The sequence below is a fragment of the Micropterus salmoides genome, unplaced genomic scaffold (genome assembly GCF_014851395.1).
Source record: "Micropterus salmoides isolate LMB-PRFRI ecotype aquatic unplaced genomic scaffold, ASM1485139v1 Ms_hic_scaffold_6, whole genome shotgun sequence".
Taxonomy (NCBI): Eukaryota; Metazoa; Chordata; class Actinopteri; order Centrarchiformes; family Centrarchidae; genus Micropterus; species Micropterus salmoides.
In genome coordinates this window covers 24388204-24509153 of record NW_024044348.1, presented here as the reverse complement: position 1 = coordinate 24509153, position 120950 = coordinate 24388204, and the positions used below count along the sequence as shown (strand labels likewise).

Here is a 120950-nt window from a genome sequence, read left to right as displayed (position 1 = left end):
TTTAGCTGCAGGAGGCAGAGAAAGAGAGAAACAGGGAGGGACAGAACGGACCCTGCCCACTATCTCTGAGCTCATTGGTTAGAGAGTGTGAGTGGCCATGGGGGGGGGGTAAATACCACATCCTCTTTTCTGCCATTGGTTTGCCTGCTGACGCCTTGGAGGCAAACTTGGAGATGGAGGAGATAGAAAGGGGGGGGGAGGGGGACTGCCTAATTAGGGAGGAGGAAGAAGTGAAGAGGGAGGGGGAGGGGGAGGTATAGAAAGAAACAGAGGGAAGTAAGGTGAGGAGAGAATTTGGGTTTTACGGTTTCAAGGAAGTTATAAAGTTACATACTGTTGACACAGTTGTTATATTAGTCAAAGCACTCATAGTCAGAGCTTTTCATTTAATGATCATTTGACTTAGAAGGAGGGAAAACTGCAGGTCTATCCTTTTTTGAGCCTAGTTTACTTTAAGGAATGGGGGAAAGGTTTTATACTAGGGCTGACCCAGAATAGGATCCTTGTTCGATCCTTGTTCGACATTCGAAGCTTCGCAGTGAAACAAGGATCATGCCATTTTGGCGATACGGGGGTGCTCAACGTCCGATTTTACATAGAACTACCAGTTTTCTCCCAATAAGTTAATATACAGCCTATTACAATATACATTTCAACATTTAATGCTGTAAATAAACATGTAAAAAGAATAAAACTTCCAATAAATGTTTTTAAAGTGAGTGAATAAATCCAAAATTGTAACCCTAACCCTGGGTCGTCAGTGAGACCCAGCTTCACTGGTGAGTTGTCCGCACCTTGCGGGACTTTCGGATTTATCATTGTTTGATGAACCAAACAAAGTATATTTTATCATTTTTAAATAGCCGGCTGCTTGACATAGACCCACGAGGAACTACGACGTGCGTGTAGTTGTCGGCAGCACGGCATGCACACAAAACTCTGCACAAGATTGGTGAATGGCAGGCGAGAGAGAGATAGAGAGAGAAAAGGGTCTCAGCCTCAGTTTAGCTGGAAATATACAGTGTAAGCTGAATGAATAGAGACTTCAGCTCTGCAGCTTCTCCTCTCTAAGAGGTCAGGAGACCTTCAGTGGAGGAAGTTATATGATGCCGTTCCAGCGACACAATAGGTCGCTTCTGTCTTTACTCTCTGTATAAAGACTTCATTAAATATGACATTTGCTGTATGAAATAGTATCTCTGCTTATTTTAACTAACTGTTTTGTTTCATGAAAGTGTGTTCCCTTTCATGATGTTTGCCAGTGTGTGTTTGTCTTGCCCCTACTCTTGCCTGTCCCTCGGCATTTGTGTCTCTGTGTTTCTCTCACTCTTTCTATGTCACTTTTTTTTTTGCCTTTCAGCCTCAGATAAGACATGAAGCTCTCTGGTGTTCTGTAGGGCCTTTTGTTGGTTGGCAAATTTTGTGCCTAATGTCATTAATGGATTACAATCTGTGTATTTGGGCATGCAGGTTTAGATTTCTATGTTATGTCTCTGTAGGTGAAGGCCTATGTTTTAATAGTTGGGTTTCCTGTCAAAAGTCAACAAACATGGATGAATATGTACATTTAAAAGCAACCTTCTTGTCATATAATGTTTTGTAAAATCTTGTGTTGCACCGTCTAAAGGCTATTGTATTTTATTACCACAGGTGTGCTAATTGAAAATTCATGAGACCGCCTTCCTGCATGTGAGACTATTTGCACAGTGTGGGTCTGTGTGTATTGACTAAAAGCTTAGACAATAAACTAGGTGTTTGGAATAGACATCCGTTTACAGACCTTTGACTTACTTTTATTTGTCTTTCCACCTCTTAAAAGTGCAGAGTGAACCCAAAAGCTGCCCACTCCACTTGCCTTACTGTAATTTAATAGATAAAGGCACTCACTCACACTCACTCCCTCCCTCCCTCCCTCCACCATCAGTCTTTCCACACTAGTCATTACACACATATGCGCAGTAGATCGGTTGGTGCCATGGTAGCGCTAGTCGGCGCGCGGACAGGTCCTAAGTCGACCCATCAGACAGCCACTTCCTCTGGCTCCACTGTCCTTTCAGACAGACATGACATCAACTACAACAGCTGTGTGTTGTCTGGACTCACTAGAGAACAACCACAGACACAGTGGAACCATAATCCTTTATACACTCAGTATGTGGGCTGTATGTAGAGTTAATTCAATACAATACCGTATCAGAAGGTAGAAAGGATGCAAAGTGAGTAGCTAGGACCAGTCCAAACTCTGCTGAAGTGTCCTCCATAAAATTTTGCACAGATGATGCTTTGTAACTCTGACTTCTGAATTAATTATGGAAATGTTTAAGCAAAAACGAGGTTTAACTAAACCAAAAAGTGACACTAATTTGGCCTTTTTTTCTGATTTATTCCCTTGTTTTATACAGTCTATGGTTCTTCATTCCTGAGAGTGCCATTTGAACCTTGTGTGCTGCTTACACAAAACACAAACTGCCATGGCTGCACAGAAAGTAGGGCTATTGAGAACTGAAAATAAATAGATGTAACATCATGTCATCTACACTTAAATCATAAAAACATCACCTTTCTAAGAGTTATCATGTTGAAAGTCCTCTTTTTGTTTTAACAATGTAAAGGAAACATTTTGGTAATTAAAGTCCATGAAGCCCGCTCTTAAACCTGTGATTGGTTCATTTTGCTACAGTGCAGGTCAGTTCTCTTAGTCACTCTATTAATATATATATTAAACCATTTGCGTATGGTTTTACTGTTGAATACTATCAAGATAGGAACTTTTTCGAGCAACATGCCACATAAAACTTACCACCAGCATCTATTTGGTTTTCTCTGACAGGCTCAAAATGCTGAAAAGGCTTTATAGAAACTACTAGAATGTCAGTGCAACAACAGAAAGAGCAAAATCAAAATGTCTGCTGTGAGAAAGTCTGTTCTGCCGCTCTTTCTCTTTTTAGTCTGTCTAAATTATTGGGCTATAACAATTAGCCACCTGTTAGCATGTCTCTTATTGTAAAGATCACAGGAAACTGACCACATTGCTAGCTTAATTGACACCACAGATTAATATATACAACCTATCAGTAGTCATCCTGCTCCTGCTACAGGCTGATATGACAGTAAGTCATCCAGTAGTACAGCGCAGTACAGAAAACTAGCTGCCAACAAGTATGATGCATCTCTGCAGCTTTATGCTACAAAACTCTGTTTCAAGCTCTCTGGTTTAAATTCACCTACATGCTTGTGCTCCTCCTTCACTTCATTGTCCATTTTCAGAATATGTTTGCAGCCCTTTTCTACAGATTCATGCCATTTATCATTACTCACCCCTCCAGCAAACAATTTCACGCTTAATCCCACATCTTCACCACTACAAATAATCCAGATCCTGACAGTATTGTCCAGATTATTATACTATCTGGATAATTATATTACCTTTATTGATAAAGTTTTCCCATGATCAGATGGAGCCGGCATCCAGTTTATGTCTCCACAATGTTTCGGAGCATTCTGGTGTCTCATTTTTCCACTGTCCACTCCATACAGAGGTTCAAATCCTGACTCCAAGCTTCGATTCATTCTATCTTTGGAGACAATAAATGGGTGTCAAATAAAAACAAAAGCCTGTGTTCCCCACAAAAATACTCTATGTTAAAAAAAAACAGCACAATCCTACCAGAAAAGGGTCAGAGGGCGTCCTTTTATCGGTCCTGAAGAACCAGCGTCTCAACTCTGCCCATCTACTGGTGGCCATTATTTCTGTGTTTGTCTGTGCATGTGTGTGTCAAAGCTCTTATTGTCTGTTTAAGACACACACACACACACACACACACACACACACACACACACACACACACACACACACACACACACACACACACACACACACACACACACACACACACACACACACACACACACACACACACACAGAAAGTGAATGCATAATAAGACTCACACACCTTGCTCCCTGAGGAATGCCCATTCAGGGAGACGTTGAACAATGCGAGGGGCATTTGAGCTTATTCAAACTAAATTAAAAAAGGGATGTACAGTAAAGATGTATAAAATGTAAAACATAGAGGCGGAAGTTGATAAGACAAACAGAGATACAAAGAGACATTAAAGGAAACAGAGGACGAGGACAAAAGTGACAGACTGTCACTCAGTTCACTGATCCTTGCTGGAGGAGCTGCAGATTCAGCAGCCCAGCTGTGTGTGTGTGTAGCTACAAGCTGCAGAGTCAGTGCATGTGTGGTTTAACTGAATCTACTAGGTCACTACTAGGACAGTGTGGGATTACCGTGTGTGTGTGTGTGTGTGTGTGTGTATGAGACATAGCCCTCAGCTGGCAGCATTCTAACATGTTAATCCCTGAAAGATTAGCTACTATTTCACTCCTGTTAGCACGCGTTCTTTCTCAATAAATATCCTTCCTCTTTTCTTTAATCCTTTCTACATTGTTTCCTCTCATCCCTCTTTCTTTCTTGGTGCATAGTTTTTGCTTTGTATTATTTTCTGTATTCCTTGCGCTGTGCTGCTTTCTCCCTGCCTTCATCTTCAACACATCATCTAATCTATCATGAATGGATTAGCATAAATACACTGATCGTTGCACTGCTCAATCCCTGTCCAGCATTGCCAAATCAGTAGTTTGAGATTATAATGCAACTTGTACACACAAACACTAATTGCAATTTTTGCCTGAAAGGATTCATAAAAAAAAGTCTAGCATCATATTCACAAAGATATACTGTATGCTTGACCTCATAATACAAGTCCTTAGACTGAAATTTTAGCAATGATACTAAAATCCTCCATCTTCATTCATTCTGCCCGTGCTGTTATATCAGCATGTACCGAACAGAGAAACAGATAAACACACAAGCCAATGGGCAAGGATCCAGCAAAACAGATAAAGCACACAGACAGAATCATCCAAAATTGCACAGATGTACAGAGAGAGAGCAGACAGACGGACGGTCACAAGGACAGAGTCAGTCCAGAATGACAGAACAGAGCACTGGTTGTTATTATTGTTGGGAAATGTGGTCAGCGGCATTCCAATCCTCCTCCTGCCCTTCATCAATACTGAGATACTGCTGACTAACACACTCACACACACACACACACACACACACACACACACAATCATCATCTTTTCTACAAACATTGGTATTAACAAAATGTATGTTTTTTTGTGAATTTGTTGTGTAGGAATCCTTTGGTCGAAGATGAGAAACCATATTACTGATACAAATTACTGCATTGTAAAAGTTTAATAGAAAGTTTCAAACACAGTAGATTAGCAGACACACTAATGAACACAGCAAGAATGATAATGATCTACAAATGTGCAATTTTTTGTTTTTTATAATTGGACTACTTTTGTATAATGTTCATCCTTTACATCTATTTGGCTATTGGTAAAAATTATTATTAATACAAAACAGCTATGGGAACACATTGTAAGGAGGCAGTGTGTATGAATGTTTGGGCAGAAGAGACTGTTCAGTTCTTATCCTCAGAGAATCGCACCATGCATGAATGGCATCATGACATTTTGACAAATGAAGCTTTTTATCAGTCCTAGAATTTGCAGTTGCCATGGTGAATGTTATGACTGCATATACAGTATCATTTTTGTTTGGTCTCACATACAGTGCTAACCTTGAGTAGTTTACAGGGTGTGATCTTTGATGAATGTTCTTTCTTTTGCCCTGGTATCAAAGGCAGAGAGTCTAATCAGTGCATGGCAAACACTGGCATGTGACCGTGCAGCTGTGGGTGTGACACTGTTCCCACAGCAGACCCAGGAACTGATTGAAAAGGCTTAAAGTGTGTAGTCCATCTCTTATACAGAGACAACAAAAGAAGGGCTTTTCAAGGGAGAAATAAGAAATTTTTCTCAAAGCATTGAATTGGGTTGATAAGCTTTAACCTTAAGTTTTTGTAAAAAATTTATCACCTGGAATCCAGTTATATATAAGTATATAATATTATTGGGTACCAGAATTTAATCCCTGGCAGCACAAATGGCTGTGTTCGTGGGTGGGAAGCCTGTGTGGGATCCTGCAGTGAAAACCTCTGTGTGTGCTATGCCCTTCAGGTGATGCTCCTTGCTGTCAGGTGAAAAGAAGCTGTAGGTGAATCCATTTGTATGTGAGGCGACTGCAGCTCTCTCAGACCAACAGTGACAAAACAGCAGGGCAGAGGGAATAGGGCGTTCCCAATTATGAGAAAAGTGAAAGAAAAAACTTTGGTAAATCCTTTTTTTCCAGTCATGTCAGTGTTCATCTCTATTGCTTCTGTCTGGCCACAGCTGTGATGAGGGCAGCACCCTTCCCGCTGCCTTCCTCTGATGGCAGGAAAGTCACGTTACACTGAGGTGCCAAAACTCTGGCAGTCTCTTTGAGGACTTCAGAGAAACTAGAAACAGCAGCAGTAGAGGAAAAAACTGTTTAGTTTTTATAAAGCAATTTTGAAGAATCAAAATAAAGGGTAAAAGAGTCAAATTAGCCCTTGAATCTAATCACCAACAACAAAACATTTATTTGAGGTGAATAATTTTTAAGTAGTTCTGCAGCACACCATGAATAAACAAATAAAAATAACTCACTGCGGATGTTGTTTGTAGAGCGCCCCGTCCACCCCTACAGTGATGTTCAGATGGTCCAGTCCTCGGTTCTCTCTGATTTTGTCAACCACAGCTGCCATTCCTGCCCCACACAGCTGACCCGCACGACGTGACACAGCTCCACATACCTGTATAACAATCAAAACCATTATCATTATTGCAACACATTGCAGACTGTTGGTGCCACAGTTTGCTGAGGCAAACAATATATATCTCTGCCCAGCCAGTAGGAGAAAATCATCTTGGATCCCAAAGTGAGGTTGCAACAGAACATGATTTTCTGGGCATTGTATTGTGTCAAAGTTTAAACTCTTAACCTCTCTCTCTGCCATTTGAGACAAGAAATATGCCATAGGGTTGCAGATTTTAGCTGTTGTCCACAAGGTTTAACATTAATGATGGCTGCATTGCATTAGGTGTGCCAGTTCCAGGGCCCTGCAGGCTTACTAGCATGGCTTAACGATACAGCTTAAATGGAGTAGAGTGATAATTAATGTTATCAATTAGACCTTTCCTGCACTGACTAAAGCATATGCTGTGAAAATGACTACTGCTCCCATATATACTGTATGATATTTGATATAGACTTAAGTCTTGAATATAAAACTAAACTTGTTAAATGTAGTCTGACAGTCTGTGAGAGTACTAAAATAGATTGATCAGTAATCATTCATTCATGTCTAAAGACAATCTCTTAAAAGTATCTATGCTGGTTCTGCACGTCAGCAAGACTATAACAAAACACAAAATTGTACTGAAGTAGATTATGTTCTTAAAATTGCATTTTACTTCTAAAAACACACTGGTCTAAAAGTTGGTTAAAAGTCTGAAACAGTATGATAAATGACATAGCATTTCTCATCATTTCCTATCTTCTACCTCTTTGACTATGATGCTGTCATCACAGGTGCTGTCAAGCCCCAGCTGTTGGAGAATAGATCTGACCTGCAGTAGGGCCAGGCGGTCACTAGGGGGAGACAACACAGTTACACGCATTACAGTAAAATACAGCCACACATTTACATACACACTTACACATGACTGGAGGAATTATTCACAGAATAAAAAGGCATCATTTAATAGCGGATACATTTTAAAACTTAAAAATGTATCTGAAAAAGACATTTAAACATTTAAACATTTACACACACACACACACACAGCTTCTCCCACCTCTCTATTTGGGACAGATATTTGGTTTGGAATATTCCAGGTGTTTTTAAAGCTTCAGTGACATGTCCTCTGAACAGCAGACCTCCTCTGGTTAGATCTAGCAACACCTGACGGACAACTTCTCCTAAATACATCCCACTGGTCAGCTTTTCAAACCTGCACACTCACAAAGACACATATCAGTATCATTTGTTCCACTAAGACTGTGGCCTCCGGATCAAGTTACAGGTTACTGAAAAGCTCAGTAGATCAGAATACACAATGGAGCATAAGACACATACCTGAGCACACAACTACATGATTAACACACATTTCAGAGAAGCATTTAAAATTACAAGAATATCCACATATATATGCAAAGGTGAGTTACGGGGAGGAAATTCTGAGACACACACAGAAGGATAAATCACACTTAGCTGATCAAACATAAATTCAAACACGGTGAGTGTTTCTAACCTTTGTTTTCCAGGGTTTATTGAGTTTTGGTTCACCTCAATGTCATAAGGTGTGATGATGTCATCCAGAGAGCCATCATCACCCAACCCTCCCCACTCTGTGTTTATACACATCTTTTGTATCTCAGCATCCCCCTTCTTTTTCTCTACTGCTGTCCTATCACCCTGCTGGGAGCAGAAAATGAAGGGGGTTGAGTTATCGTCCAAAAATTTATTCAACTTTAAATCCCCACAGCTGACTGACAAAGTAAACACTGGTCTTCTTCTACCTTATCGTCTTCTCCTTCAAGCATGCCCTCTTCTCTTTCCGTTTTTCCTTTCTTTCGTTCAGTCTTCTCAATGTTCTTCACCTCCTCCATGTAACAAACATTTGTACCAGTTCCTGTGTAACAGAATCACATGGTGGATTTCATTACAATTACAATTACCATAAAGGTAATTTGAAATATGCAATGCTTGTCAAATTCAGTAACTTGTGTTTGGAGACAAAATCCAGTGCGCCTAGCAACATATTTGTGTCGAACAGTCGCACTGAAGACACACACAATCATGCATTGTTATTACAGTATTTATGAGGACCCTGATTCGTGTTTTTTCTAGCCTCAAATTGTGAAATTAACCACCATAACTACGACCCTGATCACAAGCCTAAACATAATACCAGCCTTAATTCAAATACAAAGACCTATGCCTCAAAAAGCAAACTAAGTTAGTGTCGTCTAGCTAAAATGCCACAAAGAAAATGTAAACACCCATACCAGCAATTAGTCCAATTTCACACTGAGGATCTTCATAAGCACAGCTCATCATGGTCCCAACTGTGTCATTTACTACTGCTACGATGTCCAAGTCAAATTCCTATAGGGATAAACATACGTGTGTACACAAATAAACAGAAGTTAATTATTGGCGATACTGTTTCATACAATTATGCTTTTATGTAAAAGTTGAGTTCTTAAGGACAGATTTTTAGTACATGACTCAACATCCAAGAAAATGTACTGTAGCCTAAGGGTTTCTACAGCATATAAGAATTTAGTGGCAAAGTCTGGATGTCCGATCATTTGTTATCAAAGTCTACATTCATTTTGTGCTGAAAGATATTTGTGCATCTTACAGGCTCATTGTTCCAACTTGTACATACACAAATAGGTACAAAAATAAGGAAGACTGCAGAATTATTCCTTCACCTCATATGACAAAACCCAGGTACTCATTATAAAACTCTGTTCTGTTGTATTTTGACTCACATTGCGTCTCTTGATGGCCTCCCTCAGCATGCTAACAACATCTTGTCCTTCACAGTCCGTGGCCTTGAAGCCTTTGGTCCAGCTCACCAGTGTGCCCTACAGAACATAACAAGGTTGAACCCCTATAACCGAACTCAAGCCCAAGACGTTCACACTATGATGTCCACGCTTACCGTGTCGATAGCTGTCTGCTCGCAGGGGAAAGAGAAGGTGAAGCCTGCAGGAAGATGAGCGTTCTTCATCCCCATGTAGTCCAGGAAGTCACTAACACACTGCGCTATATGATCAAACAACTAGAGAAAAAAGAGTTTTTTAATGAAAACTTCTGACTTTTCTAGACAGCATTGCATGTAATGTGCTTCTATCCTAAGTAATTAAAATGCTTATTAACTCGTCATCAATATTTCACAAATCAAGTCCCAGTTTCATGCGGCCTGTCTGCCTACCACTGCTGGTCTTTCTGTCTGTATTATTTAGTACTAACACTGTCCTACCTCTTCTCCAGTGCCCTGCATTATCTCCAGTGGTATGGTGTAGATCTTATGGTAAACTCGAGAGTTCTGTTGCAGACCTTTTTTAAAGTTCACCAGTAACACTCTGAAGTTTGTTCCTCCCAGATCCAATGCAAGGTACTTTCCATGCTCTGGAAAAACACCAAAAAACAAGTGGTGACCTGTTCTTACAGAATTCAGCTCTATTTATTCATCCTCTCCTGAGCAATAATAAAAAAAACAACAGCTTGAATTTGGTCATTATGTGTTTCATTTTAGTTTCTGACCTGTGCCATCAGGTGTGTGGTACACAAAAGAAGGCAGCATCTTGATGGCAGAGGGGGCTTTACTCTTCAGCCCAGCTTCCAGCCCCGTCCTCATCCTGGCCTTGACAAGCTGGAGCTGCTCTTGGCTCAGTCTGAACGGAGACAGCGTCTCATCCACCTGGAATACAAGGAGAAGAGATGGTGTACTGTATATCAGATATGGTAGCATTAATGAGTACAATGTGTACACATACTACATACAGTACAGAAACGCACACAGCATCCTAACCTGTTGCCTTTGTGATGCCAGTCGTTGGGCCACTGCTGTTACCAAGGCAGCTCCTTTGCTGCTGCCGCTGTCGGAGAGGACAAATCTGACATGGCACTCGGGAAGCAACCGACGCACTACTTTATGAAGACGTTTTGGATACCTGTAACGGAGAGAGTCTAATATTGAAGCTCTATTGGTAATCTGTACCAGCTGCAACAACATCATTTCTTTTGTCATTTTTGCACATTGATTTAACAAACAAGAATCTATAAATATATTTTAATTAGATACCTACAAATGTATTTTAAATGGTCATAACAATGGGACTAGATAGATAGATAGATAGATAGATATTGATGTGCCTCACTGGCATATGAATTTGATTGTTGGTGAATATTTCCATAATAACTTACTGTGGGTGAGTCTTGTACACAGTTCCATCCACACCTACAGTGATTCTTAATGTCCTTAAATTCCGGTTTTGCTTAATTCGACTCAGGATGGCAGCCAGTCCAGCAGCCACCAGATTTGAGGACCTGAAGGACACTATGGTGCTGACATGTTGAACAGCAACACAGTCATCAGATGATGGGGTCAAATCAAGGTCCATGAGAATGTTTCTGGTGTTCTTCAGACCATTTTTGTACCTGAAATAGACATGTATGGTATCACTTGTTTTTACAAAAAGAGTGTGACACAGACCTAGACAATTTAAGGTAACTTACTCCTCCATGGCTGCAACATGTGCAGTAGTTATTTTCCCTTTAGTCTTCAGGGCCTCAGACACATGTCCATCAAACAGCAGTCCAAGTTTAGCCATCTTTAATACAACCAGCCTCACTATCTCACCCAGATACATCCCACTGACCATCTTCTCAAAGCTACAATTAGGAATAAATAGTGGAAACACAGAAACAAAGGGGTTTAAAGTTGATCTTTTGTCATACATGCAGTGCCTTATCATCCCAGATCGAAGACAAAGCTGCTTTCCTCACATTTGTTTTCCAGGGTTGTTGGAAGATGCGTCGACATCCCTGTCAAAGTCAGTGATGTAATCATTCAGAGCCCCGTCATCTCCAAATGCTCCCCACTCAGTGTTCACACACATCCTGCCTTCATCTCCCTCCACCAGGTCAATGTGACGCAGCCCCTCCATGTAGCATGCATTGGTGCCTGTACCTAAACACACACACATACAGGATTTCCTTGCCTTTATATTTATACAGCTACAACAAACTTGTACTGGTTACATTGGTACTTTTCTACATTTAAGTAATCACAAGATGTGAAACCTAAACTAACACCTAAACTAACACTAAATCCTAAAGTAACTATAATTAAGCCTTTATTCAAATTTTAATACTTAATATCACAAATCCTATCCTTCAACTATTAACCTAGTTTGAGAATATGTCTCCACTCAAAAAAGTCTTGTCAAAATGGTTCAAACACAAAAATACAAAATAAAGCACACACGTGCATTAAGACAGGAAACCATTAGAGGGAGCAACAATATAACATAAGGTGTACAGCAACCTTTTTTCAAACAGTACTTGATATTTGATCTGCACTGTATACAGTGTATCTTTAGGAAAGACTTGGTTCATTTTTGAGTTGCAAGTCTTTTGTTTTGTTGGATTGCACTGTATTGTCAGGTGTTCCTTTTTTGTTCCGTGTACAGTACATGTACACATAAGTGTGGAAGACAAAACTGACGACGAAACAGTCAACAAAATGTTTCTATGTACATGTACATGTACACACACACACACACACACACACACACACACACGTCAAGACACTTATTAGCTACAATCACACACACGTCAAGACACTTATTAGCTACAATGCAGCATCTCAGGGAGTTTTCAGCTTTAGTTTGCTGTGTATTATGAATCTGATGATATCTACTTTATAGATGAATGCACTCACCAATGATGAGTCCTATTTCACAGTACTGGTCATCAAACCCGCAGGTCATCATGGTTGCTACAGTGTCGTTAACCATGGCCAACACCTCTACATCCATACCCTACAGAGTGATACACCAAGGCTATAAGGTTTAAGTAACATCAACTACAGTGCAGTTTTTGTATACTGAATGAAGTGTTTCAGAGGAAGTGCAGTAAGCTCTAAGGGATGACAAGTGGGTAAGATTTTTTTCAATCCCACAACCCCACCTTAAGAACATACGCACACACACACAAAACCACTGAGCAAATAGCTAACATGTAGATGCATACAAAATGTCATGAAAACTTGGTTGTCTAATTTATTGGCTAGCGTCGTCGTCAAAATTAAGTTTCTTTAGACAGGATCAGTTACATGTCTGGAATAAGTTCCTCATCAAAAGTCATGTACCTTTAAAGGCCTGTCTGATAAATGAAAAATAGTCTGCGGGTCATACATTTAAAGTAATAGTAGCCTATGTGTAAAGCAACGAATACGGGTGTCCTACCCCAGTTCTGTCAATAGCGTCTCTGAGGGCCTGGACCACATTTTTACCCTGAAGGCCTCGCACCCGGTAGTTCTTACTCCAGTTCAACAATAATCCCTGAGAAGAAAGAAAGAAAAATAATAACAAAGAGTAACATATACTGCAGGTGCAGGCCATGAAAACCAGACGGATTAATATAGAGTGTCATTACCTGATCCAAGGTGGACTGTTCACAGGGGAAAGAGAAAGTGAAGGCCAGAGGATGTTTCTTCTCCAAACTGATGTTCTTCTCATGCAGAAAGTTCTTCAGAGACTCTGACACATGGTCAAATAGCTACAGACAGAGAGGGAGAGCGGCAAGAAAGACAGTCAAGGAGAAGGTGGAGAAGGCTGAAAATCTGTTACCATTATTAACTCCCTCTCTGTTGTTACACCCTCCTCAAACCCCCTACTTCTGCTACCTTCCTTGTCCAAACTCCTCAAATCCATGCAGCTCCTTCATGCCTTTTCTATTCCTCTGCTTTTCATTGTCCATGTCCTCTGTCTCCTCCTCTCCTACATACCTCTGTTCCTCTCCCAATGAGTAGATCTTTAGGTATTGGGTAGGTCTTCTCCTCCATCTCCACTCCTCCCTTCCTAATGCCCATGCCCTCTCTCACTTTCACTTGGAGCACCTTAAACCTGGAGCCTCCAAGATCCAACGCCAGAAACTGTCCTTTCTCTGCAGGAGTGAAGGAGAGGGAAAAAAGTACATTATCTGTATCGCTGTACAGTCCCCTCCAAAATTATTGGAACGGTCAGGCAAATTCCTTTGTTTTTGTTTTTCACTGAAGACATTTGGGTTTAAGATGAGCATGAGACAAGAGTTCAGAATTTCAGCTTTTATTTCCTGGTATTCACATCTAGATGTGTTAAACAACTCAGGACATACCACCCTTTGTTTGAACCCACCCATTTTTCAAGTGATCAAAACTATTGGAACATGTGACTGACAGATGTTTCTTGTTGCCCAGATGTTGCCTTTTAGGCTGATTGTCCAAACATTAAATAGCTCTGCATGACCAGACTAAGTTTTCATCCTTGGTTCAAACCTATAAAGACTGCATTTCCTGTTAAAGAGGATAAACCAACACAAAGGCCAGAGAGCTGTCTATGGGAGAAAAGCAAGCCATTGTCAAGCTGAGAAAAGAAGGAAAATCGACCAAAGCCATTGGACAAACATTGGACATAGCAAGCACAACAATTTGGAATGTCCTGAAAAAGAAAGAAACTACTGGTGTGCTGAGCAACAGACGTCCAACAGGTAACAGGTAATTCCAAAGGAATTTGCCTTACTGTTCCAATACTATTGTTGGGGACTGTATGTATGTATATACAGTATGCAGGTAATATATGTTTCAAAAGCCTAAAAAGTTAACTAATGTGAGTAACCTGATCCATCAGGAGTAGAACGGACATGTGTCGGCAGCATCTTCACCGCTGCTGCGGCGTTACTTTCCGATGAAAGGCCCTTCCTCATTTCAGCAAGGAAACGAGCGGAGATGTCTCTTAGCTGGTCGTCATGGAGGCGCATGGCGTGAAGAAATCTGTCCACCTAAACAAAACAAAAAAATGAAACATGAGACACATAAAACAGAGAGCAAACACTGAGGCAAAGGTAAATGAGCCATAGTGATTTATTTTCCACTGACTGGAAGTCTCAGGGAGATACTGAGAACAGAGAGGAGAGGATGTCAGTGGAAATTTCCTTCTGTCTTCTACATCTAAAGCAGTTTTAACTTCCCAAGACAAAGTAATAAAATTATAGAACATTGTTGGGTCAGGGTCACATGGTATAATATCCACATTATGTAATACAATAATATATAATCGAATCTATTTGATTATAGATTATGTAATGCTATTTTTTTCCCAGAAAGTTAATGTGTGGCAGTATTAAATTTTGCCACAAAATTGGTAGCAGCATGACTGAAACATGTATCAAAAAGCCTTTGCTGCCCTGTATATAAATAAATGAATAGAATTTCTCACTGTGGTAACATGTTTAGGGGACAAGGTCTGTCTGGCCGTGCACCTGGCTGGGTGCCGCTCTGTATTTGTGTTGTATTTGTGAGTGTGCGCAGTGTTCATTACGGGTGTGTCAATACTTTGTCCCTGGGAGTGTGTGTATGTTGATCTCGTCTGCACTGTAAGTAGTGACACTGTCAGGGAAAGATGTTAATAATTGCTCTGGAAAAGACAGATGGTGACATTGTAGCTAATGATTAAAGCACTTTGATCATCTTATTATAGCACTGCCTACTGCAGGATCTTTTGGAGTGGGTAAAGATAGCTGTGGGCACATCTGTAAAAAAGGTCAAGTGGTGGACACAAATATCGATAGTTTGTCTTTTTTAAAAATCCTTTTCTGATAAATCCTGCCAAAATTTCCCACAGAGAATGATGCAGTACTACATTAGAGCAAGTATTATTATTATTATAACCTTTACGTAACCAGGAGAGTCCCAGTGAGATTAAAAATCTTTTTTTCAAGGGGCTGAGACAGGCAGCAGCATAAATACAAACACATAGGTACAGACAGACAACACATACGAAGACAGGCATTAGGAACTCACATTTCCAAAATTAGAGTAAGTTCGAGTCAGCTTCAGGTAAATTAAAAACATTAACATCTTAAGGAATCTGCATCTAATGAATGGATTTAAAAGCATTTAACGAGATTCATTCATTGAGTTTCAAGTCATTTTGCTACGTATTCCATGATGAGGGTGCTGAATACACAAATGCCCATTTTCCAATTTGGGTATTTGGGACAGAAAACATAAAGAAATCCTGACAAACCAAATAGTATTACTAAAAAGAGAAGTACAGGTTTTACTTTTTAAAATAAGTCTAATAAAAAGTTTTGTTGAACTTAGTAACTTAGAACTTGAACTGAAATAAATGCTGTAGCAACCAGTGAAATCCAACTGGTGTCATTGCCAATCTCATAATGCCTCTTCTGAATCAGATTGCCTTTTGAAATTTGTCTCTTTAATGCTGAGAATTACTGCTACTGGAACAAAAGTTAAGTTAAAGTTGTGTGTATCATGTAACACTGTGGAGTAGCGCTTACCTTCTTTGTGGGGTCCTCCTGGAGTTTGGAGAAAAAGAAGGAAACAAGATGAACAGCCAACATCTTGATGTACAACACACCACCACGAAAACGTTTGTTAACGAGTTCCTCTGTCACGGTACAAGAAATGTTGATGAAAAAGACATTCAGCGTGTCCACATTTTAAGATAGAAGATTCTTTCCTCCGGTCCAACTCTGATAGTCTTGTCCACTTCCCTCCACTGAGCAGAGATCAACCTCAGCCCTAACTTACTGATTAACAACAAGCCAACCCCCTTTCCCCCGTCATTCCCTCCAATCTTTCTGTCTTATCACCCAACCCTGTCTTCTCTTTAGTTTCATTTAGTGTCTCTGGTGAGTTACACTAGACCATTATTGAAGTTCTGCAGAAACCTCAGATCACTGGAAAATTAGTAATTCTTTGACTTTCATCTGTTAATGATTCCAAATTAAAACAAAATAAGTAAAAACTGTATATTGTAGGAATGTTGAGATAGATAGACAAATTAAACAAGAAGGTTAGGGTGTTCTAACACTAAGAATAAGGTAACAACTTACAAGCAGCAGCCCAACAATGGGCCACTCATTACAAACTCATGCTGTGCTCTTAACCATTGTACAAACCCACAGAACCTTTTTTAAATTCTAGTGGAGAGTTTCCAAAAATATTAAATATATGCATCTGAAATGTTCAGTTTAAAATAGTGTTCAAGACATCCAGAATATTTCTATTAGATGGAATGAAAAGTCAGAATAAGCTGATAAACAATATTTATGATACTGTGGAATAAGATGGATTTAATGACATAAAGGAAAACAAAAGCAATGAAGTTGATATGTACTGTACAGGCAGGTACGTCTGCCACACTCTTAATTATTTTTTAATTCCAGCGTTTGCCTGATGTCTCTTGTTACTGCCTGTTGTGAGCTGCACAAAAAAATATAAACATGAAATCAAGACAGTTAAGACGTAGATTTTTAATTAACTAAATATACACAAGAAAAAATATGGTATCTCATCGGTATATAGATACTAACAGGCCTGCGCTCAATTCAGTCTACTCAAACTGTTTACAGAAACTGCAGTTAATTTTCCCTATATCATATTCATGCGGAGTTTTTACATTTGAGTATACTGAGCAGATTGAAAGTAAACTGATTCCAGACCTGCGTAACACTAACATACAAAGTGTAAATTTTAAAATGTTTTCTGATCACAAAGCTTCTGAAACAGCCTTCATGACTCTGTGACTCTGCGCTGAAACATTGTGGTAAACCAGGTGGCTTATCCATTTGCAAGATAGAACTGTGGGCTAGAAGCTCAGGCAGGACATGAACGCACCCACAATAACCCTCAGCAATGGGTCTATTTCTTGTAAGCCAAATCCAGGTGAGGTCAGTATAATTTGTTAAGCTAATTTGAGCGTTTTAAATTAGTTTCCAAGGTCAATCTGTGAGGTACTTTATGCTCCCACTGAAGTGGGAGAATACAGTACAAACCTTTAGAGCAATAAAAAATAAAAATAAAATTCACACGGAAACACTGAATGACCCAGTACGCTTGTGTAAAACTCAGTCCAATCAAACATGACTCTTTCGTTCAAACTACATTTTGGTGTTTTTATTTTTTTTATAGTTTGACCTAAAAGCTTTTGTGATCCCTCCAGAGCTGGAAATGTACGCAGATCCTTTTTGACTGCTTCAAAATGTGATGGATTTCAATCAAACCACCAGATATTATCCAAGGTTTGTATCGGTAATTGAGCTCCACCAGAACAGCAGCAACCAACACATTCCTCTTCATTTCTTCTTCTTTTTCCTTTTCCCTTTGTTGTTATTATTGGGATGTTCTGTATCGAGTGCACTCTGATAGGTGAATTCCTGCTTTTGATCTTTAGACCACTCACTCTGCAGCTGCCGGAGCAAATCAGGAGTCAACAGCCCGTCTCTCACCAGGCGACTAGCCAGAGAGCTGTCCATCAACTCTCCTGAGCCTCTTTGTCCCCTTTGACCTTTGCTAGTCAAATTATTACTGCTGGCAGTGCCACTATTACCACGCCTGATACCCTGTGTCTGTAGTGGATCAGTGATGGTTGTGTCAGTGGCTCTTATGAGACGTGTGATATTACGGACGCCCTGTTGAATGATGTCATCAAGTTCCCGCTGGATTTCTCGAACCAAAGCTGTGTCTGGAAACATGTCCATGAAACGGTAGCTACAGATGGACAGAGAGATCAACAGCAACATTAGTAGGCAAGCAATGACAAGCAGAGTCGGCTGCAGGACTATAATAATAATAATAATAGTTTTCTTTGTATAAAACTTTGCAATACAACTAACAAAGTGCTTTACAACAATCAATGTAAAAAACACACAAGTCAAAATAACATAAGAGACAACTAAAAATAGGCATCACACAGTGTGTCTATACGAGCCTGACCTCTGGCAGATTGTTTTAGAGAGTAGGGGCCCTGGCAGCAAAGGCCCTGTCTCCTTTGGTTTTCTGTCTAGACCTTCGAATGGCTTGTAACGCCCTACCAGAGGATCTTCATCCAGGCTCAAAAAGGGGTTAGCCTGTGCCTGGCATTAAAAGTAATTAGAACAATTTTAAAATCAATGCTAAAAAGAAACAGGCAGCCAGCACGGGGATGCTACAACTGGGGAAATATGGTCAAAATATTTGGAATGCATAAATAGCTGCAGCATTTTAGACTAACTGCGATGGACTGAGTTCTAACTGAGACAGGTTTATAGGGACGTACAGTAGTTGAGGCGGGAGGAGATTAAAGTATAGATGATTTTCTCTAGATCTGTGGCTGACATAAAATTATTCTCAAAAACATGACTGAACAACTTTTTTTCCTTTTATTACTTTCTGTTTTCAGGGGGACCAAGTACAATGATGTGAGATTGTTTAAAGTATAATTGGAGAACAGCTGTGTGACATCCAGTATTTTATTCCAGCAAGTCAGTTGTTGAAGGTTGCTATGTTAGACTGGTCGCTAGGTCTAATTGGAATACAGAGCTGTGTGTCATCGGCGTAACAGTGAAACTGGACATTATATTAGCGGAATATTGCAGAGAATATAACCCTGGGGGACACCATAGAGCCTGTTCATGGGAATGAGACTGAGCCAGCCAAAAGAAAAAAGTAATGTTACACTGTTAAGAAGAGCTAGGAGAAAGAAGTATGAGGTGAAGATGCTCAGCCTTATTTCAACAGTGATAGTGTTGCAAATAGATGACTACAAAAAATAATCTCATTAGCATGACAGGTAGAAGTAGTGGAAATTTAACATTACCTTAACCAGAGGTAAAGATCTAACACATCATGAACAGCTTCCAAGTGAACCAGGTCTTTTATGTTTTTGGGTGGAGCCAGAGGCCAGTTGACATGACGACAGACCCAGTCAAATGTCAGGGGCTCATCTCGACTGAACTGACGGGCAAACTGAAAGAGAAACAAGATTCAACTCAATGCAACAAAGCTGAAAGTACAGGGGTCTCATTTATAAAACGTATAAAAACAGTATTAAAAGATATAATTAAAAACTACTGACACAGTTATCTTGTATTTCACAGTTTACTTACAGGTGCTCACACTCTCCCATCAATTTTGTTTTATAGATCACAAATTGGGAAGTGGCGTCTGCCTCTTTCAGGCGCCCGTTTTGAGGGTACGCAACGGTTCTAATTAGACCCCTAGACAGTATGCAATGCTTAACAAAATGGAAGGAAATATGCTGAAACATTGTCTTGGTCAGTATCATATTATGATCATTAATATTAAATTAATTTATTATTACTGTATTAAACTAATGAAATATTTTGCTATGCATTTACATCACAAGCTTCTCGACCGGTCTACAAGCAAGAGTTTTCCTCGCACACATTGTCCTCTTCCTTCCACTGAGTCCACTGAGCAGAGACCAACCTCAGCCCTAATTTACTGATTAACACACCAGTGTTAGAAGTTACAACTTGATTCTGAATCTCAAAGGTTACTTGTTGAGGACAATAACTTAAGTCTGGAGATAATCTTGTTTTATCAGTACAATATAACCATAAAGTGAGAGCAAAAGTACAGTGCCTATAAAAACACCTCCTTGGACTGTTTTTATATTAAATCTGTTTACAGTACTGAATCATTTTATTTAAAAAATTAAAATTGGTTGTGTCAATTGTTTGGATGAATTTAGGAGATTAAATGTCAGATCAAATATTTAGTTTATTCTTTCACCCAACCCAATCACTGCTGTTACTATTAATGAATCATTTTTAGTTTCTCCCTACTTCCCCCTGACACTCCTGCTCATCAACCCTTCACTCGTTTCTTCCTTATCTCCCTCCATTTACTTCCTTTCATCTCGTGCTGTCTTCCCATGTTTACTCCTACTCACCTTTAGGAAAGAGGTGCATACAAAAGGTTGTTTCTTGTTGATGGGAGCAGTACAGAAGACGTAGCGTGACCTCAGGTTGAGTGGGATGTGCTGAATCATGTCAGCCAGAAACTTGAAGTCGTCAATGTTGCAGACAAAATACACACCGTCTACCCGAGAGAGGCTAACAAATATGTCCTGGGAGAAAGAAAGAGACGAGTCCCAAAGTCTGTCAGGATGAGAAGATGAAGCTACAGTGTGCAAGTGATAAACTAGATGATTTTAAGAGTGCTGGGCTTTCAGCTGGGCTTGAGTATCTTTCTTTTGCAGATGTAATAGTCAGAATTTAGTTTTCTTGGCACTAATTAGCATTCTTACTGACCACATTCGGGTATACATATCTGAACAGCTTTGTTTTAAAACAACACCTAAAAGAATTCAGGCTGTTCTGGGGACCCACTGCTGGAGAGAAATATTTACGCTCCAACTGAACTGTTGGAGGTCGAGTTGCATTGTAGGTAATGTAGGTGCCAGGTTTTGAGAAGGAAGAAGAATGCGTGGAATAAAAAGGTGATCTCTCTGGTTGTGCTGCATCGCAGACTGTCAATCATGAGTCCATTGTAAGGTTATAGGAGTGCAATTCTAAATTGGTGGAGTATTTTTTCAAGGCCCAGAAATGCAGCTAAAAGCTCTGAAAGAAATCTAGTTAAGTGGACCATGAGTTTTTTTTCAAGCTACGGTTTCCAAGGTCAATAATTAACCTTCAAGCTCAAGATACACTAATAATGTGAACACTGTGTGTACAGCACCCTTCGCTCTTTCAGTCTCATGGCCATTACTTTGTCCCACCTTTCCAACTCAATGTGATTCTTTATCACACACTGTTGCTTTCATACTAAATAAAGAGGCAGGAGGATGAATGAACGGATGGCTATACTCACAACAAGGTTTGACAGTGTAGCATCAGGTAGATGATAGGCAAACATCTCTATCTGCTCTGCTGTAGGATGGAGACCTGCAGTCTGATACAGAGGAGGAGAGATAAACATCAGGAACACCATATCGTACTGATGGGATGGACAGGGAAGTGACTTAGAGTGTGTGTTTGTGTTTATGCCTGTGTGTAAATGATCACCTCTATGGGTTCTACGGAGTGGCTGAGTATTTCCTTCAGAACAGGCAGATCATCTCTGTGCATGGTGGTCACTTCTCCCTCTTTAAACTTGGAAGAGAACCTGGGAGAGGAGACAGGAGTCACAAACTAAAATGGCTTGTTAATATTGCATCTTCTCTCCCACCTTTCAACCTTCTGAATGGGGTTAATATAAGTAAAAATGAGACTGACCTTCCCGCCCGGCCGGCTATCTGCAGAGCTTGTGATGTGCTGATGGTCTCCATCTGTTTCTCCCCTTTCTCATTAACATTAGGCTTCACCAGACTGTTAAAGATGATACGTTTTATACTCCTGGAGAGAGGAGGGGGTTTCACTGAAGTCATGAAATGGCCTTTTAACATTCTTTTCAAACTATTTTTGAAAGAAAAAGAGGAAAATAACTTGATAATAATACAGTGCGTATGCTGGTACTTACAGGTTAAGGCCCATTCCAATAGCATCTGTAGCAACCAGTATCTTGCAGGGGTCATCGGGGTCATTGAACTTCTTGGCCTGTGACAGCTTGGTGCCTGTAAATCACACAACAACTGAGCTTGATCTCTTTCACGCTGTCTGAAGCTTTATTTACAAAAGTTTCAATCATATGAAAAGTTCTATTAGTTGGTAAAATATCTGTTTTTATACTTTTTTGATTCTCATTGTAATTAACATGCAGATGGCTCAAGGATGGAAACACAAATTCATAGAAGGGCATAAAGCATTTTTTTTTTATCTTTATCTTTGCAGCTAACCTTGAAGCCGTCATTAGGCCTGAAGACCAAGTTAACATATTTGGTCTTTTCCTTACATATAAACATACATTTATCTATACATCCTCCTAAAACCCACTCACAAACTCACCTGGAGGTAAGCTCCCATAAATTACAGCACATTGTAGTCCTCTGGCCTCAATCTGCCTGCTGATGGAGTAGATGTCGTTTTTACTGAAGCAGACAACACAGTCTCCCGGGCTCAAGTTGTCTAATGACTCCACAGCATGGTCCAAGATTTTGAATGGAGTTAAACGCTTGTAGGTGTGGACCTTAAGAGAGAGAAACAAATGGAGGAACAGAGAGAGGAGGGAGAGTGTTTAAGACAGGGATTGAAAAAAAAAAAAGTGACATTTCTTGCTGTACTATGTATTAATGACTCACCTCCACCTCCTCTCCAGTGGTGTACATCAGCTCTCTGATAAAGTCTATGGCTGCAGGTTCCCCGCAGACATGGATCTCCTCTGCACAGAGACCTACACAAATCCAACAAAAAAGTCAACTGCCAAAGTGGGAAACATAATCAAAATAAACGATATAAATCACAAGAACAAAGAAAAAAACTAACATCCAAAATGTCTGTACATTAGGGATTTTGGAGGCGACCATGTAGGTATTTTGACAAAAAATGTTACGTTTGTGTTGTAACATAACAAAACACAAGGTTTAAAAGATGTTCCTTATCATAGCATATCATGAATTTTAATGAAAGTCTGAGTTTAATTAACTGAATGGTAAAAGAAAGTTTAAGAAGATGCTCAACATTAATGTAGCCTTGGGCCAAATGAATCATTGGGTGAGATAGAGACATAATGTCCAAGTAAGTGCAAGAACTCGTGTGAGTGTTTCTGAGTGTGTGTTACAAACCCAGCAGTGCTCTGGTCCAGGCCCAGCCTCTGGAAGGATCTCTGATCATTTGAATTTCATCGATTACAGCCACCTCATCTAAAGACAGACATATAAGACATCGCAGTGTTAATCAAATTAACAAAACATAATTTACATCAGTGCCTAATTTTCTTATCTTTGATCTAACAGAAGACACATTTTGATTCAAGTGAGAAATCAAGTGAGGAAGAGATTTTCTAACTCAAAAGTTTGGCTGATGAATTTATTTTTAATATCAGCACATCATAGCAAGACAAGCTGAGACAGAACTGTGCTAGTGACAAAACATTGCTGGTACTTGAAATGTCACAGGAAAAACGCACAAATTAACCACTGGTAAATAAATATTATGATAAATTTATAGATAGTAGTAAAGTAGATATGTCCATACAAACACAACATTCATTTCATCTTATTTCTTGTGACCAAAAGATTGATTTAGTTGATACGATTAAATAAGATTAATTAACAGTTTGTATGCGTTATGTTTACTTACAAGGCGTTGTGACACTGCACATCTCAATGGTGCAGGCCACATGACCAGCTGCTCGACCCTCCGAGTCCATGAAGGTCCTCTCCTCTCCAGTAACCAAGTCACATGTCACACCCTGCGAATACAGTACGGTATGGTGAGGAAGAGATAAAAGATGACATCTTAAAAATACTCACGGAGACTGGAAACCGAAAGGACAGGATAGGCACTGCGAGATAAAGACATTAACATACATTGAACAAAATTATAAGTGCAACACTTTTGTGTTGTTGAGTTTATAATTTTGTTCAGTGTACAAGACAGAAAACAATAATTAAGAGTACAACTCCACTGATTTATTATTGATTACGCTCCTTTAACAATATCTGACTTGTTTTTTCTTTTTTTTAGGACAGAACACAAAAGATACATACGGCAGTGTTGCTCTTCTCAAAGATCTCGTGGGCCAGCAGTTTCAGGGGGCCACAGTAGACTCCAGATTTAGCAGCCAGGTAGCGCTGGATGGCGTGGTAGGTTTTACCACTGTTAGTGGGACCAGCATGGAAAATCACCTTCCTCTGGATTGCTCGAGCCTCAGGGTACCTTATGAATACAAACACAAATATTTCAACCACATAATTATAGATGATGACTGAAATCTACAACCATTAAATTAAAAGGCGTGAACCACGGTTGGCACCAGACTGCTAACTCCAATATCAGTTGTATAAACAGCACATACCAGTTAGCAGGGACTCTGAGGTCTGAGATCTTTCTCAGGTCATCCATACAGTCCAGCATTGGAAAGATTTGCTTGGCATGACGCATAAAGTATGGGTAGACGTCATCTATATGACCTAGAGTACAACAGAAATTAAAGTCAAATAAAGTTATACTTTAATTTTGTCTACTGACACAACACAATCTTTAGGTTTAATTAAAAACCAACAAACCTGCTCCATAGCTGATGTCACTAAGGATGATGTGCAGATCGGCAGGGAGTGATGCCATTTCCAGGACATACTTCCTGAAACTAATGAAGGCCTGGTGGAACAGGCGAGCTGTGTACACACACACACAAAGACACATAAGGCTTGCCATATACAAAGCATGCTGGTTAGATTTCTGTCTGTCTTGCTCCTGAATGACTGCAGCATCATTCTGACATCAACTCCGATAACTTCACAAGATCAAGACAGCTGCAGTTTCCATGGCCAACTGACACAGCTGCTCTCCACCGGGAGCAGGACGTCGTTGGCTCAAATGAGTGACCAACACTATGTTTCATAGAAACTCTTCACTTTTTGTTCAATTGTGAAGGTTCTGATTCCATTAGACTTTGTTTGTACTATGAAGGTTTATTCTGTCTGATATCGATAATTATCAGGCTAAATGTCAAATCATTATTTCTCTCAAGTTTAAAGGCTGATTTTAATAAGTTGAAAAAAAAAAAACTATTTTTTAAGGCTAGAACATGAAAAACACTTGATGCCAAACAGTGGATCACTAAACAAATCTGAGGTAGAACATTCAAAACAATTATACTATAAAATCGTTTAATCAACCAATATGCATCAGTAAAATTAGGTAAAATCTTTTTTCAACAACATAAATCTTGATAGAAAATTAAGCACTAATTCATTCGTGACTCAAATGAATCAAATCAAACATTTATTGCACATTTGTTATATTGTTGTAGAGGAAGATAGCGTGATAATTATCATTATTGTTTTATTCCCCAGCCCTACAGTGTATTGATAACTGTGAATGAATTTCCCACCATCCAGGCCATGATCTGCTGCCAACTTCTGCATCTCCTTCCTCTTATAAAATCGGTTCAGGACTTTCAGCAGTTCACCTAAGTCGCAGACACAAACAGCAGAGAGGCATTAGAAACACAAAGAAAAAGTACTTTTACTTACTATAATTTACAGAGAGCAAACATTACACACATATCAGATAGCCTTGGCACACGAAATAAAATCTGACAGCAACAGAATGAGTTAATGATCACCTCGTTTTCTGAAGTGCGACATAATTCCTCAGACTTACAGGTATTTCACATTTAAATTCAGAGACGAGCTCAGGTGAATTTACTCACTTTTATCGAGCGGCTGGGTCAGCTCTGCTCCCACACCCCCGTCCACCGAGGAGTCGGTCTTCAGAGAGACGGGGACAAACAGAGACGTGTCCGGAGGTTTTGGAGAAGAGCTGTTGGATGAAACATTTCTGCTGCAAGCCACGGAAGCAGCCTGATGTTGTTTATGTAACAAACCAGACCCAGAAGACACATGACAGCTGCCAGCGGTGGTGCGGGCAGCCCGCGTGCCAATGTGGCGTTGAAACCGAGAAAACAGGTACACACACCGGTTTACCGACATCGCTGCGAGGGGTTTATCCCCAGGATGTTAACACCTTCTGCGGGCTACGTTCAAAAACGGTGCAACTGTCGCTCCATGTTGTTCAACACCTCTGAACATGTGAATTACAGTCAGAGGACAGTCAACACAACTCTCTTCCTGCTAATCCAACGTGGGTCAGGACCACTCACTGTGTAGCTGCCCACAAATGTGCCTGTGTTTATATTGAGCGTGAAATTACTTGTATTCAAAACCTAATGGCAGCTATACGCGCTTAAATTAGTGAACATACAAGATAATGTGGCATGGCATTTTGTCTTGTTTTAAACATTGTATAGTAAACGTAGATGGGTAGCAAAGAGGGAAAAATATAAACATGCAAACACACGGACTCATCCATATCTGAAATTGATGATTGTGTCGCCACCAAAATAAAGTCCCGCATTAAGCTTCTGTACATTTCCTTCCTAGAGTACAGACTTAAAAACGACATTTGAAGGTTTCCAATGCCATTCGTTCTCATCAGAAAATACTTTCTATAGACTAGGTCAGTAATTAAAAAGCCTTGAATAAAATGAACGTCTACTATTCAATGTCCATGTCTCTACTATAATTCAAGACAGATGTTGATGTACATTTGAAAAGATTTTGCCATTTACTTTCTTTATTGCCAGGTCAGAATAATAGAAATATTGATGTCATAACTCCAAATTCACCACAGAACTACCTCACACAGGAATGTTTGACTAGCCACCAAACACGTCAATGAAATCATCATATTGCATTCATTTAAATGTGCAGTAATAGCTACTATAAAGTTTTCCACTCTTACATAAATATAATTCTTGTGGAGAAATGCTGAATCTTTTAGGAGCATTGACAAGTGCGTCAGGACGGACACCAAAATGCTAGTGACCGTGGAGCTGATGAATTAAGGTGCTTTCAGCTATGCAGACAGATGCAGAAATAGGAACGGGCTAGAGAAAGAGTTAAAGGCTGAGTTGTGGCAATGGTTATATCAACTGTAGAACTTACCTGAATAGAAATACCTAAAATATTTAAATTGAGGGTGTCAAGTAAGCTTCTCTGAAACCTCTAATACACTTTCTGTAGTCATCCTGAAGAAACTGGGTGTTGTTCAAAAGATATTCAGTATAAATTTGCTTTATTCACGATTCATTTTAGCTATATATTTGGGTTTTGTGTATATACACATATTATCATACACTCACACACGTCGATGGCATGATAAGACACTGTAAAGATTAACATGCAGTAGATAAGACAGGGGCAGAGTTTTGGCATTTAAGTGTATCTTCATCACCTTTGAAGGTATTTAAAGTACACCAAACAGACCCTACCTGTACAGTGTTCAGAAAAACAGAAATATGTCTGACAGGGAAAAATGACTTGCAAATAAATTACACTGTTCCCACACAAAGGAAACCCAGATTGCAATGTCAGCACTTGTGTGAAGGAACAAATACATCTCAACTGTGGAAATGAGGGTTCAGAAGTTCATGAAATGAAACATGTAACATGACAGCATGAAAGTGACAAAAAGCAACTATTATTATAACTTATTAAGTCCAATTAAAGTAAGTAGTGACATATAAATGATAGAATCATTTCCATGACAGACGCAGGAGATCTCTGAGGTGAAGTTGTCCATGAGTGATGTTTAGTTTCAGCTTTCGTGCCCCTTTTTAACAAAGTTAAGCATCGGAGGGGAAAGTGCAAAACTGGCCACAGGTCAGGGCTTAAGGGCAAATTCAACTTACACACAAGACCGGTACCATCACGTGTGTGTGTGTGTGTGTGTGTGTGTCTTTAAAGCAAGACCTAAACTGCCGGTCTGAGCATCACAGTGGAACATTGTTGGATTTTACAGTGTACTGATACTGCATCCCTTCCAGTGCTTACAATTTCAGAAATGAGCCATTTATTAACATTAGTATTCTACTTGTATGGAACAAACAGGCTCAAAAACGCTGAACCCTATGAAAAAGAAAAGGTGGAACCGGCAAGAACAGTGGATTTACAGTGTGCTGATCATGGCTGGCATTGCTTAATTGTTCTATTAAATCATGTCAAATAGAAATGGAAACTGCTACTTGTGAGGTGATGACAACATTCATTTCCATGTATAAGTAGCCAGAAAAATTCAACTCAACTTTCAACCATTTTTAAGCTTTGAATTTTAGAAATACTGAAGTGAGTCAGCTGACACTGGCCCCGACACTGGAACTTAAATGTTCAGTTCACCAAAAATTACAAACAAACATATTTTCTATTTAGCCATATATGTCCTTGTTTTGAGATCTCTCTCCCGGAAATTTCTTCCTCCACCCCAATAAAATGGAAGTCAATGGAATTTCACCTGGGGTGCTCAAAGTACTGAAATTTAACCTTCCATTAATTTTGATTATCCGCTTATCTTGCATGATTTTTTTTTTTTACTTTTTCTTTCTTTTGTAGTTAGGTTGATCTGGCCCTTAAAATAACTTTGGAAGACAAACACCAAAAAGGTTTCTATTCTTAAAGACTAGTCATAAATAAATGGCACTTTAAAGATCAAACAAAATGCCTCGTGCCAGAAAAACATGAATGAATGAAGAAGAGTGAATCTTTAGATACATTTGGAGGCAATTCTGCAGAAACCTGACAGACCTCATCAGTGAAAACAACATAAAATATTCATCTAAACAAAGAGACTGAAATGTTGTTGAGCTGAGGAATCTCTAACAGGCAGAGACTTTGAACATATGATGCTTTTAGAGCTGCAACCATTAGCCTAAAAATGAATTAGTCAACTATTTTGATTATCGATTAATTGTTTGAGACTTTTTTTTAAGGAAGAACTCAAAATATTCTCTGGTTCTACCTTCTCCAAAGTTAGCATTTGATGCGTTTCTCTATATTATGTAACTGTATATTGAATACTTCGGGGTGTCAGACTGCTGGTCAGACAAAACAAGATTTATGTAGATGTCACCTCGGGTCTTGTGACTGACACAATTAACTTTTTTTCTGACATTTTACAGAATAAACGATGAATCAATTGAGAAACTGCAAATGAATCGATAATGAAAATAATCGTTAGTTGCAGCTCTAGATTATTTTATTTTATTAAATCATTTCATTAAATAAATAACATTGAAATGATTATGTCCATTTTGAATAATAAAAATCTTGTATGTATGAAATGAGATGTGGAGTGGAACAGGAAACAAACAGCCACATTAGAATTTGAAATGTAGGATTAAATGTATGTTCAGTTGAACATTTGTTGCACTAAACTCTTAATTTCCCAATTAAGCTGACATCTGCAGGAAAATAGCCGTCTGTGGACTGTTGCATCATACTTAACAATGACCGGGTGGTAGATGGACGAATGAGAGCACAGTGGCTCAGGCATTGTGAATAAACAGCGCAATAAAGAGCGCGTGTGTTGACTCATAGCTTAGCCTCTCATGTCCCTTGTTCAAGTCGATCCCCACACGTCTTGAAAACTTCACTGGCTAGACTCTAGAGAGCGTCATTTTGTAGATGTGGGAGGGAGGATGCCAGAGAAAGTCCAGGATAACGGCTGCCTAAATATGCAAACAAAAGAAGCTTCTGTTGCAAAAGAAAGGGATAAATGGTGTGGCGGTCGTCTGTAGCCAACTCCTCTTTTCCGTATTTGCTCCTGTTTTATTCTGCAAGCTGAGACTGTATGGCTTCACGTGTGTGTGTGTTTTCTGTCTGAGGCGCCAAGATCAAACAGGCTGCCTCACTGTTTCTTACTCGTGTCGTGTTTGATTTACACTCTTGCCTTGACATTTAGCATTCGGCCTACTTGGATTGTATGCTTGTGCGTCTGTATGCGAGTGTGTTTCAGTCCTGGGGGGAGAGAGAGTGATGGTGGTCAGACAGCTCACATCTGAAGCTGCGAAGTGACGAGGGGGCATGTATACAGACATTTCTCAGTCCAGGGAGATAGTGGGGCAGCCCGCACACCTCTGGCTGTTCAGCAGTGAAGAGTTGGGGTGTGTCTGTGTGTGTTTTAAGTTCATAGCATCGCCCTCACATCTCTGGCTGCTCCGCGTTAACTGGCTGGGTTCGGGGCTCAGGCGACTCGTAGCGCTGATGGAAGTTTCTTTTCCTCAGCTTCTCTGGAGCTTTTCTCCACAAAACGATCTCCTGAAGACAGAGAGACAGGAAAGAATAAATGTAGGCTCACGCACAAACTCACTCATTGTTGACTAACCCCACCGCTGCAGAATGTGAGATTTGTTTCTTCTTTCGATGATCGAATCCTTGGCCAAGAAAGAAGAAGAAAAGACCCTCATTACATTAGTCTTGTGACAGATCATGCACAGAAAGTAGGTTAGCTAGTTTACATGCTGCTTTTATCTTGAAGGCCTTTTTTTTGGTGTGGTAATCCGGGCCCTTATTTTGAAGTGATTTTTCAGCTCCAGCCAGATCAGCTCACAGAGCCCTCAGACACATAGACCATTACAGCCAGAGCCCAGCAACTACGGCAGAGTAAAGACCCACAGCTGTATGATAGTTTTAACGTTCGTACCGCTGTTATTCTTTCATTACATTCTGAGTAATTTTGTAAGATTTTAACTTAAATCAAGAGACATCTTGACGATGTACAGAGAAATGGTGATGTGCAAATAAATCTGGTCTTGTGAAACTTCGGAAAAAATTATCAGAAAAAGGAATGAAAGGGGACTGTCTTTGCTTTATTATTATTATTATTATTATTATTATTATTATTATTATAATAATAATATTATATTAGACATTACATTGCTAGTGTACAGTAGAGTTGTGGTCACAGTATTTGCTTTTTATTTGCTTTTATTTTATACAATTTTTTTTTATGTGCAAATATGTCTTGGTAAGTTAAAACCTACAATAAACCTGATTCTGAGCTCGTTTTGGGGGATGAAGCCTGGCTGTTATAATAATTAGAGCAATGCAGGCGGCCTCTGTGCTGGGGGTATCGTCAGCAGCGTTTTGTGTGCTTGTGACACTGCAAGTTTATTCTTCCAAGAACGACTAGCAAGAATGTTCTCCCCAAGAACACAAGTTCTTTGCATTCTTGGTTTTGAGAAACACCCCTGGTCTCTTTGTTATGTGCCCACCACAGACGGTCTGGGCGCTGCACTTCCGCGAGTTCCAGCTTTTGCGTTCCGTCAACATTACAGTTTTTAATTAACATTTAAATAACCGATTTTTTGAGATTTGTTAATGGAGTCAGAATCTTCCACGTCTACATCACGATGTATCTAAGAATTTATTTTTTCTCCCACCCCTAGTTGTTTGTGTTAAACAGCCATACAAGATCTGTGGAAAAACGTATACATGCACAATGTGGATCATACTGTCTCAGTGTCCCGAAGAAACAGTTTGAGATACCAGTCCACTGATGTATTCTGCTGCTATGCGTTCAAGCGTGTTACCTGTTGTTTAAAGTATCTTCTGTCCTCCTCATCCACCAGCACCAGATTAAGGAAGTAGCGTACAGAGAACTTCTTGTTGACATCTCTCATGGTTGCTGTCAGGTCATATCCTGTAAGGAAACAGAAGACGTTATATGCTGTCACTCAAACTTTAAGTGAAGATATGGCCATTTAAATGTTCAAATTAGAGGGACGTTAGCAGGGAAACTGACACCCTCATGATGCGAGGTTACATTATGTCCACTGGTGGTGATCAGCACACAACATATAACCAAAAGCTCATTGTTTCCTATATTCTGAAGTTGCAGCAAGAGAAGAGGAGAGGAGAGAACCCACCTGCCAGGAACAGTCTTATGGGGATTGATTCTCCTTTAACTGGAGCACCATCCATGATCTCATACTTTGCAACCGTCTCAGTCTCTGTGGTAGTACTGGGACCTGAAAAGGAGGTTAGCGATTAAATATGTAATTAAATATAAAGTGAGTAAGATAGAATAAGTTAAAGTGGAGCAGAGCTGACAGACGCGTCTGTACTCTGACTGGGGCCTAATCAGTTTACAAAAAGAGTAAACCAACTGCAGCATTTTACAGCTCGAGAAACCTCAAAGGTAGTGAACTTCAAAGTTAGCACAGAGTCACGCTGCTTAACATCCATGTGTTTGTTTAACACGGGATTCTTACCTATGCCTGTTATCTCCTTCTTGATGAGCTGTAGCTCCATGTGTTGAATCTTGATCCTGACCAGCAGGAAGTAGATCTTCCCAACAATCACGTCCTTAAGGTGGTATCTAACAAAAGAGACACATCAAGAGAAGCTGCTCAAACCGACTTAGGCTACATCCACATGACTATGTTTTTGTTTTAAAACGCAGACCTTCTGCTAGGTTTGCACCTCCCGTCCAGACTAAAACGGCAAATCTCAAGACCTAAAACGGAGAAGTTTGAAAATGCTGCCGACCCCGTTTTCATTTTAAAACTCCTCATTTTATAAATGTTTTGTACTGTGCATGTCACCGCATTTGCTTTGTGATGACTTCCAGTCTGTTTTCCGCCACCACAGTCTCTTTGTACTCCGGTGTTATTTACAGAAACAGTTCCACCTCGTTGTCTGTCACTGCAAAAAAATCTCTGGTGTTGTTATTCGTCTGTAGCAGCTAAAACGTTTCCGTGAACAGATCGAAGAACAATGAACATTGTGTGCACTGTCTCACACACACAAATTCTCAGTTCAACCATGTCCACAAACAAAAATATAATAATTTACAATAGCGTTTTTCTTTTACTATACATGTTGCTTAGTGGGACTTCTGGCATTCCTTGCCTTGAACAGTCCTCTTCAAATCTGGCTTGTATTCCGTTGTTGCCACTCGAAGCAATTCTTTCACATGGGTGTCAGTCAGAACAGATTGATGCTTTGATTTCACGTGTTTCAGGGTAGAAATCACAGACTCGCAGACGTATGTTGACCCAAACATTGACAGTATCTTAAGTGCAGCCCGTTTGACATTGGGGTATTTTTCCAGTGGCACACTTTTCCAGAACTCAATGGTCCCGTCCCTTAAAGCAGGTTTCAGTTGGTCCTCCTCACAAAGATCTCCAACTCATCCGCAGCCTCATCTGTGACTACTTCAAACAGTCCGTCTCCGCATTAAATGGGTTGACGAGGAACGTAATCTGTGGCCTTTTCAGTTGTAGATCACGGAACCGGGTCAGAAAGCTTTCGTGCGGGTTTTCAACCAGTGTTGCATATCTGGCTCTTTGCTTATTCAGGGCGGCGCTGGTGACTTGCCCGCTGGCTTTTAGCAGAGTGGGAAAATGCGTTAAATCTCCCTTTTGAATATGCGCCTTGAACAGCTTCAGTTTGTTGACAAACGCAAACACACTTTGCACCAGATCAGGCAGCATTCTTACCCTGCAGGGTCAGATTCAGTCTGTCCAAGTGACACAGCATGTCGACCAAAAAGGCCAGATCCATAATCTACTCGAGGTCCGAGAGCTCGGGATAGTCCTTGTCCTTCTCTTCCATGAACAGTTTTACGGCATCCAAAAGCTCAAAAAAGCGAGCGAGTACCTGGTCTTTTGACAGTCACCTCACAGTGCAGTGCAGCGGGAAGTCACCTGGAAGCCCTTTGTCCAGCTCAGCGATGAGATTCTTTAATTGCCTGTGGTTAAGCGCATGTGTGAGGATGTAGTTGACGATTTCCATCACAGGCTTCATGACGTTGTCTAAATTCAATGATTTAGACATGAGTTGTTCCCTGTGGATGATGCAGTGGAAATTCCAAAACTCGGGAAATGTTTGGTCAGCTTTGCACAGCCCCACAAGCCCGTTCACAGATCTAGTCATGGCTGGCGCTCCATCCGTGGCTATTGCAGTTAGTTTTGGTATGGGCAGATTTGCTTTCGCAAATGCAGCCATCATTGTTTCTTTCACATCTATTCCACGGGATCTGTCTTTTAATGGAAGAATATCAAGGAGTTCTTTGATCACAGAATCGTTTGACACAGACCGTGCAAATATTGCACAAATCTCATCCAATGCGACACTAAAATACTCACAAGCTTGAAGGTCAGAGTGCAACTGTGATTCAATAGCCGTGTTAATGTCCAATATTCTGTGTTCAACACTGTGGCGGGACAGTTGGACGTCTGATACCATTCGTTTTAGTTTGTCGTTTTCAGGAGACAAGATTTCAACAACGTCACTGAGGCATTTTTTAACAAACTCCCCTTCATTGTATGGCTTTTTAGCCCGTGCAATGTTCCAAGCCAGTTGATACAATGCAAGCGTTATGGTCTCTGAGTGCTTCGTAAATTTTTGGAAAAACTGTATCTGCTTTTCTGCCTGATGTTTCAAAGTGACCAACAAGTTCAGTCCCTTTTGAAAATTTCTGGTCGATGTTAGCATGGAGTGAGCTGAAGTGGCGCTGAAGATTTGAAGCTTTGAAATGCTCTAATGACGCCTGACATATAAGGCAGAATGGCTTGCCATTACGTTCAACAAAAAAACTCTGTTAAAAAAGTCCTGTGTTCATCTTCATATTTTCGTTTTGCTGTGCATTTTTTCCCTGCCATTTTGAGAGTGAACTTGACACAAATTGTTTACTCAAATGATCTTGCCTCTACTGGGAAACTTTGCGGTATTTTCATCTCACACACATGTGTGTTTGACGAAAATACCGTATTGAACTCCAGCGAAGCGAACACGCACATTAAAAAAAACACAAACACAAACTTCGATATGAACGTAAGAGCTGCATGAAACCCGGCAAAGAGCCACATGCGGCTCGGGAGCCGCGGGTTGGCCAGGCCTGCCCTACGGGCACGTCTTATCTGGATTTGGGAGTTTGCTGAGGAAGCTATAAGGATTTCAACACAAAAGCAATATTGATCTTACTTGGATTTGTTGTATTCAAACTCAATGTGCAGACAGTCTTCAATGCCAACCTCCATCTTGATCGAGTTGTTGACGTCTGGGTAGGTGGCTAACTGGTGGACAATCAGCTCATATTCCTTCACTAAGTCAGACAGACGGCGTACTACTGTCACCCTGAGAAAATACCTGCAAGAAGAACACACAGACGTTCGCTGTCATCCAAAGATAATTCAAACTGTGACAACCAGATCAAATTTGTAGAGGGCAAAAAGACAGAAAACTGAGTGGGCAACCCTTTTCTTTCTCCTTCACATGTGTACAAACCTACCTCAGACTACCCAGAATGTGTTTGTCATATTTTGACTAGTCAGTGAAATGTTCAAATACGGTTGATTCAAATCCAGTTTAATTGGGCTGTTTCTAGAATATGTTATTAAAAGCATCTAAAAATTACTTTAATTATCCGCTAATAAACTAGGTTTTGATGAAATGATCAATCACAAAAAAGTCACATTTGTATTTTATATATTTACTTATAATAAATAACAAAAATGACTGATAAAGTATTCAATGTAGTTCCGGTAAATATACTAATTAAATAATGAATAATCTCAGCACTACTGATAACAGTACCAGTAACAGCAATATATTTATTGATTCCTGTAGGGAATTTCTCCAACTGTCCCCCTCCAGGGGGATAACGGTACAACATCAGCGAGAGAAAAGCTTTGCTGCCATTAGATTGAACCTGATGCTGACGTGTAACAAATACACATGGGTGCACAGACATAGGATAATCTGCAGTTTATGTTAAATTGTGTAACAAATATACCTTAGCCTGACATTGGCTCCAGTGTACGACTCATAGGGCTTCTCCACCTGCATGAACTCAAAGTCGTAGCTCCTGTTCTGGTTGAGTTCTCCAGGAAGAGCCAACTCTTTAACCAAGTCCACAAACTCATGGGTGTTGCTCTTATCAGAGAATAGCTCTGAAACACAGCAGAGTGGATTTAGAGTGGTTGGTGGTCTGGAAGATGTATAATTCAAGACAGTTTAAAACACACGGCAAAAATTTTATACATTGGTTTCATTTAATAATTCCACTCTTTCATCACACTGCTCATTACCCTGCTCTTACAGCAAATACAGTTGGAGGGAGGTTTAGCTCCACCATGGCAGGCTGCACATGACGACCACATGCTCAGTTAAACCTTTCAGCCACATGAGAAAGCCAAAAGCCTCCTGTTGACAAGTACTTTTTCAGCTGTAACGCCCAATTCACTTTGTTAGAATTCCAAATATTTTATAGAGCTAGTAGCAAAAGGCAATTTAGAGGTTTTAAGTATTAAACAGAATAAACCCATCAGTACAATCCTACTAACATCAGAGCAACAAAACAGTTCACTCCATACACTTTATGCTACTTGCAAAAGGCAGGAAAATAACAGAGAGTGATGAATGCACCACTTTAATCATGCTCACCTATCTGACCAACAAACTCGATGCGGATGCCCTGATGTTCCAGTCGCTTTCCTCCCTGCTTCACATTTACATTCACCTAGAGAGGAAACATCTGATGAGTTCATGTTGCATATTAACCAAAAAGCACTTTATCACAGCGACAGTTTGACAATATTACCAATTTAAAAATATACTCCAATATTACTTATATAAAGCAGATTTATCAGCTGATACATTTGTGGATCTGAAACATGGATGCTTCACTTCCTCCCAAAGTCAGAGCAAATCTTGCACACACATCAAAACAACCTTAATTTCCCACTGGACTCAGTTAAAGAGAGGATCCCAAAATAGACTCGGGTATGGTCGTGAAATCCAGTCTCAGAGTATCTGAGTACTGTTAACTTGTAAACTAAATGACAGCACATTTTAATCATGCTTCATGTGTGTAGCACCCCCCCTTCCTGAACCTTGGGGAGCTTTGCGACCCACTTTATAAATAATATAAACTCTGTTTACCTTGCCAGACACAGACTCTCCGTCGTAGAACAGGTAGTGTTTCTCCACTTTCCCATCTTCTGTCTTCAACTCGGCCGTCTTTCTGTTCTCTGCATCGTTCAGCAGTACGTCTATCTCACATACCGGCCCGAACAAACCTCCCAGGAAACTCTGAAAGCACAAACTACATAATAGAAAATAGCATAACACAGCATAATACACAACTATGAAAAAGTTGACTAGTTGGTGGGTCGTCTGAAAAAAGCTGAGTCCTTTATTCACAGTAAATTTGGATGTACTGTGGACAGAAGAGAAAGCTCCTTGCTTAATTAATCCTGACAAGCATTAACAGCTAATTGTTTTATAATCTATAAGGTTCGTAAAGTTTACCCTTTCGGTAAAGGCTGTAAAAGAGGTCTAAAACGACAAACAAGCAAAGACAAGACTGGCAAATCTATGATCATCATGCTTTGTGACTATCAGTCAGTTTTCAGCCTGACAGTACAGATAACTGTGACAGGGCTGAGGCGGCTTTCTAGTTTACAGACATTTTAAAACTACAACAAACTAAGCCAAGAATATTAGGAATTTGTTAACACACATCTCCATAGACTCTGATGACAGACAATAGGATGTAGTGGTCTGCAATAATTATAAATACCATCACAGCTGCCAAGTTTACATCTATAGGTATGTAGTAAGTGTGTGAATATGAAGGGGACTGAATGTGCTCTGGATAGTCTTAATCTCCACAGACAGTCTCCATCCATTCTCAGGTAGAACAACAACATTTGTTATTTCCACACTAACTCGATCACCAGCTGCACAGCCACATTATTTTCCTCTGAGTTGGCGCAAAGTCACCAACACATGCCTCAGCATGCAGGAGGAATCGGCCAATCATCAAGATGTCAGGAGAGACCAATCATTGTCTGGACACGAGTGGGATGCTTTAATTCATTTTATTTACATATCATATAGACAACTCCCTTTAGAAACCCCCAAATCAACTCAATGATCTGCACAGGAGCAAACAACATGGTAAACACAGCAGCAGTACATCAAAGTCAACATCCCGTTAAAGTTACATCGCGCTAATCAGCAACGTTAGCTAACATTAACATTTCGCTCAGCGCCCTTTGCAGGTTCAGGTCCCGAAAACACAAACAAGCTAAGGTAACTTTAATTATTAACCAACACTTGTAGTTACTATCATCACTAAGCAAAGCTGCTGGGCCGTTGGCTAGCCAGAAACATATTTGAGAGAGCAGGGCCTCGTACTACAAGGGCTAAGTGGACCAACCCAGCTAGCTTTCCTGTCAGGTTTAAATGCTGAACAGCGACTGTCAGATGAAGCTGCGGGTCCCTGTTGATGCTGGGGCTTCATGAATTAATACCCCGGTTAATTTCAGCGCGGTCCGAACAGCTGATGCTTGTTTTTACACTCACCATCTCGGCCGTGTAGACAGTTGAAGCTAACAGCTAGCCTCGCTCCGTGCAGCCAGTCTGTCTGAACCAGGAGGTAGTAACGAGGCTTACCGTCATGTGACCCGGGTCATGTGTGAGGCGACGGCAGGAGGCTGACATGGGACGCAGGCAGAGGTTCACACCAGGCTCAAGTTTGTTATTAAACTTGCTGGCATGAAGTTACCTAATTATTTAGCTTTTTTTAAAGCATGTTATGCCTCGTGTTTAAATTAGAACTACAGAATCCAAGTTATAGCAATAGACACTTTCATTAGAGCCGGACTGATACTGACTTTTTGAAGCCCATACTAACAGCAGTCTATGAGAAAACAATGATATATTGGCTAGTCTTTAAAATAAATGCTTCACATAAACGTTGATAGAGATCCCTTCAAATTGATTATTTAAAAAATATGTGGCCAACTATGGCATTTCGCAGCTGAAAAAATAAGCGTATTAGCGCTCTCTGGTGGACAAACTTTGACATTGCTTCTAAATTTATTTATTTTTATTTAGAGTTTAGCTATGGGATTTCTCGACTGCAATTTAATATAGGCCCATGTGTGACAAGATAATAGCCTATTGGAATAATATTGGTTAGTATTAAGTAGTGGATCACCATTTGGACATGATGTTCAAAACACCTGGTGCATTAATTGTATTGTTTGTTGTGCAAAATTGTTTTAAATCAGACGCTTTCACGATATCTATTGTACTTTTACTACAGTTGTATTGGCTTTGTGCTGAGGTTGTCCTAAAAGTTTAATGTCATATTCATCTTTATCATATTCTCTTTATGTTAGAAAAGTAGACTTTTGCAAAAACTGTCTTTTATTTCTAGAAAATTACATAGCTATAAAGCATCCAAAGACAATCTCATGTCTATAAATGTGAAAGCTGACACAGGCAGAATAAAACCATTAAAACCCTGCTAATTCATACCTAAGATTCACAAATTACCCAACTGACTGAGGAGATACAATAAACAGAACAGTTACTGAAAACACTATTGAATACTGTTGTTATAAATCCTTTATTGATTGAAGTATTTCAAATGCAAATTAGACAAGGCAAAGCATGTTAAAATTAATGCATGTGCACAATACATATTTTGTATGTGATCCAGCTCACAGCGGTTGACATTGCGTTAATCCATTCCTGAGTGGTTTGGGTTTGCAAGATTCTCGTGTTCAACCTTGCAGACCAGAAGTTCCCAGAAGTGATTGCATAACCCTCCTGGGTAAATGTAAAGTGTCACAACATTTGAGAGAAAGGGATCAAATAATATAAATAAGTCTTTGTTTTTGTATGTTATAAAGTAACACAGGCCTCATAGCTCTAAAAAGATGGTTGGAACTAAAGCTGCACAGAGTGAGCAATGCATAGACAACATCTTATTGCACTGGAATTAAAATTATTTGAAAGCATATTTGTGTTGTAACATGTTCATATTAAAAAGCATATTCCAATTTACAACATCTTTACCACATGAAAGGACAAATGCAGGTCACTGCCATCTTAAACTAAACTAAAGTGTGTATATGTCTCATTTATGCAGACCATTCTTTTACTTTTTCATTGTTTACAGTTGTTCTACCTCCCATCAATAGCACTGATGATACAAAATATATATCTGGCCTTTGTCAATCTCTGAGCTTTTCCACCACCAGGTGGTAAATCAAAATTTGTTTTACTATAGAGGTTGGATATAAAATAGATGCAAGCCTGTGTGTGTGTGTGTGTGTGTGTGTGTGTTTGTGTTAGTAGTCTACAGCTGCAGAAGGTGGTCTTCTCTCAGCTCATCCTCCGCTGGTTTTGACTCACCAACCTCAGACCTGCTAGGGAACAATCGCCTCATGGCCTTGGTATCCCAACCTATAAGCAGAAGAACAAGGACAAGTCAGATTAAATGGAGCAGAGAAAAGCCAGGACCAAGAAAAATATTTAATCTATTCTTATATAATCTAATCTAATCTATTTAATAATTTTCCCCAAAAACCTTACCTTTGTTTAGCTCACTGTCTTTCTCTGTCCAGGACTCGCCAGAGCCTGTCTCGCTTGCACCAGTTATGGAGGCCTGATCAGCCACGAATTCACCTTCAGTTGCAGAGCCTTCATAAACTCCAGAACCTTCCTCTTGCTGCTCAACCACAGGTGACTCCCCCTTTTCACTCATCATTGGTGATTCTTCCTCTTCCATCTCTTCATACTCATCCATCTTGTCCTCATCTTCCTCTGGACTCTCATCCTCCACAGGCTCTGCCTCTCTGGAAACAGATTAAGAGTCAGATATTGAAAAATGTTGATGGAGTATGGCAGGTTGTTTGTTTGTGATATGGTTTTTCCACAAAGAAAGTTCAATAAACTACTTACAAGCTCTTAAAAGCACATTTACTATTTTCCTCTCATTTTAAACCCATAATCTATGAGAAGACAAAAAATTTTCATTTCAAAAGTTTTTTAACTTGCATGATGCAAGATGTCTCCTACTTCATTGGTGTGTGCTGGTAGTTTCCACATCACACTTGTTTAGGTTTATAAGTTTCTCATACGTACATGTCTTAAACTTAAGATTTAGGGTGAGTGCAGAGAATTTTTCTCCCTTCAGCATATTCATTCAAAAACAGTCGTATTGTGTCAAACTCTGCCTAATCAATCAATTGACTCACCAATTGGCAGAAAATTAATCATCAACTATTTTTATAACCGATTAGTAATTATTGTAATTTTTCGAACAATAATACCAAGCATTTGCTGGTTCCAGCTTCTAAAATGTGAGGATCTAATGCTTTTCTTCAGCAAATATGAATACTTCTCCTTGGGCTGTGGTAAATCATAACAAGCATTTTACACAATTTTCTATTTTATAGACCCAACGATTAATCAATATATAATAGGTTGATAATTGATAATGAAAATAATCACTGGTTGCAACCCTACTGCACATTTGGCACAATGACAGTAGCAACAACCAGAACACATTTTTGAGTGAAAGGGGACTTTAAAGGTCTAGAGTTGGGTGTTGCTTTCTTTATGTTTTTTCATGTTGAAGCTGTTACTCCAAAAAAAGGACAGAGGCATATTTATTGTTTTAAGCTTTTTGGTTTTATGTTCAAACAATTATCAGGAACAAGTAGAAGTGTTAGGAAACAGCAGCTAAGAAATACCAGGTGTGCATCAATTAGGCAGATGATAGGTCATAGGCATAAAGGCCGACACAGGTGTTTTCACTTAGTTTGCCTGATTAGATCTCCTCTGAGGACTATGTGGGCATGTACAGACTGCGCTTGATTGACATCTGTCTGACATTTCTGTTAACTTAGTGTTGTATTATTTTTATTGACTCACAAAGTTTGATGAGCTCACTGAATTCCAATATAGCTCAGCCAAACTTCAACAAGAAGACGCCTAATTAGCCAGAATACACTTGTGTGTACAAGGCCTTTACACAGTTTGTAGCCTAAAACGTGTAACACATATCAACACCCGATACTCTCAACCTCATATCCTGCTACTGCTGATGGGTTTGAAGTAAAAACCTTTTTTGCAGTAAGTCTACTCTTATGCATGCTGTACCGTGGATTCTGGTTTTCAGGACAATCAAGATCTAGAAACAGCATTAAAGCAGGGGGTAGGCAATTTAGTTCAGAAGCATTTTTGTTATATTTGTTGAAATTCTCTTTACATCCCGACAGCAATCAATAAATCAAATGCTCTGACACAAAAAATATAAAAATCTGGTACCTGTGGCTGTCGCAGGACTGTAATAAGCATGGCCTATCTGCCTGTCTACTACCTGTGTGTACCTGTGGAGGGACGCCTGAAGAGACGGGGTGGGATTTTTTTCTGTTGGATACTTTCACAATCTAGCGTTCTCTTGTTAGTTTTCCAGTGTCTCAAGCCTGATTATCAGACTAGTGTCACACATACATAGATACAAAACAATAGACCAGAAGCAGCAGCCCACCAGGCGTCACAGCCCACTTCCTCTCAACACTTCCCTTTGGCTTCCTGTTCAAGGCGAGCTGCAAAGGGGAGGGTTGCTGCTGTGTACCTGGTATTTTTAAGCAAGCTGAAATTATGTACGGGGAGAGATAAGACTCAGACTAACAACACAAACATTCCATAAGATCAGTTTTCATTTTTCTAATCAATTTTCAACTTTTCTAACTTTCATTCACTCTGTCTCCAACCATCATTTCCACTTGCTTCTGCCCTCTGCACTCTTTGCCTCTCTTCTCCTTTGTGTCTCTGCTCTGTAATCCCAAATCATTTATAGAAGCTTCACACCTATGGTGTTTCTCATTTGGACTTTTAACCAGTTTCATTGATCAGACCAGGTAAAATCATGTGATGATAGTGACTCAGTGGAGTAGCATACAGTATTTAATCAATGTTCTTTGACTCATTGGTGCTAAAGCTGTCATGCTTCTTTTCAATGCCTCTTTGTACATATCAGATATAGAAAATATGCTTGAGAAAATGTGACATGAAGCAGAGTTTCTCTGTGGAACTTGTAATATGTCAGTGATTTTTGTATAGTTGTCTGGGAGTTTACATTATGTATGTGTAAAGTACATATATATATATATTGCAACAGCTGATTAAACCCATTCCAAACAACATTGTAGATGGACTGCAGCCAGATAAATAGTATTTGTGGTATTCATTTTTGAGAAGTTTCCTTTTTTTTAAATATAATTTCATTAACTGATAGGATTGATGTCAGTTAAGAGGAACCCTATAAGAGGAAATTGAGGGCTAAGACCAAGACTGTGATACAAACTTTCTCAACAGTTCTTAAAACTGTGAATAACTTGGTCATGGTGGAAAGGAAAACTGATGAGAGGCCAAAGGAGGCGTGAAGTGCGTATGTGTATTTTAAGTTTATGTATATACACAAATTTAACGACATGGAAGCACAGTTTGAGATAACTGCCCGGCCAATTTTTTACAGTAATTGATACAAAGAAACAAATGGAGAATTAATTATGACTCAGTACTTTTTGTAAAACTTATGTTAGTTGAATAACACTGAAGGAGATATGCGCTTTGCTGAGCACCATCTAAGTTTATTTTATATATTGCCATGACAAATTCTTTAATACTTCAATATTATTGCTCAAGGAGCCTCCCTGTAGGATTCAAGAAAAATTGATAATTATTATTAATTAAGAATTAAGTGTTAATTCACATTTTGTTTTCTAGAAGGTTAAGTCTATCATAGCATGCATTGGGTGGAACTCTGGGACAATAACTGGACACATGGCTCCCCAAAAGGTGTACCACAGACAGACAAATATTAAAATAATATATTTTATGTCTTCTTTGTTTCGTTTAGCATTGTGACAGCAGACATGATGACATACAGCACAGTATGAGCCTGGATGAGCCCATATTGAAACCACAGATGTCATCAGTGCTTGAAGCCAACAAGCATTCTCAAATGTTGAACTGCATGCATGCCGTATATGCACAGTGTAGAGTGGGAAGAAGAGCAGAGAATGTGACCAGTCATACAAGGAGTGGGTTTGCACCAACATCATGGTATCTAACTTAGTAGACTGTTTCAATAAGATGCCCTTGACTGACTATACTTCCTCTATATTGGAGTCTGTACGGTACACATAGCTCAAGTATGTTTCCAGAAAGCAATTTGAGCAAAGTAGTCCCTTCACCACAAACACACACACACACAGACACACACACACACGTGTGTGAGTTTATCATATTTGTAGTTTTTGGCATAGCCCACCTCTAATTTCCCCATTTTTCCTACTGTACTCTTTCTCATAAAATTATCTTTCAGCGCACAGCAACATTCCTCACCTGCATTCCAAACTATACAGAGAAGTGAAAAGTGACCATAGATCAACATCTAATGCTTTAATTTACACATACTGCTACTCCTGTACTCTGCGAGAGTATGAAATAGACCATGAGCTCTTTAGGTCGTTCTTATTCCAGCTCAAACCTCCCTGCCCTCTCTCTGACAGTCCCTCTGTCTTTCTTTATCCCTCCACGTTGTCTTCTATTCTGGCTTTTCTTGGCCACCTACCTCACACTTATACACTCTCAAACACACACACACACACACACACACACACACACACACACACAACACATAAACACACACAGAGATACACACAGACAGAGGTTGTGTTGCCGGAGTTGTGTTAACCAAGGTAACAGATCCAATGCAGCATCAGCATTTCTATATTTCAAGTCTGTGTTTATCTGACAACTGTGTAGTATATTGTCACCGAGATGGATGTTTTTCTCATCCCACAGTGAAGTGAACTGCTGCTAAGACACACTCACCTTACTCTGAGCAACTCACAGAGCAAATAAACCATCACACCCTAAGCTTGTAAACTCTCACAGAAACACACACTCAGGCAACACATGCATACTTACAAATACTGTGCAGTAGAAGCAGGCAGTTTGGCTGGTAGGTCTGGACTCCATGCCATTTCTGGACTTTGTTGAGTCACACAGTTGGCCTGGTCTCCCTCAGGGTTACATCTCACAAACTTATACACAGCAGTCCTAGGTGCTCCTAGAGAGAGACAGAGGGTCATTGATGTTTCAGTTATGTTGTTTTTTTCCCTCCAACATTTTTTGCAAGAATTTCTTGAGAGTTCTTGGGCAATATCTTCTTGCTCATCTGGATCTGCTTAATATGACATTTGGGGTTTACTAGTTCCATGTTTGGAGAGTTTCAGGAGATTACAACATTATTTTGCAACAGGGGTAAAGTGACAGTTGGCCTAATGGACTTCAGCGCTGTTTATTCTCTTCAGTAATGTATTAGCATAGGAAGTGACAGCATCACAGCTTTTTCTCAACAAGCTGCTCATAGAGTTTATCGGATGGTGAAAGCATTTACAGTTATTTTACACAACTATCCAGTGTAAAGAAACTAGCTGACAGCTATCAAGTGTTTCATTAGCCATCCCCGCAAAACAAAATTCATGTTAATCAATAGATCAGGGGATTTTGACTGTTTGATGATCGATGTTGGGATTCTGATTTATGAATGCTGCAAACTAAATATGCACAGCTTCCTTTTTTCCCCCACACAGTTGAGTTCTAGTTTAAAACAAACAACAACAAAAATCAAGAAAATCATAAACACCGGAAAGCATTTTTTTATTGTTTAAAAATAAATTTCCTCCTGAAACTCTGGTGTGACATTTCTGCATCACATTGATAGGCTACTACTGCCGAAAGTAATCCACCACCATCGGTGATACAGGCTATTAGTATCTGAGGGATGCATCAATATTATTTTATTGGAAATGTGGGTGCCACAGGTGGCTTCCTGTGACAAGTAGTTTGAATATTGTCTGTCAGTAAAATTGACAGTGAGAGTGTTACTTTAAAGACAACTGGCCTAATATGAATTGATGATAATCAGTTGATTAAGTGCAGTTTTTAGTGTCAACTGGCTGTATAGCTTTTGTTTGTCATTTGGCTTCTACAATAAAACAAGGTGTCATTTTATAATTAATTTCAAATAATTTTTTGTAACAGGACATTTCCACAGAATGCATCTCTGACACTGTAAATGCACATGACACATTAATGTCACAAATCTCAAAACAGTATCCTTCTGAAGAACGCAAATATTATAATAAGATAACAGCAATTATTTTTTTTTACATAATCACTGATTTGTGAAAATAAAATCAGGCCTATGGGGCATTACATAGTTAACACTGTTTTCCAACCCTGAAGTAAATTAGACCAATTTATTATGAACAAATGCTGTTATCTCATTTTGTAAATGTCCATTGTAATTTTCATCTATTCATTTAAAGTTGGGCTCTCCTGTGATAACCATTTCCTGGTTAGAGTCTTTTAACCAGCCACATTCATTAAATATTTTATACTAATATTTTAACTTTAAGAATCCATACTCCCTAGGGGCATTTCACATTTGAAAATATCTTGTGGGGCATTGTGTTTAAGGCCAATTCTACTGAATAAAAATCTTTGTTTCGCTGCTTAAATAGGCCTATAGTTATTGGCAACATCTAAAAATTACAAGAAGAATACATGTATAACCCGGTATAACCCAGCCACATGCTTTGTTATTATTTTATTTATTAGGGTTTTCTCTAACTTTGCAGTGCCCCTCCACTATATTAGAAATCGACAATGGCCTAATGTGTCATGGTGAGAGTCCAAAAAGCCCCCTTACAAAGAAACACGCCACATCAAAACTTCACTCGGAAATTGAAACGCCTTTGCGCTTTCCGATTTAACATTCACAAGGCCTGGCAGGGGTTCCCACACATTTTCCCTCATGAACTTCAACGTGTTGGACCCTTGTTCCTTATCATAACAGAATATTTCCGTTTAGAAGGCCTACATGTGAAATTTTAGACTTTAAAATTGTGTTTTCTTAGGTCTACTGCACAAGTGGGAAGATATAGATCAGCCCCGCAGCGATGACAACGAAACCTGCGGTTTACAAATGAGTCACTTACGGTAATAACATTATGCTGACACTGGGAGGCAAATACCAGTGAAGTGAAACAGTCCCAAATTTTACTTGTCAATCTAAGACCCCAGACCCCAGTTTGGGTAACTCGCTGCTCTGTTATTGTGAGGATGTCCCGGGAGAGCACTTAAGCTGTCAGGTTGTGAAATTATTTAACTTTTTCCACTATGACCTGTCTTTAAGAAAAGCGTCCATATGAAGCCTACCCCGTCCTGCATCTGCGTAACAGTCACAAAGTATTTTATAATAATAATTATAAACCGTCGACTTACCCTTTCCGTTATGTAAGGCGAGGCAGGAGATAACGAAGAACAGAATCAGCTTCATCCTGTCTCTCTTTAACAGAACAACAAGAAAATATAAAAGCACTCTTTTCCAAAGTGACTCTTCTTTGCGCGGTGAAGACAAAGTGTGAACTGCCTCAGACAGTCAAAAACTCCCCCCTAAAAGAGCTCAGCCCTCTGAGTGCGTCATGGTTTCCTGAAGTCTTCTTGTGCAGAAAGTGCATGAACATCCTCAGTGGAAACGTTTGGCTATAGCCTCAGATATGAGATATCAATTCGGTGTTTGCGTAACTGCACACTTGGACCGAGGAAATACCAGAAGATAGCAGCCGAGATTCAATCGGCGTTTCTGATAATAACGACCGAGAGGAAGCGAACGGGCCTATTTGTCTTAATTGACTGCGGGCTCATTTTTGTGTTGAGATAAGAAGATAGTATTATTCAGAGCTTCTGCTTTTACATGAATTCATTTCAGTTCAATTGAATTTGTTCTCCTGTTATTGCAAAAAAAGCGTGTGTGTCTGTGTGTGAGAGAGAGAGCGATGGCTGTGTGTCACCCCTTTACTTTCTTTTAGTTTTGGTTTCACCCAGCTTAACGCTGCTGTCTTCCAGCTTCACAAGGCTAAACATAAAAAAAGGTGGTTGAAAGCGACTGTTATGTGGGGATGGCTGCAGGTCGCAGTTTAAAAATACTTTCACCCCAGACTCTACAGCAACAGCCTGATCTCCACATAATGTGTACATGGAGTGTGTATATGTCCGTGTTGTGTGTGATATATTGTCCTTGGTGTCTGTGCCCGTTTTCCATTGAGTGTATTTGTGTCTTTCATATGTCTCTGCATGTCCTGCAGATTTATGCATGCATGCTTGTGTTTGTCGGTGGTTGAATAGTAGCCTATTCTCTGGGTTTGATTACAGTTTTGTAGTATATTAGCCTACTTTATATGAGGATTTGCATTTCTGCTCCCTTTTATTTTGCTCCATTACAGAGAAATAGAGAGATATTGACAGAAATGTTGTACTTTTTGCTTCTCTACTGTGCATTTATTTGCCAGCTAACTATTACATAATTTGCACAAATGAAAAAATAAAAATTAAATGCAAAATAGTTTATAAAAATAGGATATATTTTGCATAGCAACCCAAACAGTTTATAAAGTAGTTAAAGTAGTAGTAAAATGTTGCTTACACTTTTAAATATTCCCATAATATAAAGATGATGAATATAACACTGAACAGAGCCATATGGAATAATAAGTAATTGACTTTTGATACTCTCAGTAAGCTATAGGTTGCTCCTAATGGTTTTATATCTTTACTCAAGTCAAATGTTCAATGCAGGACTTAATGGTAATGTAGTATTGTATTACTGGGGTATTGGTGCTGTAGTAGAAGACCTAAATATCCACCTGTCTCATGTTGATCTATATCTGTGTATTTTTCTTTCTGCGATGTCAGGCTGAGCTTGTAAACACAGCTGGTAAAGACATTTCAAGTGTCAACACCTGGCATGTCCCGGTGTCTCAGGCAGGTGAAGTGTATTTATTAGATGACTCATTGTTACTCCGGATGCTCCTGGGCTGGGATTTTGAGGAAGTGTCAATGATATTAGAATAGGATAAGAAGAATTCAGTGCGTTGTCAGAATTGTTTGTCACTGTTTCACAACAGGAAAGCTTGGATGAGGACGCTAAAAGATCAACTTTTGAGATGTTTACTAATGAGAAGCTATCTCTTCACTGTCAGTTTATATTAAGAAGTTCATTAAGAGAAAAACATACACATCTAATATTTCCAATGCAGGAAAGGAACAGCGATCAATATATTACAAACAGACACTGATTTAGTCAGTTTCTGCTCACACACACAATCATTAAAGTAGGATTTTTTTCAGTCTCTCTTTTCTGCTAAGACTTCAAAGCCAGCACCAGAAAACATCTGCGAGGTTGGGCTATTTTTTTTTTTTTTAAACTGGATTATCCTAAATAGTAAACAAAGCTCTCAATTAGCTTGTGGCCTGTTTAGTTTATTGCACAAACACTGGGTGGTGGTATGCAGGCATATGGCCTGTTATATGAAAGGTTGTGTGATCACAATAAAAATGGACAGACATCAAAACAAAAAAGAGACTGTTCCAGAGGGTAGCTTGAATATCTCTTCAACCTCAGTATTTCTTTCATCATCATTACAAAACAATTCCACTCTGTCACTATACAGTGATCATTATACTATGTAACATGTATATTCTGTATCTGCTTTTTACATCCCTTCATTGAAAATATCACTTTTATATTGAATAAAATATTCTAACCCAATTTTGGGCCATCTCATTAAGTAGGAATTTCCAATTTACTTAACACAAAGTTATACTCAACTCTTCATCAACATGTTGAAACATTTTGTCTGAACTTAAATGTAAAACCGAGTTCTGTTTGTTTTAGCAGTTTGACTGCACAACATGCATTTATATAGTCCCTCAACACTTGAATTGTTAATGATCGTTGGTTTTATCAGTTACTATAGAGCTGTTTTGAAACTTCAAATTCTAGCAATGGGAGGAACTAAGCTGATAACGTCTGAGGTTTTGTGATTGTCGCATTTTGTGAGAATCAGCAGTTTAATCACACCATCTCACTGCACACCTCAATGTTGCTCAAAAGAGTGTGGTGATGTGTTTTTTTGGTACACAAGCCAAACTAACACTAACACACAGAACTATTTTCCAGAGAGACGCACTGAATTAAAGTCAGTCAAAACCAGATTTCTGTCATTAACAAATCTGACTTGATTTCTTTACTTGATTGTGTGTGTGTAGCTCTTTCTGGTTCCACACATAGAGATGCCATCATTACTCACTGCCAAGACATCTGAGACATCTTCAAATGTAGAACTGCATACATGCTGTATATGCACAATGTGGAGTGAGAAGAAGAGCAGAGAATGTGACATACTGTACATATAAAAGCAAGTCATTCAACGAGTGGGTTTGCACAAACATAGTTTTGAGAACATGGTACTGTATCTAAAAACTGTTTCAACAAGATGCCCTGGACTGACTATACTCCGTCTGTATTGGAGTCTACGCTACACAGAGAACGCTTCCAGAAAGCATGTTGTGTTCTTCTTCTCTTCCTCTTCTTTTTTTTCTGCGTCACTGGTACCTATGTCTTGTCTGTGTCAGACAAGAAGAGAAGAGAAGAAGACCCAGAGAGAGAGAGAGAATCGTTTGTTTCAGCTGAAACATCGGTATGATGCTGCAGGAAGTGGTAACGTCAGTTGCTATCATTTTCCCTCAGGAAATGACTGCCTGCCCAGCTTCACCTCCACACACACGCATAAACACACACTTACACACATCACTACACGCAAAGCACTATTTTCACACATACAAAGAGACAGTAAACACACAATTGTAAACATATATGCAGATACAACAGGATCAGTGCAGCAGGCCAAAGTGATAATGAAAACACAAGACTTATCTGGACTCTACAGAGGCCGTTGTGAAGGGGAAGTGGAGCAGTGACTGATATTCACAATAAGCCAAGTAATGAGGGGTTGTTTTTTTTTTAAACACAAAAAATGTAAGACTTGCTGCGTTTTGCATCTGTTCCTAGGAGTGTGTCTCTGGACATAGCGATCTGACAGCACCCTGAGTGTGTATTCCCAGATAAATGATGCATCACAAGTTCATAAGGAGGACAAAACTGCAAACGGCAGCAAGCCTACCACTTCGCATGTTTTGTTTCTGGAATTGTGAAACCGTGAAGAGAATCAGTATTTTCATCTACTGTAGACTTATTATCAACATAATAATCTTTGTTTAATAAGGCAATATCATTAAGATCAAGATCTCTTTTGTAAGAGAAGCTTGAGTGCAGCAGCGGAGATAAGACACACAACACAGCCTGTCACAAGCACGTAAACACAGCGTCAGAAACAATCACAAAAAGGTCCAAAGGTTTAAATGAATCCAAATGGGATCAGAGATTAAAGTTTTAAAGTAATTTTATTTTAAGCCCACTTCTTCTGTCCGTAAAACACATATGACATGAATTGTAACCATCAACAGGAACTGCAGGTCACCTGATTTTTCAGCAGGCACATCTGCTAAGTCTTCACACAAAAACAAATCTTACATCAGCAGAAGTTCAGCAGGTGCGTCAATACACGCTTTGACAAGCATCAGAAAGGTTATGGGGAGCAGAAATAAAAGCAGGGATTGCAGGTTTGGATGCCATGAAATTGTTTCCATCGCGTCACAATTATTTTTTTGACTTGCATGCCTGTGTGTGTTAGTGAGAGAGAGGGGTGGGATGTGTATGTTGATGTTCATAATTTGATTCAATTTGTAAATCTCAGTCAGTCAGTTCTCTTGAGCTTTTGTGACACTTTTCTCATGTCTTAAAGGAGAAACCACATAATAAAGGCTTAATGAGATGATGTGACCTGTTTCACATACCCAGAATAATTTACATGTATATATCTGCAACATTGTTCTTCCATTCCATATTTATATATGTCTACATTTATTTATGTTGACTGTATGTTTGTCTACATGTAGCACCTTATCACTACATGAAATTCCTCGTATGTGTAAAACACTACTTGGCAATAAAGCTCCTTCTGATTCGGATTCTTCTGATATCGGACTAATACACAGACTGAGAAGGAAAGACAAACTAAAGGCAAAACTAACAAAGCGTACGTATGAAAGCATCTGCCTTTGCCACGTTTCTCCTCTCATCTGTCTCGGTTCATATCCATACAGAAGATTTGCTTAACCTTAGGACACTGACTTGGATGGCTATGGCGGTAATAAGTCCTGTCACCATGGTGTCACCAGACTTGGCCAAGTATCTATCCTCTAGATCAGACACTGTCGTGCAGGAGTACTTTTGCCACAAAGCCACAATGCCCTCAGAGAGGAAGCAGCAGAGTAGGGCAAAGTCGCACGGCTTCACAGTTAACAAAAAATTGGTAATGCGTCATCTCTAACATCTGATCTCTGTGGTCAGTGACACTCACATGGACAGCTATTGTGTTTCTTAGGACCTTTTACTATTAAAATGTCCCTTTATCCGCTGCCAGCTGTTACACATGTATGCAGTTGTGTAAATGTACAAAACACTTTAGCAATATGGGAAACATGCAGGACACAACGGTGGCAGATGAACAATTTAAAGACATAATTGGCCAAAAGATAAGCTGAGATGAACATCACCACATTGTTAAAGTCGGTTATGGAGATAAGACACCGTTTTACACACTTCTCTACTGAGACAATTTTAGCCTTTTACTCAGGGAGCCACTCATTAAATCAACTTGGTTATATGGATAAATATCAGAGAAACGACTGTGGACCTATTTTACACCCAGCCTCTCAATGCAAGTAAAACGCACATATTGGTATTGTGATGCAAGTGTCCATTACTTCATTAGTTTATTATCGAACATACATACAGCATCAACTGTACCTAACACAATGACAACGTGATTCCAAGACAGGAAGAAAATCACCAGGTTCAATTGGACGAGGCTAGCATCATGCAGATTTTTACATCTAATTAACCAGCATCAGTGTGGTCAAGTCCACTTACTGTCACTGGGACGGTTGTTTGTGACGGCTCAGGCAGCAACTTGTCTGTAGTACAATCTGGATCAACTCTACTGTCTGTACCTCTGGCTGCCTTTTAATTAAATTAACCTTGGTTACAGTGGGACTTTACATTTGTTTTACTATCAGAGACATAAAGTAGCTGAAGAAACAGAAGTTTAGTGTGCTGAAGTGTTTTGTAGAAAATAAAGCCTCATTAAATTGATTGAACCCAACATGATTAACAATAAAAACAAGTAACAAGCAGACTAGGGTCACAGAGGACACCTAAATAGTAAAATGAAAATCGGTTATGTACATATCTGCCGTAAGGATGTTTTGGGACTCGTTTTGTTCAAGTCTGACATTTGTGTGTTAAATTTCTTTACTCCAGTTGAGAAGAAAGCATTGAGGCAAAGAAACACAGCTCTAGGTCAATTCCCATTCAATCTGTTAAAACTGTTCCAATTATTTAAATAAAAGTAAACTGACCACATTTTACTACTAGTACAGAGGATAGCACATACAGTATGCTCGGCCTGTAATGTGTTGTCAGTTCTTGTGAAAGCAGCATGCCCACTGCACCAAAAAAAAATGAATAAAAAGAGGCCATCACCAATACATATAAGCAAGTCAATCTGCCATCCAGTTTCTGTAATTGTTGGGAGTGTTCATTGGCTATAAGGCGGTAAACTTAGATTGACTTGGCTTATTTGGATGGATTTAACACGATTAGTCAAGTCACTCAGTGAACAGTGGCTTCCTTCAGTTGTTTGTAGTCATCTTTGCCTTAAGGCGGTTGATTTTGAGAGGGAGCAGATCAGCCATCTCCTTACTCAGCTCCAGCTCTGTCTCCACAGCGGCTGCTGCCTCCGGGTGGGCCTCACAATACTGCACCACGTATCTAGACGACAGGCGGAGGATGACAAAGGTTTGTCAACATATTATACACATAAACAACATGACAGCTGGACGTATGTTGACTGGAGCACAGCCTCATTCCATTCATATTAACTGCTTTCAACAAAATCCTTTCTATTTCACCAAATACCGTCTTTCATTCTGTTTTCCTTTCATGTTAACGTCAGGAATACTCGAGTTTGGATGTATCCCCATAAATTAACAAATATATCTGCATACTTGTAGTTTTCCAGAGACTTGTTGAGGTTGTCCAGCTGAGCAGAGGGTAAAGAGGAGATCAGCCTGCTGTGGAGTCGGGCCACTCTGAAGCGGGCCACCAGAGCCGGTCTGAGCACCTCCTCTTCAAGGTGCTCCGGAGGCTTCCCCTCTGGAGAACACAGAGAGTCTAGGAACATCTGGAAGTATCTGGAGGGGAGAACAGAGGATTTCAGATAATTTAGATATAAGTGTAGATGCACAGATACACACTGGTATGCCCACACAGACATACACTCACTTGGCAGAGGCAGAGCAGAGATGGTTGAATTTCTTAATGGTGTGATTATCTAGAGCCCGTGTATCTGCCTGTAAGTTGGCCAGCGTCAGTTTCAGGTCCATCATTTCATTGTAGATCTCAGCCAACTCAAACATCAACTGTCTGCGGATCAATAGGTAGTACTGGGAGTTCAAGTCTGTAGAGCAGCAGAGTCAGACAAAGTCAGATTTAATCAATTATGTCACCTTGCACGGACATTCGGGTTGAACATTTACAAATTATTTTGTTTCGTCTTTTTCTATTTTGCTTTATCTTGTGAAAATATTTTTTCAAAAGAACAAATGAAACCTGCAACTCAAGAACAAAGTTAGTGCAGTACCAATGCAGATTGGCTCTAACATGTCAACTCGTCGTTTGTGCATTTTGCAGCGCCGCTCCAGATCCTCTTCAAAGAAAGCCAGGCCCAGGAACAGAGCGCTGTGATCCTGCAGGATCTCTATGTGGTCCGTCACATAGCCGTCCATCTGAAAGTACTCCTTGGCCTATAAGAGTGAGTGGAGGATGGAGAGACAGTTCACCATGTTGACACTATACACTGTGGGTTCAACGCTTAGGGCAAATGTAGACCGATCTGGATGAAGTTTTTACTTGCTCAGAAAACCTGGTTTTGTGCTCCTTACACAATTTTCTCTCATTGCCCTTCTTCTAAGAGGCAACTCTGCCATTAACACCAGCTTAGCATACATACTCATGTCATCCCAGTGCACATTTGTTTCTTGAGGAGAATATTCAAGACGACAATATTGTCGAGGACTTTAGCAACAGTAAAGATGCAAACATGCAGCTCTCAGCTTTCATTGACGTGTCAAGTCAAGTTCGGTCAAGTTTATTAGTTCAGCCCAGTATAAACACACAATATCTCAATGGGCTTCACAGACCCAAACATAAATGTCAAAAATCAAAAGCATCTGTTTTTATTGCATAGCTTGATTTTTTTTAATCACAATTTTATTTATTAAATTCATTTTAAAAAGAAAACTTGCTCATACAACTTTTTATTTGTGTAAGAGTGTCTAAGTTGAGGATATGATGGTCCAACCCTGTTTCTGTGTGTATATACCTGTGTGACATAATTCTGTCCCACCAGAAATACACCTCTGGCCTCAGTGAAGTCCAAAGGAAGCAAACAGGGAACCTGGAAAACAGAGAATCTCATCTCATCTACTGCAATAATGATACAGTCATTTTAAATATGTATTTAATGTCCGATTTGTCCTCGCTTGTTTATGCTTTTAATATGCAGTGTTACTATCACAACTACCAGCAATAACATACTAAAATCTGATATCTGAAAAAAATAGCTACTGTTATAACACAGGGGCTATTTTATATTGATATCAATAAAAAGGGAAGCACTTCTGCTGCTACTAACCGAGATAATGATGATTTTTGATAACAAGTAGCAGCACAACATGATATGCAACACTAATAATTATAACAAAACCATTACTAGTAGCACAAGCAGTAGTATCAACTTTTTATAAAGTATTATGAATAAATATTATTATTTGTAATTAATTTAACAATTCCCCCCCCCCATTCCTGAATTCTTATGCCACTTGTTAGATAAGCAGGAACAGCTAAATGTTGCAGTTTACTTCAAAAAGTATTTTATTTACTACTTTTAGATGCAGTCTAGCAATGATGCTGCTGAAATAAAACTCTGACTGACATGTGATGTGCAGTCTCTAGAATCTGTCTCTGTAAGATTCAACTTGTCCCACTTGTCTAGTGTAAGCAAATAAAAATACAACATAATATTGAATCACATTACGATAGTATCGAAATGTGAGATAAGCATATCTGACCCAGTATCAGAAACAGTATACAGACCTTCTCTTCATGACTAGCAATGGAGTCAAAGGTGTCTTCAGAACCGAACAGCAAAGCAGTCTTCCTTCCCTTCTCTTCCTCCTCCTCCTCAACTCTTCTTGCTCTCTTCATCTCTTCTTGACGATCAGTATCCAGTTCCCCAACGTTGTCCTGGTAACAAACAAATGATCAAGCACATTTTAAGAGAGATTGACACACACACACGGTTTAGACAAAAACAGAAAAGTTACAGTGATTAAAAAAAATATATTGTTATGTAGCGCTATTTGTTTCTGTTACATAATAGACTAACTGTTACATAATAGTGGTGGTGTCGCATGATGTGGGACTACAGTCACATGACTTGTACTTGAGTTTAAAGATTTTATAAGAACAGCCACACATAAGAGCACGCAGTACCTCTAGCAGCTTCTTAGCATCCTGCAGAAGGTTGAGACAGTATTTTATCCAACATCTCGCAATCTCTGCTCTCTTCTGTCTGAGCTGTTCCCTGCGTTCACTCTCTGTCTCACCTGGGTCAGACGCAAGGAGAAAAAGATGTGCCAGGAGAGGGGGAATGAATGATTGATATATGTGTGGAGGGATGAAGTGTCAGAAAGAGAAAGGAAGGGGATGGCTGATGAAGGGAGGTAGGGTTGGCTGCACAGATGTTACAATGCTTTGCTACACCGTCGTGTTCTCTCCTGTCTGACTTACTGTATTTGATTAGGGCTACAGAAGTCAGTATTTTTACTTTGATATGTACATTAATTAAAAGATTTAGATGGATACTTGCTCTCCTGTGCTGCGGCCTCAGAAGGAATCTCTCCTGCCAAATCTGATATGACAGTAGCTGCTGAGAGGCAATGTCTGCCTTCCATGTATCGGCCCTACAACACACACACACACACACACACACACACACACACGTTATTAATTATACTGAAAACAAACTACTGTGACAGCGCTAGTAAACACCCAGAGATGATCTTTGATTATTACAACCAAAATTCTTCAACTTGATGTAACCACAAGGAAGCATTTAAGCATTGGTGAACACAAGACAAAAAGAGATACTAAACCCTTTTAGATGTAAGGTTTTAAAATCACTTGTTTTCAATTACTTTAAATCAATGTATGCTCTACCTTAGTGATATAATATTGTGATAGTGTAGCAGCGTTCAGAGCCCACTCCATTGGACTGAACTGATTTAACTGTAACTGTCTCTGCAGGGTACTGTGGCAGTAGGTGGCAGCACGCTCAGTTTCACCTGGGAGACAAACACTATAGTTATTATGCTATTATAGTTATTAAGTACATTTTATATATGTTTTTCAGTATTTACTTTACACAAACCAATGAATACATACTGTTCTACTTATCTGATTGAAACAGGATCGGACTCACCAAGGTTTTTATAGACTTGAGCAAGGTAGTACATTGTGTGAGTGTAGGCCAACTCAAACCTGAAAAAAAAAAGGAAAATTGGAGAGTAAAAAGGAGAATGGCCAGATGGGGGAGCTATATAGAGAAATGTAAAAAGGGGTATGTTGCATGAGTGACCACTATCATATGAACTTTGGAATAATACTGCTAAAACCATCAGTTAATAGGTCTGTCAGTGCACATATGTGTGTATATGTGTGTGTGTGTGTGTGTGTGTGTGTGGGGGGGGGGGGTGTTACAAGTTACCTCTTTGTCCTTTCCTGGTGTGTCAGGAGCTTCTCCTCAGTAGTAAAGTACTCTGACATATCAGTGGGAGGACTCCCATCCTGAAACCCCCCCCCCCCAAAAAAAACAACTACTGATGAAGAGGATTTGACCATTGTAATTTTGAATCTGTTATATTTGTCTTTTTGATACCTAGTGCACTGTATTCACATTTGTTCTTAATTTAAGGAATTCATTTTAACTATAATATAGCACCTTCAAAAACTCAGAATACCGATGCAATGTCAATGGCATGTACACAAGTTATTATTAAAAATACAAAAATGCAATGCTCTTCCTTGGCTCCTGTCCTGACAGACTGGTAAATTATGGTTATGTGACAGTCTACAAGGTGTTCCCATTCAAGTGTTTCTCATGAGCATAATAGAGAGATCACAGACCAGTTGCCAGTAATCTCCTTTTTATATAGAGTCTATGGTAATCTCAGATGACAGTGATGGTTTTCTTTGGCCACAGTCCCTCCTGGCCTGTTGACAATACGTTAACCTACCGGCAGAACTGCCAGACAGGAAACCAATCTTACCTCCTTCATATAACGTTGGTAGATGGATTCTGCAGTTTCAAGGAACCCTTGAGCTGTCTCTGTCTCATCCCGGCCTGCCCAAAGGATGCCCAACTGGTTCTGATAACACAAACAGCCAATTACATGAGAAATAATAATTTAACGTTACTCCACAAGGCTTAATAATCAACTTGATGGGTTTGATAGAAAAAAAACAAACTAAACTGCTTCCCCACAGGCCTTCAACCCTCCTTCAATGTCAAGAAGTGGCGTTGCTGTATTAAGTTTAACAATGTTATAATTAATAAGTTCATGATGGTTGAATCGTAACAGCATCTCATTCACAATCATATCTGTCAATATTGTTTTTTATTTACAAATGCTGGCTTAACGTTAGCTAACGTTGTAGCCACAGTTTGTACACAACCTCTGCTGTAGTGTCAGAGAATATAGATAACTAGAGTTAACTTAACTGCTGTTAACGGAAAGCTAAGGGACAGTTAAAGCATCATTAAGTTAAAATGTCAACGTTACCCTGACATGGATAAACAGCGACACATTCTCAGAAGACACTCTGCATCTCTCCAGCAGTTTCATGCAGTTCATCAGATGCTCCTGTCCGGCTGACAGCTCCTCTGTGTCGACATGGTTCACGCCCAGATAGTACTCCAAAGCCCCGAGTTTAGCGGCCCGCAGCCCGGCTGCCGAGTCGCCGCTGAAGCCCTGGCCGAATACGTCCTCCCTCTGCCCGTCCACCAGCGGCTCTGTCGGCCGCTGGTCGCCGCTTTCTCCGCCGCTGTCCTCTTCACCTTCGCCGCCGAAACTCTTCAGCGAGCAGTATATTTCTCTGAGGAGCTCCCTTGCCTTATATTTGGAGCGAAACGGGTCATTTTCCGGGTCATTTCGTGATTCCACATCAGTGAGGTTTTGGGCGTTGGTGAATTTGTCGCAGATAGCTCTCCACTCGTTACTGCCGAGAGACGCCATGTTGGTCTTCTTCTTTATCGTTAGCATGCAACTGGTCCGTTTTATAGCATTACTGCCATCTCCTGGAATTAGTTAGGGTTATCTTTTTTGTTGTCAACTGTTCTCCCCATTATTTCCCCATCATTCTTTTTTCCTAAATATCAAACAACCATTTCCATTCTTACCCAGTAAGTATGCCAGTAACGTTATCAGGTTTTAGTTTGAATGAAATGATTTCACTTTCCTTGAATTTAATCTTTGTTTCCAAAGTATTTATAACCAGTGTAATTTACTAAAATGTTTAGGTACTTGCTCTTAACTTGAGTATTTTAATTTTGTTTGCTACTTTATACCTCTACTCCACCACACTGTAGGAGGACAATATTGTACTTTTTATTCTACTACATTTTTTTGACAGCTCTGGTATAGTCATGTTAACTTGCATAAAAATATGACACATTGTGATTAATTAAACTATGCAACACTATATAAAGAAGTGAATCGCAGGACTTCTACTTAGAGTATTTTCACTTTGTAATATTACTACTTTTACTCAAATACCACCAGTTGTTGATTGGCTCCCGATTGTTTATTGTCAAGTATACAGGAAATGGTGGTAAAACAAACAAAATTTTAATATATATTTAACTAGCTCTGAGAAATTGTTTTTCAGATCAAAGGTTGGTTTACTTAGTTAAAGCATTGATTTGTACTTTCTTTGTTGAAAATATGTGTTTAGTGTTTCTTTAGCAAGGGCATTAGGTTGCAGAGCAAAGGGTTGTTGAGAGTAAATACAGAGTAGTGGCCTCCTTGACAGAACTGGTGAAATATCTGACGTTGTAAAGGATAGCAGAATTGGAAAGATGAACTTCATGAAAAACAAATAAATCACTCACTCAACTGTGTTTAAGTTGGTTATAGCCAGTTTATTTCAACAAACCCAGAGAATCAAATCATTAATCAGGGAAAAATAATGTGAATTTTACATGACAATAAATTAATGTGAATGACATGACAACAACACAGTATATGTTTGGTCAGCACTGACAGAAGCAGCTTGTCTTACCTAGTCATGGAGAATTATAACCTAGACCGTCTCATCCCAGTTATACAACTTTACAGTATTGGCAACTTCACCACATAAAATGCATATGTATTTATTTATTTTGTATGATTTAAACATTTGTTTAATAATCATTATTTACTAGACTCTAACAAAACAATGCCAAACTGGATCCTCATACACACAGTCTTCATTGTACAGCATAATATCTTGCTCCGGGCCACAACAAACAAGACTTAGTTCTCCGTGTCCTTTGTGTTTAAGCAAAGGTTAATCAAGGAAAGTCCATAAGCCTACCCAGTGATAGTCGACCGTGGTGTGGACATATTGGCACAAACTGACCTTGGGCTAAGTTATCTATGTAACATCATTATTATTTTAATTACTAAGCAGACAAGAAAGTACTAAAAATGTTATGCTGATGACCTGAAATGAGATGGTTTGTGAACAATGATTGATTTAGACTAGCTTTAAAACTCTGCAAAAGCCAGTGGATCCAGTGTGCAAGGCATCCAACTGTCAGGGTTTTTACTTGACTATACATTTACCCACAATGTATTTTCTAATAATTTTTTCTATTTTCAAATCTAAAAATGAAGCACAAAATGGTGCAAGTGCTACGGGTTTCAATGATAAGATAATATGTTTAGATGTATGGGTTTTGATGTCCAGGTGTAGGTGTCTGTGGAAGCAGCAGGGTGCCACTCTGCAGTGAATGTTCTGCATCTGCTTCAAACTGCTATTAAGATCCCATCTTCTTCTCCATTCTGAAATAACAAAGAAACAGTCAGGGTGCATACAAATCACAAAAACAATCCCCCCCCCCCCCCCCCCCCATGTGTTTCATGATAAATGATCAGTTCACAATGACAGAAAAACACCTTTTTCTTACCTGTATTTGATGAGACGACTTCCCTGGATTAGCTGTGCTCCCTCATTGGTAAAATGGCAAGCAAACAGTAGCCAGTTGCGTGGCTGCACCTTGTAAGCGAACCTCATGAAGAGCAGTGAATAGCAGGACAGGGCTGTGCGGAGGGAAACACACAGCCAGTAGTTTATTAGAGCACTTTCTTCTTACAAACCATTTACTGCTGGACACTTTTTGCCCACAAAAAAGAAATTATAGAGTAATACTACAGTACTGACAAAGGTCAGTACAAACTCCTCTGCCAGGTATTATGTTCCTTTGAGACCCACTCATTCAGACTGTGACAGAAAAGGTACATTTACAGGAAATATCCAAAGTTACTGACAAGAACTGTGGCCAGGGGTGGAAATTAACACTTTCCAAGCGTCAAATGTGGGTAGATTTTGCGTTTGGCGGCCAAATGTTGGAAGGCTACCTACCACATTGGTGGGTGAACTTATTCGGTACAATATCACCATATAATATCTTTTTGGCGGTAGCTAACAGCGGATCAGCGTTGTTTTTTGTCGTGTGTCGCACTTAAATTGGTCCCCGCTGTACCAAGGGATCTAAAAATGAGGCTGAAGCAGAACATAAAAAAATCTTAATTAATGAGGAGGTTTAAGTTAACTGATAAAGCATGATTAAGAGTGAGCAGTGATGAGATTTAAGGTGATTAAGAAGCATCTTGTATGTTTATAAGACAATTTACATCATGTCTTAAGTAAATTTTATAGCAATAAATTTCAATCTGGTGTTTTCTTTAAATTTGTATTAGACAGAATAATTAAAAAAAAAGTACTTACTTATTAAAAGTACTGAAACAAATGCTTACGTGACATAAAAAGGCAACTTATTATTTTGGCCGGTAAAAAATATGTTTGGCCGGTGGATTTTTTTCATCTACCAGTCCCATTGGCAGGTGAGTCAAAAAGTTAATTTCCACCCCTGAATTTGGCTCTACTTTCCTTTAAAGAACTGTTTATTTCTAAGTAACCTTGAGCTAAAGTACAAATGACAACACTAAGAAAGTTAACTAGAGAAGGAATGGACGTATTGTGTGTGCCTTGCATATATACACATCTGGATTTATGTGTCGGCGTGTCTTACCGAAGGTCATCCTGCCACTGATAATCTCTGGGCTCTTCTTCATATCTGTGATGGCGGCTATGGGAAGACCCCAGTTTGCTACAGGGCCCCAGAAATGCTGTAAAGATACACAAAAGTGACAAAATAGCATTTTGGACCATTGACTTTATATGATTTGGACATTTATTTTGAGGTGGTTGTACAGCTGAACAGAAATATACAATTACTATCCAGCGAATACTTAATAGTGAAAGTTCTCTTGTGAATCTCATTATAAAAAATCTAAAATACATGGGAAAAAACACAACAGTAAAGTTGATAGACAGCAGCAGCACAGACAGAAAAAGACATACTGACAGAAAAGATAAGTCCTTACCGTGCTGTTGAATTGGGTTTTATTTGCAGGGTCACATAGATAAGAAAAGAACATAAATAATTAGCTTTGTTTGCACATTACTAAATAAGGTTATAATTAATGGCCATATCTACCACAGCATTCATAACAAAAGCTGATAAACAATTACTGTATTCCCTACACATTGACAAAACACACCACAGAAAGCCAAACAAACACCAGAGATGGTGCCAAAGTCCATACACGCCGCCATGTGTGCCTCACACTTTCACACTGCATTGGTTTGACTTTCAATTGGATTTTCAAGACACTGCATACACAGCTCTCAGATAACCATGTTTATCTGTGACAAATGTAAACAAAGATGGCCTCTCGCATCACTGTGGCATTTTTTTAACCTTTACTCTAAATGTGACGCCACCAGGGGGGCTTCATGTACAAATAAACCAACGAAAGTAATAAAAGCAGCCTTTGTCTCTAAAGCCAGGCTTGACACCGGACACCATTTCAAACAGCCCAGTTCACTACTGTACGTTTACATTTTTTTATTATTTTTACATTTTTATTCATTTAGCTGATGCTTTTATCCAAAGCGACTTAGAATTGCTATACATGTCAGAGGTCGCACACCTCTGGAGCAACTAGGGGTTAAGTGTCTTGCTCAGGAACACAATGGTGGATGGGTCACAGTGGGGGGATTGAACCCAGGCATCTTATCCATTGCGCCATCACCACCCCTTGTTAGAAGCAAAGCCTCTCACAAGTTACGGCCCATTTTCAAGGCTTTGTGACAGTTTTTAGAGTGTTTCTAGAGCAACTTACAACATATCCCTCCCATGTAGTTAGTGTAGTTAAGAGTCAATTTACAGCCAACCTCATACTGGAATAACAAGTTAAGTGAGCGCTACTAACGTTACTACAGAAAGCACAATCGTCCTTGAAAATTAACTAACAGCGAAAAACGATGCAAATGCAACACATATTAACACACAAAATGTTGGTGGAGTTTTATTTAAATGTTGGCTGGTAACTTCAGCCGGCTGTTAAACATTAGCTAACGCTACCTATCAGTAACCTCATGTTAGAACCTAACGCCGCCAACTAGCTACTTTAGCATGCATGCTAATACAAAATATATCAGCTTCCAATACATACCTCATCAAATAATCCCTGAAATCTTTGCTTTTCAGGTGGTCAATGGCTTTCCGTGCAATTGTCCCTGCCATGATTTAACGCTGTGCTGTTGTCTGTTTTGGCCGAGAAGAGCACTCTTTCTGTGTTGAAGGGCGACTAACAGCTAGCTCAGAGGACGACTGGTTAAATTTCTAACCATAACAATGGCGCTTTACGCCACTGTCGCAATTACTCGGCGCGACCGCTTCTTCTTCTTCATGAATTTTATTCAATAACAACGCATTGGTGCATTGTCGCCACCAGCTGGTATGGATGTGTGGATAAGAACATTCCTCCGTTTTGACCTCAGACAGCCCAAAACACACATTTTCATTTGTTTTGTGTTGAAACACAATATCTCTTCGAATCTGTCTCTAAATCAGTGTCAAACAAAAAAGCTATTAAGACTTCTTTAATAATTTGCAAATCATTCAGTAAAAAAGTCTATTAATTTATCTCCCTCACACAATGTGTTTTCTGTTCCTTTTTTTTTTTTTATTGTTTTGTATTTTAATTTTATTTTGTTTGTCCTGGTCTAATCTGTCTTTATGTTTTCTGTTATTGCCGTGTCTCGTATTGTATATCAATTTCTTCTGTTGTGGTGGTATTGTAATGTCCATTGCACTGTTCACCTGAATGTATAAAACTGAGGCATAAAAAACAAACAAACTAAAAATTTCAGACAGCCGTAATGAACGGGAACTTGGGAAAAAAGAAAAAAGACAAGGTCACTTCATTGTTAGAGATTAAAATTGTTTTATATACTGTATGTATATATATATATATATATATATATATATATATATATATATATATATATATATATATATATATATATATAACCCAAATAAACAACAAACACACGGCAAACAACAAACAAGTACAGCCAAACACGCACAGTCAAAATAACGAATTAGTAACTGAGCTTACAGCATTCTCACATAAAAATGAATTGTCACATAATAACACATACAGATAGAATACAATAGAATAGAAAACTTTATTAATCCCTAATGGGAAACTCAATTGCCACCAGCGTAACATCACACAACATACAGCCTAAACAGAAAGGACAACCAGTATGTACAGTGGGTACGGAAAGTATTCAGACCCCTTTTAATTTTTCACTCTTTGTTTCATTGCAGCCATTTTCCAAAAATCAAAAGAGTTCATTTTATTTCTCAGTAATGTACACTCAGCACCCCATCTTGACGATCTGAAATGTAGAAATTTTTGCAAATTTATTAAAATAGAAAAACTGAAATATCACATGGTCATAAGTATTCAGACCCTTTGCCGTGACACTCATATTTAACTCAGGTGCTGTCTATTTCTTCTGATCATCCTTGAGATGGTTCTACACCTTCATTTGAGTCCAGCTGTGTTTGATTATACTGATTGGACTTGATTAGGAAAGCCACACACCTGTCTATATAAGACCTTACAGCTCACAGTGCATGTCAGAGCAAATGAGAATCATGAGGTCAAAGGAACTGCCTGAAGAGCTCAGAGACAGAATTGTGGCAAGGCACAGATCTGGCCAAGGTTACAAAAAAATTTCTGCTGCACTTAAGGTTCCTAAGAGCACAGTGGCCTCCATAATCCTCAAATGGAAGACGTTTGGGACGACCAGAACCCTTCCTAGAGCTGGCCGTCTGGCCAAACTGAGCTATCGGGGGAGAAGAGCCTTGGTGAGAGAGGTAAAGAAGAACCCAAAGGTCACTGTGGCTGAGCTCCAGAGATGCAGTCGGGAGATGGGAGAAAGTTGTAGTAAGTCAACCATCACTGCAGCAATCCACCAGTCGGGGCTTTATGGCAGAGTGGCCCGACGGAAGCCTCTCCTCAGTGCAAGACACATGAAAGCCCCCATGGAGTTTGCTAAAAAACACCTGAAGGACTCCAAGATGGTGATAAATAAGATCCTCTGGTCTGATGAGACCAAGATAGAACTTTTTGGCCTTAATTCTAAGCGGTATGTGTGGAGAAAACCAGGCACTGCTCATCACCTGTCCAATACAGTCTCAACAGTGAAGCATGGTGGTGGCAGCATCATGCTGTGGGGGTGTTTTTCAGCTGCAGGGACAGGACGACTGGTTGTAATCGAGGGAAAGATGAATGCGGCCAAGTACAGGGATATCCTGGACGAAAACCTTTTCCAGAGTGCTCTGGACCTCAGACTGGGCCGAAGGTTTACCTTCCAACAAGACAATGACCCTAAGCACACCGCTAAAATAACGAAGGAGTGGCTTCACAACAACTCCGTGGCTGTTCTTGAATGGCCCAGCCAGAGCCCTGACTTAAACCCAATTGAGCATCTCTGGAGAGACCTGAAAATGGCTGTCCACCAACGTTTACCATCCAACCTGACAGAACTGGAGAGGATCTGCAAGGAGGAATGGCAGAGGATACCCAAATCCAGATGTGAAAAACTTGTTGCATCTTTCCCAAAACGACTCATGGCTGTATTAGATCAAAAGGGTGCTTCTACTAAATACTGAGCAAAGGGTCTGAATACTTATGACCCATGTGATATTTCAGTTTTTCTTTTTTAATAAATTTGCAAAAATTTCTACATTTCTGTTTTTTTCTGTCAAGATGGGGTGCTGAGTGTACATTACTGAGAAATAAAATGAACTCTTTTGATTTTTGGAAAATGGCTGCAATGAAACAAAGAGTGAAAAATTTAAAGGGGTCTGAATACTTTCCGTACCCACTGTACAAACAACACAACAACAACAATAAAATAAAATAAAATACAAACAAACAAAAAGATGTATCCTAATTTGCATCATCTCAGTATATCGTGATAGTGTCTCGGGCACTACTTATATATTGGCACTATTATTGCAACATGTTTTTTTGTGATAAGAATGCTTCTACTAAAGCAACCATCTGTATTCTGAACAGTAAGTTGTACAATTTTATCCATTTATCCAAGTTTATAGCTCTTTTATATTCAAATGATAGCACATCCTTGTTGTTGTGTGTGTTCAGGTTTAGGCTGCAGACACTTTATTACAAACGTCTTTATCTCGGCTATGAAACATGAACGTGAATTGTAATCCAATCCTAACGTCAAAACGTCTGACTGATTCACATTTTGTTTATATTTTCTATTTTATAGTTATATTTTCCTCTTCACACTATGATGTCTCATATTTGGTGTAGGTTAGGTGAGGTTAAACTTTATTGTCCCCGAAGGGAAATTTGGCTTGGGCACAGTGCATTGTTGCTTCATAAAAATAAATCATTAAAAAACATCACACATCACATTATATCAACATGAACCTGAGAAGCACTGACAGGGTGTAGTGCTTCACAAGAGGAAAACATAAAAACAGAATAAAAAGGATGTCATTGACAACATGGTGCATTGGATTAATATGTGAGTGCTAAAGTGCTAATGTGGTTATTGCACATTGCTCTAATGAACTAAGGTTTGTGTAAAGTGTGCTAATGTGCTAGTATGCTTATTGCATGTTTCCCCTATGCACCAAGGTTACAAATTAAGTGCTAGGTGCCAAAGTGCTCATATATAGTGCACCTTGCTCAATTGCACAATATTCAGCAGCTTAACAGAGGCTGGCACAAATGATCATTTTGGGCGATTGGATTTGCATTTTGATACATGGAGTCTTCTTTCTGATGGCAGGGTTGCGTATTCAAGGAAGAGGGAATGTGGGGGGTCTGAAGTAATTTTCAGCCTGTTTCATACCTGCCTGGTCATACAGGCTCTGTTTAGACTCATATTCTGTCCTCCCTATAATTTTCATGGCTGTGCATGTTGGCAAGCTTGTTTTTCATCATCATCATCATTTAACTGTTAAGTTGCCGAACCATGCAGTAGTTCCATATCTAATGACTTGCATGGTAGAAAATCATCATGAGCAGACTGCTCACACCATTCAACCTTAAACGCCTTAGAAAATAAAGTTTTTGCTGCAGTATATGTTTTACAACACTGTTCATTGCACATGCAGAATAACTTGTGTTATTTTGCTGGACTTACTTACTGCTGGATGTACAAACATCCTTATTTTTTCCAGAAAGACTAAAAAATAAGCATATAGTGCAATCTAAATTATCTATGTAATTTTAGAATAAATACATTTAATTAAAGTAAATTTGTACAATCAAATTTTTTTTTTTTTTCCATAAAAGCAAGATCATTAAAAAGGATCTTTCTGTCCACTTCTCTAATTGTCCTGCATCATTGTTTACAATGATGGTTTAATTGGAAAAACTCACATTAATTTGTCCTTTTAGCACAGCAACAGCAGAGCATGGCTAGATACCATAAGTAAAATCATTTTTTTGTAATTTGTGTGAACTGTTGGGTAATTTGAGTAAGCCCTTTAAATGTTTCAGTTAACATGGTTTAAGGAGCAAAAATGTGAAGTAATGGATATTGCTTTTTACAATAATTTAAAAAAGGCTATGTAAAAAATCTAAGTTGCCAACTAACTTTAATTTACATCACTTGTTATGTAATGTTTTTCTCAAAGAAGAACACAGGACTTGTAGACATGCAGAAAAAACATGCAATTTAATTTCTAATTTAGACAATTAGACTTATAGCAACCCAGACTATCAGAAGGCCTCTCACATGCACACTGGTGAGCAAGGGTGTCACTTTGTGTTGAAAAGTGGTGGAGACATAAGGGCTCGGATTAGAGGTGTGATGATAGACTTAGCTCATGAGATGTGACAACGCACAATTATTGGGTTCACAAGAACAAGACGAGAAGATATTTTAACACTATTCAGTGCTGAATGTATGAGTGGGTGGAAAATTCTGAGCATTAATTTCATGCATTCTGAAGAAATTTTCTGCACCAATTTATGGTGGAAATCTGTATTTATTTAAAGGGAAATACAAAATTCAGGTGGCAGGTGACAAATCAGAACATAAAGATAAAATGGAATATAATGCAGTATTCACTAGCTTGTTTTTTTTTAAGCTTTAGTTACTTTTTTTGGACAATGCACATTTGTTTCTTCTATATTTAAATAGAGTAGCATATTTTCTTATTGTGCTAATAAATCTTTCTCAAAGCATTTTCATTTATTAGTCAACATTTCTTGTTGCAGGCTATTGTTAAGGACATTTCTAACAGATGCTTTCAAAAAGCTATGGAGACAAAATCAGCCATTTCCCCAAGTGGTGGGGACATGTCCCCAGCTTCCCAATTACAAATGACACCTGTGCTGGTGAGCATGCTTAAAATGTAAAGGACAAATGTTCACAGAACAATACACTGCATCATCTCCTGGGCAATTATTGTCGTTACCATTGTGGCGTTGACTGCTATGTATTTAAAGTGCAGAATATGAAACATATTTAGGCTTGTATCTCAGTCATCCAGGTCATAGCTATCCAAGGAAGCTTAAAATAAAGGGAACCTACTAAGCTGCGATATTAGCCTTCCTTGGATATTTAAGCTTGTTTGCTTGAGCTTTCCTCACTATTTCTGTCACACATCTTTATTGCACACCAGTCAATGTTTTACAGTGAGTTTTCCCATGAGAGTAACAGTGTAATTAATTATTTGTCAAACGATATGCAGTGCAGTGCTTGTCTATGGCTTGCATTTCTATGTCTGGCTAGCGAACACCCTTCCTCGCGCAGCCTTGCGCGTTCCTTTCCATCCGCGTGTCCGTGTGTTAGCCTGTGTCTACGGTGAGGGATTCCAACAGGGAAGAGAAATGCCATCAAAAATCGTCTTTGAAACCGAAGATCAAGCCATGGAAGAAGATGTGGACACTGTCGCGGAGGCTAAACTCCTAAAGGTGAGCTGAGTGGGTCGTGTCGGCCTGGACAGACTAAATGATCCGCGTAGCTAGCACGAGGTCCTGCCTCGGCTTCTCCATGTTTGACAACATGTGGCTGAATGAGCTAACCAGAAACTTCGGCTAACAGGCTAGCTAACATTAGCTGTTAGGAAACCAAGAGAAGATATGTTTATGTTGCCACACCAGTAGTGAAATATTATTAACAGTGAAATCAACAACGGCATGAATTATGTATTTGGTTTATTTAAGAAGGACAGGGTACATTAATTAAAATAACTGTAAGCACGGTAGAGTTAGCCAAAAGGCTAATGTTATGTTTCATCTGTAATCCCTGGGCAGATGTTACAAAGTGTGATAAACAACGTGAATGTGATCCACTGCTGAGGTAATTAGAGCATTACACGTCATTAACCCAGCCACTTCGTCTAGCTAGAAGATCACATGTTATGAAAAAGTGTTTGTGAGGCGATCTGTAGATCACACGTTTTTACGGGTTGACAACGTGGAAACCTTTAAATGCTGCTACATCTGCGCTGTGAGCGCGACCTGATGACGTCTTATGCAGCTGGGCCCGTCAGCTGTTAATCAAATAAACAAAACAACCTGCTCTTAACAGTAAAACAAACAATTTAACTTAATTATAGCTCAAACTAATTATTGCTTTATTGTGTAGTATCCATATGTTTTAACAAAACATTCTCAACTCAAGCTCTACTTACAGTAAGATAATCTTAAGTTGGGATAGCTTTGTCAATAATTGTAATGTATTTATGTACTTAACTGTAATTTGATTATTACATACATATAACTTATTTCAGGTGTAATTATAATAATTAAGATCATCAAAAATAATCATTATATGGTGTTGAACTGACAACTGATTTATTCATAAATAAAAAACGATTTTTGTTCCACTTACAAAATTCAAATGCTAATTGTAATAATTAGAATGTGGTGTTTGTTAACCTCTTCAGTATGTTATACCTTACAAAACCACATACAGTGTTGGGCAAGCTACTTGGAAAATGTAGTGAGCTAAGCTACTAGCTACTCTACATTAAATGAAGCTTCACTACACAGAAGCTACCCCCCAGTGAAATGTAGCAAGCTAAGCTACAGCAACATGGCAAAAGTAGCTTAATTACATCTAAGCTACTTTAAATTTTTTTTTATAGTTTTTATATATATATACACAGACACACACACACACACAGAGTATAGGCCTAGATTATATTCAACCAACTTCATTCCACAGTAGCATAGAAGAAAGACTTAAAAACCTGCTCCAAACAGTGTGTGTGTGAGAGAAAGCTAAATCAGACATACAGAAACTCTCCTGCTTATTGCCATATCATTGCAGCTACATGTATTTCCTCATGCAACAAATGGAGAACCATTATTGTTTGTATAAAGTTACTTAATTATCACATTATTATCCTTAATATTATTTCTTATTTTAAATAATTTTTCCTTTGAAAAATTCTACTGCTTGTCAAAAAGCAAGACATATTTTCAATGTAACATATTTTGTGTTTGGAGTTTGTATTTGGTTGTTTTTTTCCCCCTCTTTGTTTAGCTTTTATAATGTCATTTCATTATTTATTAATTATATATTTTTTGTTGTTTATATATGAATTAGTGCTCTGGCAACATTGCAACCTAAACAACCTAAACATTCAACGCCAGAGAGAGAGAGAAACTCTCATCTCATGGAAACGACTTACACATACAGGTCTGTGTGAGGTGGTGGCGTCACTCACTGATCCTTCAGAAATGCTTGAGAAAATGTAGCGTGTGTGCTACCGCGCTACTCGGCCAATAAATAGCTTTGTTACTGAAAAGCTATTTGATTCAGAAAATAATGACGCAACCACAAAGCTACTGAGAAATGTAGTGAAACTAATAACGGCGCTACTTGTAGTGACGCTACTGACCACATATAATTAAAACATGTCACTAACAGACGTCTTTTCGTTTAGCAATGTGATGAGATAACTAGAAATTACTCAAGCTGCCAAAGGTCCTTATTTTTTTTGCTGCACAGTGTTTGATTTAACTGAAACCATTGTTGTTTCTGAAAATGAATAAAGAAAAAGACCAAGGAGGCCAAGAAGCTTAAGAAGAAGCAGCAGCTGGAGGACCAGGAAGAGCAGGTGGACCCAGACTGTGAACCTCCAGCACCAAAGAAGAAAAAGAAAAAAGACAAGCTGGCAGCGGACCAAGTGAACGACCACATAGATGAGGCCACAGACTTCAACGGCAACAGTAATGGTGTAGAAACACCAAAGCAGAAGACTAAGAAGACCACTGAAGGCAACACAGAGGTCAGTGCTGCGTTAAGTTTAATATGTAGTTAGCACTTGCGGAGATTTCCTAGTCTAGTCTTTGAAACCCAAATATAATGAATGATATATAAATGCATATTTTCTGGCTATGCCCTGCTGTAGACAGTCTCACTCTGCTCCTTTGTATAACACTGTCTCCCCTTTTATCCTGGGGTATAGAAAAAAAAGAAGAAGCAAAAGAAGGCAATCGCAGAGGAAGCAACCAACGGACATTCCACCCCAAACACCCCCGTTCAGACGCCCATCCCGACACCACTCCAGTCCAGTGAAGAGTCAGCTAGTGACAGTGAAAAAGAAATGGTATGACTTGTAGACTGACGGTATACACTATTTCCTCTGGAAAGAAATGTGTCCTTTTGACCGTAAGCTAAACTGGTCATGGAACCTGTTGTGAAAGCAGAGGCACAGTAATGTGAGTGGGCTAGCCCGCAATACGGGAAACTCATAGAAGATGTTGGAAATGTTTTTAAATGAAGTAAGAAAACAACTGCAAAGTAACTTAATTTCACATTCACACAAGCATTTAAACATTTCATAAATTATGTAAAGTAACAATCTTATTTAATGTAATTTGCGTGTTGTTTCCATATTACATTAACCTTGATTTTTCAGTCTTTGCCTCAACATTTTTGGGTTGTTTTCTTGAACAGACACTCTTCAAAGTTAGCTGTAGGGTAAGATAACAGTCCTAAAGACTGGTTTTGATAATTTTTTTAGGGGGAGACACCAGAGCAGAAGGAAGGGGCCTTCTCTAACTTCAGGATCTCCCAAGTCACCATCGATAAACTAAAAGGTAAGCGTCATATTTACATTTTTGTACCTTAGATTTTACCTCTGTAGCCTGTGACCAGAAGTGGACTGGTACAATCCCAAAATCTAGACCAGCAACTCCCTTGTTCTGCGAGGTAAAAATGACGATGGAGTCTGGTCTCAAAAAATGTTGTCCCAATTTGTCACATAGACACAAAAACATGGGTGTATTAGGGTCCAGGTTGAAAAATACTGAACTTATCCTTTATCTTGGTTGATTAACTTCACTTTATAACATTTATGATGTCTGAACAACTGCTTTTAATTGAAAACACATGAGTTTTAAGAGTGACTGGGAAATAGTGTCCACTTTGTGACATAAACGGTGTGTTCATTTAAATATTAAACTTTTCAATTTGAAAATTAGTGATCACCATTAAGGACTTAAATGAGCAAATTTTTTTGGGAGCATTAACTGGGCTTCGGAGCTGCTGAGGTGCTGTGGGGTGTGCTGAATAACAAATTACCATCAATCTTATGTCCTTTTCCCAGTCTTGTTGTTCCACTTTCTTCACCTCTCTCTCTCTGTCACTTCCTCAGCCCGGGGAGTCTCTCACCTGTTTGACATTCAGGTGAAGACATTTAATCCTGTATATGATGGAGAGGATGTAATTGCCCAAGCCCGAACAGGAACAGGAAAGACTTTCTCCTTTGCCATCCCTTTAGTGGAGAAGCTCCAGAAGGATCCAGTGGCGTTAATCAGAGGCCGAGCTCCAAAGGTGTGCGCGCGCGCGCACACACACACACACACACACACACACACACACACTTTCACACCAATCAGTGAAAACTAGCATCAGTAAAGTGTAATTTATACTTCTGCGTCAAATCGACGGCGTAGGTGATGGCGTAGGCTACGGGGCTACGCAGAGGCTACGCCGTCACCCTGCGCTTTGAAGTAACATTTACTATCAGCCAAAACGGCGGCTGTAACACAGTGAATCAATATATTGACCGTCGCAACCCGAGTGAAATGATTCATTTTGCTATCAGAATGTGATCAATTCGGTCGGTAACATTTGAAAAGCAGAGCGCTAAACCAGAAGTTAGCCTGCTCGGCCGGCAAAAGTCAACACAGTGGATGCTGTAGCGCTACTGCCGACTACCGTTTGGGGGTGTAATTGCAGAATGACGGACACACGTACACACAAGTATAAATGCATGGCTACGTGCGTAGTCTACGGCGTAGGTATGCACGTAGACCCTACGCAGGAGTATAAATGGGCCTTAAGACTCCCAGTATCAGTTGCTCTCTTCAATATGTTTGACCCAGTCTCCTTTCTGTCTGTCTGTAGGTCCTGGTGTTAACTCCAACCAGAGAGTTAGCTATCCAGGTCGCTAAGGACTTCAAAGACATTATCAAGAGACTGTCTATCAGCTGTTTCTATGGAGGAAGCTCATACAACCCACAGAGTAAGTCTTGTGCAAAACCACAAATACAAGTAATTCTGAAATAGATCAACTCATTAAAAGAGTCAATTTATTTACAATGATGGCTTAATGTTTATTAAAAATAACTTTTCAGCTTTAACTATTTAAATGGATAGAAAATGCATAGCTTTGTTTTTGTGTGGTTTCAATCTTCACTCTTTACACATTGGTTTTAAAAATAATTCTCTCCACTCCTCTCCCCCCGTCTAGTCGAAGCTATTCGCAATGGTATCGACATTTTGGTTGGAACCCCTGGTCGCATAAAAGACCACATCCAGAACCATAAACTCGATCTCTCCAAAGTGAAACACGTTGTCCTGGATGAAGTAGACCAGATGTTGGACATGGGGTTTTCAGAACAGGTTGAAGAGATTTTGGCTTCATCATATACCAAAGGTAGAGTAAATCTGTATGTGTTTGTGAAACTGAGTATATATGTGTGTTTTTTGTGTGTGTATCATATATGTTACACAACACAACACCACCCGGCGTCTCCCATCTCCGCTGATAGAGACTCTTAAACTGAAAAGCACAACTCTTTCAGGGGCTCTTATCCCACCAAGCACAACTCTTCTTTGCATATTTACACACATACACAGTGGATACCATATTCTATTTTTGAGTGTAGATAATATGTATGTTTTATATTTTATTCAGATTGTCATAGATTCTACAGTTATTGTGTTGTACTCTTTCTTTTACTCTTTGCACAACATTCCCCTGTTCTTCTGTGCCAGCTTGAATTTCCCCTATGTAGGACCAATAAAAGAACATCTTATCTCAAAGGAGATTAACTGATCAGTATAGTGGGGTCATGTTATGTAGGTAAAATGAGGAAGGTGTGTGTGCTCCTCCACAGACTCCGACTCCAATCCACAGACTCTTCTGTTTTCGGCCACCTGCCCCCCCTGGGTCTACGAGGTGGCCAAGAAATACATGAGACCTGAGTGCAAACATGTTGACCTGATTGGCAAGAAAACACAGAGAGCTGCAACAACTGTAGAAGTAAGTATATGTGTGTTTCTGTGTGTGTGGGTGTGTGAGAGAGAGAGAGCGAGAGAGAATCACTTCCGAGGTGAATGGTGCAATTTAACAAGCGTTACAGCAATCTTAGTTTTTAGGATTAGATCTCTCGCCTGTAAGCAGGTACAGGTAAAGTAATTGAGACTGTAAAATGCAATCGCATGCATCTCCGTCAGGAAAGCCCAGCAAGTTCATTCGCGGTAAAAATGTCGGTATTTATCATCATCAACACCAGTGGAATTGTAATGAAGTACAAGTAAAAGTCAGCCAGCTGGATTACTGAAAATATCTCTGTTCTTGCCCCCTGATTTCCCTCTCCCGCTCTCCCTGTTCATCTTTTTGTCTCTCTGGGTGTCCTTCCCTCCGTAGCATCTGGCCATAGCGTGTCACTGGTCACAGCGTGCAGCCGTGATAGGTGATGTGATCCAGGTCTACAGCGGCAGCCACGGCAGAACCATCTTGTTCTGTGAGACAAAGAAAGAGGCCAACGAGCTTTCCATGAATGCATCCATCAAACAGGTAGACTCACAGTTAAGAATAGTTAATTCATACAACGGCGATACATTACACCTTTTTAATTTGTAAAATGATCAACTGACATTTCTTATACTGTAACTTCATAACTATCATTTGAGAGTTTTGTAACATTGGGGAGTTGTGACAGATTTATTTGCCTTCAATCTTAAAATGTACGTTTTCTGCGTTTATTTTCAAATTTTTGTAGCAGAGTGTTTCATGTGTTGTGTATGGTTTCAGAGTGCCCAGACCCTCCATGGTGATATTCCTCAGAAACAGAGAGAGACAACGCTGAAGGGCTTCAGGAACGGAGCTTTTGAGGTTCTGGTTGCCACCAATGTTGCAGCCCGTGGATTAGACATCCCTGAAGTCGACCTGGTGGTCCAGTGTTCTCCGCCCAAGGTGTGATGCATTGCCAGTAATCATTAAGAAATTTGTCTATACAGAAACATGTCTATATCTTTGCATTTATTGATGGTGCCAATTCTTTGCTATGTAGATGTTATATTTTAGATGTATAAATATGTTGTGATCTTAAGATTCCATTCACATAAGACAATTACATTTAATATTGTAATTGTACATGCTACAGTTTTAAAATGGAAAGAACTGAGGTTAAAAATTAAGAATTCAATGTTCACTGCACACCTTATTAACAATGTTGCATAAATTATGATTCATAAAGGCCTGTCTCCTTTACTTTGTCTGAACATTTTTCTGTCTCTGTGGTTGGCATCAGGATGTGGAGTCATACATACATCGTTCGGGACGTACGGGCCGAGCGGGAAGGACTGGAGTCTGCATCTGTTTCTACCAGAGGAAAGAAGAGGACCAGCTGCGCTACGTAGAAAACAAAGCAGTACGTGTCTTTTTTTAAATCCAACCGAAGAAGACAAAGGGACAAAGAAGAAAAGCATGTGGGATGGAAGTGGACAAGAAAGTCACAGAAGGAAGGGGAGAATCAAAAGTAGCCAGAAAAGTAGAGCATTGACAGTGTTTCATTAGAGAGGCTGGAGTTGAAGAAGGTGTTGCTGCACTACATAGAAAACCAGAGTGAAAGTCTCCTTTTCCCGGTAGTCAGAAATAGTGTGTAAAATTTACTTGGACAGACTTTATTGTCTTCCAACTGCACATTCACAATGTACATTTGAGCGAGATTTCGTTGCAAGGCTCCGAATAAAATTAATTTAAAAAAATTTCAGAATTGTAACAGCAAACACAAAAATTATATGTAGCAGCAGGATGTATCGTACCGGTGAAACAGACAATATGAACAGTGCACATAGTAACACTTACTCAATAGAGTAATAGTGCAATAGAGTTCAGTGTCCATGTAAAGTGACTAGTGTCTGTATGGAAGGGGGGATTATTGGGAGTTTAGCAATCGCATGAAAGCATGTCTTACTTTACAAAGACGCAGCTTTCTGACAATCTGTACAATCTGTGTGACTCCCCTTTATATGTTTTTTTTAATTAAGTACCAAACTGTCTATGTTTTATGTTATTATCCCAGGGTATCACATTCAAACGAGTTGGCGTACCTACCGCTAATGATATCATCAAGTCATCAAGCAAGGATGCTGTCAGGTAGGTAATTCTGGAGATTGAGAGCCAAGTTGATATATATATATTTTGTTTATGATATATGAAATTAAGATAATGAGATAATAATGAGCAAATGATGATTTTATGTTTTATTTCTTTATTTTGTCCAGGTTTCTGGACTCTGTTCCAGTCACAGCTATTGGATACTTCCGAGCGTCAGCTGAGAAGCTGATTGAGGAAAGAGGAGCGGTTGATGCTCTAGCTGCAGCCCTGGCCCATATTTCTGGAGCCACAAGTCTAGAGCAGAGGTCCCTGCTCAACTCTGATGCTGTAAGTTTGGTTTTATACTTGTCAACAACCTACACACTGCAAGTACTGAACACCAACTGCAGGATGATTGAAATTGCAGCAGCCCTGTTGATATGTTGTTGTCCATTTAGATTCCGTCGTGACTTTGTTGTGGTTTTAGGTGCTGTCTAACCCTTATATTTGTTTTTGTTTTTTTATGCAGGGTTACACCACTATGCAGTTGGTGTGTTCTCAGGAGATGCATAATCTGGGTTACGCCTGGAGAACCATCAAAGAACAGCTTGGAGAAGAGTTTGAGAACCACATTCACAGAATGACTTTCCTCAAAGACAGAACAGTATGTACACACACAAACATGTGTAAACATGTACATATGTGAGGTGCTACTGGCCGTAATAAATGCGTTATATATATATATAAATAAGAGAGAGAGAGAGAGAGACTCTGTCACTCTTAAGGGTCATCTTGTCAAATTCTACTTTTATGAGCTTACGTTCAAGAATAGGGATTTAAGTAATTTCTGTACCAGAAGAGTATATTGGATATGATGGATACAGTTATAAAGTTGAGCACGGATGTAGGATACAAATAACTGGTTTGAGATGATAGCCATTGAGTGCTGTCGTGAGATCCCACTTGGATTAGTAGTGTTTTTCCAAAATAGGCTCATAAATGAATGTAATAGACTTGGCAAATGAAAAGTAAATGGGAAACCTGGTGGTAAATCAAAATGCAAATTGAGAGAAGAAAAGCAAAACGCTAATGTGTGAAACCTTTCTGTAGGCGTGACCATGCTGTTGTAGCTCCTATCAAAAAGAGAGTGAGACAGAAACACTCAGTCTCACCCTTATTGTGTTCATTACAGGGAGTTTGTTTTGATGTCCCAGCTGACAAAGTCAAGGAGATGCAGGTGAGAACGACAGCTGTGGTGGACTGTTTATAGTGTCTTACATTTGTGAAAATGAACAGTCCAAAGTCAACTATAAATATTTTTTGTTGAAGTGGACAGACTGTGGTAGTGCTGTTAACATCCTTTTCTTGATCCTTCAACAGGATAACTGGAAGGATGGCCGCCGTTGGCAACTGACTGTAGCCACAGAGCTGCCAGAGCTGGAGGAGAAGCAGTTCAATAACCGCGGTGAAAGAGGGGGAGGGTTCAGGGGTGGAAGGGGGCGGAGCTTTGGGGGAAATGGTGGCCGTGGTAATGGGTTCCGGAGTGGCGGCGGCGGTGGTTATGGTAACAGCAGAGGAGGACAAAAACGCTACTTCAGCCAAGCTTTTGATTATTGAAGGGCTAACCTGTGGACTGATAAGACTTGACTGTCACTCATCTGGGCTGGCTGTGTGTATTTTATTATTGGCTGTCAGAGAGAGGGATTGATGTATGGCTAGTGGAAGTCTTCGTCATGATACAAGCTGAACTGTAAGCTTTCGATTAATCACGTTTTATATAGCGTACTTGTAATGACCAGTTTCCTCTCCCTGAAAATAAAGTAAACATCACATGGTATGTGAGAAAGTAGCCATTTCCTGCGGGTTTAAGATGAGATTTCTACGTACAGTATATGAACAGTACCACTGGCAGCCATTCTGGCTTTATGTGATGGCATTTAAATGAAAAGAAGAGTTTGAATGCGTCTTCCACAGAGTTTTAGGTAAAGTCTCTTTTTTGTACTGGGTGTTTGGGGAACGGGGACAGCAACCAGACTTTAGTCTTTGTCCGAGATAAAGGACACACCATTTTAACGTAAAAACTTGTGAACATGCCTTTTGTTACACAACTACACTAGATAACTGAGTGTGTAGTGCCATGAAAGTGCACCATCCTGCAGACGGTATGTCATGTAGGAGACAGTTTTTCTGTTCTGCACCTAGAGAACAGTGATAAAATGGGTGTTAACCTTTACATTTGTGCTCAGTGTCTGGTTGCTGCTTCACCCTCAGCTGAAACATCTCTCCACAAAAATATATTGGATGATTGCTTTGCAATTGCCTTTATTTAATAACTGTCTACTGCAGCCATTCGTTTGAATGAAATTACTTATTCATTAAAAAAGGTCAAATCAGGTTGTGTTTTGTCTTTTTAAAGGGCTGTGAAGTAACCATATATACACAAATGTATAACTTTCAACCTTAACTGCTTTTGGGAAACTCGATGCGTTAAACTTCAGCTGGCCTTAGAGAAAATAAAGTCACGTGCATGAATGGATAACCCGCTATATACTGTAGTTAAAATAAGCTATAAAATGTGGACTGCTTGGAGAATACACCAGACTGAGATCAAAGTAACGCAGCACCGCACAAAACAAATGATAAGGTTTTGGAACAATAGTGCTGTAGAGTTGGTACAACATATCCCTGCTTTACATAGAAAACAACAAATACAGTGGAGTATTTGATACACTGCTGATTTTGCAGGTTTTCCTACTTACAAAGCATGTAGAGGTCTGTAATTTTTATCATAGGTACACTTCAACTGTGAGAGACGGAATCTAGAAACAAAAATCCAGAAAATCACATTGTATGATTTTTAAATAATTCACTTGCATTTTATTGCATGACATAATTATTTGATCACCTACCAACCAGTAAGAATTCCAGCTTTCACAGACCTGTTAGTTCTTCTTTAAGAAGCCCTCCTGTTCTCCACTCATTACCTGTATTAACTGCACCTGTTTGAACTCGTTGCCTGTATAAAAGACACCTGTCCACACAGTCAATCAAACGGACTCCAACCTCTCCACAATGGCCAAGACCAGAGAGCTGTGTAAGGACATCAGGGATAAAATTGTATACCTGCGCAAGGCTGGGATGGGCTACAGGACAATAGGCAAGCATCTTGGTGAGAAGGCAACAAATGTTGGCGCAATTATTAGAAAATGGAAGAAGTTCAAGATGACGGTCACCTCCAGAACACCCTCCCAACTGTGAAGCATGGAGGTGGAAACATCATTCTTTGGGGATGCTTTTCTGCAAAGGGGACAGGACAACTGCACCGTATTGAGGGGAGGATGGATGGGGCCATGTATCGCTTGATCTTGGCCAACAACCTCATTCAAATTAGCTTTATTGGCATGAATGTAATAACATTGCCAAAGCGCTATATATAACACACACACACAACATAAGAACAATCAGCCCCATACATTTCATTAAACAAGTAATTAAAGCCTCTGTGTGTTGTTTTAAAAAAAGAAAATCATTCCCTCAGTAAGAGCACTGAAGATGGGTCTTGGCTGGGTCTTCCAGCACGGCAACGACCCGAAACACACAGCCAGGGCAACTAAGGAGTGGCTCTGTAAGAAGCATCTCAAGGTCCTGGAGTGGCCTAGCCAGTCTCCAGACCTGAACCCAATAGAAAATCTTTGGAGGGAGCTGAAAGTCCGTATTGCCCAGCGACAGCCCCGAAACCTGAAGGATCTGGATAAGGTGGGCCAAAATCTCTGCTACAGTGTGTGCAAACCTGGTCAAGAACTACAAAACGTATGATCTCTGTAACTGCAAACAAAGGTTTCTGTACCAAATATTCTGCTTTTCTGGTGTATCAGATACTTATGTCATGCAATAAAATGCAAATTATTTAATCATCCAATGTGATTTTCTGGATTTTTGTTTTAGATTCCGTCTCTCACAGTTGAAGATTGTACCTATGATAAAAATTACAGACCTCTACATGCTTTGTAAGTAGGGAAACCTGCAAAATCAGCAGTGTATCAAATACTTGTTCTCCCCACTGTATGCCCCACTTTAAATGATTTGTTTACACAAAAGTGAGTAAACCTTAAGTGGTGTAGTCTGCTTCTTGATCTGATATGTATTTTTATTTTTTTTTCAACCAAGTGTCAACATGAATTAGAGGGGGGAAGAAACATTTGAGAAATCGGTTCTGTATCCAGTCAAATGATGTGAAATATTCTTTTAGTGGGATGATGAATATGTAGTTATATCTGTCTTTCACAACACAGAGATTGTCCACATTTTTTTTTTTAATCAATTCAGTAGTTTCACAGGCTTTTTTTTTTTTTACAGTTCAGAAAATTCTATTCCTTTGTAAAGTCAATTGTTACAATTGGTTTAAATAATTACGCTGATGCCATATTCGTACAGTATTAAAAATGCAACACATTCATTTAAATTACACCAGAAACTATTCAGAGTATAACACATGAGGTTTACCAATAAAATGTTAAAAGTATTCTTCACTATATTTCATGTGCAAATGTCGCATTTCATAACCTTTGGAGGACTGGCAGTTTCCTGGGAGCAACGTTCAAGTATTTGATTTTTAACCTGAATTGACATAGAGCTCAGATATACACTTATTTGCTTACATCTACATTCAGCCCATTATTGTGATTCAGAAAAATGATTTTGATGCAGACACACAAAAAGAACAATCACTAGATTACACTTATTTTTCTGTAAACTTCCTGATATTACTGTGAAGTGTATCTTCTACAAGGAATTTTACAAGAAAAAATGTGTTTGGTTTTCAACCCTCCTAAATTATTGTAGAATGGGATGTGTAGTCTATACAACACCCTATATCTTTAGACCCTCGAGTCAAACAAGGACATTCAATTAGTCTGATGGACCCGATGCATTCAACCATACTTAAAATAGAATAAATACAAGTTTTCAGAACAAATACATTCAAATAAAACATTTCATCATTAAAAAGATTCCGACCCCAGATCCCATTGTGTGAAAATCTCATTTCATATTGTAAAACAAAGCTTATTGGATCTGTTATAATTGATTTCCCTTGTGCCTTTTTGCCTCCTTAGCTGGATTGTACTCAAATCACCCTAGTAGGAGGCAAAACAGATGCTGCAGAGACAAGACTAGATTATTTCCTCAAACATCAAGATTAAGACATGGCCTGTCTGATCACCTACCCTCTATGCCGTTTGATAATCAAAATGCCATATTTAGTACACAGTGAAAGCCCTTAAGTGGTAAGAGACCCGGCTGGTTGTCACTGGTGATGCCAATGTGTGCTGGTTGTTGGGTTTCACTGATTACAGTTGGTTGTTTCTGACTACAGGTCATCACTGGTAATGACAAGTCCATTGGCAATGTGGTTCTCCAGAGTCAAGCCATCATCATCATCATCATCATCCTAGGTGACAGAAAGGCGTGTGTGCGCACACACACACACACACACACACACACACACACAGAAATAAAGATCTCTTTGGCAGCATTGGTGAGTCAATAAACATGATTATCCTAACTGAATTGTTAGGATGTCAAGGGCTTTAAATGTTACACATTTTTCTTTAGACATGTTTCTTACATGTAGCTTTTGTTCTAATCAGCACACATTTAGATGATTGAAATATAGATAAAATAGAGTCAACAGCTTTTGAGAAACTGCAGAATATGCAGAAGAACAGTGCTGCAATGCATGCTGTTTAAAATACTCTAATCTTACAACTATACCAACTATATGTTCAGTGCAATTCACCACTGTGGACCTCTTTGAATATTCTCAGTTTAAAATCAATCTATCCCAAAGTTTCAATTGATTTCTTAAAATGAGTGAAACAGCGCCCTCTGGGTTAGAATGTGTGGGAAATGTCAATCAGCTTGTGGTGACAGATGGTATTGCATGTTTATAGACGAGCGTGACTAACAGAGACGAAGTCAGATGAATTTGGCGTCCCTTGATTAGTAACTTCATTCCTCTGGGAAATTCAGCAGCGTGTCAAGACTTAGCTAGAAATTGTGAAAATGGGAAGTTACTGTGTTTCACTCATATCAAACAACAGAAAGTTAACAAGGTCGTTGAAATGAAACAAACCGGGTTAGTTAGGAAGTTACCCAGAAGTGCTAATAATATGTCAGCTAAGTTATGTGCTTTTTAGCGGGACTACTTAACTTAGCTAGCTAACCATAGGAGGTTAAAATAAAACCGCTCAAAAAGACAGGATAAAGTGAAGGGAGCTACCCGGGTAAGGAAAGAAGACGAGGTCGGAGCACATGACAGGAGAGGCTTGGACAAGTAGGTGAGTCACACCCCCTCCTCTCCCCCCGCACCTGTGTCTTCCATGATATGCAGTTGTTGGTGTGCTTGTGTTGCCTGTAATCGGTTTGCCTGACTAGCTGCTGATTTCATAGTCGGGGTTATAGTGTATGGAGCCAGCTGTCATGTGTGGGTGGGGTCTTATTAATTTTATAGACGAATTACTGCCAGAATTTACCAATTGATTTAAGACTATTATGCTCTGAAGGTCATACTTATTTTGGTGCTAGTCAAGACTGATCTTCACTTTGTTTGCAACTAGGTAAGAAGATTTGCATTTCAGCCAATATGTTTATGTTAAATTAATGGGTATAGGGCTTTTTATATACAGTCCATGGTAAAACACATGTAAGTCATGTATCTATATCATACATGCATTCTTTTATTTTAACCTGCCGTTAAAGAAAACCTTGAGAATGTGGTTCATGTGTTTTAAAGTACAGTACTTAAAATCTGAGATTTGGATAGGCCTACATGTCATACTTGGTGCTTTTTAAAAAAAGTGAGCGTGCCACTTGGAGTCCTTACATTTAAGTCACCACTGCTTCATGCCACTACTAATCTATGGTCTGAAGAATGTCCTTGACTACTCCATTAACTTCATTTTGAATACATGCTCATACTTAATATACTGTATGTTTTCATTTTGGAATCCATTATTTCACTTTCTGTATTTTTAAAATGATTTATTGTTTTTGAACCCCCTTCTGTAGAATTGCCTATAATAAACTTATATTTAAATGCATATTCTATTGTGAATACACCTTACTGTATGTTAATCCTGTCATGTAGTATTTGCGCGCGAGCTGTGTTTGGCGTCTCTGTGTCAAACTCTAGAGCGGTGACAGTCCCAGTCTTTTCCAACAGTCAGTGCTTAAGTCAGTCATATACTGTGAGCTTTTTGATGTACTGCAAGCTACTTTAGTGTAGTGTGTCGTAATGTTTGGGTGTCTGAACAAGATGGCATTATGTTTTAATGTGATAGTGATTTAGATTTGTGTATAGTTATGCTCTAGTCTTTCTGTTGTCATGATGACAAGTCTGTTGCCAATTTGGTTCTCTTTCTTTGACACTATTATGTTGAGGGACCCAAGTGGCATAGTGCCTTTAATATAATCAGCCCTCTGCAAATCTTGTACCTGACAAGGATTCCAATTAAAAAACAAATTCCCTGTAGTTTTATGTGTATACCTGTGCGTGTGTTTGATATTGTTACTTACATCATCTTTCTGTTTGTAGTCTTTCTCTGTGCTGCGATAGGACACCACATGGATCAGAGTGTAGATCCTGCAAACAGAGAGGCACCAAGATGAAACACATATTATGGTACAAAAGATCCCATTATAATTCACCTTACATTTGTTAATGCTGCTCATAGTGGGGGAAAATATTCAGTACCAGTTTAAAAACTGATATAGTTTCTTTGCCAATGAATCAAATCTCCAACATCTGAAAGTTTGGAAGTTTTCCTGCATCGTTTTCAAGGTCAGTCTGAGTTAGCTGTGAAGCTATCAAATATATAGTCTGATTTTACACCTCCAAGTGTTTTGAATTCAGTGGGCGTGTGGCACATACACAAGTTTTTGTGTGTGTGTGTGTGTATATATACCTGTGATATAACATGGCCAGAAACTGGATAATGAGAAGAATTGCAAAAGACAACAGGAACATCAAACTGACAGGCTCCACCTGTTAACACAAAATTACAGTAAAGGTGATACAGCGTTACAGCAGTTATGACAGACATTCAAAAATACCTCACAGTTCTTGCTCCTTTAACTATTTCTATTTGCAGCATGTGCATCTTGGACTAACCTTGAGGGGTTCGTCAGATAAAGTACCATTTGGAAAGTATTTAGGGATCTTGATGCTGATTACATCATTTCCAATGGCCTGCAGGAAGAAGGTAGCCACCACCCACAGCACGTTGACGATGAAATACAGGAATACTGCCTGTAGGGATGAAGGAGTATTTAATGATGTTTCTTAAGTCTTCATACTTAAGCAATAGCTCACGACAGGCCGTGGTATACGCTTATTATATCACCGTTAAGGGGTGTTGTACCGGCAATAAAGTCCTTCTCTAAAATGTCTCTGGCTGGCAACCTCCTTAACTGTGACAAAATAAGCATATATCACGGCCTGAAGTGAGCTATTGCTTTTATAAAATGGTTACCAAGTATGGCAGAAAGAAAGTAGGCTAACAGATGCACTACAATTTGACTTTATTTCGTCAACAGACATTTCTTTTTGAATACAAAAAGTAGTCCCACCAGGCTGCCGGTAGGCTACATAGCGCATGACGGTAGCTACATACATCAAAGGCTAGAATTATTAGGATTTTTTATTTATATGTATTTGCACGTTGCCGTTTGTTGTGCAGCCACTAAAAAACTGTCCATTGTCAGGAGATTGACTTTGGTAACTTGAATTTATATGAAAATATGCTTGCTACTGTGTGTTGGAGGCCAGCAGTGCGTAAAATAATAACACTTTAATATTATACCTACCAGAAATAAGTCACAAAAAATCTAGACAAATTGTTTGAGGCAATATAGAAATAGTATTAGCATCTTGTAACCTACTGTGGTTTGTCCATGTGGCAACAAACATGTCTTTAAGTTGATGTAAAAACATATTTTAAGGAAAGCAAAAGAGCTGTACAGGAAATAGTCGTTTTTTGAAAGAAATAGTTTGGGCAGAGCTCCTGGCTCTGTTCAATAAGGAAATGATTCCATGGCATCCCAGCACCTGAAGCCCACTGTGCATTGGAAGCTATCAACTTTTGTTATGTCCATCCATTGTTCAAAATCTTTAAGCATATTAAAGGCTGCACTACAGAAGGAAAGAGATGAATGGCTTTTCAGCTCTTGCTTGGCTGAAGGAATTTTTTCCTTCACTTTCTAAGATGTTATCGCATGTGCACTTTGGGAACACCCTGATGCGAGTGGCTTGACAGTGGCCAAAGTCAAACACACACCAATTAGGAGAGCCATAAACAAAAATAGATAGACTAATTTTCTGTTTGACATGTCATTGGCCTTTCACTTTCTGTAGTATACCCCTCAGTAGGCTCACTCCCAGTACAGACCAATGTTATAATGAATATTAGAAAATAAACCGCCATAATACATTGGCAGTATTTCAAGGTCCAAAAAATAAAAATGCATATTTCATGTGAGGCAGAATTCATGCCACAAACACAAAAAACAGACCCATTTGCACAAACATTAATTGCAGAGAGCTCACCTTGTTGCGCAGTGACTTTAGTTCTCTGGTGACTTCCTCCAGATGTGCTTTATTGTCCTTGATAGGCGTCAAGTAGCGCTCGATTAACTTGTTCCAGAAGTCGTGTTCACCCTAAACACATACGTGAGCAGATGCATGCACACAATGAATTTGTTAGGATTTATTTAAATTAAGTGAAACTACCTTCATTAATGTAATCATTATACGTAAAGCTAACAATGCTAAAACATTACCCTGTGTAAGACAAGGGGCCTGTACCATGAAGCAGGAACTGAGCTTAGCGAGGTTACCTCGGGGTTAACCCCGGGTTTTCAGTACCTGAAATGCTGGTTCACTTTTTACTTGGAGCAGGTTATTTTCCAGATAAGAGATCAGCTTTATAAAGACATATAGGCTGCTTTTATGTTTGCTGTGGTGATACAAAGAAACTGTCATCCTACAGAGACTGATTTAAGTAGGCTACTCAAGCCTTGTAGGCTGCTACTTGTTGTAGGTTTTTAACGTATGACAGTAAGCCTACTTACCACTTTGAAATGTGTTTGATATTTTTTATATGCTCCCATGTCTGTTTCACACAGCCTGTCGCATGGGTTTCATTTTTCTTATGTGAGGCTCAGTATTATGCAGATGTGTTAAGGAGTGCGTTCCCTCAGCTGAACGCACTATTATGAGCATAGTAGGCATATAGAAATTAAGTTTAATATAAATTGGTTTATTTTAGGTTAGTAGCTATCTTGTATTATGCAGACTTGTCATGTCCCGCCCAACCTTTTGCTATATGGGCACAGTTTTCTGTAGCCTACATTGAGATTGAGATTCAGTCTTTCACCACTAACGGAGCAGCTTTTATGGCATGAATGGATTTTAGTTTCATTGCTTTATGAAGTTATTCATCTACTTTTTGTAGTGATGCGAAGTTATTAAAAGTGAGCTGGAACGACCGCTTATTCAGTACCTGAGGCTTTTAATGTGGAAACGCCGACACACAGCCAAGCTAAAAGAAGAAAGCTAAAATTAACATACACGCCATGAATATACATCTAAGCAACACATTATTAGGCAATAGGCTGTACCTTTTCATTTAGGCATTTACACTGTCGGCGATATTCTGTCTTCCTGCATGTCAGCTACAGCTGTGTTACTTAGTCTATGTCTTTTTCTCTAATATTACAGTTTGCATTTGTAAAATATGACGCTCTGCTGCCAGTAGACTTGTCCATGTTTGCAAATGGTCATCAGCTGCTAACACTGCCTCTTTTATGTGAACACGCTCATGGCTGGATTGGGAAACCCTGGGATGACTTACTGAGTTTATAACCAGCTTTGTGTGACCGCTTATCTCAATCGCGATTATTAGAGTTAGTGAAGCCAGATAACAAAAAGATATCTGTGGATGTTGAACTTGCTTCATAGTACAGGCCTTAGGGCCCTGTTTCAGAAAGCAGGATTATTGATAACTCTAGGATGTTAAGCCTGAGATGAGGGAAACTCTAAACCATCAGTTGAACCCTAGATCAGTAACTCCGGCAATTTATGTTGTGAACCCAACCTCAGAGGTTTTCTTCAACAAACTCTGAGCTTCTCTCCGACTCTTCCTAGCTGTCTGACGTAACGTTTCACTTCCTCATTCACATTGTCAAAGAACTTATAGAACGCATTCATTTGCAGAAGTTTACGTGTTTAGAAACTTTGAAAGATAGATACTAGTTGGCTACCCAAACACGATAGAGTACACGACCGCTTTGTGATCAAGCTGTCATCGATGTAAGGACAGAGACCGCAGTCTCTGGACATCTTGGATTCATCCTCAGCACAAAATAAAATCTACAGGCTACACTGTTCTTCTTTAACACTGTGACTCTGTGGGCATTAAGGCAGCAGTGAGGTTGTCAGAAGTTGCACTGAAAGATTTAGTGTGGGCTACATTACTGCAGTAATGGCTAGTGTTGTAGTCAAGACTGCCCAAACCGAGACAAGACCAGAGTTTATCGAGACGAAGTCCAGACCAAGACTTTTAGGGGCTGAGACCAAGTCAAGACCAAGACCGAGGGAGGGCGAGACTGAGTCAAGACCAAGACCAGGTTGCATTTGAAGCTATAAGTTTATCAAAGTTTGGATGTTAACAAATAAATCAGACAATGCAAAAGCAATTTACTGATATTCCCAAAGTTATAGTCTGGACTGGTCTTGAAATAAAATCCAGAGTCCTCAATATCCGAGACTGAGACAAGACCAATTACAAATGCTGTCTAGTCCAAGACAGGAACAAGACCATCAAAAAGTGGTCTTAAGACCGGTCTCGAGACCAAGACCGATCTCAAGTACTACAACACTAGTAATGGCTACCCCTGTCCTGCCAGGCCGTCCTTGTAAATAAGAAGTTCAATCAAACTAATCTGTATGAAGCTGTAACTCATCAATGAACAATCATTTGTCATTGTGATTAGTTGCACTAATGGAACATTCCTATAGTAGTTATCATGGTAGAGATGATGTTGAGGATGATTGTGGTGCAGCTGAAACAACTAAGATTCGAGAACTGGACTGAATGTAGTTTAAAAGTGAGTTTATGAATATTAGCAACTAGTCTTAATGTGTTTTGTCAGCATTTCATTAAATGCGAAATGACCAATATTTTTTTAATGTAAAATAGACAGCAAAAAATGTACAGTCAGTTTGAACCTAGACACATTCTTCAACAGCAAATCAGAAAAATCCCAGCCCTGAATGTGCAACTTACCTCATCTAGATTTTGAACTTGCGGGGCGGTGAGTGTTTTCTCGATGGCTCTCCTTACTCTCTTCTCTAATCTCTCCATTCGACTGGTCTTAAGGATACGCCGAGCCTGGGAGAGAGAAAGTCAATTAGTCAGTGATTTAATCATTCCTCTTCTGCAAGAGCTTTTAAGTTTGGTTTTCATCAAATCAGAACCCTCTGAAATAGAAGCATGCGAATGTGATATAATACAGTTATACATTATACAATTTATTTTTTAATATGACAAAAGTAATGTTAAAGGAAATAAAACTAGAATAGCTGTGCTATTGCTGCCAAACCTATCACACATTATAATTTCTCACCAATCAATCTTAATGTCCTGCTTTGTTCACTCATAGAGCCGAGTCCATTCCATGGACTTGAGGCTGCAATGAGGGTGTGATGGATTTATCTGATGGATAAGGTCCTCCTTAAAATGTGAGCCGTGCTAAGGAGGACGATCTTCTGAATTTCTTGTATCTTAATGTGTCCAGGGATTTTCTTGGTTTATTTTTATTTTTGACCAGACCAAGAGCACCTATTACCACTGGTATTGTTGTGGTCTTCAGGGAGGTGTTGCTTTCGGTGGGGACAATGTCAATGAGCAGACAAGTTCTCTCCTTCACTATTACGTGGGCTCTGTTGGCCTTGGTTTCTGTATCAGTTTGAATTGGTATATCCCAGATTATAGTAGCTTCATCATTGTCTGTTACAGTTGACGGCTTATGCTCATAGTATTTGTCCTTTACTTTGATGTTGTAGTATTATTATTATTGTTGTTGTTGTTGTTGTTATTATTACCTGCTCTGACAGTGCATATCTTAACTCCTCAAGCTGGTTGTCTGACAGAACATCTTCAGGCCCCACTCCACTTAGCTCTCCACTAAGAGTGTCTGTTAACATTAAGACCAACTCCTCACACACATCATCCTGATCTTTGTTACGGAGTGTGTATCTGAGGACAAGAAAAGCACAAACAAATTACAGTATTTCTTCAACTATTAAAACACTGAATATAAGTTTTAAATCTGTCCATGAGCTCATCTAAAGCTCATGTGAACATAAACATGTATAGAAATGCATACAACTTAGTTTGTTAATTTATTTACCGTGAGTGATATTCAGTGTTTTGTGCAAACATTGCCACATGTGTTGTGGATATTACATACAAAATTGTACATTTCTTTGTATAATACTTATTTACCGTATTTGTTCTTGTAGATTTCTCTTCATGTTGGCATAAGTCAGCTTCTTTAAAAACTCTTCTTTCACCGGGACCACCCAGTCTATACACACACACATACAGATAATGTCATTACAGTATGTATGTATATATAGGTCCATCTCAGAAAATTTAAATATCACATTCAAATGTGAAACTTATAACATTTTATATTCTAGATTCATTCCACATAGTGAAATATGTCATTTTAATATGGCATTTTTTTGTTTTAATCTTGATGGTAGCAGCTTACAGTTCATGAAAATCAAAAATCCATATCTCAAAATATAAGAATATTAGAAAAAAGAATGTGTAATACAAAAATGTTGACTTTCTGAAAAGTGGAAAAATTATGAAAAATGTTAATTTATGCACTCTTGCATGAACTACTGCATAAGTGCGGGGTGGCATGGAGGACCCTGCTGAGGTGTTACTGAAGCCGAGGTTGCTTTGATAGTGGCCTTTAGCTCGTCTGTATTGTTGGTCTGGTGTCTCTCACTTTCGTCTTGACAATCAATAGATCCTCTATGGCAGTGGTTGGCAATAGGCGGCCCGCAGGCCAGAACCGGTCTGCCAGCAATAATATTTGGCCCGCGGCCAGATTGCTTTGATAGCAGAAAAATAAAAAATAAATAAATTGATAGTGGCTGGTGCTGAAATAGATCTCAGTCATGACAGCAACAGTTACACACACAATCACTCCCTCTTAAGTGATTGTGCCTCCAAAATAAAAGTGCTAGAACATTTTTTGCAGCAATGCTTTGTTGAGTTTATTGAGAGCTTTTACTTTGAAGAGTTCTGACGGACATTCAAAAGACACTCTGGCCTGCTTGACACACCTCTGAAAAAGCCGTCCGTAAACTTGTGATTGGATTCCCCTGAATTTCCTCAGGGAAATGAAAATAAGCGTCTATAGGTTTATGAATGCGGATCAAACGCTGGGACGCACACACACTGCAGCACAGGCTTTATTGTGAGCATGCGCAAAAGTGTCCTTATAATCAATTTGTTTAACAAGGGAGAGAAAAATATCCGTGGTTAACTGGAATTGATCTTAAAACCTTCCTAACAGGAGTCCTGCACAATACCAACTGAGCTAAATGTGCACCCGAGTATACAAGGATTTGAAATAATTTGACTTTGTTCTGGCCCTAAATGAACTGCAGAATTCACTTTCATCTGTGCATGGTGGCTCTTGATGCTCTGACTCCAGTCTCAGTCCACTCCTTGTCAAACTTCCCCAAGTTCTTGAATCGGCTTTGTTTCTCAATCCTATCGAGGCTGCGGCCATTCCTGTTGCTTGTGCACTTTTTCCTTCCATCAACTTTCCATGAATATGCTTTGATACAGCACTCTGTGAACAGCCAGCCCTTTCAGCAATTGCCTTTTGTGGCTTACCGTCCTCAATGAGTGTCTTCTGGACAACTGTCCAGTCAAAAGTCTTCTTCATGATTGTGGTTGTATGTACTGAACTAGACTGACAGATTAAAGGCTCTTCTCAGGCTCTTTATTCTAATATTCTAAATTTTTGAGAGATGGATTTTTGATTTCAATGAGCTGTAAGCCTTAATCAGTAAGAAAATAACAGGCCTGAAATATTTGACTTTATGTGTAATGAATCTAGAATATATGAAATTTTCACTTTTTGACTTAAATTAGGGAAAACCTTTTCCACTATATTCTAATCTTCTGAGATGCACCTGTAGTATGACGCATACTGGGTTCTACATAATGAGTTGTATGAATTACAGTATGTGGTATTCAGGGCAAATACACAGTTGAAGTGCTTCTCACCACTGACAGGACGCTTCTCTGTTTTCTCTAGGTCGGCAGTCATAAAGTCTTTGTCATACTCCTCATCACTTTCATCAGATGCACTCTCTGATAGGCTCTTTTTTTCAATGCTGTCATCACTGCACACAAGCATAGACATTTTTGTGAATGTTGGGTAGTTAAAGTGTATACATGTTTTTGTCCTACAAGGACAGAGGATAATCAAAATGTAAAAGAACAATCAAGTGTCCTCAGCCTGGGACTTGAACAGTACTGTACTCTGTTTGACGTCAGCAGTAGAGGTGAGTTTGTGTGCATGGGTGCATCTTACAATGAAAAATAACATGAGTTTGGTTGTTTGACTAATCAGTGATAAACAGAAGAGAAGAAAGACAACAAAAAAATACCTGCCACTGGAAGCATCACCATTGCCTTTTGCTGCCTTCCCGTTCAGTTTGTCAGTTGGCGATTTCTTAGCATCTTCCACAGCTTCCTTGGTTGTTTTGACTTCAACTTGAGGCTCTGGCTTCGCAGCTGCCTGTTGAGTTATTTCCTGGTTGGTAATTGGTAGAGGAGGGGCTTGCTCTGCAGTCTGGCCTGTGATCTGTCGAATCATCAAGTTCTCTGTTTCCTGCGTTATCTGTAAAGCAACAGGATAAAATAATTGATTTTGTCCATTGATTCATCCAGTGGAGGGCTTGTCAGTAGATGTTTCGTAAAAGCACCTGTATCTTCATGTCCCAGCAGCACAATCTACAGTTTCTGTCACACAGAAGATTGTGGTTTTTCTTCACTACTCCGTCTCCCCTGACAGACAGACAGACAGAAAGATAGACATTCAGAAAAAAACTTTACACACATTAAAATACAGGCAGATACAGTGAGTGATTGTTGAATGCAGGTTGGCATAAATGAAAACATTAATTCCCCGCTGGCTCCTCATATGTTGGATAAGTGAATCATTGGTTAACGATAGCGTGGTCTCACCTGGACCTGAAACGGATAAAATACGCAAAATGGATGGATGACTAGATGGATTTTAAATTCTACATAATTTTACAGTATCACATATTGTATACCCTCAACCCACATTTTTTAAGACTTTTAGTTGGTTTACTATAATAGGCTATAGATTGTATATTTTATTACTTGTCTTTAGCTTATATACTTTATACAAAAACGGGTTGATTGATTTAAATTATTGCTGTATCACATGGATTATTATTATTTGGATGTTGATACTACTACTATGTCCTATGGTCTGATGAGACCAAGATAAACTTATTTGGTTCAGATGGTGTCAAGAGTGTGCGGCGGCAACAAGGTATGGAGTAGACAAGTGAGTCTTCCCTACAATCAAGCATGGAGGTGGGAGTGTCATGGTGCCGGCGGCTGCATGAGTTCTGCCCACACATTTGAGCTACAGTTCATTGATAGAACCATGAATGCCAACATGTACTGTGACGTACTGAAGCAGAGCACGATCCTCTCCCTTCGAAGACTGGGCCGCAGGGCAGTATTCCAACATGACAACGACCCCAAACACACCTCCTAGACGACCACTGCCTTGCTAAAGAAGCTGAGGGTAAAGGTGACGGACTGGCCTCCAGACCAAACCCCTATTCCACGGTTTAGACATTAATGGCTGTGTGATGTGTTATTTTTAGGGGACAGCAAATGTCCACTGTTATACAAGCTGTACACTCACTACTTTACATTGTAGCAAAGTTTCATTTCTTCAGTGTTGTCACATGAAAAGATATGATCAAATATTTACAAAAATGGGAGGGATGTACTTTTGTGAGATTCTGTATATGTACATCAGAAAAAGCTCTCTGACTCTCTGCATGTTTAACCCATAATCCTACTGAACATCAAATGCTGTGTGTATTTAGTTAACGACATAAGCTGTACTTTGAAGAACATGTCTGGTCGATCTGTGGCATATTATTTATAACACGAACCACTTTCCTAGTGGATGCACCCAAGATTGCCACTCATACTACTGCGATTTCACTTTGTCTGCTACTGTTCATACTGCTTTTGTTCCCCCTAATTCTACTTTTAAATGACCACTTCTCCCCTTGCAACAGTTATCTTTACTGTTACAACTAACACCATTAGTGCTGAAATCAGAAGACCGCCATCAACTAACAGACTAGCTTTAGATTAATAGATGATTAGATTCTTAAATTGGAGGGTTGTTGATTGTCTTTACTTAATATCATTGTAAATTAAGTAATAATTAAGTAATTAAGTGGGGCTACAAGCAGAGTTTCAGGAGCGGGACCACACATCAATGACGTCACTCCTGGCTTTCCATAAATACCCACACAACGCACTTCCTCTTCTTCGCTCTCGCATTCTGCAACCCTCCTGCCCACCCCTTTCTCTGTCCGGTCTCTCTCCTCATCTCCGTCCGTCGTGCCCGGGCGCTATGGCGGATTTCCCATCGTAGCTTCCCCACAACGCTTTCGAATGTCTATTCAGCTACTGCAAGCATCATACATTTTCTGTTTGTTTATCAAATAATTCATTTAATCGTATCTGTTGATTGTGGTCCTTGCTAGTGAAAGGATTAATCAATTATTGTACTGGTCCTTCTAATAATGATCAGTGTATTACTTGTTTGATTCCCTCGTGCCCCAGGATACAATGTGCATGTTAACCAGTGAGTAGATGGTCAGTAGGAGGTATCCACTGGGGATACAGATGAAGTACATCAGACCATAGATAATCATCCCTGGAGGAGAAAATAACATAAAATAACATAACATAAAGCTGTTAACATAACATAATGCTGTTAACGTAACATAACAAAGCGTAACATAACAAAGCTGTTAACGTAACATAACAAAGCTGTTAACGTAACATAACAAAGCTGTTAACGTAACATAACAAAGCTGTTAACGTAATGTAATGTAACATAACATAAAACTGTTAGAATAACATAAAACTGTAAAACATTATTTTTATTTATTTATTTATTTATTTTTATTATAATATAACCATACCAAACTCCTCTGGATGTAGTATAGCTGTCACCATGTACATGATTGCCATAGAAACCAAAAACAAGCCAGTGGGGGTCAGGAAGGTGCCCTGAATCACCATGTCACCTAAAAGGGGATGTGTATGTGCATTTAGGAGTTTAAAATACATTTACTTACATTTTATAAATCATAATTTAAAAGAAAATAGCACACACAGTAATATGAGAGATGATATGAAGAGTTTCTACCTACCGATGATAGAGAAGAAGGATGCAGTCATGAGGAACGCGTACAGAACACTCATAATGCCAGCGATGGTTATTTGGAGATTAGCCTTGGCTACAAAACAGACGATGATGTAGAACACAGGAGGAATGCTTGCGATGATGATGGAAAGTGTTCCAGTGATTTTGAAGACAAATTGGAAAGCACCTGGCAGGAAATGGCATAGAGAGAGAGGGGAATAATTAAGGAGCAGATGCAGGTAAATGGACTTGGATGATCTTATTAATACAGAAAGATTATTAATACAGATCTAACAGTAGGACACCCATTGGGTCACCATGTAAAAAATGGCAACATGGCACCATTAGAGTTTATTCTACTTTTATTCTAAAGTCTGCTTTGATTTATGCCAAGTCCATGGAAGTCCTTCTTCCAAGATGACTGCCCATTCATTCCTAGAAAACTGACAGAATTAGCAGTTGTAAAACTGACCTAAATTGTAGCTAGCTGCTGAGGAAACATTCAACCCTCACTGAACCCACAACCCCCAAAAAGGAAAGGCCTGCAGAGTAATAACCTAGACTGAACCTACCTGCTATCATGAGTGTCACAGAGGCCGGACCAAGGATAGAAGAACCAACAGTGAACATCTGATAGAAGATGTAAAGCCTGGAGATGGACGAGTTTCTCTTCACTGTCTCTGCACCGCTGCAATTTAAGTCACCACAGAAAAGTTTATATTAATAGTCAAAGTGTCATAGTGAACAACTGATTGAGCCTCTAGATGACCCTGAAACACCAGAACAAAAGTAGAATCGAACTAATACATAGTTTTTAGAATTTTAATTTGGATTAAAAAAATCAGTTTAAGTTAGAAAGTACCTGTCCAAGGATATAAACTGCGCCATTACTTATAATAAATGACACTAACCTGTGCAGAAGGTCCAGTGTATTAGCCAGTGTAGATGGTCCCCATCGTCTTCTCTGGTTATAAAACTCTTTGAACTCCTGTGGTGAGTTGGTGTATGCATCTGATGCAGCATTGTATTCGACACGCCACCCTTGCTGCAGTAACAAAGTACACAGCCAACGATCCTCCCCTAGAAGCGTATACATGCACACACATGTGAGAAATGGACGTGAAAAGTCAGAGAAGAATGTTAAATAGACAAACTTAGGTGAGGTAAAATGGTTGGTGTGTCTGTGTGTGTGTGTGTGTGTGTGTATGAGCCAACCTTGGTCATATTGCACATACTCCGAAGCTCTGTTTGCAGTTGTTGTGTATCTCTTCAGTACATTGTCATCCATTAAGGCCGAACCTCTGAACAGACTGAAACATCCTGGACTGCACAGCACAGAGCCAAACACATGCTCTGCTGTCTTCTGTAGCCAGTGGCCTACTGCATACTCAAACTTCTGGTACCATACCATGGGACCTGGGATGGCAGGTAGGCAGGCAGGCAGTGTGATGAGCAGACAGCGAGAGAGACAAAGGAAAGGATGAGACAAATGAGAGACAATATTCATGTTGAAGGTTTTGAAAGCTGAAGTCTATCCCAGCATACAGTGGTTGAATGCTGGACAGGACCAGTCCATCACACACAGACAGACAATTAACCTGCCCAACTCGCAACCTTACTACCTTTTGACAAATTACCTTCATAAAACCTTCTTACGTTTTTTGGACTATATGAGGAGGATGCAGATGACACTCAGAAAGCACCAGTGCTGGGAACCTTTGATTACTGCTACAAAAATAGACATTTTCAATGAATAACTACAATATTTAATGAAGTTCCTATCTGAGCAACCAACTGAGTCATGAATAATATTTGCATGGTACGGATGAAAAATATGATGGGACAGTAATTCATCCCATGACTATAATATTTACCATTGAAGGATACAGTTTGGTGTGCTTACCCTCTGCAACTAGATTACAAAGTCCTGCTAGTAGATAGTTTGCTTTACTATACTGTGCTAAATAGATCCAGTGGAAGCTACCTCATAACCCTAGCTCATGCTGTCCCAGTTACTCTGTACTGGCTGCAGGTGCAGGCAGCACAGAACAAGCAACTTAAAGTAAAATCAAGGTCTTAGTCTTGTTGGTAGACCAACATGAACCTTGTTTGATTGAGAAACTGTGCCAAATGCACACAGGACAAACACATACATAAAAGAAAAGTCTACTTACCCATACCAGTAGGATGGATTCTACCACACGCTGCACCTACATTATCATACATCCTTAACCTGTCAATCAAAATACATTTGTGAATTAGTAAATGTTTAAAAGCAGACCGTAATAAATTATATCCAATAATAGCTAAAAAATAACTGACTGAATGTCAAACAAAAAACAAAACATCTACACTAACAGCACTGAAACTAAAAGCATTTCCTGTCCACCAGTTAATATCAGTGATTTACGTTGGAAAACGATGAGATCCCATGATCCCCATGATAGTATAAATCCCTTGGCTGATTTGTCTGTCACTTACCTGTCTACGAGCAGAATTACAGCTTTAGGTTGGAAGTCAGTGTCTCCGTCCAGAGCCAGGATGTAAGTGTGTTCATCTGAGATGAATTTTCTCTTGTTGTCATTGTCATACTGAGGCAACAGGAAAATCTCACCATCCAAAGAGACCAAACTGGCTCTGCATGGGTTATGCTGGCGCTGGACACAGATAGATATTTTACATATTTAGATATTTCATACACATACTGTCAAAGTATTAATATGTGCACATTTTACACAAAATGCAGAAAAATCTTACTGAGATCTTCTGAGGGTTCTTGACAATGTAGCCCTTCCAGCCGAGTAGATAATACATATACATTATCTGAAAGTCATATATGGTAATGTAAAGAGTGGAAATGGAAATAGTGTATATGTCTCACAGAAACAGAGGTGACTTGTCAATTATTTATTTATTTTTTGAGTGACGTAATGAAATTGTGGTTGAAGGAACCATAATACAAATAGAAAAGACAATCTAATTGTGTCCGCAATATTATAAAGCATATTTAAAATTTTAACATTGCTACAGTTACAGTAGAGATGTTTATTATCATCATAGTCTCTGTATAGAAAGGCCTAAGCTCATTATCAATATTCACATGTGTATTTAAAGCAATAGAGATCTTCATTTTGCAATACAAAGTTGAGCTGAAACAATTAGTCGATTCATTGATTAGTTGATTAACTGTCGATGTATTGCTGACTATTTTATAATTGATTTATTGTTTAAGCCCTTTTGAAGAAAGTATGTAAAAGATTAGCTTATTCCAGCATCTGGAATGTGATTTTCTGTTTTTCTCTGTCATATATAAGAAAATTGAAAATGTTTGGGTTTTGACAAAACCAGCAGGAGATTTTTTTTAGCAATGCCACTTTTGGCCTCTGAATAACATCTCGTACCACGACACCTTTAGGATTTACACAAACATATATAGCAATATACAGACACACATAATACCGCTACTACCACTAGGTATACTGCTCCATACCTGGGACCATCTTTTTTTGTTCCTGATGCGTTCTTTGTCTTTTAAGTGAATATAGAGCATGTTGCCTTCTGGCATTACAAACATCAGCCTGCCACCGTAGGGAGCCTCAATGATTGACACATCATCTGGTTCTTTGTTGGTAAACACCCTGAATGAACGGATGGATTGATTGTTGGTTTCATAGATGGATTGATCGATATATAGATGGATAGTAGATAGATAAATAATCTTACCTATAAACCTCTATGACAACATGGATCAAGTCATTAACGTAAGAATTAACCAGCCTCTTTTCTGTGTCCTTTTCAGTCATGAAGGCATCGTCAACATAAATGTGACACTCAAAGTCAAAACAGTCCTTGTGTTCCTCCTTTGGATCGCCTCGATAGCGGTCCAGCCTGAAACGGCAACAAATGACTATAGCAATACTGCAAAATACAGCAAGTATTTTCTTCTTCTGTACAAACCATCAAAGCAATAAAGGAAATAAATAGGAGAATGCAATTTCAAATGTTAAACAGCACAGAGGTTTTAGCATTTTAGTATCTCAATTCATAAGCAAATCGAGCGGATAGAATTATAATATAATATTTAACATTTAAAGAGCAACATAACACCAGGCTGAAAAGCTTTTTTTCGCTGCCTCTCTGGTTGAAAATATCACGTCTCTTGCTCTGACCAGAAGTGCAACCATTATGGTTAAAAGAAAAGTTACCGAAAAGTGGCACTTCATAGGAAAGGGGGTGAGGAGAGATTTACTTTTTTTTGACTGTGACGCTAGTACAATGAGCTGCAGTGTTTGCTGCAGGCAGGCTCCAAAATTAACACTCCCAAATTTTGGATTTGCCAGATAAACAAATAGGGGTCACTAGCCATGTGGCTGGTAAATTGTTTGAAATCAATATAGGGCCAGGTCTACTTTGCTGTGTTTTTACTGGCTGAGACTAATGTGACACTCACGGTCTACTGTACCTATCGCGACATCAGGAAAGCATCTCACTAATTGTGACTCTGAGGTAGGCAATATGAAATATTGCCAAGTATAAATATGAGAACACTTTTTTTAACTGAAGCCTGTAGCCTCATTAACATGATAAACAGTGTGGGGTTCATAATAATAATAATAATAATAATAATAATAATCTTTATTTGTAGAGCACTTTTCAAAAACAAGTTACAAAGTGATTTAACAAGTGTAAAGACAATAATACCCAAGAGACAATAATACAAAAACAATACAAGATAAAAGCATGAAAACATTGAAAAGACTAACGTTTAAGATAAATATAAAATAAGTAAAATAAAATAAAAGGGATAAAATAAAGTCAAATAAGATCGGGAAAGGCTCTCCTATAAAAGTATGTTTTAAGAAGGGACTTAAAAGAGTTCACTGACTCAGCTGACCTGATTTCCTCGGGCAGGCTGTTCCAGAGCCTCGGGGCCCTGACAGCAAACGCTCTGTCCCCTTTAGTTTTCAGTCGAGACTCTGGAACAGACAACAGACCCGAGGATCTCAAGGTACGTGCTGGTGTGTATGGGACTAAAAAGTCAGAAATATAACAGGGCGAGAGGCCATGAAGAGCTTTAAAAGTAATCAATAGAATTTTAAAGTCAATTCTAAAACATACTGGGAGCCAGTGTAATGAAGCTAAAATATGAGTAATGTAGTCATATTTCTTTGTTCTGGTTAAAAGCCTGGCAGCTGAGTTCTGGACAGTCTGGAGTCGATCAGTAGATTTTTGGGTTAAACAGGTGAAAAGGCTGATGCAATAATCCAGGAGTGATGAGATGAAGGCGTGTAAAATGGTCTCGGTGTCCTTAAAAGTTAACATAGATCGAATTTTTGCTATATTTCTAAGTTGATAAAAACATGATTGAACAACCTTTGTGGTGTGCTGCTCGAAATTTAAATTACTATCAAACCAAACACCAAGGTTCTTTGCAACAGGCTTAATGTGATTTACTAGGGAACCAGCAGATGGCAGTATTTGTTTTGCCATCTGCTGGGACCCAATGACCAGGATTTCTGTTTTGTCTGAGTTTGGCTGGAGGAAATTATTTGACATCCATTTTTTAACTTCACAAAGGCAGTTGTTAAGTGAAATGCCATGTTTATGGATAATATGTCCAAGGGGAAGCAGATACAAGGAAAACAAAATGTGTCCTAAGACCAACCCCTGAGGCACACCATATTTAACTGGAGAGAACAAAGAGACATAGTTGTCTACAGACATGCAAAACTTCCTATTTGACAGGTAGGATGAAAACCATTCTGGGGCAGTACCAGAGATCCCCACCCAGTGCCTCAGTCTGTCTAACATGATGTTGTGATCAATGGTGTCAAAAGCAGCGCTAAGGTCCAGGAGTACCAGGACTGAGCACATGCCTTCATCAGCAGACATTAAAAGGTCATTGGTGACTTTAAGCAGGGCAGTCTCAGTGCTGTGGTACTTCCTGAAACCAGACTGAAACCTTTCAAATATTTTGTTATTTTAAAGTACAGTGAGCAGCTGTTTGGACACAATTCTTTCTAGAATCTTTGCAATAAAAGGCAGTTTTGAAATTGGTCTAAAATTTTGTGGGAGGGAGGGATCTAAACCAGGTTTCTTTAAAAGTGGGTTCACGCAAGCCGTTTTAAAATAATCAGGGACACAACCAGTATATAGGGAGCTGTTGAAAACAGAGATCAAATGGGGCCCAACAGAATCTATTACTTTCAGTAAAAACTTTGTAGGTATTACATCAAGTGGGCTGGAGGACACTCATTTGTGATACTGTTTTTAAAAGCTCAGACAAGTGGATGAGATAAAACTGGTTAAAACTCTTTTGTTGCTGGTGAGGAACCTCTGAGTAAGAGGCCACTGGGGTAATAGAGGCTCTGACTGACACCACCTTATTGGTAAAATAAGATAAAAACAATTCACATTCATCATTACTTCCAGCTTAGGCACAAGGAGGGGTTGGGTTTACCAGCTGATCCACAGTCTTAAACAGAAACCTGGGATTGTGTTTATGTGTAGTAATGAGTTCAGAAAAATAGTGTGTTCTCGCATCCTTAACCATGTTATTGTAGTTAATTAATAAATCCTTCAGACTGAGGTAATGGACTTGGAGACTGGATTTTTTTCCATCTGCACTCTGCTTTCCTGCATTCTCCTTTTTAGGCTGCGAATGCTGTCATTTATCCAGGGTTGCTTACTAGCTTTAGACGTAGGCCTAACCTTTAGAGGAGCAGTAATATTTAGTGACGACAAGCAGATATGATTGAAGTGATCGACCAGATTGTTGGTGTTGGAATCAGACAGGTGTTGGCTTTGGCTCTGAAAAAATGCGCAAAACTTTGAAACACTTTGTTCATTAAAGATGCGAGAACACACGGAGCTTGGTGAGGCGGCATGAGTAACAGGCGAATTGCAGCTAAAAACAATACATCTGTGGTCAGATATGGTCATGTCCACTAATTCGACAGAGTAAATGCTGACACCCAGGGTAAAATCCCAGTGTCCAGTGTATGACCACGGTTATGTGTTTGCCCTTTGACATGTTGTTTGAAGTTAAAAGAAGTGGCCATATTTAAAAAGTCAGTTGCATTTACATTGGTGGAGTCATCAACATGAATATTAAAATCGCCACAAAGAACAATTCTGTCATAATTTAAAACCAGAGTAGATAAAAATTCAGGAAGTTCTGATTAAAATCCTCCAGGCGGTTTTGGGGGGCGATAAATTATAACAAATATGATAGGTTGCAGCCCTCCAAGTTTAAGAGGGAGAACTTCAAAGGAGCGTACTTGATGACATTTTAAATATTTCCTATGCACGCTCACTAGCCCACCACCATGACCACTGACCCTCGGTTGACTAAAACAATCATATTGAGGCGGACACAGTTCAGCTAGCTGGCTATAGTCATTCATTTGCAACCAGGATTCAGTTAAAAACATAAAATCTACATTTGCAGACAAGATAAAATCATTTAAGATAAAAGTCTTACTTGAAAGTGATCTCACATTGAAGAGAGCCATTTTAAATGAGTTTGTTTTGGGTGCTGGAATTGGTGAAGATTACTAATATTTCTGTGTGGGATGTGCACATTTCGGTTTACTGGTCTATGCGTGATGATGACAGGAATAGAAGTCTTTGGAACAGCGCTGGGAGCAGACGGCTTTACATGCCAGCAGGTGGAGACAGTTGTTTGTGGCAGTGAGGCAGAGATCTATTCAGTGACCGGTGGTGCGTCCGGGTGCGCTGCATGAATGATTAGTCATTCACGTAAGTCATGTGTGGACCGCACCACATGCTGTATGTGAGCAGCTAACATTTCTGAGCCCCATTTGTTTGGGTGAAGTCCGTCTGTCTTAAAAAGAGGCATTCTTTGCCAGAAAATATTAAAATTATCCACATAACACACACGGTGAGCCCTGCAGGCGGACTGGAGCCAGTCGTGGAGGCCAAGGAGTCTACTGAAGCGGCCAGCACCGCGACCAACTGTGGGAATGGGACCAGAGATAAAAACGGACTTTCCACACTGCTTTAAAAAGTTAAGAAGATCTGATTTTGTCAGTTCAGACTGTTGAAGAGCTGTGTCATTTGTTCCCACATGGACTATCACTCTTGTGATGGAGGACGGGAGCGATGGCATTAGGTCCTGGAGTTTTTTTAAAATGTCAGCCGTGGTGGCACCAGGGAAGCAGTGAGTGGTAGTGTTAAAGAAAAGCATGTTTCTGGTTATGGAGTCACCAATTATTAGTGTGGTTGGGGAGAAAAGAGGACGAAGAGATGCCGGTTGTGGGGTTCCAGAGCAGGACTGAGCAGAATCTGCTTCAACACTGCGTGCGGACTGAGGATGGAGTGTGTGAGCTGCCGAGTGTTGTGTTGGAGTAGCAGTAACAGACCTGAGAGAAGGGCTAGCCGACGGTGCAGGGTAGAGACGGCCTCCGGAGCGTCTGAGCACAGCCTCCTTCAGGATCCTACGTTGGGAAGCGGAGATTTTTGACCGGGATGATGGCCGCCGATCAGGCCCAGCGGCAGACCAGTGGCCCAGCGCGGGAGATGTAGCCGGTGAAGGAGATGCAACAGTGTCGGCAGGCACTGTCCGCTGAAAGAGATCCGTATCAGGGAGACTTGAAGCCGCAGGTGCATCCGCTGGATGGACCGGAGTGTCGTCAGACAGGGCTACATAGCGGTTGGAGAGGCCGATATGCGGAGGAGAGGCAGCCCCGTCCGAGCCTCTCTTGCAGCCACGAACCACCACTTCAGCCCAAGTTGACTGATGCTTTGGAGTCGAGCAGGAGGAAAGCCTGGGAAGGCTAGAGCGGTCCCATAACACGGTGTCCTGGATGTTAGCGGTTGCGCTAAGAGAAACAATCTGTTTGGCTTGTACTGAAGCCACATCCATAAAGCCAGTCAGCAGGGAATCTTTCTCTTTGAGTTCCTTTGAAAGTCGTCAGATGTCTTCCATAAGGTCAGCAATCTTCTTGTTCGCTTTCTTAAGGAGTGTGCAGTCCTCATGGGGCAGAGTTACCTCGGCTAGCATAGTCACCGGAGCTTTGTTGTGATCAGTAGCGTTGATCGCGTTTTTACGGTCATCTAGCTTAAAATCCATGTCGGATGACTAAAATTCTTAACCCACGTAAAACTTAAGTTAAAAACTTAAGTTAAAAACTTAAGTTAAATAAAAAGGATATAAAAAATGTAATGAAAAAGAGTGGATTAAAACTGGAGTCCGGTTTAAGACGGAGCTTCCGACAGGTGGCTACGGACGCCAACGCATGCGCAGAGTGCAGATTACGTCAGCGATCTTGTGACTAACAATAGATTAGTCATACTGACACTCCCCCACAAACACAGGAGAGCCTTTCAGTTTGTCTCAGCGACAACACAGGTACCACACAGAAACTTTTACAAAGGGCCAGATATGTGCTTCTTGTGTCAAAGCTCCAGCAGAGTAGCTGCCACACTGAGTGGGGGTCAGACTGACAGTGTCTCTTTATTTGCCATATCACACACTTGTAAGTGATGTTAGATTGTAGTGAGCAGGGTTTTGGGGTGACAAAGATGATGAGGTGGTGATTTAAAGTGCAATCATTTTATGAAACTAGAATCGATTAAAGTTGTGCCAATTAAAAACTATTTTGGCCGTTAATTTTTTTCAGCCACTGGCAGATAGATCATAAAGTTTATTTTGGAACCTGCTTGGAGTACACTTCTACATCACTGCACAAGGTGAGAAACCAGTGGAGGTCAGAAAATACAAGATTTACAGTTTCTGTTAAGCTGCTCTTTAAAGGGAAGTGAAATAGAAATTAATCCCATATTGTGTATTTGATACTGTTACACCTAGGTGTCTGACAGTGTCCCTAACCTGAACATGGAGGTGAGAATCTTCAGCATTTCATCATAGGTTTCATGCCACATGGTAGCACAAAGATAGATCACGCAGTTCTGTATGTCGTCGTGGCTAGAGAGGAGAAGGAGGAGATTTTCAGCAGAGGTTTTAAACATATCATGTTGTGAACATGCTTATCTGTCAACAGTCTAAGAAACAAACTTTAATCTGTTATGGTGGCTGAGGATACCTCATGGTGCCAATGATTTTGCACAGTAACCACATGTGCAGATACGACTAACGACTAAAACCCCTTCTACGTCCGCACACAATTATCACCTCTAGTGTGTTTTGTTCCCTATACATGTTTAAAAAAACATAGACTGTATATAAAAAGGTTTAAAATAATGAAATTAAATACAAAATAAAGTAATTCTCAGACCCCTCTTACCTCTCTTGGTTTCGAGCTCGTGGCACCTTCATCTTGGTGTTGAGTAGCAGAGACAGGTCAATGAAAGCTGATTCATAGAGTCGACGAACAAAGAGCTGAGAGGTTCTCTCTATACGCTGGACCTACAACATGGTGAACCATAGAGACATTTAGGTGCATGTCTTTTTTTCCGATCTTAAGATAAGAGGCTCCTGTGTTATTGAAATTAGTTGTAGTACACAGACCTAACATTTAATAAAATGTGCCATGCAATATGTTGTGATTTTAAGTTTGACTGTCCAATAGCAACCTATTACAATATACATTTCAACGTTTAATGCTGTATATAAACATGTAAAAAGGAAAAAAAAACTTTCAATAAATAGTTTTTAAAGTACGTAAATAAATCCAAAATTGTAACCCTAATCCTGGGTCATCAGTGCGCATGTGTAGGCGTAGCGTGTGTAGTAGCGTAAGACGAACACTTGCTGAAGAGACCGAGCCTCACTGGCCCAGTTGTCTGCACCTCGCGGGACTTTCGGATAATTTATCACCGTTGATGAACCACAAAAAGAATATTTTGTCATTTTTAAATAGCCAGCTACTTGAAATAGACCTGCGAGGAACGGCGACGTGCATGCAATTGTTGGCAGCACAGAATGCACGCAAAAGTCAGCACAAGACTGGTTAATGACAGGCGAGAGATTGAACATTTGTTATATTGATATTGAAAAAAATTATATCGCAATAATTATTGTTTTATTGTCCAGGCCTACTGTGAGTCGACTTTAGAAAGGCCATGATTCGACTAAGTCATTTAATTTGTAGGGCTGTCCCTGACTAGCCCTACAAATTAATGACTTTTTACCACTTTTCTCTAAAACCTGTTTTTGCGAACTCGTCCCAGATGGTTTCGCCAGTCCACTTGAAATTTTGGCAGGATCATCCAAAGACGTCGCTGATCAAAAGAATTTTGATTCGTCAATCTGTTTTTTCCCCATAAATTTTTACTTTTGTGTTTTTACGTGCAGTTTTACATAAATCAATGTAAATCAAAATTGGCTTAAGCTATTGTAACCAAACTAGATGTGTCTGTTCAGATGCTCCGTCCAAGCTTCGCTGAGCAGTCCTGGGATGTTCTTCCACTTGGGGGCGCTACACTTGCAAAAAAGTTTATACGTCATAATTTGCATCATGGATTTGTACAGAATTTGGTTTGTACAATCTCGGGTCACTGCTCTGTTCTTGCATAAAATTTGGTAATGATTGCTCAAAATGGGCGTGGCTTATTACATCAAATGTAAATTTCTAGACATTTCTCATTCCAAACTACAAAAAATCTAAGACAATCACCCGTACGTCCTAGAGAGGCTGAAATTTTTTTAGCACATCCACTGATTTGTGACTAACGTTTGCTTCACTACAACCTATGATCAATTTAGAAGCCAGTCACTTTGTTTTTCAGAATATACTAAATGAATTAACATATATATCTCCAGAACTTTTTCTTCAAACGCCACCAAAATCAATACAGGTATTCTCTAGATGGCCAATATCAAGTGTTTCAAAGGATTTTTAGATCGGTCTGCAGTGATATTCAGTATTTTGCTATAATTTGTACAGTATGCACAACATTTTCTTTGTTGCTCAGTTTTTGTTCAAATGTCACCAAAATAATTGACAACACACTCAAAACCAACAGTATGATGTGTGATTTATTTCAGAATTTTCTCACTGACATCTTGACTGTTGTAAGCATTTTAAGCTTAAACTGGCAAAACTATCTAGTTCTGGCACATGTGACGTCACTACCTCAACTTGTGAGAAGGTTTGCAAAAACAGCCTCTCACCAGTGGCTTAGTCAGTAAGTCACCTGCTCTGGAGATCTGCAAGTCCAGGATTTAAATCCCCAGGTGACCGAGGCAGACTTGTTAACAATCGGGTTGTTCAGATCATAGTGAGTCTAAGGCAGTGGTCAGCAACTGGCAGACCAGATTGCTGCTTGACACACCTCTGAAAAGCCGTCAGTAAACGCAAAAATAAGCATTTTAGGTTTATGAATGCGGATCAAACGCCGGGATGCGCACACACACTGCAGTACAGACTTTATTGTGAGCATGTGAAAAAGTGTCCTAATAGGCTAATCGATTTGTTTAACAAGGGAGAAAAAAAAGAGTCCCTGGATTTTGGGATCGCTCACACAATCCTCTCAACGGGAGTCTCGCACTCTCACAACTGAGCTAAACGTGCACATGAGTAGGTTATCCAACGGTTTGAAATAATTTTACTATGTTCTGGCCCATCATGTAACAGCTTGAAAAAAATCCGATGCCCGACCCCTGGTCTAAGGTCTCTATTTTACTTGGATTCCTAGCACTTTCTTCTTCTTTCTTCTTTCTTTTCTCTGCTAAAAAGAGTTTATGCAGCTTAAACTATAAATCTTGGAGACACAAAATGTTGTAGGTGGGTTGAACATGTCACCCAGTAGTCAGGTACATATAATGACACTCTCTGATCTCAAGGTGATGCTGTAAAAATCAAGTTTGCATTTCCAGTCCAAATTCTTTCATCACTTTAATCTCTTAAGTCGTCTGTGTCTGTTCTTCTCATCAGAAAATGTCTAATGTTGCATTTTTTTTTACAACTTGCTTGGATCCTGATCATTGCCACTTGCGGCTATATTTTTAGATTAAATGGAGTCTTGAAACTAACTCTGAACCTGTTTTTAAAGCTTATTGTAAATGAAGGGGTATGTGTGTGTGTTGATACCTTGATCTTCCATACGTAGTAGGTACATGTGACGAAGCCTGACCACATACACACTCCCTCCAGTGCCAGCATTAAAAAAGGCCATTGCAAGTAGTAGCTGTCAATCAAATAGTCCATAAACATTTTGGGAACAATATATACGGTGGACTGAATGTGTATATAGATTCCTGTACGTATATTACTTAATATATTGTTATAGCATATTACCTTTTATTCACATTAAGCATATTTATTATTAACTCGCTCATTTACACATGCACACATTCACACAAACATGTACCTGTTGAGTGAAGTTCGACAAATGCTCCTTGTGATTTCCAGTAAAACTACAGGGGTTGTGTTCTTATTGTTCAAGTTGACCAAGCTTTCACAAAATGCTGCAAAGGAAGCATAGCTAATGTTTTAGGATGTTGACAGTAAGTATAATTACTTGTAGGAATAAATTTGCTTTCCAAAGTATAGCAGTAACTTCTTGCCAAAGATGACAATTCACCACAAATGAACAGATCCACAAAGTTTTCAGCTTTCTATTTAAAAACTAAATAAGTTAAACTAAATTGGATTAAAGAAAATCAAATCTAAGCAGAGGATAAAAAATTGTCAGTGTTATCGGTACATTATATAGGATAATGTTAAAAAAAAAAACTCACCTGGGATGCTCCCCTGGTCTGCTCCACTCAATTTTTGTGCCTGGGTTATAAAAAGTATCAGTCCCAGCAGAAGCACTGCAGGTCCTGTGCAACACACTGGCAGCGCAAAACTCATCCTGACTGCATGAATCTTACAGGCCACCACACCAAACCAGTGGCAGGCTGCAGAGCAGAAGGCCTGAGACAGGAGGCAGGGGGAATATTTATTAAGTCTACTAGCCAGTTAGTTCCATTAGATTACAGATGTAAGTAAATACCAGTAAGATCTGATTCTGATCAGTGATTGAGATAATCCTGCTGGAAAAAAAAATCATGTGGGAGATTTTAGCCTTTGACTAAACTGGAAAAGGAAATCAGTCTAAAAGGCTTGTATAATAAATGGTTAAATGGCTATATTATTGCAGTTCTCCCTCAGTGTGTTTGGTGATTTTACACCTGCTTTTATCAGATGTCAAACTTCAGACTGAGTTGTGTCTGCCGCAGTGGTAGATCAGGTGCTGTGGCAATTATTTTGCGCCTCTAAATAATGTTTATTGCATCAGCTCAAATACAGTTTAGATGGTACTACTTTTCTTCAATTTTACTTGTGCAAAACCTTCAGTAGAAATAGACAAATGCAATTTGCACATTTTAGCACCTAAAGAAGGTAAGAAGGTGGACAACGACTCATATGAACATATGGCAATAGATTGTGGTTAAAGACATACAGCTTAACATACACTTGTAAAGAACATACATGTCATGGCAGTTTGAGTTTCCAGTAATTACCCGGTAGATTTGGTTATTGTAATGGAGCGCACTGAGTGGAGGCAGTGCGGGCAGTGCACACACACATACGCATACACTCGCTCCCCGCTCCCTTACAGCCTTAATTAAGCCGTACATAAACGTTACTATTATACATTTTTCCCCTACTGTTTTAATGGCGTGATCAAGGGTGCACACTTGGTAGCTCTACTGTTCTTAAACATACATTTAACAAACATCATAAACACTTACTGTGTCAAGGTGCATAGCAGGTTTGCTCTGTTGTTTCCCGTTCGGTTTGGCAAAACAGGAGCGTAACATTTCTGTCTTTTAAATAGTATTTTCTTGCGCACTTTCATGATCACGTGAACTGCTCAATTATGGTTTTGGTTGTAATAATAATTTATGATGCAAATAACTGTTACAGGGGAAGGAAAATGGTTGTGGAGATTGTTGAAAATATGTCGAAGTGTAATAGATATAAATCCTTTTTCTGTAGTTCATAAAGTGTGTTCATTGTATTGTTTAAATAATTGTTGAGCTTAGTGGGAGGGGCTACTGGCTTTAAAAGTGGCAGCTTTGGGCCTGCAAACAGTCTTGGCCTGGTTACAGAGCAGGTAACTAGTGAACTGTATTTTTGTAAGGAGAGAGAAGTTGAGTTACTGAAGAACCCTTTTTGTAACTGTATTATTGAGAAAGTTATTTATTTTTTTTTTGTTTTGTTTTTTCACTGTTTGCCCCAGGTCGGCATAATAAAAATCACGTCACTATATTTCCGATTACGCCTGTGTTTTTCCTAATTTTGAGGAGTTTGGAGTTTTGGAAGACCCATAATAAATTCAAAATTAATTTGTAACAAAGAAGTATGTGCTCCAGTGATTTCATCACAGAAAAATAAGGGTTGTAGTAATTAAATTAAACAAATGTATGTACATTTTTGACCACAACTGTACCTACTGTCCATTTCTGTTTTTCTGTCTTCCTTACTACCTACCTGTAAGAAAAACACCACGAGTCCTATTTGCAGTATTTCCCAGTCATTATTCTTTAGGTTAAAGTCCGACCAGGTGATAGATTTCTGAATAAGTGCATGGTAGATGAGGTATACCGCCCCTACAACAGAATACAACGTGCCATTGATGTAAAATAATATATAATATACAATAAATACAACATAAAAAGAGAACCATGTGTTAAGGTTAGGTTAACATGAAAGTGAGCTGATTAGAAATTAAATAAATTGAATCTTAGCAATAGCGAAACACAGCGGTGTTTATTTTAAGAATCTGTGTCATTTTTCCAGCATGTTTTTTTGAGTGTTGATAAAGACATTGATGGCAGATAATTACCTATCACTATTATCCTCAAAATACTGCTGATGACAAATGCAAAGTCCCTGAAACCATCCAATTCTGACAGCTTGTCCTGCAGGGAGAAAGAAAGGGATGGAAAAACTGATAATGTGAAGACAATGGTATTTATTTTCAACAAATGGCTCAAAACAGTTCAATATCCATCTGTAACACCTGGCACAGCTGGCCACTTGGGCAATAGAATTTCAAAAAAGTTGCAACAATTAAAATAACCTTTATATATTTTAAGGCAAGGGGTTAGTGCGGGTTTTTCAGCTTTTTACATCACTAGATAGTCAATGGGGTGAATAGATGATGGTGTAAATCCAGTTTTGTGTCAGACTTAAAAAAAGTAGTTTTCTAGTTGGAAGGTTGGAGCAGTGAAGACAGAACAATAGAAACATAAAAAATTATACCTGCATACGGTTAGTAGCTTGCAGTGGATTTTCCCACCAGCAGAGGGAGATCAGGAGTGAAGAGAAAATTCCAATACCAACGTAGACAAAGCAGTCGGCGCTCTGACTATCCACAAATGACGATACACGAACATAGTAGTCAACCCCCAGGAGGCAGTAACCTGTTAATTTGTCAGTTAGTTAGTAAAGTAGTGAGGCAGTTAGTTGCTTTGTAGCTCGGTTTCTGTGTCTGTCTTGTGAATTAGAGCGCAAGCCAATTGACTTTTGCTAAGCCACGCCCCGAATACGCACCTGGTCAATCGCAGCGCAGTATAGTTCTTGCTCTAACTGACGTCCGACACTTTCATAGCTGCGCTCCATTGACTGGTATGCAAAAGGAGTTGTTTTCTAGATGTTGTTTTTTTCTGTATTTTTCCAAGATATGGTCAAATCCCATTCCTGGGGCACTTGAAATAGTTACAGTCGCTACTCAGAGAGGTTGAAAGGAGAAGTACGATTTATTCCCTTTCCAAAACCTAAAACAAATCCAGAAAAATGTAGGCTATTGTTTTTAATATAATGTTAGTTAGCTAACGCTAGCTAAATTACTACTGAATGTAACATTATATATCCCTACTGTTTTTGCTTTTAATGATTGTAATAGTGACTAGAGACCTACCCAGTTTTACAGGAACAGTGTTAATCCTCAATATCTTTGTCCTTCAATCATAAGGTGATGCAGTGGTTCATTTTTACTCTGTGATTGGTAGGCTTTAGCTTCTGTCTTTATTTGTTTCACATCAGTTTCACAGCCTGAATATAACCTTCAAATGTATAATGCAAACCTTTCTGTCTCCTTTCTGAGATCGCTTTTTTAATTTTTTCAAAAATTAGACAATAATTCTCCTGGGAGATGCATTGATAGACAGTAGCAACAGTAACTTAAGGGGGCGTGGCTGAGCAGAGTGTCACATTACTTAAAAAATGCAGTATTTGCCTGGGTAACTAATCAACTAGTGATTGAAAAAAATATACTGATCAACTCTGTTTTCTAAATAGGATGAGCTGTTGAGGTGTTTTTCTCCATCATAGAGCTTGCAACCTACTTTCTAACTTGTGTTTGAATCCTCAAATCAGAACTTGCCCGTGTTGCCATGCCAGTTAGTAAATCTCATTCATCTGAGACCGTGGTTATAATGAGGGTGGCTGATTTATTAAACCAGACATTGCATGGATAAGCACACGTCAACATTGGAAAAAAATTGAAAGAGCTGACTTGACAGATAATTAGAGACATACCTCAGCTCAGTCAAACCTGGAGACACAAACTACAACTGCAATGTGTTTCAAAACAAGTGTGAGAAACATAGCAAAACCATCAGTATGACATCTCTTATTGCACATGTTCTGTGTAGGAGGAGGAGGATAACAGATTGGCATCCTCTTTGTCTTCTTCACCCCATTCCTAGTTCTAATTTGGAAATACATGGCTATTAAACAAATTACCTCCTATGAACTGGCAAACTTTGAAAGGTACATTTTATCGCAGTGTTTTGTGCCAAGCAAGGAGTGAAGAACTGTGTCAGTATCAGATATTCTTCTATTTTTCATATTGGGATAATAACAAACCAAATGGGACTCGACACTCAACAGCACCATTTTAAGAAGGTAGAATTGATCATGGAGTTCTTCTTTTTTGAATGTATTCTTGTTTAGAGTGAAAGTGACTAATATCATAGTATCAAATGAGACAGACAAGCTGGCAGACAGCTTTGCAAGTAGACAGCAAATGTAAAGAAAGTTACCAGCGACTGTGAGAATGAGGGAGCAGATTGGGAACAAGATTTTCCATGTTTCTCTCTGGAGTCTGAATACTATCTGCATAATGGCAGACACAATACAGACTCCTCCGCTGATGAAGAGATTTGTCAACACATCAAACTGAGGCATAACGACTAGCACCAGGACTGAAGTACCAAGAGATACCAAACACTCAATGGCACAAATCTGGGAAAGACACAAAGACACACATCATTATGTCTGCACACTTGAGCACACACTAAAGTTGTGTAAGGTCATGTTTTTGGTTTTGTATAACTGAGTATTTGACAATAATCCATTAGTTATGTTCCTCAGATGATCAGAATCATAAATAATGAACGACAAAGATCAAAACTGATATTGATGTAATATCCTTGTCGTTTACTACCATGTGAGGATGTAAATAAGGATTTATTACATAATTTTATCCACTATCTAATTGTAAATGATATTTAAGTGTGTGTGTGTGTGTGTATATATATATATTATAATATGCATATGCAAAGCAGGTTACATAATAAATACTATACTTTAGAAAAACGTACAAATAACATGGTCCTCATGTTGGGCTGGACAAAGCTCTTGAAGGCACACCTCCACAATGATTTAATAAACACCAGGACGTTGGGGCAGACCAGGCAGAAAACCAACATCAGCATGTAGAACTGTTTTTCCTTGGGGCTGCGCATTGAGGTTGGACTGGACAACGTTGACAACACCAAGAGGGAGCCCTGATTGGACAGAGACCAAAAGCATGTTATAGAAAAGGGAATACATTGTTTTGTGACGGAGCATAGTCCTGTGATTTATCATCAAGAAACAGAGAGAGAAAGGCAAGGCCAAAGCAGGAAGAAGAGAATGGGAATAAATGCAGAAGCAGAGGGGCAGGCAATGCAAACACGCTCATACTCCAAAGTTAAAGATTGATAGAGAGAAAATGAACATTATCTAGAAAGAGGGAGGCAGAGATTCACAAGAAGACAGATCGAGATAAAACAAAGAGATGGGTACAAAGGGGTCAGCCCTGCCCTACCGTAAATAGCACTTGTTCATGTTATGAGTGGCCAGGCGGAGACAGATAACTATTTATGTTTTTGCTGTTTGTGACTGAGCAATATAACATTACCTATGCGGTTTATATATATTTACAACAGCCTTTTTCTTTCCTAATAGCCATAGGTTGGGTTAAATGTTCCCAGGAACAACAACTCTCGGATGTAGGCTTCAGAAAGTGATGCAATTAAAAAAAAAAAAGTATAATTTTAGATCGACAGTACATATTAAAGTTGAGTGTTTCAGGGTTCGACATTAATGTTTTGTGGCACTTGACGTTTGAACAAGTAAACTTACCTTTTAACTGGTCCAGGCACATGAGTCACTTGTCTGGAGAAAAATAACTTTTACTTTACTTTAAATTTGCTTTTTAAAATTTTGTTTGTCAGAATTCAGACAAACAGTGAGCATCTTGTGTCAACATATAAATGATTAAATCATGAATTGTATTAAAATGGCGTTTTTAAACATTTCATCTCAACAAATTATTTTCATTTTCATTTAGATTGTATAATAGGCAATGCTGAGGGATACGAATGAATGTTCAGATAAGCCCTCAGGGGACTTACTGCTAAAAAGCTATACCAACAACCAAAAATGCAATGCCAAAAATACAAATGTTAAACACAGGGAACAGCTTGACGTCTGTGAAGATTCTCAGTCATCCAGGTCATAGTTACCCAAGGTGAACACGGACCAGCCTCGTGACAGTAACTTTTTAACTTTTAACCTGCACTGGGACGAGGGGTGGCTGAAAACGGGAATACACACACTCAAAAGCCGCCTTGCGTAACTGAATGCCTGCCTCTAGAATCCACCAGGCGTCATTATCTGTGACAGTTGACAGTAGCAGTATACTCTGGTGACGGGGTGCACTTTCAGTTTATCAAACAACCAAATCAGGCAGAGCTCCTTTTTCAGGTTGTGGTAGGCGACTAATAGGGCCTGCTTTGGTTGTTGAGCACACTGGGAACTGATCAAATATCGATTCTGATTTCGGTTTAATACTCATTTTTTGCAGTATCGAGACTGAAAACGAGCTTCCTTGTGATCACTTCTGTCGAGCATGTTTCCGTATAAGAATAGTACTTCTATTTGATTTTTATTTACTCATTTGTTAACTGAAAATGCATCAGATTGCACAGCTTTTAACTTTCCCCTTTAAATGTGTGTCTCAGGTCAAGTACACTACCTAGTGCCTCAGCATGAAGATTGGTTTCATTATTAATGTAATAAATGTTGTAATCATTGTTAATGTTTAGTACAGTTATTCAGCTGTTCTCTGCTTCTAGTCTAGATAAGAAAAGTTGTACCTCGTTGTCATGTTATAGCTGTGTTTGAATAAAAATCTAAAAGGTTATGCCCTCAATGTTGGGGGTGGGGGCGCTCAACGGTCGTGTTACTCCGATTGTTTAAATGTCTGTTGATAAGCAGGCATTTCTCGAGCTACAACTATGTATCTGATAGATGGAAGCAGAACAGCAGAAGAAGGATGGATGCCCAAGAAGTTCTGGCAATGACATGAGTGGGGGGAGAATCTGATGGGGGACAGACAACGGCGGACATGAGTTTGTAAGCCTGCGTGTGTGTGTGAGAGAGAGAGAAAGAAAAAGAGAAAGCGCTCCGTTACTTTATTCTCATAGTGTAGGCTAACCAAAACAGCAAGTTATTATTACCCAAACTTTGTTTGTAACTTTCGTACAGCTAGGATAGTAGACCCAAGTGCAAGACTAAGAAAGGCAAGGACTTAGGTAAAAGAGGAATATTGATTGCAGGGTTGAAGTGATCAGATATTGAGCTGGGGATGAGCAAGGTAGAATGGAAGACTAGATGCTGCAGAACCAGGTTGGTGGCTGCTGTACCGAGCAGGGGGAAACTGTAGCAGAAAGTGCGAGAGGCTGTGCCGAGCAGGTCTAGAGCAGAATACGGGAATAGTTTAGCCGGGCAGGGGTCCAGAGATCAGATGGGATGAGCGCTATTTCCAGTAGTGGAACTAAAACAACAACTTTATTATGCAAAATCTGCTTTTAACTTTTATTATAACCTATTAAATGTTCTTCTGCAATAGGCCTAATATAATTATATAAATGTGTTAATTATGTTATTTGTTTGTTGTATCCTACAGTTTACTGAATAATTTTTAAATGTAGGCTATTTGAGTGTTTTGATCTGTAATGAAATTAGGATAAGCAACTGTAACATTAATAAACCCCATAACTGCCACTCTTCCATTGTCATCACTCAGTTTAAAGTGCTCCCACACAGCTAAGGGCTTCATTTTGTTTTCTATTTGATGTGTACTGGAGCCTTACGTTCACTGCTGTGAGCAGAGGTCAGGCGTGTGGAAAAAAGGCCTCAATATTTGAATCTCAAAATTGAAAATCGAATGCGTACCCAACGATCGAATATTCGGGTCCAGCCCTATAAATCAGACTTAATTAATTAATCAGAAACACTATAGGGACTTCACTATACCTTCTTCATCTGTACCTCGACACCAATGATAAAAGATTTAACTTCATAGGTAGGTAGGTAGATAGATACATAGATAGATAATCCTACCTTAGCGATAACGGCACTGGTTAAGACAGCTAAACCCACAATAACAGCCACCAGGTATTGGGCCAGTTGGAAACATCTTCTCTTAGTTTCCTTCTCAGCTCCTACTGGGTTCAGCTGGAATGGATCCCATGTATCCCTGAGACACACATGAACACACAAATACATTAAATGATTTCAGCCATGCCACTGGTATGCTATCTATGAAGGCCAGAGTCAATCCCACCCTCACTTGACCAAGGTGGCAGATCTAAGATGGCAGAATGCCAGTGAGAACCAATGCATTATAACCTGATGCTGGACTTTGAAATGTTTTTTAATTTATAGGATTTACTTTGCATCTATGTGAAACTCAGGGGAAAATTTGTGGTGTGTAGTTTCCTAAATGTGCAAGTTTATTGCCCTAAATCTAGAGGTCAGAGTGTCGGGAACAATGTGATTGCAAAGATGTGGCAGTGAGGAAGGGTTTGATATACGGGAAAAGTCGTAAACAAGAAAGCACATTAGCCTGTCACAAGGAAGTCAGGGGACAGGTCATGATCAGGGTGTGGAGTTGGATGCTGGTGACGATAATTATGATTCATTTATCAGTCTGTCAATAAAAAACTCTTAACACAGACAGGGTTCAGGGTACAGCTTTGGGCACAATTTTTCCCAATGTTCCTGCAGCTGCCAATGCACTATATACAATACTCCCTTCTTATTTTCTTTTTGTTAAGATAAGATGTGCCTTTATTTAGCAGCAGAATGTAAAACAAAAACAATATAAAATAAAAGTAGAATCAGTAAACATCAAACCCAAGTATATAAATATATACACAATGCAATATTAGTTTCTATACTTTTTTTGACTGTCTACTTTATTGTTACTAGTCAGTTTGAATTGCTGTAAGATGATGAACGGTAGGGTTGAATTGATAGGTGTCTATGCTGGATTCTCACCCAAGAAACTATAGTTTCAAGCCAATTAAGCCCCCAGAATACCTCTGATTATACTCGTGCTTTTTGGCACTATAAACCAAACTAATGAGGTTTGAGTGTCTTTCAGCTTTTCCCCCACTGCTGGCTGATTAATGTCAAGGACATAATAATTCTCAGGGTGTGGTTTTTCTACTTTGAATTGTTAACACTTTGTGATCTTTGACTTTGTCATAGCAACTATCAAAAAATACTAGCAAGGCCAGGTGAATCTTCGCTGCATGTCTACAGCCACGCTGGCAGAAGGTGTGTTTGGGAGATGTGCAGTAATACAATGACTCAAATAAGTATCTATTACATAAATAACCATGAAAAGCTGCTGATTTTGGAAGAGCAAAGGCACTTTTTTAAGAGAACTTTCCGTTGTATGAAAACCAGTTTGTCAAAGGCTAGGGGAAATATAATCACCATTTAAACACGTAATGTTACGAAAACATGAAATTTTTCTAATCATGTAGAGGATATTTGAAAGAAAATCTAAACCCAGGAACAAGCCGATTATTTTCACTTCAGAGCTACCGCTATGCACAATGTAATTAAAGCTGTAGTACGTATTTAACATTTTAAATGGAGCAGCACTCCCCTAACAGCAGTCAGTATCTGCGGGGATGATATCAGCCACAGTAATAAAGAGAAGCACAGCAGTGCACAAGGGAAATTAACTGTTTCCTCAAACTATAAATTATACCAAATAGAAACCTGGTAATGCAATACTTTATGAGAGATCACCGGACGAATAATTTAATAATGAAATCCATTACCAATATCTATCTCACTAACAATTAACCTCTGAACAATGATGAAGAGGTTAATAAACTGTGATTATGTGCCTATGGACAGGAAGTGGAATAACTGCTTAGTTCAAAGCCGCATGGTGTGCTTCAATGCAATTCAAGTGCTTTCTTTTCTAAATTTGTCTCACTCTGTCTACCTTTAAAACTTGGTGACATGATAAAGATAAAGAACTGTGGCAAAATGGGCCACAAGAGCTTTTCAGATATTTCTCAAAAGTTTTCTCATAGATAAATCTCAAAAACTTAAAAAAAAATTATGCCATATATAGCCAGTTTTTTGCCAGTAGCTTTCTTTTTTCATAGACACTTCAAACCAACTTTACGTTCCTCCTCCTCTTCCTCCCATTATATAAACAAGCTGTAGTTTTAAAAAAAATAAAAGCCTGCAATATGGCAGTTAATGCAGTTGTGAATTGCAGTTACCCACTGTCAAAACAAAAAATAATATGAATACAAATAGCAAGACAGATATTTTTGTGACATAAATGCATATAGCTACAAATAGTGGCTTTTCATTACATCCCCTAATGAAAATTTCAAGTGGAATATTGAATGTTTACACAGGTTATTTCTACAGCAGCCTATCATGCCTCTACAGCACAGACCTAGTTTTGTCCACAACAGCCTCACAATGACAGCATGTGTTTCACGAATAAAAGTAGCCCCCAGAGAAGAAGATGGATTTCTGCTGCCTAAAAATAAAGTGCCAGCAAGACACTTCTTCCCCCCCATTGTATATATTTGATCAGGCCAGCTAATTAAGATCAAACTGTGGTAGCTGGGCTCAGTGGGCTGCCGTTCACAAATGTGATGTGTATTTAAATTAATCTCATTTCATTTTGTGTCTCATCTGTAATCACTCACTGTCTTAAATAAAACAGAAATTAAACATGACTTTCAAAAAGCATCACATACTGTAGAGTAGTTTTTACCTGTGTCTTCCCTCTCTTTTCTTTCCTCTGTATTTAAGTTCTTCCATCTTGCTTGTCTACTATGCTCCGTATGGTGGCCTATGTAGAGTCTGTGTGTCGAAGAGGAAAAATATTCAAACAGGAAATAAGTAATTTTTTTCTGACTGATTACATGCAGTTTATTGTGTATTTGAAAATGAAATTATGTCACTTTGAATTATAATAAAATAGAGAAAACCTTACCTTGGTATCTTGATATTGAAGACTTCAGCGATCCACCCCTACCTACAGTTCACCTCCAACTCACAAAATGTTTTCCAACCTCAGATATCAGCAAAGTGATTTCAGTCAGAGTAGAATGAAATGATGTGAAATCCCACATCATAAGTGCACATTTTTAAATTACTCTCATTTTACTGGAAACCAAATGTCGAAGTCTCTGTCGATCTGTCAGTCGGTTTGTTCTTTGTTCACCTGTTTGTCTGTTATCACTAGTTTATGTAAGAGACACCCATATACACAGGTCCAGCCCTCCCAGGTGTGTGTGTGTGTGTGTGTGTGTGTGTGTTCTGATGACCTAAGTTTATGGAAGCTATGCAGACCAGAAAGTGTGTATGTGGGTTTGATCGATTATTGACTGTTTATTGAAATGTTACCATGAGCATAAGATACTGTAACCACCCAACATGAGTAAGGTTTGTGTGTGTGTGTGTGTGTCTGTGTGTGACTAATCAAAGTTTGTCAGTGACCAATTAGGTTATCTATTCAGTTCTTATGGTGGCAATAAAAAGGTACAAGGATCATTTACATTGAGACACACACACAT

General features: G+C 39.2%; 8 protein-coding genes across 8 annotated transcripts; 1 reads left to right on the top strand and 7 right to left on the bottom strand.

The window, feature by feature from the left end:
• Positions 1-5251: 5251 nt before the first annotated feature.
• Positions 5252-16317, bottom strand: hkdc1 (hexokinase domain containing 1). The gene is made up of 21 exons (XM_038700971.1): positions 16087-16317; positions 14403-14565; positions 13535-13692; positions 13183-13305; positions 12993-13088; positions 12467-12566; positions 11530-11713; positions 11260-11415; positions 10948-11181; positions 10553-10694; positions 10285-10441; positions 10001-10149; positions 9680-9799; positions 9507-9602; positions 9015-9114; positions 8526-8638; positions 8258-8424; positions 7802-7957; positions 7508-7595; positions 6611-6756; positions 5252-6420 (listed from the first exon to the last, which is right to left on the bottom strand). The coding sequence occupies exons 1-21, from the start codon at positions 16147-16149 to the stop codon at positions 6291-6293; spliced, it is 2841 nt and encodes a 946-aa protein (XP_038556899.1). The 5' UTR covers positions 16150-16317; the 3' UTR covers positions 5252-6290.
• Positions 16318-16864: 547 nt separating this feature from the next.
• On the bottom strand, positions 16865-26276 carry supv3l1 (SUV3-like helicase). The gene is made up of 16 exons (XM_038701586.1): positions 25850-26276; positions 25529-25606; positions 24702-24809; positions 24491-24605; positions 24183-24351; positions 23773-23884; positions 23256-23333; positions 22773-22864; positions 22480-22660; positions 22055-22148; positions 21811-21930; positions 21601-21700; positions 21407-21487; positions 20487-20663; positions 19389-19537; positions 16865-18301 (listed from the first exon to the last, which is right to left on the bottom strand). The coding sequence occupies exons 1-16, from the start codon at positions 26127-26129 to the stop codon at positions 17887-17889; spliced, it is 2349 nt and encodes a 782-aa protein (XP_038557514.1). The 5' UTR covers positions 26130-26276; the 3' UTR covers positions 16865-17886.
• Positions 26277-27256: 980 nt separating this feature from the next.
• On the bottom strand, positions 27257-38478 carry vps26a (VPS26, retromer complex component A). The gene is made up of 9 exons (XM_038700711.1): positions 38349-38478; positions 36921-37070; positions 36423-36498; positions 35773-35929; positions 34962-35126; positions 32246-32352; positions 31901-32002; positions 31565-31674; positions 27257-30290 (listed from the first exon to the last, which is right to left on the bottom strand). The coding sequence occupies exons 1-9, from the start codon at positions 38349-38351 to the stop codon at positions 30174-30176; spliced, it is 987 nt and encodes a 328-aa protein (XP_038556639.1). The 5' UTR covers positions 38352-38478; the 3' UTR covers positions 27257-30173.
• Positions 38479-39380: 902 nt separating this feature from the next.
• On the bottom strand, positions 39381-47331 carry srgn (serglycin). The gene is made up of 4 exons (XM_038700712.1): positions 47148-47331; positions 44784-44925; positions 40371-40633; positions 39381-40241 (listed from the first exon to the last, which is right to left on the bottom strand). Exons 1-4 carry the CDS (start codon positions 47200-47202, stop codon positions 40135-40137), a joined length of 567 nt encoding a protein of 188 aa, XP_038556640.1. The 5' UTR covers positions 47203-47331; the 3' UTR covers positions 39381-40134.
• Positions 47332-52568: 5237 nt separating this feature from the next.
• LOC119890551 (kinesin family binding protein) lies at positions 52569-59268 on the bottom strand. The gene is made up of 13 exons (XM_038701866.1): positions 58791-59268; positions 58278-58376; positions 57716-57795; positions 57431-57489; positions 57169-57293; positions 56819-56912; positions 56443-56555; positions 56044-56193; positions 55271-55345; positions 54530-54692; positions 54172-54346; positions 53895-54080; positions 52569-53658 (listed from the first exon to the last, which is right to left on the bottom strand). The coding sequence occupies exons 1-13, from the start codon at positions 59241-59243 to the stop codon at positions 53520-53522; spliced, it is 1911 nt and encodes a 636-aa protein (XP_038557794.1). The 5' UTR covers positions 59244-59268; the 3' UTR covers positions 52569-53519.
• An 855-nt stretch (positions 59269-60123) lies between these two features.
• Positions 60124-63976, bottom strand: mpc1 (mitochondrial pyruvate carrier 1). The gene is made up of 5 exons (XM_038701867.1): positions 63792-63976; positions 62658-62661; positions 62303-62399; positions 61178-61310; positions 60124-61052 (listed from the first exon to the last, which is right to left on the bottom strand). Exons 1-5 carry the CDS (start codon positions 63860-63862, stop codon positions 61028-61030), a joined length of 330 nt encoding a protein of 109 aa, XP_038557795.1. The 5' UTR covers positions 63863-63976; the 3' UTR covers positions 60124-61027.
• Positions 63977-69441: 5465 nt separating this feature from the next.
• ddx21 (DEAD (Asp-Glu-Ala-Asp) box helicase 21) lies at positions 69442-79648 on the top strand. The gene is made up of 16 exons (XM_038701865.1): positions 69442-69599; positions 71693-71926; positions 72107-72247; positions 72665-72740; positions 73298-73476; positions 74053-74170; positions 74399-74584; positions 75048-75193; positions 75581-75730; positions 75968-76129; positions 76467-76586; positions 77241-77314; positions 77443-77602; positions 77784-77918; positions 78447-78491; positions 78635-79648. The coding sequence occupies exons 1-16, from the start codon at positions 69516-69518 to the stop codon at positions 78869-78871; spliced, it is 2247 nt and encodes a 748-aa protein (XP_038557793.1). The 5' UTR covers positions 69442-69515; the 3' UTR covers positions 78872-79648.
• Positions 79649-81593: 1945 nt separating this feature from the next.
• On the bottom strand, positions 81594-120551 carry chs1 (chitin synthase 1). The gene is made up of 35 exons (XM_038702230.1): positions 120368-120551; positions 120146-120234; positions 117445-117580; positions 114375-114560; positions 113814-114015; positions 112030-112190; positions 111611-111686; positions 111256-111374; positions 109515-109692; positions 109145-109241; positions 108865-108961; positions 106117-106238; positions 105702-105797; positions 99572-99736; positions 99339-99486; positions 98606-98671; positions 98330-98505; positions 98023-98081; positions 97064-97264; positions 96760-96928; positions 96421-96536; positions 95856-96035; positions 95625-95729; positions 95236-95353; positions 93336-93417; positions 93018-93250; positions 92632-92750; positions 90820-90901; positions 90417-90570; positions 89599-89703; positions 86859-86969; positions 85425-85562; positions 85219-85298; positions 84830-84896; positions 81594-82703 (listed from the first exon to the last, which is right to left on the bottom strand). The coding sequence occupies exons 2-35, from the start codon at positions 120190-120192 to the stop codon at positions 82623-82625; spliced, it is 4272 nt and encodes a 1423-aa protein (XP_038558158.1). The 5' UTR covers positions 120193-120234; positions 120368-120551; the 3' UTR covers positions 81594-82622.
• Positions 120552-120950: the final 399 nt, after the last annotated feature.

Excerpts from the sequence above, each read along its gene's own strand:
- hkdc1 (XM_038700971.1), bottom strand. The coding sequence starts at position 16,149 with ATGTTGGCTGTTCATCTTGTTTCCTTCTTTTTCTCCAAACTCCAGGAG. Across the intron at positions 13,693-14,402 it reads TTCTACTCCTGATGGATCAG|AGAAAGGACAGTTTCTGGCG; the intron begins GTTACTCACATT and ends TCACTCCTGCAG. Across the intron at positions 11,182-11,259 it reads CATGTTGCAGCCATGGAGGA|GTACAAAAATGGTCTGAAGA; the intron begins GTAAGTTACCTT and ends TGTCTATTTCAG.
- supv3l1 (XM_038701586.1), bottom strand. The coding sequence starts at position 26,129 with ATGTCGGTAAACCGGTGTGTGTACCTGTTTTCTCGGTTTCAACGCCAC. Across the intron at positions 24,810-25,528 it reads AGCAGATCATGGCCTGGATG|CTCGCCTGTTCCACCAGGCC; the intron begins GTGGGAAATTCA and ends GTGTGTACACAG. Across the intron at positions 22,865-23,255 it reads CTGGACCAGAGCACTGCTGG|GTCTCTGTGCAGAGGAGATC; the intron begins GTTTGTAACACA and ends GGATTTGTGTAG.
- vps26a (XM_038700711.1), bottom strand. Across the intron at positions 32,003-32,245 it reads GAAGGAGATAACAGGCATAG|GTCCCAGTACTACCACAGAG; the intron begins GTAAGAATCCCG and ends CCTCCTTTTCAG. Across the intron at positions 31,675-31,900 it reads CATAAGACTGTTCCTGGCAG|GATATGACCTGACAGCAACC; the intron begins GTGGGTTCTCTC and ends GTTTCCTTACAG.
- srgn (XM_038700712.1), bottom strand. The coding sequence starts at position 47,202 with ATGAAGCTGATTCTGTTCTTCGTTATCTCCTGCCTCGCCTTACATAAC. Across the intron at positions 40,634-44,783 it reads GCTTCTACTGCACAGTATTT|AGAGGCAGAGCCTGTGGAGG; the intron begins GTAAGTATGCAT and ends ATCTGTTTCCAG. Across the intron at positions 40,242-40,370 it reads AGACAGTGAGCTAAACAAAG|GTTGGGATACCAAGGCCATG; the intron begins GTAAGGTTTTTG and ends TTCTGCTTATAG.
- LOC119890551 (XM_038701866.1), bottom strand. The coding sequence starts at position 59,243 with ATGGCGTCTCTCGGCAGTAACGAGTGGAGAGCTATCTGCGACAAATTC. Across the intron at positions 58,377-58,790 it reads CGCTGTTTATCCATGTCAGG|AACCAGTTGGGCATCCTTTG; the intron begins GTAACGTTGACA and ends TTGTGTTATCAG. Across the intron at positions 54,693-55,270 it reads GACAGAATTATGTCACACAG|GCCAAGGAGTACTTTCAGAT; the intron begins GTATATACACAC and ends TCACTCTTATAG.
- mpc1 (XM_038701867.1), bottom strand. The coding sequence starts at position 63,862 with ATGGCAGGGACAATTGCACGGAAAGCCATTGACCACCTGAAAAGCAAA. Across the intron at positions 61,311-62,302 it reads CAGTGGCAGGATGACCTTCG|CCCTGTCCTGCTATTCACTG; the intron begins GTAAGACACGCC and ends CCCTCCGCACAG. Across the intron at positions 61,053-61,177 it reads AGTCGTCTCATCAAATACAG|AATGGAGAAGAAGATGGGAT; the intron begins GTAAGAAAAAGG and ends TTGTTATTTCAG.
- ddx21 (XM_038701865.1), top strand. The coding sequence starts at position 69,516 with ATGCCATCAAAAATCGTCTTTGAAACCGAAGATCAAGCCATGGAAGAA. Across the intron at positions 77,603-77,783 it reads CCCTGCTCAACTCTGATGCT|GGTTACACCACTATGCAGTT; the intron begins GTAAGTTTGGTT and ends TTTTTTATGCAG. Across the intron at positions 78,492-78,634 it reads ACAAAGTCAAGGAGATGCAG|GATAACTGGAAGGATGGCCG; the intron begins GTGAGAACGACA and ends ATCCTTCAACAG.
- chs1 (XM_038702230.1), bottom strand. The coding sequence starts at position 120,192 with ATGGAAGAACTTAAATACAGAGGAAAGAAAAGAGAGGGAAGACACAG. Across the intron at positions 108,962-109,144 it reads TGTCGAACTTCACTCAACAG|CTACTACTTGCAATGGCCTT; the intron begins GTACATGTTTGT and ends TTTGATTGACAG. Across the intron at positions 96,929-97,063 it reads GTATGTGCAATATGACCAAG|GGGAGGATCGTTGGCTGTGT; the intron begins GTTGGCTCATAC and ends ATACGCTTCTAG.